General features: G+C 47.2%; 7 protein-coding genes, 1 non-coding gene and 1 pseudogene across 13 annotated transcripts in view; 6 read left to right on the top strand and 3 right to left on the bottom strand.

The window, feature by feature from the left end:
- Positions 1-307: 307 nt before the first annotated feature.
- Positions 308-22,923, top strand: LOC123925635 (intraflagellar transport protein 172 homolog). Its single transcript, XM_045979025.1, is given in 30 exon segments — positions 308-466; positions 3,146-3,289; positions 3,514-3,626; positions 4,064-4,103; positions 4,402-4,467; positions 4,680-4,759; positions 4,970-5,057; positions 6,114-6,328; positions 6,611-6,624; positions 9,850-9,962; positions 10,801-10,968; positions 14,121-14,257; positions 14,426-14,533; positions 15,925-16,009; positions 16,315-16,407; positions 17,153-17,230; positions 17,452-17,700; positions 17,867-17,945; positions 18,138-18,258; positions 18,434-18,578; positions 19,102-19,198; positions 19,786-19,876; positions 20,004-20,139; positions 20,224-20,340; positions 20,659-20,801; positions 21,659-21,720; positions 21,723-21,751; positions 21,864-21,928; positions 22,112-22,292; positions 22,539-22,923. Coding segments are annotated over 30 exon segments (3,432 nt in total). The 5' UTR covers positions 308-427; the 3' UTR covers positions 22,875-22,923.
- Positions 22,924-23,433: 510 nt separating this feature from the next.
- On the bottom strand, positions 23,434-47,508 carry LOC123925460. Its single transcript, XM_045978645.1, has 7 exons — positions 46,788-47,508; positions 42,496-42,574; positions 41,818-41,872; positions 41,510-41,605; positions 39,170-40,984; positions 25,767-38,095; positions 23,434-24,369 (listed from the first exon to the last, which is right to left on the bottom strand). The coding sequence occupies exons 1-7, from the start codon at positions 46,929-46,931 to the stop codon at positions 24,122-24,124; spliced, it is 14,766 nt and encodes a 4,921-aa protein (XP_045834601.1). The 5' UTR covers positions 46,932-47,508; the 3' UTR covers positions 23,434-24,121.
- Positions 47,509-61,898: 14,390 nt separating this feature from the next.
- Positions 61,899-63,227, bottom strand: LOC123926025 (proline-rich protein 30-like). Its single transcript, XM_045979709.1, has one exon. It carries the CDS (start codon positions 63,102-63,104, stop codon positions 61,899-61,901), a length of 1,206 nt encoding a protein of 401 aa, XP_045835665.1. The 5' UTR covers positions 63,105-63,227.
- An 8,693-nt stretch (positions 63,228-71,920) lies between these two features.
- On the top strand, positions 71,921-76,488 carry LOC123925636 (annotated as a pseudogene).
- A 3,162-nt stretch (positions 76,489-79,650) lies between these two features.
- TCF23 (transcription factor 23) lies at positions 79,651-82,998 on the top strand. Its single transcript, XM_045980039.1, has 3 exons — positions 79,651-79,878; positions 80,580-80,822; positions 82,704-82,998. Exons 1-3 carry the CDS (start codon positions 79,651-79,653, stop codon positions 82,881-82,883), a joined length of 651 nt encoding a protein of 216 aa, XP_045835995.1. The 3' UTR covers positions 82,884-82,998.
- Positions 82,999-91,918: 8,920 nt separating this feature from the next.
- LOC123926239 lies at positions 91,919-92,025 on the top strand. Its single transcript, XR_006815174.1, has one exon. It is a non-coding gene; the product is annotated as a U6 spliceosomal RNA (small nuclear RNA).
- A 26,220-nt stretch (positions 92,026-118,245) lies between these two features.
- SLC5A6 (solute carrier family 5 member 6) lies at positions 118,246-130,947 on the bottom strand. Of its 5 annotated transcripts, none has more exons than XM_045978864.1 (17): positions 130,468-130,947; positions 129,359-129,425; positions 125,239-125,782; positions 124,846-124,911; positions 124,476-124,527; positions 124,024-124,091; positions 123,607-123,761; positions 123,060-123,200; positions 122,748-122,877; positions 122,087-122,175; positions 121,552-121,664; positions 121,142-121,209; positions 120,633-120,719; positions 120,303-120,484; positions 120,014-120,117; positions 119,675-119,790; positions 118,246-119,259 (listed from the first exon to the last, which is right to left on the bottom strand). In XM_045978864.1, the coding sequence occupies exons 3-17, from the start codon at positions 125,629-125,631 to the stop codon at positions 119,107-119,109; spliced, it is 1,917 nt and encodes a 638-aa protein (XP_045834820.1). In that variant the 5' UTR covers positions 125,632-125,782; positions 129,359-129,425; positions 130,468-130,947; the 3' UTR covers positions 118,246-119,106. The 5 variants fall into 5 exon arrangements, with proteins under 5 accessions (XP_045834820.1, XP_045834818.1, XP_045834817.1 ...); XM_045978862.1 differs by lacking the exon at positions 130,468-130,947 and adding an exon at positions 129,822-130,195; XM_045978861.1 differs by lacking the exon at positions 130,468-130,947 and adding an exon at positions 129,611-129,813.
- ATRAID (all-trans retinoic acid induced differentiation factor) lies at positions 130,193-135,520 on the top strand. Its single transcript, XM_045978867.1, has 7 exons — positions 130,193-130,300; positions 130,997-131,118; positions 133,522-133,593; positions 133,806-133,877; positions 133,978-134,099; positions 134,837-134,934; positions 135,185-135,520. The coding sequence occupies exons 1-7, from the start codon at positions 130,202-130,204 to the stop codon at positions 135,287-135,289; spliced, it is 690 nt and encodes a 229-aa protein (XP_045834823.1). The 5' UTR covers positions 130,193-130,201; the 3' UTR covers positions 135,290-135,520.
- A 231-nt stretch (positions 135,521-135,751) lies between these two features.
- Positions 135,752-139,775, top strand: part of CAD (carbamoyl-phosphate synthetase 2, aspartate transcarbamylase, and dihydroorotase) — a 24,529-nt gene continuing 20,505 nt past the window's right edge. The window contains exons 1-5 of one of the 2 annotated variants that reach the window (XM_045978859.1): positions 135,752-136,031; positions 136,307-136,446; positions 138,364-138,493; positions 139,386-139,528; positions 139,695-139,775. The exon at positions 139,695-139,775 is cut by the window's right edge and continues 61 nt beyond it. In XM_045978859.1, the coding sequence (XP_045834815.1) occupies positions 135,950-136,031; positions 136,307-136,446; positions 138,364-138,493; positions 139,386-139,528; positions 139,695-139,775 (576 nt within the window). In that variant the 5' untranslated portion in view covers positions 135,752-135,949. The remainder of the gene's footprint in view (positions 136,032-136,306; positions 136,447-138,363; positions 138,494-139,385; positions 139,529-139,694) is intronic. The other variant, XM_045978860.1, reaches the window with a different exon arrangement.

The raw sequence follows: 139,775 nt of genomic DNA on the forward strand, positions 1-139,775 counted from the left end.
TGTGAAAGCAACCGCTCAGCCTTCCTCCAGGGTTGTAAGGATTAAAAGAAGTATTCAGTCGCACTTTACTCAGAATCACCGCGCGAGAAAGAGCGCCATTACCTAGGACGTCGAGTTTGCTGGCGGGGCGGGGGGGGGGGGGGGGGGGGGGGGGGTTGGTTGTGGGCGTGGCTTGAGCTTGAGTTTGCAAGCAAGGACAGGATTGGTTGAAGAGAGGATTCGAGTCCTCTCGGGGTCCCGCCCTAGACCTCACTGCGCCTGCGCACGTTCTGTTTGCTTCACGGCGAAGCTACGTGAGGACCTTGGAAGTGTGTGGCGCTCTCGTCGTCTCTGCGTCAGCGGCCGTCGCTGCGGCTGCTTGGCGGGTTGTCCAGGTAACGACGGGAGTTGTCGCTGACTGGTGGCATCAGAGAGACAGGTGTCCGTCATGCAGTTGAAGCACCTGAGGACCCTGCTGAGCCCTCAGGTGAGGAGTTGCGTGCCTCTTCCCTCCTTCGCCAGCCTTAACGTTCCCAGAGAAGTGGGGGAACTGAAATCTCACCATGTCGAGCGCCTACTGGATGCGGAATCTCTGCTCGGTCGGTAGTGTGCGGTAGTCAAGACGGACCGCTAACCTCGGTAGCTTTCATTCCGTTTCATTTGACCTCAGTTGTGTACGAGGCCCCGTGCTGGGCGCACCTGTAAACAACGAAGCTAAGTCTGCGCCCACATAAACAAGCGCCTTAGGTAAAAGCCCCAAAGACGGAGTGCGGAAGACCTCACGTTCGTTCTGATGATGAAGATCTCAGATTCAGAAAAGGCTGGGCGCCGGGAGAGGAACCATGCTAAAGGAAGGCTGGGTTTTGGAGCTAGGAGACCAGCATTCAAGTCCTAGTGCCAGCTCCACTTTAAGTAAATGGTCCAACCCCGCTGACTGTAAGCCCTCGGCACACAGTCTCTGAGCGCCCACCCAACTACTTCATTCGGAAAATGGGAGTAACTATAATAGCAACCTGAGGGGGTTTGGAGGAAGAGTTAAGGAAAGTCATGTGCGCAAAAGCCTTAGCGAAGTAAAAAGCCTGTAGAAACTGATAGACGAGAGAGAACATTCCAAATTCAAAGGATAGACTCATACAAAGCTAATGATAGTATCTGCCATCAGTGAATGTTTCCTGTGTAGCAAGACAACATAATTTAAGGAATTAGGATTGTGGTTTGTGGCGTCAGACATACGTGGATTTAATTCTCGGTTCCACCCCCTTATAAACTGTGTATGTAAATTTGAGCAAATTACTTAACTTTTCTGAACCTCAGTTTCCCCATCTGTAAAATAAGCGTAATCATATCTGTCTCAGCGTTATGAAGTAAAAGGACAATGCATATTGAGCATTTATCAAAATGCCTAGTCTGTGTAAGATTAGTTTTTATTATCCTACTCCCTGCCCCCATTTAATCCTCACGACAGTGCTGTGAGGAATGAGGAAGGCTTCACAGCGAATGTGGTATTAGGAGAATAGAGAAAAATTAGAGCAAAAGAGAGAAGTGCTCATTGCTCGGGAAACTGCCCCCGAAATTGTAATTTAAAAATCCCTTTACCCTAATGGAATAATTGGAAGTGAAAATCCCCTTCAGTCTTTCAAAATAAGATGTCATGATGCAGGGTAGGGCAAAGGCCCAGGATTGGCAAAATGATGAAGGAAGATGATGAGCAAGGAAAATGAGGAACGCTCAGCCCTTTGAACCTAATTCAATCAAGCGGTGGAGGCGGGTCAAGGTGGTGGTGTGGCTATTTTCTGACTCTGAGGATTTTGATGGGGTGGGGGGAGGGAAAAAAAGGCCTTTTAAACCTGGGACTTTGGAGGTAGGTGGGTTAGGAGTGAAAAGGGAGTGGAGGTAGGTGGGTTAGGAGCTTCAAACCAGAGCTCTGGAGCCCAAGTAATTAATCACAAAATTGGAGCAGAAGCTAAATGTTTTATTTTAAGGAGGGAAGTCCTAGTGCAGAACCATTGAGGACCAGGTGGTGGACAGATGTGGAAGAGAATAATTGACTGGGAGATGATCACTTCAATATTGGACTTCTCAGCAGTGCATAGTTTGGGGTGGGGGGGATTAAAAAAAAACAAACTAAACTGCTGGCATTTTCATCCTAAATCTCAACCCTGATTGGTTGACTCCCCATTCCAGAACTTTAACTGTCTTTTTCCTACCAAATAAGCCCAAACTCTTTGGCCAAATTTCAAAGTTTTTTTGTGCTGGCCTCACTGTTTTTCCTGCCTTCCTTCGTCTGTTCTATTTGCAAGATAGTTTCAGCTAAATTAAATTACTGTCTCTTAAGGAGATTTGCCTTTGCTCCTATCATTCCTTCTACTTCAGATAACTTCCCCCATTTAACTAAATCCAATTCTTCAAACCTTAAAGTTGGTCATTTAAACATAAAACGATTTCAGACTTCTCCAGACTATCATCGTGCTTTGTACATGCCTCTCTAATGGGATTTTTCCTGTTTGGCACCATGTTATTAGTCTGGGGGCAGGGACCGTATTTTGCTCTTTGTCTTCCTCTCAGCCCCTGGCTACATGCCTTTCTCAGTAAGGTATTCAAAAAATATTGAATGAGGAGGGCCTTGGTGGCTAAGTCATTCAGTGTCTTCAGCTAGGTCATGATCCAGGGTCATGGGATTGAGCCCCACAATGGGCTCCCTGCTCACTTGGAAGCCTGCTTCTCCCTCTCCCACTCTCCCTGCTTGTGTTCCCTCTCTCTCTGTCTCTCTGTAAAATAAATAAAACCTTTAAAAAATAATATTGAATGAAAAAAAAAAGTATACATCTAATGAATGGCTGAAGACCTGAACCTATTTAAAAAAAACCTTATCAGACCAATTGAATTTATTTCAGTTGAGCTATGAAGGAGCATGGCCATTGCAGGGGCACATTGGTACAGTTGATTTTGCGTGTCACCTCGAAGTGTATTTGCATTATGGGTTTCTAAAGCACCTTGTTCTCCTGGGCCAGGGTTTTATAGCCTTGGAGACCAGGATGCATCTTTTGTTTTAAGGACTATGATGTGGAGAATTGACCAAAGTCACACTAGAGCTAAAGGAACTAGGAATGCTTTTGTCATTCTAGACGAACACCTGGGCTAATTTTTGTCCCCTCTGCCTCTGCAGGATGGAGCTGCAAAGGTGACCTGCATGGCTTGGTCCCAGAACAATGCCAAGTTTGCCGTCTGCACAGTGGACCGAGTGGTGTTGCTATATGATGACCATCGGGAGCGGAGAGATAAATTCTCCACCAAACCAGCTGACATGAAGGTGAAGAGAGTACTCTGTGTGTCCTTAACCTGTTCATGGGGTCTTATGAATCTGGAAAACTTCCTAACTAACTTCCCCAGCCATCTGCATAGGAAATGGCCTGCCCCATCTTTTCTCAGGATAAATCCCTCACGCTCAATACAGTCACACAAACACATTTTCTTCTCTTTTCTCTACCATGTGTACTCATGACTTTTTTTTTCTTTTCCTTTTTTAACTCTTAGTATGGCAGGAAGAGCTATATGGTGAAGGGCATGGCTTTTTCTCCTGATTCCACTAAAATTGCCATAGGACAGACCGACAACATCGTCTATGTGTACAAGATTGGAGAAGATTGGTGAGGATAGAGACTTGGAGGTGGGGGTGACCTGGAAAAGAAGGGGAGGGCAGGAAGAAATGTCTCATTGGGGAAAGGGGAGTAGAGAAGATGATGGTCCAGGCTGGGACGTGGAGAGCAAAGGCCTTCCCGAGTCTGTTGCTGCTTCTCTATCTTTGCCTGCCTCATGTGTTGTGAGATCCCATCCCTGGTGGAATCAGCCTAAGGTCAACATGAGGACCTGTGATGGGAGCCCTTGGTGATACAGCATCTTTGTTACTGTTCTAAAACTGCTCGGGCTCCATTGTATGCCTCCTTTCAAGGCTCCTATGGAACGGTAGGAAACATTAGGGGGAGCAGGGAGCGTATCTGGTCTTTCCTCCCTTCCCCCAGCATCACGTGTGGCACTTTATTTATGAAAGTGTTTTTAATATGTTTTCCCTCCTTTTATTTGGCAGGGGTGACAAGAAAGTCATCTGTAACAAATTCATCCAGATGGTAAAGTTCAGACCTATCTCTGGGAGATTTGGATGAGCAAACATATATCAATATATCTACTTGTAAATGTAACGAGAAGTTGCATTTTTAACTTGTCAATCTGACCTTTCCAACTGAGAGGATGGGGGGTGGTGCTGCGTGGCTACCCATCCTCCTTGCTTTCCTCCTTGAGCCCAGCTGTGTCCTCTTCTCCGCTGTAGGCGACTGGGGTGGTGGCATGTGGCGGGAGGTTCAGTTTGTTATAAATGCCCTGGGCTATATGGACAGGGTTATCCTTTTCATGATTTCCTCCTTACAGAGTGCTGTCACTTGTCTGCAGTGGCCAGCAGAGCACATCATTGTTTTTGGACTGGCTGAAGGGAAGGTAAAGGACGAAGAGAAACGCAGGAGAGGTTGGGGGTGGGGATAATGGTTCTGGAGAGAGAAATACAGTTAAATGTCTCCCTTAGGGTCAAGTTATATACTGGGGGAGAAAACGGAAGGACCCGTTTTTTTGTTATTTCTTTTTCTTTCCTTAGGATCTGGGTGGGATTGAAAGGAACCTAACCAGACTTGTATCCATTTTCCCATTTTCAGGTTCGTTTAGCAAACAGTAAAACTAATAAATCGTCTGACATCCATGGGAAAGATTCTTACGTGGTATCACTGACAACAAAGTGAGTAAGGAAGAGCAATACCCCAAGCTTGGAGACGTAGGAGGAAGCGATGGGGATGTCGGGACTGGGAGACTATAATATGGAAGATGGGGAGGACTGGTAGCAGGGAGCCCGGGTAGGGTAATCTTTGACACAGAAGTGGGATTTCTTGATGAGACAGAGTAATCTCCTTCTTCCTCTTCCTCTTCCTTTTAATTCACTCACTTTTAGTTCCTCTGGGAAAGGAATTCTCTCTGGTCATGCAGATGGCACCATTGTTAGGTATTTCTTCGATGATGAAGGCTCTGGAGAGTCACAGGTATGACTAAAGGATGCTGTGAGATGGGGGTAAAGAAACCCAAGATCCCTCCTAGGGGAGGTTGAACATTAAGATTGACGTGGTTGGTGGGGGGCACATTTAGATGCAGCCACAGAGAGAATTTTTATTCAGGAGGCCACAGCTTTATATTTGTGAGCAAGGAGGAATCGAGTGGAAAGGATTCTGAGAGTAAGGGAAAGTGAAAATTATTCTTATCTATGTAAAAAGTGTATTTATATGTATAAATTCATAGAGAAAAAAGTCATTCTCAAGAGAGAAAAGGGAAAGGGTGGGGAATAAAAGGAATGTTTATGTTTTACTTTATGTAATTTTCTATTGTTTGAATGACTTACCTTAAGAATTACTTGTAGAGGGGTGCCTGGCTGGCTCAGTTGGTGGATCATGTGACTCTTGAACTCGGGGTTGTGAGTTTGAGCACCACATTAGGTGCAGAGATTACTTAAATAACTAAACCTTAAAAAAAAAAAAAAAAAAAGTAACCCCTTTCTGCCTGGGGACTTTCTCCAAACTAGGAAAAATCTGGCCTTAGCCTAAAGCACTCTCCTGAAACTAGAGAATCTCGTCTTCCCTTTTGACTCCAACCTAAAAATATGACATTAAAGGCAGGAAAGAGAAATCCGTACTTTATTGGAAGCCAAAAGAGATTAAAAAAAAGAATTACTCATGTAATAATTAAATTTATTTCTTCTGTAAGGAAAGAGTTGTATGCTCCGTGTGGACCTACCCAGTGGTAGTTAGTGTGTAGGATATGTCCCTTTGGGGGTCTTATAGGTGTTTACTAAAGAACTCAACATACAAGCCTTTTGAGGTTTCCTCTTGAGGACAATGTCAGATGTGTGTGTGTATGTCATACATATGTGTGTAAGAGTATGAAACAGAAAGACGGTTTGTGAAGTTCTCCAGATTAGGATGTGTTGGCGTGGGAAAGTGTTGGGAGGAAGATTTATATAGGGTATACATTTTTCCTAGAAAGGAAAAATCCCTGGCTGAGGCTGTCAGAGTCAGAGTGATTGGAACCCTTTGCTTCTGTCTTAGGGGAAGTTGGTTAACCACCCATGCCCACCCTATGCCTTGGCTTGGGCAACCAAGAGCATCGTGGCTGCAGGCTGTGATCGGAGAATTGTAGCCTATGGAAAGGAAGGCCACGTGCTACAGACTTTTGATTCCAGCCGTGACCCTCAGGAGCGGGAGTTCACCACCGCTGCTGCAAGCCCTGGGGGCTAGTCTGTTGTGTTAGGAAGTTATGACAGGTGGGTCCCTTTCCATGTGCATCTTCTGCCTACTTTCCCTGTGTACACCTTGCTCTAGCCCAGTTATTTTCAGCCAGAGTGGGAGAATGGTTGGGAATCAAGTGTAGGTTGAAAGAGATCCTCAGGTTTTAATTCACTCACTTCCCTTTTCCTGCTCCCACCATCTGTTGGGACTCTGGCAGTTCCACAGTACACCAGGATTTTGTGTCTCTGTGCTTCTGTCTGGGACTCCTCAGTGGAATTCATCTCCCCTCTCTTTGTATTACCATTGCCTCTTTTCAGACCACTGGCTCAGTGTTTGTCGCATGATATTACACTTTAGTGTTTATAGTTATCTGGCCAAACTGAAACGCCCTTGAGAGGAGTTCCTATTCATTTTTTAAAAAATCTCCAGTGGCTAAATTAGCATCCAGTACATAATGTATGCTTAAATGTTTGGTGAAAGAAGGAAGGAAGGAAGGGATGGATGGATGATGGAAGGGTAAATAAAATAAATAAAAAAAGGGCCCCGGTCCCCTCATATCAGCTTTATTAGTCCTGTCCTTTTATCCCCTTCGATGTCATGTGGGTCTCTTCCTTCCTTTTTCTCTGTTTCTTTTTCCTTATTTCTTCCTTGCTAACAGCTCACAGCTAACAGTCCCAGTGTTCTGCATCCTCTCCAATACTTGAAATTTCCTGACTTCATATTTGGCTCAGTCTGACTTATGTGAAGTAATACTTCATTGTATTCATTTTTGTGGTTGTTCATTTGTTTATTGGTGTTTGGATTTGTTCTTCTGCATTTTGCCAGTACTTATCTCTTGCCTATTTTTAAAATCAGGCTGTCTTTTCCGTATTGACTTGAAGGAGTTCTGTATATGTGCTTATCTAGCCTTCGATGGTCATTTGTGTTGCGGGTGTTTTGTCTCAGCCTCTTTTAGTGTTCAAACATTTCTAATTTTAATGTAGTTCATTTAATCACCTTTTAAGAAATAGTTTGTGATTTTTTTTAAAGATTTTTATTTATATATTTGACAGACAGATCACAAGTAGGCAGAGAGGCAGGCAGAGAGAGAGGAGGAAGCAGGCTCCCCGCTGAGCAGAGAGCCCGATGCGGGGCTCAATCCCAGGACACTGAGACCATAACCTGAGGCGAAGGCATAGGCTTTAACCCACTGAGCCACCCAGGTGCCCCTAGTTTGTGATTTTTGAGGTCTCGTTTAAGAAGTTTCCCTGGGGCACCTGACTGACTGAGCCAGAGGAGCATGTGACTCTTGATCTCAGGATTGTGAGTTTGAGCCCCAAGCTGGGTGTAGAGTTAAATAAATAAATAAATAAATAAAATTTTTTAAAAAGAAAAATTTCCAGGGCGCCTGGGTGGCTCAGTGGGTTAAGCCGCTGCCTTTGGCTCGGGTCATGATCTCAGGGTCCTGGGATCGAGCCCCGCATCGGGCTCTCTGCTCAGCAGAGAGCCTGCTTCTCTCTCTCTCTCTCTCTGCCTGCCTCTCTGCCTACTTGTGATCTCTGTCTGTCAAATAAATAAATAAAATCTTTAAAAAAAAAAAAAGAAAAAGTTTCCTACTCCCTCCTATATTTTAACATTTTTAGATTTTGCTTGTCACCTGGAATTAATTTTTGTGCATAATGTGGGTGTCGCTCATATTTTACTTTTTCCATGTTTAACCATTTATTGGAAATCCGTTCTGTACTCACTGATTCCTAATGTCACCTCTTATAAATCAAGTTTCCAAATACATATGGGTCTGTTCTTAAGATACTTTTACAGTTCATGAGTTTTATGTTTCGCATCAGATTGTTGAGTTGTAATGAAAATGATGTAGTAGGGCGGCCCATGTTCCAGTGGCAGTAATGAGCTGTGAGACTTTGGACAAGCCATCCCAGTACACAGGGCTCGTCTTCAGTAGTATATAAAATGACAGCGTTCTTCTCTTAACCTTTTTTCATTAGTGACCCCTTTGAGTATCTAATGAAAATCATAGATTCTGGGATGCCTGGGTGGCTCAGTTGGTTAGGCGACTGCCTTCAGCTCCAGTTGTGATCCTCGAGTCCTGCTTTGGGCTCCCTGCCTGGCAGGGAGTCTCCTTCTCCATCTGACCCTCCCCTGTCTCATGCTCTGTCTCTCTCTCTCCCTCTCAAATAAATAAATAAAAATCTTTTTCAAAAAATCATAGATCTTGGGGCGCCTGGGTGGCTCAGTGGGTTAAGCCTCTCTGCCTTCAGCTCAGGTCATGATCTCAGGGTCCTGGGATCGAGTCCCACATGGGGCTCTCTGCTCAGCAGGGAGCCTGTTCCTCCCCTCTCTCTCTCTGCCTGCCTGCTTGTGATCTCTCTCTGTCAAATAAATAAATAAAATCTTTTTTAAAAGTCATAGATCTTTTCCCAGAAGAATATACATAAACATATAATTTTGTGTATAATTTCAGGGTGTTCACAGAGATAGGGTCCCACAGGTCTAGTATTCTGTGATTCTACTTATAAATTGAGACATTGAGGGGCGCCTGGGTGGCTCAGTGGATTAAGCCGCTGCCTTCGGCTCAGGTCATGATCTCAGGGTCCTGGGATCGAGCCCCGCATCAGGCTCTCTGCTCCACAGGGAGCCTGCTTCCTCCTCTCTCTCTGCCTGCTTGTGATCTCTCTCTCCGTCAAATAAATAAATAAAATCTTTAAAAAAAAAAAAGAAAAAAGAAAAAAAAATAAATTGAGACATTGAAACATGGCTTTATCAAGTTGGCTTTTAATTCAAGGAAATTTCATTTTTAAGTTGGTCTTCCCAGTTGCAGACATTAGCTGGCATTTGGTCTTGAGCTTCAGCACGGATCAAGGCAGGACATTGCGTATTGGTAACGTATACAAATCAGAGCTGTGAATGCGCCGTGTTCAGGAGACTCCCTGAAAGCATTCTAGCCAGTCCCTAAGTGTGATCATATCTTACATTGTCTGCAAAATTCACACCAAACTAAAATACTTATCCTCAGCACTCTCAGCCTGCCTTTAATCAGAGGTTCCTTCTGTTTTGTCTGTGTGCCTTCTCCACTGTTGCCCCTCGGGGCTCTTACGTCATTGACACTCAAAGTGCAGGGACCTCCTTGCATCAGCTATGTTCATCGAGGTCATTTCATCCATCAGCTTTCTCTTCCTGGTTGTGCTGGAACTGGGGCTCTTCCTTAATGTGCTCAGTGCTGCCTTCCAGAGGATTTCTTGAGTAACGGATGCCCGGTGCTCTGATCTGTTCTGATCTGCCATGAGACAACTCCAAGATCCCAGAGAGGATTCTCATTTCTTGATGGATCTGGACCTTTTGAGTTAGCTACAGAGTTAGACAAAATCTCTACAATTTTAGTAGAAATCTAGTATTGTAGGCATCTTAGCAAAATTATGTCATATTCCTCATACTCTACACTGATGGAACATTCTTAAAGCCCAACATCATAATTAAAGGCAAGACTTTTGCACGCTGCCTTGTGTCCTGTATATGATTGTGTGGAATCTGTCTTCTTAACCCTGTCTCCTTTTCTTTGTAGTGGATCTGACTGGTGGCTACAACATTGGCACCATCAGCCACGAGAGCCGTGTGGATTGGCTGGAACTTAATGAAACAGGGCACAAGCTTCTCTTCAGGGACCGGAAACTTCGCGTAAGAAGGGTTACTAAGGCCTTAGCCATTGAGTAGTCCATAGAGGATGTGGTACTACCTGCTTCCAGGGATTGCAGGGGGCAGGATGGGCATAATTTGGTGCACTATGCCATTAACATAGCAAAAGGCCCAGAAGAATCAACATTGTGTCTGTTATCACAGCCCATCTGTTATCATAGCCCATACCTTGAGAAGATGGTATTGTCATGGCACCTAAGTCAAGAGGGAAATTTGGGAGCTGGTTTCTCTTTTGCTGTTCACAAGTCTGTGCCCTCGTGAGATTGCCTCATCCCTGCATGCCTGGCTGACCTTTACCCACACCTGTTGCAGCATTCCTCAGCTATGCTTACCCCACAGCATTAAGGCTGGCTCGACAGTCTCCCCTGAACTCCTTATTGACTCTGATCTCAATATGGTATCACCAAAGAGCTCAGCCTCGAGGGCAAAGAGACTATCTGGTGATTTTTCATTTCATGTTCATTGTGATGTGAAAGCCACGTCGCCGATTTCCAGACCATTTCTTGTGCGTGGTGGCCTTCCTTTTGTGATCCAGTCTGGTAACTCTGGCCCAGAGTTAAACTCTAAGAACGAAAGTCTGACCTTCAGCTAACTTAAATTTCTGGGTGTAGCTCTGGGCTCCCTTGGTCATCTCTTATGGGCCAGAGTCAGCATGTACCAAGTCAGCATAAACGTCGAGCATTGCAGGCTAGTAAGCTTTGAAATTCAGCATCTGCCTGACTGGTGGGTCAGCTCGCCACATTTCATTAGAGAAATGGTCGATATCAGAAGCCACCCCATAGCCCCTTCTGATCGCGCTGTCCACCTCTTCCTTCCGCAGTTACATCTGTACGATACTGAAAGCTGCTCTAAGACGATGATCCTCAACTTCTGCTCCTACGTGCAGTGGGTCCCAGGAAGTAACGTGCTGGTGGCTCAGAACCGAAACAGCCTCTGTGTGCGGTACAACATTGAGGCACCCGAGAGGGTCACCACACCCTCTATTAGGGTACGTCGGTGCCAGGGGACCTCAGACATAGTGTCCCACTGATCAGTTAGGGCCCTGAGGAAGCTCCAAAAGTTATTTGGTTTTCTCTGGCCCACCACCCATCATCGCTGTGATAGAGTCGGCAAGTAAAGCTTAGATCCTTCCCCACAGTGCGCTCGGCCCCAGAACCGTCCTTGTTCAGATTCCTGACATTGTATCCTGTCCTCTCTATTCCAGTGGCCCTGGGAATTCACCAGGTCATAATGAGTTCTCTTAGGCTGGAAGAGCCCCCTTAGCGGGGGCAGTTCTGTCAGTTCCTGGGTGAGGATTCTCTGTTGTAAGCTGTTCAGAGCTCCTTTTTTTATCAGACTGAAGATCAATCACTCTCCTGTCCCGCCAGCATCACGTACATTCCAGTGACCTTCCAGAATCTGGGAGGGAAAACAAGAGAGGTCCCTGTGCTAGGCGACGATGACTGGTGTGGGTACGGAGAGAGCATGTGATAGTTCTTTTGTCTTTTTTCTATATCTCTTCTTTCCCTCCTTTCTTTCCTCATTTTAGACTAATTAAGTTTTGCACTTGGGGGTTGTTTTGTCCTTTTTTAAACCCATTTTTCACATTTTTGCTTTGAAGGTCATACATTTGACTCCTACAGTGACTATCCTTGGAAGTTTACCATACCCTTAAATTATTCTGAATAGTTTCAACTTATTTAGCATCTGACCCCTGGCAAATGATACAAGGACCTGAACTTTGATTACCTCCCCTTTGCCATTATTGCCCAGTATTTTTTTTTTTTTAAAGATTTTTATTTATTTATTTGACAGAGAGAGATCACAAGTAGGCAGAGAGGCAGGCAGAGAGAGTGAGAGGGAAGCAGGCTCCCTGCCGAGCAGAGAGCCCGATGCGGGACTCGATCCCAGGACCCTGAGATCATGACCTGAGCCGAAGGCAGCGGCTTAAACCACTGAGCCACCCAGGCGCCCCCTACCCAGTATTTTTTGATCCCCAAAGTGAGATGTTATTCTTTTACACAGCCGGAATTTGGTTACATTTACTATCATGGTGCCAGTTTCTCTGCTCACTCTTTTTGCATTGCTGCCCTTTGCTCTGGAGTTACCTCCTTGAGAGAAAGTGTTTCGAAGATGAATCCTCAGTTCCTGAAAATTACCGAAATGGAATTATCTGAAAATGTTTTTATTTGGCATGTTCTTGAAAGAACAGTTTGACAGCTTATTAACAGCTCCTTGTGTTGTCTTGTTGCTTTTTTTAAAAAAGATTTTATGTATTTATTTAAGAGAGCAAGGGGAGGGGCAGAAGGAGAAGCAGACTCCCCACTGAGCAGGGAGGGATGGGGGGTGCTTAATCCCATAACTCCAGGATTGTGACCGGAGCCTAGGCAGAGGCTTACCCGACTGAGCCACCCAGGTGTCCCTGTCTTGTTGGTTTTAAAGTCTTTTTTTTCCCCAGCATTCTGAAGCTTCAGTACATTATGTCTGCATATAAATGTCCTTTTACTTAACTGTGCTTGGTGTGTATGGGCACGTGCATGCATTTGTGTGTGTGTGTGTGTGTGTCCCATCTGTGCGGACACCTTGTTCCTCAGCCATGAGCTCTTTAAATGTTGCTGCTTCTCTCGAACTCTCTTTCTCACCCTCAGAACTCTAATTAGGTATGTGTTCCGTTTCTTGTCCTGTCTTTGTGCCTCTATAACCTCTTACCCTTCCTTCCTCCTCCTCGCTCCATGCTACATTCTGGATAATTCCTTAAGAAACATCTTGCAAGGGGAGCCTGGTTGGCTTGGCCCTTAAGTGTCTGCCTTTGGCTCAGGTCATGATCCCGGGGTCCTGGGATCGAGCCCCCGCATGGGGCTCCCTGCTCAGCAGGAAGCCTGCTTCTCCCTCTCCCACTCTCCCACTCCCCTTGCCTGTTTCCCTCTCTGTCAAATAAATAAATAAATACAATTTTTAAAAAATTATTAAAAAAAAGAAACATCTTGCAAGTCACGGGTTTGCTTTCACCATTGTCTCATCTGCTATTGAAATCACCCACTGGGTTTTCTTACTTCAAATATTGAGTTTTTCATACGGTTTTATTTGGTTCTTTCTCTAGTCTGCCTGGTCATTTTTTCTAGTATATTTGCTGCTGAAGCGAACACAACCTGGCCATTTTTTATAGTCTCTTGCTTAATTTTTCATTCCATCTCTTAGGTCTTTATACATTTTACATTTCTTTCATATTCCATAACTGGTTTCTTCCATAATTGTTATTTTTAATATTGGAAATACTTGGAGGTCCAAAAGTGTTGTAGTTACTGTTATTGTGTACTCCTTTATGGTGGTTAACTTCTATTTTGGTACCTTTTTTTATTGGGGGGCTCACGTTACATTGAATATAATTTTTAGAATCTCAAGGGCCTAACATGGGCATGTTTTCCTCTAGAGATGATCAGTGTTTGCTTTTGCAGGAATCAGGCATACTAATGACTTTTGTTCCCTTTCCTGAAGAGAGGATCCCAGATTTCATGACTACCAGATTCTCAGAATCGCCCCCTCATCCTGCTGGAGGACCCCTGGTTTAATCATCCTCTGCTGTGTTTGCCATCAGGGCAACTGGACCCTTTCCACTTGCTCCCCTGTTTTTTCCTGCTCAGGTTTTAGCTTACCGGCTTTTTCCTTTTTTTTTTTTTTCTTTCCTTTCTTTTTCTCCTTTTCTTTCTCTTCTTCCCTTCCTTCCTTTTCTTCCCTTCCTTCCCTCCCTACTTTTCCTTTCCTTTCCTCCCTCCCTTCCTTCCTCCCCATGGGAGAGTAGGAAGCATGCCCAGTGATCTCTTCAGGTGACCTAAGCAACAAATGTATTCAAAAGTACGGCCCAAGTTAAAGTCGTATTAAACAGGACTCAAGCTGGAAGCAGAAGTGGTTGCACACTTTGTCAGTTTACCTCCAGGCATTAGTGGGGGCACAGCTCTGAGTGTGCAGGAACCTGAGGGCATTCGTGTAGATAAGGGATTCTTACCTGCTTGAAGGAAACTCAGCGCTGGGCTAACAAGGGCCACTGTCATTCCCTCAGTGTGTAAGCGCTAGGGTGGGGTAAGGCTGGGTCTGTTCTGCAGTGGAGTCGGTGGAGACACTAACCTGGAATTCGGGTGGGGTGGGGGGATTGCAATTTTACAGGGTGATGTGGTAGGTCTGGAGCGGGGCGGGGGGAAGACCGAGGTGATGGTGACCGAAGGTGTGACAACTGTTGCCTACACGCTGGATGAGGGCCTGATCGAGTTTGGAACAGCCATCGATGACGGCAACTACACCCGGTGAGGGGCTGGGCTGATATCCCCGTGAGGTGGTGGGAGAGGCTGGTTCTGAGGCTGGAGGACCTGGGATGGGCCAGACAACTGGCCCCGTCACCCCCTGCCCCATCACCAGTGTTCCTCTGCACCCCGCTGCGCCAGGACTGTTGCTTTCCTTCCTTCTCTCTTCAGGGCCACAGCCTTCTTGGAGACTCTGGAAATGACCCCAGAAACAGAGGCAATGTGGAAAACCTTGAGCAAACTGGCACTCGAGGCAAGGCAGCTCCACATCGCTGAGAGGTGAGGCAGACCAGAAGTGAGGTGCGGGCAGCTAGGAAGGATGGCCAGAGGCCATTTTCGGTGGGTGGGTGGGTGGCTGTGTGTGTGTGTGTGTGTGTGTGTGTGACGCTCCTCCCAGTGCTAAGGCACCAGTCCCCTGCCTTTACAACCAGTAACACCTTCCAGGTAGTTATTCCAAACATTCTTCCATCCCAGTTATAAGAGTTTTTTTTTGCTTTTGCTTCCCCTATGTAGGTACCCTTTCAGAGTTTTAACACCCATGCCCTCCAGTCCAGAGGTTGACGTGTATTTCCAAATGCGGCATAGGAGTGTAGTTAGTAGGACAGACTTGGGATTTTAGACTCTTTCGAGTTATCTGGCTCCATTTAAGAGCTTGTATAACCGTGGGTTAAGTGAACCTTTCCAAACCTTGGTTTCTCTATTTCCTCTCTGTAAATGGGAGTACTGATAGCATTTACCTCCTAGGGTGGTAAAGAAGAATCACAGGGGCGGTGAAGAAAGTAGGAGAATTCTCAGTGCTCAGTAAATGTCAACTGCTGCTGTTTTGCCAGGAGTCCTCTTGGATCCTTCCTTTCCCGTGGCCCCACAGCTAGACGACCAGCTCGTCCTAGGGCCCTGACCCAGCGTCTTCAGAACACATGCTGCAGCTCGTACTGTCCAGCCTAGAACAGACCACACCTCGACTGCAGTGTCACAAAAGCCTCTCAGTCTCATGGACACTGTTCTTACACACCTACCATCCGTTCATCCCACAATAGCTGAGATCATTTGTTACACCGTCAGATTGTGTCCTTTTTTTGCTCGGAACCTTCCAGTAGCTTACTGTCCTACTTAGTATGAGATCCATAGCCCTTGGCGTGTCCTAACTCCTTACAATATTTGGCCTCTGCCCCCTTTATCTTCCAGGTACCTACTTACCCGTTAGTCTCCAGCCACACTGGCATCCCTTGGGCCCTTTGAGTATCTCAACCTCATTCCTGCCATGGCACCTCACATGCGCTGTTCCCTCTGCCTGGAATAATTTTTCCCCTTCTTGCGTGACTGACTTTTTCTTGTATTTTTGTCTTGGCACAAACGTCAGCTCCTCAGATAGGCCTTCTCTGAGCACCAGCTGAACCAGCGCCCTCCGTTACCGTTTCTATGTACTGTCACGCTGTTTCATTTTACTCTTCTTTCTCTGGAATATCTTTGTTTGTGTACTAACTACTTGTTTCCCCTAGAAAGTAAGTTCCCTGAGAGCGAGGCCCTCATCCGTCATCTCCCCTTGTGTCTCTAGTGGCAGAAACCGCGCGCGACACTTAACCGAGGCTCAGTGTACGGCTGCTGGGCCGGTGCGTCCGCGTTGATCCTGTAGTAATACTGCTGTTACTATGATTGCTTCCGTCCTGTAGGTGCTTTTCTGCTTTGGGCCATGTAGCAAAAGCTCGATTCCTGCATGAGACCAATGAGATTGCAGACCAAGTGTCTCGGGAATATGCAAGTATTATCCTCCTGAATTATTCAGTCTCTCAAACTGAGATTTCTCTTCATGCACAACCCCACGACCCCTGGCTTTCCAGCCATGGCTCGCGCGCTGTGTTCTGCCCAGCCCACCTCCACCTTCGAGTCACTGCTCTGGAATTGCTTGCCAGACCTCATCCTTTAAGCCCCATGAAGGTTTTCAGCTTTCTGGTCTTTTAGCTTCCTCGTCTCTGTGGCCTTCCTGTCTAACAAGCTCACAATAGTCAGAATGGCTCCTGCAGTGCTGACAGGATAACCAGAGCCTTCTTCCTCCCCCACAGGGTGGAGAAGGAACGGACTTTTACCAGGTCCGAGCACGCCTAGCCATGCTGGAGAAGAACTACAAGCTGGCTGAGATGATCTTCTTGGAACAGGTGATGGGAGCAGAGGGACCAGATTGAAGAGGAGAGCTGGGCGGGAGAGAGAGTGAGGCAGCCTGAGGGGAGGAGAGAGCCCTGGGGGAGAGCTTTTAGAAAGGTTTATGCAGCTAAAATGTCACTGCTTCCTTCTGGCTCTGCTCTGCGTTAGTCCTTACAGTTACGTCTTTATAAGCTGTCTGCTGCCTCCCCATCTGCCGCCTCCCCCTAGCACAGAGCCTGCCCTGGCCGTGCTTGTGCACACAGGCAAATCCAGGGTTTGTGGGGCCTGCAGCTGACACAATTTGAGGAGCCCTCCTTAAGAAATAATGCCTTGGGGGCGCCTGGGTGGCTCAGTGGGTTAAGCTGCTGCCTTCGGCTCAGGTCATGATCTCAGGGTCCTGGGATCGAGTCCCGCATCGGGCTCTCTGCTCAGCAGCGAGCCTGCTTCCCTCTCTCTCTCTCTGCCTGCCTCTCTGTCTACTTGTGATCTCTCTCTGTCAAATAAATAAATTAAATCTTTAAAAAAAAAAAAAAGAAAGAAAGAAATAATGCCTTGGAAGGGGCCTATGCAAATAAGGTGCCCTGGGGCTTAACCTCCTTCTGCTTTCCTGATAAATCCGCCACTGCTTGTGCATAAGTCAAGGGTGAGGCTTTCAGTCCAAGCGGGCTGGCATCATACCCGGGCTGAGGACAGCCTGCTGATCCCTGATGCTCCTCTCACTTCTTGGTGTTCCTCTCTCCTCTGCCCGGGTTCCCCTAGAATGCCGTTGAGGAGGCTATGGACATGTACCAGGAGCTGCACCGTTGGGACGAGTGTATCGCTGTGGCTCAGGCCAAGGTACCACCAGTTCTGTCTTCTCCATGGTGCTCGCAGCTCAGTTCCACCAATATCCGAAGCCTCTTCTTACCGAGGAGGCTATAGGAGCTGGAACAGGGTTGGGCTTGGAGTTGGCACATTGGTGACCGGGAGGCTTTCCGTTGTTACAGTGGGATTGGAGAAGCTTGGGAAGCTGCACTGGAAGGAGGGAGGTGACTTGTCTTGCTCTCTTGCATGTCCAGGGGCACCCAGCCCTGGAGAAGCTGCGCCGGAGTTACTACCAGTGGCTGATGGACACACAGCAAGAGGAGCGAGCCGGTGAACTACAGGAGAGCCAGGGGGATGGACTAGCAGCCATCAGCCTCTACCTCAAAGCCGGGCTCCCTGCCAAAGCTGCCCGACTGGTGCTGGCCCGGGAGGAACTGCTAGTCAACACCGAGCTGGTAGAAAACATCACTGCAGCCCTTATCAAGGGGGAGCTGTATGAAAGGGTATGGCTGGCTTCCCGTTCCTGTCCCTCATCTCCAGGACTCAGCGCTCCCTCCTACCCTGGGGAGTCGTGGAGTGCATAGCCCCCCAGAACTGGTGGCTGAGTCTCCACCTTTGGGGGCTGATACTTGATTCTTAGTGTAGTAGGGCTGTTGTTGTAGTCAACAGGCAGGTGATCTCTTTGAGAAGATTCGAAACCCAGAGCGGGCCCTGGAGTGCTACTGTAAAGGCAGCGCGTTCATGAAAGGTACTGCCCTGGACAGCCCCGCCTTCCCTGTTAGAGTCTTGCCCAATAGTCCCCCTGCACCAGGTTTGCGCATCTGTTCTAGTAGATGGGCTCAGTTCTCCATCCCTCCACTTCTCACCTGTTTTCCACACCCCATTTCCCTGAGTCCCATCCCTGGAAGTCTTAGCTGAGTGCCCTCTCTGTCCCTGGCAGCGGTGGAGCTGGCTCGGTTGGCATTCCCAGTGGAAGTGGTGAGACTGGAAGAGGCCTGGGGGGATCACTTGGTGCAGCAGTAGCAGCTCGATGCAGCCATTAATCACTACATTGAAGCCAGGTAGAGGGGTGCAAAGGCGACTGGGTGTGAGGTCCAAGGTGATGGGGCAAGTAAGGGCACCAAGGCTCCAAGAGAGATGGCACCATGTAGGTTGGAGTAGGCTTGAGGTGTCACCCTGCCTCTCCCTGTCTTCCTCTTGCCTCATACGCACGGATGCCTTTCCCCACTCTGCCAGGTGCTCCATTAAGGCAATTGAAGCTGTGCTGGGTGTCCGCCAGTGGAAGAAGGCCATTTATATATTAGATCTACAGGACCGGAACACTGCGTCCAAATACTATCCCCGCATGGCCCAACACTATGCGTCTCTGCAGGAGTGTGAGGTGAGGAAAGTCCCTTGCTGGAGCTGGAGGCAATGCAGTACAGAATGAGAAGAGAACCCAGAACCCGAGTGAGGCCACCTCACCAAACCCTTCCTTCTGGGTCCCAGCAGCACCAGCCACCCTGAGCGAGAAGAAAGCAGTTTACTTCCCTTATTTCATTCCAACATAACATAGACCCCTCTCCCAGATCTATAAAGCGAGTCTCCAGCTCTCTTCCTATGGAACTCCATGGGAGTTCCAATATGGAATTGGCCTGTGTTGCAGAAATAGGTCCTTTTAGGTCCTTTTAAACTGCCTGTTGTATTGTCCCCATTCTGGTTTTGGCTGGTTTTTTGTTTTTGTTTTTGTTTTCAGAACAGTAGAGGGTGTGAGACAGGATAGCCCTCTTCTGTGTTGTGGACTAAGGGTCCCATCCCCTCCCCGCCATCCCAGCTGAGGTTTGCTCTCCCCCCAGCAAGGGCTCTAAGGCTCTTGCTCTAACGCTTTTGCTCTCGGCCTTTTGTATCTGCTGTCTCCAGAACAGATTGCGGAGGAGCTCTACATTAAGGGAGACTGAACAAAAGATGCAATAAACATGTACACTCCGGCTGGCCGCTGAAAGAAAGCCCACAAGGTAGAGAGCAGGGTGCAGTTCGTCCGAGGGTTCCACCTCTCTGGGGCTGTCCCCACTTTCCTTGGGCTCTGATGTCCCCTCTTCACCAGCCTCCTTGAAAGCTGAGAAAGAGCACCAAAATAGAAAAGTCTGGAGCGCTTGGAAACCTAGCGACAGGGAAAGGCAAGGATGAAGAGGCCCTTGTTCCAATCCTGTAATTCCGAAGCGAGCAGAAGGGTTTGGGAGCTGGGGAGCCCCAAATGCCCCTCCCCGAGCTGTAGTCACAGTGGCAACTTCGTTCCCTGCCTGCGCCCAGAACCCGGTGAGTACGGCGGGAGCACAGGAGTGGGAACACGTGCCCCAGCACAGGGCATCTCTGGCCTTTCTGCCTGAGCAGAATATAGTTCTGACTTGGCCCGTTATGGTCTTGGAATTCCCTGGACTGACCAGGAAAGCATCCGTACACAAAGCCCTGTGGTTGTTGGGAAGGTTCAGAGTTGCTGGGAACACAGGTCACCCCCGAGTCGCGCTTGCCTGGCCACTCCGCAGCCTCCCTGCTTCCCTTGGAAGTGCGCCGGAGGCTACTGGGGCTCTCTGTGTCTACATAACTGGCAGTGAAGTGCATGAGGCCAGAAGACGTGTCGGTGCTGTACATCACCCAGGCTCAGGAGATGGAGAAGCAGGGCAAGTACCGGGAGGCGGAAAGGTGAGCTGCGGCCCCAGAGGAGGCGTGCAGGGAGAGGGGTGCGTCTGAGGATGCACACTGTCTGCCTAGAAGGCAGTGATGCAGGAATCTGGGTCGAGGAGGCCCCGGGTGTCTCTCCCCTCCCCAGGCTCTACGTGACAGTGGAAGAGCCTGGTCTTGCCATCACCATGTTCCAAAAGCACAAGTTGTATGCCGATATGATCTGCCTGGTAGGGAAGCACCGCCCAGATCTCCTCAGTGACACACACCTGCACCTGGGCAAGGTGAGCCCTTCTCCAGTCTCGGCCATCTCTTCCCCGAACAGGCTCCACGTCCCCCTCGCCCCATTCTGACCCTCCTTTCCCCAGGAGCTGGAGGCTGAAGGCCGACTGCAGGAGGCCGAGTATCACTACCTCGAGGCTCAGGAGTGGAAGGCAACAGTGAACGTGTACCGGTCCAATGGGCTTTGGGAGGAGGCCTACCGGGTAAGGAGTCCAGGTCACTCTGGGGATACGCCCGTCCCTCTTCCCCACTCTCAAGTGACACATTCTGAACTGGTCGTGGGTCTCTTTGAAAAACGTCCATACCGACAGGCAAAATTTCACATGCGGTAGGAGGGGTCTGTGGACTACCTGAAGTCCATCCTTGGACCCTGAGCAGGCTAACAGACCCCAAAACTGAGCCCTCTCCCTGTTCTAGTAGAAAGACCTGACCCTCGTCAAAGCTGAAGTCCGGTCAGAGGGGAGAAGGGAGCAGCCATGTGGCCCTGCGTGGGAGGATTGCCAAATGACTTTGCTTCACAGGTGGCCAAGGCTCACGGAGGCGCTAATGCCCACAAACACGTGGCCTCTCTGTGGGCAAAGAGCCTGGGAGGAGAGTCTGCAGTGAGACTGCTTAATAAGCTCGGACTCCTGGAAGCTGCCGTTGACCACGCCGCTGACAACTGGTGAGGCCCTAAGGCTTCTCTCCACTGGCCCCTTTTGAGAGAGAGCCTCTACATAGACAAGGGAAAATGCTGTATAGCTGAGGAGTGTTTCTGAAAATGGAGGCAGGAGTGAAGAAATCCTTGGAAGAAGGTGATGGAGAGACAAGGAATGAATCAAGAGCTCTGCCCCTGTTCCCCGGGGGCTCAGAACAGTGTTTAGCTGTTCTAAGAAGATGGCAAGTGATCAGCTTTTTTTCTTCTTTTTAAGTAATTCCTACACCCAGTGTGGGACTTGACCTCAACCCGAGATCAAGGGTCACTCAGACTGACTGAGCCAGGCGGGTGCCCCAGAGAGAAGAGCTTTTAAAGCTAAGGTGCACTAAGCCAGTAATTGACTTCTGAGAGACGGAAGTGTGCTTCTGTTAAATGCAAAAAGAGCTTTTCTTAAGCAAATGTTACAAAGACCAGTAATAATCGTGCATCGAGTCAGATGGCTGAGGGTAGTCTTAATGTTCTAGAGAGACAGTTTTTCTGCTAGTATAGATGTGGCTCAGGAGGAAGTGGTGGAGAACCCGGAGCCCTTGCTCCCGAGGCAGAGTAGTGCTGTGAGGCTCACTGCGGTCCCCTGCCTTGCGCCTATCCCATTCCTTTATGCCCACTAGTCACAGGAAGCACAGGCTTTTCCAAGTGTCCCCTGACCCACGTCCTCCTTTACGTGTCTGTGTGCTTCTGTGTCACTTCACATGGATTGTCTTCTCAATCTGTCCTTTCCCTCCGCCGGCCCGGTCTCTACCCTTTCTGTTTTCTCTTGCCCTGTTCCCCCTCTTATAAAATCAAAGTACTGAGTAGGCAGACCTTACCTACACCTTCCATTTCAGCTCATTTGAATTTGCTTTTGAACTCTCTCGGCTGGCCCTCAAGCACAAAACCCCTGAGATTCATCCCGATATGCTGTGTACCTGGAGGATGAGGTATGGATGTGCTCCTTCTCCCTTGCTTTTGACCTTGACCTCCTCCTGTCTCAGGGCTGCCATGATGGCAATCTGCTTCTGACCATGTGCGGCTGCCCTTCTGTCCCTGCAGGGTAAATTTGAAGAGGCTGAAGCTGAATTCATCAGGGCTGGTAAGCTCAAGGAAGCAGTCCTCATGTGAGTTACCCATCGATTCCTTACTCCTGTCCTCCCAACCGCAGCCCCAGGACCTGGCATTGCCACCTTCACCTGAACCTAGTAGCAATAAATCTTCTACCCCCTCTGACATGGCTGTTCGTCTCCCGCTATTGAGGCCTCAGTCCTGTACTGAGCTTCCCCTGTGTCCTCTTCTGGGAGCAGGTTCGTCCATAACCAGGATTGGGAGGCAGCTCAGCGTGTGGCCGAGGCTCACGATCCTGACAGTGTCGCTGAGGTGCTTGTGGGGCAGGCCCGGGGCGCCTTGGAGGAGAAGGACTTTCAGAAAGCAGAAGGGCTGCTGCTTCGGGCCCAGAGACCGGGCCTGGCCCTCAATTATTATAAGGTAGGGCACCGGATTCAGGGCCATGAAGGGGAGGGGGAGAGAGTGTAAGAACCCACAGAGCACTTCACTAACCACTACTACTGGGAGAGATCCAGAGAGTTAGCATTGGAGAGGGGGAAGGAGACAAGAAGGAGAAGAGAGGTCCAAGGACCTAGGGATCCGTGGCCCATAGTATAGAGCACCTGTGTGGCAGTGGGAAGGTGTCATGGCGGCCTCTGCCTTCCTGATACCTGGAAATCTGAGCAGGAGGCTGGATTATGGAGCGATGCCCTGCGGATCTGCAAAGACTATGTGCCCAGCCAGCTGGAGGCTCTGCAGGAAGAGAATGAGTGGGAGGCTACCAAGAAAGGGGCCAGGTATGACGCCAGGAGGCGGCAAGTGTGGGCAGGGCTGGAGGGTGGGTCACAAGGTATGCACAGGATAGGCCACGCTGCCCAGCCTGTTCTGGTCACATGTACTCAAGGCTTTTTCCTCCTGGGCCTCTCATTTTCACTCAGGCAGCAGGTATCTACTGAGTGCTTGCTAGATGCTAGAGCCAGAACTATGAAAACTATAAAAGGGGATCTAAGGCAGAACCCCTAACAGCCTGAAATTGAGGGGAGTTGGACCACTGTGGCTCAACTAATTGAGTACCTCGGTGAAAACTAAAGGATGTGATTTGGAGTTCAGAGGAGGGTGAGGTCTCGACTGAGAGGGAGGGAGGCTTTCTGAGGGAGGGGGTAGACCTGGGACCAGAGCTGAAAGGGCAAATCCAGAGCCCAGAGCTGGGGCCAGGTGGGAGCCAGGAAGAAAGCAGAGGCTCCCCTCTACATAGAAGCTCCTAAAAAGAAGAAGCTAGCCGGTTAAGCCAAGTCAGTAGGTTTCATCAATTCCTAAGCATATATATAATCATATTTTATTATCTTAGAAATTGAGTTGCATGTGAAGTTTTGTTTTTTATTAAGATTTTATTTATTTATTTGACACACAGAGAGAGATAACAAGTAGGCAGAGAGGCAGGCAGAGAAATGGGGAAGCAGGCTCCCTGCTGAGCAGAGAGCCCGATGCGGGGCTCGATCCCAGGACCCTGAGATCATGACCCAAGCTGAAGGCAGAGGGTTAACCCAGTGAGCCACCCAGGCGCCCCGGCATGTGAAGTTTTAAATGATGTATCTGGGGTACCTGGGTGACTTGGTGGGTAAAGGATCTGACTCTTAATTTTCGGCTCAGCACATGATCTCAGGGTTGTGAGATCAAGTTCCACATTGGGCTTTGCACTGGGTGCGGAATCTGCCTTAGATTCGCTCTTCTTCTCCCTCTGCCCCTTCCCACTCGTGCTGTCTAAAACAAAAAATAAAAAATAAGTAAATGATGCATCTTTGATTCAGAGAAATATGGTATTAGGAGTTTGAAGGGGATGTGGATTCGGCTCCGCCTATCCCAGGTCTGAACGTCTACTTCTGCCTGGCAGCTTCTGAGGGGGCTGCAGCCGGAGTCAGTCACGTGACACGACTCCCTCCTCTGAGACCCCAGCCCGGGAAGCTGTAGGTGGGGTTCGGAGCCCCAACCTGGCTTCAGGGCCCCTTCCTCGCGTTCTATCCGTGTGTGCGACACCAAATATCCCTTCACCCTCCGTTCCCCCCTCCAGCACGACGAGTGGTCTTTCTAGGTGGAGATCAATTATTGCCCCTTTATTTATCTTAGAGAAACGAGAGACCCATTCCCGCCCTCCCTTCCCCCAGGTAGAAAGGCCTAGAGGCTCTTTGACTGCTGAGGGTACAGGTATCAGAGGCAGTGACTGAGCAGGAAAGAAGCCAGAAAAGGGGCAGGTCGGTGAAGGCTTGAGCCAGTCAACGAATAATGGGGACGAATCTCTTCTCATCTGTTAGCTTCAGGCCTCTAAACTTAGCTTGTTTTGGAATATTTTGTGTGTGGTCCCAAGGAGACGTGTTTGAGTAGCCCTTGCAATCTTTAGACAGACCATGTCTGAGCCTCTCCCTAAGGGAGCTGTGTTTGAGTCTCTCCTTAGTGGGACTGTGATGGGTTCTCGCAGAGGGACTGAGATGGGTTTTGCCACACCAACTGTACTGGCCCCCCCCTTTTTTTTTTAATATCTTATTTATTTTTTTGACAGAGATCACAAGTAGGTGGAGAGGCAGACAGAGAGAGAGGGGGAAGCAGGCTCCCTGCTGAGCATAGAGCCCGATGCAGGGCTTGATCCCAGGACCCTGAGATCATGACCTGAGCCAAAGGCAGAGGATTTAACCCACTGAGCCACCCAGGTGCCCCTGTACTGGCACCTTTCAAAGTGGCTCTGTTGGCTCTGCTCAGAATGACTGTGTCTGTTCCTCTGAGAGGGACTGCATCCACTTCTTTCAGAGGGACTACAGTGAGTACTCTCTAAGGAACTGCGACCGGTTCTCTCAGAGGGCCTGTGTTGTCTTCTCTCAAAAGGTCTGTGTCCTCTCACCTCTAAGGGACTGTGATGAGTTTTCTGAAAGAGACTGTGACTGCTCCTCTCAGGGGGACTGCAACATCTCTCAGAGGGACTGCGACATCTTCTCTCACAGGGACTCCTATGGCTCCTTTCAGAGGGACTGTGAAGCCTCCTCTGAGAAGGACTTTGATGGCTCCTCTCAGAGGGACTGTGATGTCTCTTCCAAGGAAGACTTTGGTGGCTCCTCTCAGAGGGTCTGTGATGGCTCTTCCGAGAAAGGCTTTGGCGCATCCTCTCAGAGGGACCGTGATGACTCTTTAGAGAAGGACTTCGATGGCTCCTCTTAGAGGGACCGTGATGGCTCTTCAGGGAGGGACTTCGATGGCTCCTCTCAGAGGGACTGTGATGGCTCTTCAGGGAAGGACTTTGATGGCTCCTCTCAGAGGGACTGTAATGGCTCTTCTGAAGAAGGCTTCGGTGGATCCTCTCAGAGGGACCGTGATGGCTCTTCAGGGAAGGACTTCGATGGCTTCTCTCAGAGGGACTGTGATGGCTCTTCTGAGAAAGACTTTGGTGGCTCCTCTCAGAGGGTCTGTGATGGCTCTTCCGAGAAAGGCTTTGGTGCATCCTCTCAGAGGGACCGTGATGACTCTTCCGAGAAAGACTTCGGTGGATCCTCTCAGAGGGACCGTGATGACTCTTCAGAGAAGGACTTCGATGGCTCCTTGCAGAGGGACCGTGATGGTTCTTCAGGGAAGGACTTCGATGGCTCCTCTCAGAGGGACTGTGATGGCTCTTCCGAGAAAGACTTCGGTGGCTCCTCTCAGAGGGACCGTGATGGCTCTTCCGAGAAAGACTTCGGTGGATCCTCTCAGAGGGACCCTGATGACTCTTCAGAGAAGGACTTCGATGGCTCCTCTCAGATGGACCGTGATGGCTCTTCAGGGAAGGACTTTGATGGCTCCTCTCAGAGGGACTGTGATGGCTCTTCAGGGAAGGACTTCGATGGCTCCTCTCAGAGGGACTGTGATGGCTCTTCAGGGAAGGACTTTTATGGCTCCTCTCAGAGGGACTGTGATGGCTCTTCTGAGAAAGACTTCGGTGGATCCTCTCAGAGTGACCGTGATGGCTCTTCCGAGAAAGACTTCGGTGGCTCCTCTCAGAGGGACTGTGATGGCTCTTCCAAGAAAGGCTTTGGTGGATCCTCTCAGAGGGACTGTGATGACTCTTTAGAGAAGGACTTCGATGGCTCCTCTCAGAGGGACCCTGATGACTCTTCAGGGAAGGACTTCGATGGCTCCTCTCAGAGGGACTGTGATGGCTCTTCTGAGAAAGACTTCGGTGGCTCCTCTCAGAGGGACTGTGATGGCTCTTCCGAGAAAGGCTTTGATGGATCCTCTCAGAGGGACCGTGATGACTCTTCAGAGAAGGACTTCGATGGCTCCTCTCAGAGGGACCGTGATGGCTCTTCAGGGAAGGACTTCGATGGCTCCTCTCAGAGGGACTGTGATGGCTCTTCAGGGAAGGACTTCGATGGCTCCTCTCAGAGGGACTGTGATGGCTCTTCCGAGAAAGACTTCGGTGGCTCCTCTCAGAGGGACCATGATGGCTCTTCCGAGAAAGACTTCGGTGGATCCTCTCAGAGGGACCCTGATGACTCTTCAGAGAAGGACTTCGATGGCTCCTCTCAGAGGGACCGTGATGGCTCTTCAGGGAAGGACTTCGATGGCTCCTCTCAGAGGAACTGTGATGGCTCTTCAGGGAAGGACTTCGATGGCTCCTCTCAGAGGGACTGTGATGGCTCTTCAGGGAAGGACTTCGATGGCTCCTCTCAGAGGGACTGTGATGGCTCTTCCGAGAAAGACTTCGGTGGCTCCTCTCAGAGGGACCGTGATGGCTCTTCCGAGAAAGACTTCGGTGGATCCTCTCAGAGGGACCCTGATGACTCTTCAGAGAAGGACTTCGATGGCTCCTCTCAGAGGGACCGTGATGGCTCTTCAGGGAAGGACTTCGATGGCTCCTCTCAGAGGAACTGTGATGGCTCTTCAGGGAAGGACTTCGATGGCTCCTCTCAGAGGGACTGTGATGGCTCTTCAGGGAAGGACTTTTATGGCTCCTCTCAGAGGGACTGTGATGGCTCTTCTGAGAAAGACTTCGGTGGGTCCTCTCAGAGTGACCGTGATGGCTCTTCCGAGAAAGACTTCGGTGGCTCCTCTCAGAGGGACTGTGATGGCTCTTCCGAGAAAGGCTTTGGTGGATCCTCTCAGAGGGACTGTGATGACTCTTTAGAGAAGGACTTCGATGGCTCCTCTCAGAGGGACCGTGATGGCTCTTCAGGGAAGGACTTCGATGGCTCCTCTCAGAGGGACTGTGATGGCTCTTCAGGGAAGGACTTTGATGGCTCCTCTCAGAGGGACTGCGATGACTCCTTTCAGAGGAATTACATGGGGTTCTCTCCCTTAAGAAGCTATGGTGGTTTCGCTTCTTGGGTGTGAGTTTTTCTTTAAGGTGACTGTGTGAGGTTCTCTTAAGTGAACCATGTAGATTTCTCCCTCTGGCTTGAACTCTGGTTCCTATTTTGGAGTTCTTGGACTCCTGGCTAGAGATTTCATATCTGTAGGAGTTTTTCTTACCTTTGCTGCTCTTGTCATTTTGAACAATAACCACAGGCTGTCCGACTGAAGTGGTTTTGAAAATAGCACTTCTTTGGGAAACTATGGGCTTGGGTAGTTGGGTATGTCGAATTTGGAAAGAGCTACCTCTTTTTGGTTGTTGAGCTGATCTGAATTGCTGTTTTTCTTCCCATAACATCCCCTGCTTAGTGGTTATGTCTGTTGGCTTTAGCTTAACAACTGACATTCTATCTCTTTTGATATGTCCTGATGAGGAATAATCTCTGGCTTTTTGTTTTGGATGGTGGTTTTTGCTTGAAGGCAAATGGTCTGGCCTTGACCTGTCCTCAGGCTTCCGTCCAGAAAAAGCCATAATTCTGTGTGCTGTCTGGAATGCTTGCTTTAGACCTTGAAAAAGCAGTTGAATGAATTTGGGTTGGGAGGATTTCTTAGATTGTCTTTTTGAAGAGGCAGTAGTTGTCTGAGATGCTCCATTCTTCTTCCTTCTTAACTGGGCTGGTAAATCCCGAGAAGAACTCCGTATTGTGGTTCTACCGTTTGTGTAGAACTTTGGGTTTTGTGTTCTGCCTCCCTTAGTGATTCTTTGCTTTGGGTATTTTGAACTATGGGTCTTTTTAGTTCTCCTTTTAGTCCATTTTTCATCCTGATTGCTTTCAGAGTCACTCTCTGGTGGAGAGTGAACTTGAGTAAACTCATAGGGCCCTGGCCCTCCAATTGTCGTCTTTCTTGCTAGGGCAGGGCTCCTATACTGTCTTTGCCTGATGTGGACTTGTACAGGAGCAGGCACCTGGGAAGACACAGACTGGAAATCTATTGTAGAAGTAGGACTCTTGGAAGCTCGAGTATAGGCTTTAGCTTTCCTTAGTGATGGTGATATAGAACTCCTTGGTGTGATGGATCTCTCTTTTCTGTGATACTTTGGGCCTTGGGATCTTTTCCCAGTTTGCAACCTAAAGCTAGGATGCAACCTAATCTCTCCGTGGCCTTTGGGAGTGCTTACAAGGTGGAGCTGTGGGTAGATAAGAAGGTAAGGCCCCGAAGTGCCCTGTAATTTATGACAGCAATTACATCCTATACATCGGCCACACTGTAGGCAGATAGGGTATTTTAAAACCAGACCTGAAGTTACAGGTGGAGGTACATGGTGGGGTATTTGACTCCTTAACAGTTTTGCTGCTATTTTTAGCTTCAGATCTTGTAGCAACTGGAAGTGTTCTGGCAAGTCAGTCTTGGCCTGGGGAAGACAACTTGGCTCGAGACGGTGTTGGGACTCAAAAATCCTTGTCTGTGAACTCCGTGAGTTCTCACTCTCTTCCATTGGAACAGAATCTTTCCTAGTGAAAACTGTATTGAAGGAAGACTCTAAATTTACTGGGACAGGAGGCTGACCCTCTGTACATGACACAGGCATGTGCTGAATGACTTCCTGGGATATATCACTAAGCTTTGAACTTTTCTTTAGTTTCGCGCTAGCCCCAGAGTATTGCTGTATTATGGAGGACGTGGAGCTATGTGTCCACATCCTTAAGGCTGTTCTTTGTTCATGACCATGATACGAAGTGTGTCTCTGAATGTAGTTTTTGGACACTGAAGTCTGAGAAATAATACTTCGACTCTTCTCTAGCAGACTCTTGGAAAGTTCCATCAGTTCGGCAGGAACCCCAAATAAATTCTGAATATATTGACAGGTATCTGCAGTGGCTCTTTCCGTTAAAGATGTTTGAGAACAAAGGTTCCTTTCCATAGTGGATCCCAAGACATTCCCTAACGCTAACATATTGGAGAGATGTTTTCTGGGTAGTCGCTGTCTCCAGGAGTGATTCTCCCAGACATTCTGATGTCTGCTCAGGACAGACCAGTTAAGGCCTCTTTGAGTTCCCGATCCTGACCGGAAGGTCCTAGATGGTGATCTCCAGCTTTGCAGTGGATGTTGGGATAGGCGCTGGAGTGAATTCTCTAGCTTCTCCACCTGCTTCTTATCAGGCCTCTTAGATATGACACCCACTCCTGGGATCTCAAAATGTGGGATTTCTCCAATGTTAGCTATCTTATCAGAGGGTTGATTGTGAAGGGACAAGGGAAGGGTTGAAGTTCTTATCATAGTAGGGTCTATAAAGTATTCTTCAGACTGCAAAATATCTGTCCCAAAGTTTTTTATATCCAAGGCCCTTGACACTTCTGGCATCTCCAAATCACAAAGGCTTCCTAATTCAGATGCTTCGACAGAGCTTGAGATGAGCGAGCTTGAAGAGTTCTGTAGAAATCTAGAGAAATAATTCCCTATTTGTAACTCCTCTCTTGAAATAAAATCCTCAGATTCCCTATTCTGATATACCTGTACTAGATTCAAATCCTCATGTTGCATGATTTGAGGAGGCCCTATTTTTATCCCCATTCCTTTCACAGCCTGAAGCCCTTGTTCATGAGTGAACACTGTAGATTCCTCCAAAGAAAATGCTGGCTGTGAGAGTGATTCTGAAGATTTCTCTTCGGTATTTGACCTCAGAGTTAGTTCTACAGGTTCTACCATTTCTTGAAGGTGTGGCCTTGGGAAGAAATCCAAACAATCCATTACTTCAGTAGCTGATCCCAAAGAGACTCCTATTGGCTCTAGAATCTGAGGAACTGGTAGTGGTGCTAATTCCTCAGATTTTACAATTTGAAGTGGTAGCCCTGGGATTAACACAGTCTTTACAATTTGAAACCCTGTCGACTTCATTATATCCAAAATTTGGTGTGTTGGCTCTGTGGTTAATTCCTTTGATTTTACACTTTGCAACCATAGCCCTGAGGTAAACTCGGAAGGTCTCACATCTTGTACTTTTGGAGTCAGTTCAACATAGTCTGCCATTTGAGAGGTTCCCCCTGGTGACTTTACAACCTGAAGTGGTGGTCCAGGAGTCACTTTCACATATTCAACAACTTTTGAGGGGCCTACTGAGGTTATTCCTATTGGTTGAGCAGCTTGAAACTGTGTCTTTGTAGATCCTGTGACTTGATCTAGCGGCTTTGGACTAATCTTCATAAACTCTGTCATTTGACCCTGTAGTCCTGGAGCTATCTGTGAATATTTCATACTTTGATTCTGTGACTGTGTCAGCCCCATTGGTCCACCCCCTTGCTGCCATGTCTCAGATGTGAGCTCTACAGATTCTGCATGTCTTGTAACTTGACCTGTTTGCCTTGGGGACAAATCTAAAGATTCCTCCCTTTGAAGCCATTGCTTAGAGGTTGAACCCATAGATTCTTGTGATGTTATACCTTGAAACTTTGTCCCTGGCCTCAATTCATGTTTCACATTTTGTAAATGTTGCACAGGGTCGCACATAAGAGATTTTATACCTAGAACTTCTGACCCCAGATTCAAATCGAAAGATCCCATACCTTGACATTTAATCACTGAAGTCAACTCAAAAGATTGTACACCTTGCAAAGGTGGCCCAAGTTCATACCCCATAGAATTAGCACATTGTAACTTTGGCTCTGGATCCAACTCAAAAGAATGTACACACTTCATCTGTGGCTCAGTGTTGCATTCCATAGGTGCTCCAGCAAGAAACTTTGACCCTGGAATCAATTCAGATTTCAAATCTTGCAAATGTGGATCAAGGTTGAACACCACAGTTGTCTCCCTTGGGATCTCTGAACTCAACTCAGAAGACTTTGTACCTTGAAGTTTTGAAACTGAAGTTAGTTCAGAAGGGTTCATACCTTGCAAGGGTGGCTCAGATTTGCATCCAACAGAATTTACACACTGAAGTTTTGGTTTTGAAATAAAGGCAGAAGAATTCACATCTTGCAAAGGTGGCCCAGGGCAGAACACCTGGGATTTTATACCTCGAGGCTCTGCTCCAGAATTCAACTCAGATTTTACACTGTTCAATTGTGGTCCAGTACTGAATGCCCTAACATTCATGCACTCACGCTGTGGGGCTGGATGAAATTCAGAGGATTTCCCTCCTTGTAATTGAGGCTGATGCTTCGTTTCCAGAAATTGCTCATATGGAAGCTTCTTGTCTGTGCACAACTCAGGTTTTATCTCTTGTAACTGTGGCCCAGGATTGAACTTGAAAGATGACATACCTTGAGGCCTTGATCCCTGGCATAACTCAGAGGATTTAACATCTTGCCACTGTTGCTCAGGATTGGATTCCTTAGATTTCCCATCTTGGAGCTCTGTCTCTTTGCACACTTCTGAAGATTTTATATGTGGCAAATGTGGTCCAGGGTTGTATCCCACAAATTTCACACTTTGAAGCCCTGGCCGTGGTTTCAACTTAAAAGACTTCTCTTCTTGCCGCTGCTTCCCAGCATTGAACTCGGAAGATATCACATTGTGAATCTTTGATTCCAAGGCTAACTCAGAGGGTTTTGCAACCTGGAGTTCTAGGTCATGGTTGACCTCTGTGGTTTTCATTATTTGAAGCTTTACAGACTCGGGAGATTTTGCACCTTGCAACTTTGCCCCAGGGCTAAATTTCAGAGATTTCATGCCTTGAATGTGTGATCCTGGTGTCGACATAGGCAGTTTCCTATTTTGTAACTGTGGGACTGACTCAAACCCCAAAGATTTCACATCTTGGGTCTTTGCACCTAGAGTCAATTCAAGAGGTTTCATGTCTTGCCACGTGGGTCCGGTAAGGAACTCCACAGATTCTCCACTTTGAAGCTTTGTTTTTGGCGTTAACTCAGAAGATGGTCCACCTTGTAACTGCAGAACAGGTTTTAACTCAACAGATTTCAAATCTTGGAGCCTGCACTCTAGCATCAAATCAGATTTCTCACCTTGTCTCTGTGGTCTGGGGTTGAACTCCACAGATTTCACACCTTGAAGCTTCCTCACCTGAACTAAATCAGATTTCCCACCTTGTAGCTTTGGACCGTGGTTGAACTCACAGCGTTTCACTTCTTGAAGTTTTGACCCTAGGATCACTTCAGAAGATCTCATACCTTGCAAGTGTGATCTAGAACCAAACCCTGCCGATTTTTTATCTTGAAGCTTTATACCCATGATCAACTCAGAACATTTCACATCTTGTAACTGTGGGCCTGCTTTCACACCTGAAAATTTCCTCTCCAGGGTCAAATCAGAAGACTTCTCACCTTGTAACTTTGGATGAGCTTTCAATTCTGCAGATTTCACACCTTGAAGCTTTCCCCTTGGGATCACTTGTGAAGATTTCACATCCTTCAAGTGTGGTCCAGACTTGAAATTCATAGATTTTACATCTTGATGCTTTATACCCATGATCAAACTAGAAGATGTCCTATCTTCCAACTGTGGGCCTGACTTGAAATCCACGGACTTCACTTTTTGAAGCTTTGTCCCCTGTATCAATTCAGAAGATTTCACACCTCTCAGCTGTGGCCCAGGTCTGACATTCACAGATTCCACATCTTGAAACTTTATTTCTGAGATTAATTTAGAACATTTCACTCCTTGAAACTGTGGGTCAGGGTTGAACACCAATGGCACATTTTGAAGCTTCAATCCAAGGGTCAGGTCAGAAGATTTCACAACTTGCACCTGGGGACTGGGACAGCTTTCCTTAGGTTTTACATTTTGAAGTTTTGTCTTTGAGGTCCTTTCAGAAGAATTCCCATGTTGTAACAATAGCCCAAGGTTGAAATCTGTACATTTGGTACCTTGAATCTTTGTTCCTGTGATCAGTGTAGAAAATGTTATACCTTTCAACTGTGAACTTGGATTTAACTCAGTAAATGTCTTATCTTGGGACTTTATCTCAGGTGACAACTTAGAAGGTTTTAGATCACGCCACTGTGACCGAGAGTTGAAATTCTCAGATTTCACACCTTGAAGCTTTGTCTGAAGAGTCCATTCAGATGACTTCATGCTTGTCAAGTGTAGTGGGGAGTTCAATTCTATAGTTGTATTGCTTTGTAATTGTGACCCTTGGCTTAATACCCCAGATTTCACACCAGGAAGCTGTGGAACTTCCATAAACACCAGAGACTTCACACCTTGAAGCTGTGCTCCTGGGGTTGACTGTAAGGGTTTCACTTCTGGAAGCGTTAGTTTTGCAGTCAATTTAGATTTCCTATCATGCATGCAAAGCCTAGATTTCAATGGCATAAATTTTATATCACAGAGCTTTGACCCTGAAGTCAGCTCACATGATTTCACACTTCTAGTCTGTAGACAAGGTTTCAAATCACAGTCTTGAAGTTTATGTTCCTGGAGTGATGCCAAAGATTGTGTATCTTGGAGCTTTGGCCTTGGAGTTAATGCAGATGACTTTCTATCTCTTAACTGTATCAAAGGTTTCAACCCTAGAGACTTGACACTTTGAGACTGTAACCCTATAGACTTCACACCTTGGAAACCAGGTCCTGGTATCCACTGGATACACCTCGTTCCTTCCAGCTGTGGCTCTTTTTTGAACTCAGTAGTTTTTACATCTTGAAGCTGTGGCTCTGAGGTTGATGCCAAAACCTTCCCTTTTTGCAGCTGTGTTCCTGGGAGCACCCCAGGGGTTTTCATGTTCTGCAACTGTGGCCCAAGGTTGAACTCTGTATATGTCGCACCTTGAGTTTTTGACCCTAGAGTCAATTCAGATGACTTCACATCTCTTAACCGTGTTGAAGATTTCAACCCTACAGATATAACACCTTGAGACTGTGACCTGAGATTTAACTCTACAGATTTCACAGCTTGGAACTTAGGTCCTGGTATCCACTGAATGCATCTCATACTTTCAAGCAGTGGCTCTTGTTTTAACTCAATGGTTTTTACACAAAGCTGTGGCTCTGAAGCGATCTCTGAGCCTTTAATTTGGTGCAGTGGTGCCCCTGGGGTCAAGTTAGGAGACTTTATGCTTTGCAACTGTGGTTCAAGTGGTTCAGGTTTGAATTCTTTAGGTTTTAAACCTTGAATATTTGATTCTGGAGTCAAGTCTGATTTCATACTTCCAAACTGTAACTCAAAATTGAGGTCTACTAATTTTTTACCTTTAAATTTTAGCTCTGGAATTAACTCCAAAGACAGCCCCTTGTCTGACTTAGCCCCTCTCTTCAACTGCTCTGAATTCACACATTGCTGCTTTGGTGAGATTACGGATATCGTGCCATCCTGTTCTGGCCCAGAAGTTAAATTCATGAGTGCCGTCTCTTGAAACTGTTGCCTTGGGGCTAAATCCACAGTTTTTACTCCTTGAAACTTTAATCTTCTGGTCACTTTCACAGATTTTACTTCCTGCTTGTTTAGCCTTGGGGTCAACTTTACAGATTGTACACATTGCGGCTCTGAATCTGGAGTTTCCTCTACAGATTTTAAACTTTGATGCTTTAAACATGGGGTAGTGTCGACAAATTTACTATCTTGGGTTTGTGGCTCTAAAGTCAGTTCCTTGGGTTTCACGCCTTGCAGTTCAGACCCTTGGGGCAATGGCCCTGGTGCAAAAGGCACAGATTTCTCACTTTCCATCTTGGGCTCAAATTTCAATTCCACAGTTTGCACATCTTGCAGTTGTGTTCTTCGGACCAGCTCCACAGCTGTGGAGTCTTGAATTCTTGCATGCAGAATCAAGTCAGAAGTTGTACCTTGAAGCTTGGTGTCTTTGGTGCTTTTCACAGGTGTGACATATTCTATCCATGGCACTGCAGTTATCTCCATAGATTTCTCACCTTCCAGCTGTGGACTAGGGGTTAGCAAAGTAGATTTCATATCTTTTAGACCCTGTCCTGTAGTTAAGAGCACAGATTTCACATCTTTCAGCTCCGAGGTCAACAACTCAGATTTTACACCTTGAAGTTTGGAGTCTGGGGTCAGCTCCATTGGTTTCATACCCCCCACACGTGGCCCTTGGATCAATTCAGAAGATTTTATACCTTGTAACTGTGTTCTTCTAGCCAACTCCGAATAGTTTCCGCTTGGCAACTGTGACTCAGGAGTCAACCCCATAGATTTTTCATCTGGTTTCTCTGGCTGGGAGACAATTCTATAAGAAATATTACCTTCCAAGTTGGACATTTGGTCCATCCCTAAATTTTTTACACCTTGCAACAGTGTCTCTGGTACTAGCATATCAGGCTTGGCCACTTGCTTTTGAGGTCCTGGGGACAACCCCACAGATCTTACTCCTTGCATCTTTGGGTTTGGGGTTAACTCAGAATATTTCACATATTGTAGTTGTGGCCCTGAGTTTAACTCTGAAGATTTCACACCTTGAGGTTGAGTTCCTGATGTCAGATCACAAAATTTGACATCTTGTAACCATGGCCCTGGGGTAAGCCCCAGCTGTTTTATATCTTGAAGCCCTGGAAACGTCTTTGCTAATTTAGAATCTTGAAATGCTAATTCTGGAGTCCTCTCTGCAGAATTTACACCATTAAACACTGATCCTGGGGTTTGCTCCCCACATTTGACACCTTGAAGATTTGGCCCTGAAGTCAATTCAGAAAATTTGACATCTTGCTGCCTTGGCTCTAGGTTCAGTTCCTGAGACTTCACACCTTGAAACTGTAGTTCTGAGGTGAATTTCGTAGACTGCATGCTGTGAAACTGTGATCCTTCAATAGACAGAAGAGTTTTCATATTTTCACTCAAGAGCCCTTGGCTTAATGGCGAAGGTGATTCTGTTACAAATCCTAAGGGTTGTATATCTTGAACCTGTGTTCCCGGTATACATTGCACATGTTTCAAACCTTGATGCTTTGGTTCTAAGGTCAAATCAGAAAATCTGACATCTTGCAAGTGTGGTCCTGAGTTTTGTTCCACAGATTTCATACCTTGAGTTTCTGGTTCTAGAGACAATTGTACAGACATAACACTTTGATGCTTTGGCCCTGGGGTAAAATCTGACAATTCGATTTCTTGCGCTGGGCAACCTGGTGTCAGTGCATCAGATTTCACACTATGATGTGGGGACCCTGAGATGAAATCTACCGGTTTTTCTCCTTGAAAAGGTGGTCCTGGAGGTAAACTTGAAAATCTGACACTTTGCAAATGTGGCCCTTGGTTCAACTTCACACCCTGAAGCTGTGCCCCCTTAGTCAACCCCTCTGATATTATGTGTTGTAGCATTGGTTCTTGTACCAGCTTCTCAGATTCTACCATTCCAGTAGTAGCTGGCTGTTGGATTAAATTCACATATTCCACATCTTGTGATTGTGGCTCTGGATGCAGCTGCATAGACTTTACTCCCTGGAACTGTGGCTCTGGGGTCAACTGCGGAACATGTCGTTTTGGTCCTGTGATAAATTGCTTAGGTCCCACCACTACTGGGGATGACACAGGGGTTAACTTCCCAGATTTCAAATTTTGCATTAGTGGCTCTGATTTCTCATATTGCATTCGTGGTCCTAAAATCAATTCCAGGGATCCTTTTACTGAATATGGTGGTACTGGCATTGTCTCCTGGATATTTTCAACTTGAGACAATGCCAACCCAAAAGGTTCTGTGTTTTCATATTCTGACCTTAGGGGTATCTCTGAAGGCTCAGTAACTTGAAGGTGTGGCTTTAGAGTCATTCCTGTAGATTCTATAACTTGACCTGTTGGTTTTGGTGTTAATGCCACTTGGAGCAAAGCCCCAGAAAACAGCCGTGCAGTTTCTGTGTCTTGATGGCCTGGCCCCAGAGTCATCTCTGAAAAATTCTGAAAATACGGCCTGGGCATCATCCCAGTAGTTCCTGTGACTTGCTGTGGGATTAGTTTCACAGATTCCTCTTCTTGTGGCCAGGTCTCAGAAGCTAACTTTACAGATGGTGTGTCTTGATGCCTTGGTCTAGAAGTTGGATCCAAAGATGTCGTTGCTTGTAAATGTAGTTCCAAGCTTAGTTTCCTCGATTCAACATGTAAGCGCGTTTCAGGAATCAACCTGTTAGATCCTTCCAGTGGTGCAGTTAAATCCACAACTTTATTGCCATGCATTAATGGACCTAGAGTTAACTCCTCAGGTTTTGTACTTTGGGGCTGCGGTTCTGGGGTCAGTGGCACAGATTTCACACCTTGAAATTGAGGTTCTGGGGTCAACTTCTTATAGTTCATAAATTCTGAATATGGTCCCAGATTCAGATGAACAAACTTCACACTTTGGGACTCTGGGTTCAACACTTCTGGATTCATTCCTTGCATCTCTGATCCTGGTACTAACTCTGGAGGTTCTTGTATTATGTGTTGAGGCATTCGAGTCTCCAAGGCTTTTATGCCTTGGAGCATTGTCTCAAGAGCACCTTGGAATGGCACTGAGTTCGCCTGCATAGATTCTGAAGTCTGGGTCAATGGCCTTGGAGTCCTTTTTAAAGATGATCGTGTCAACTCCGTAGATTCTTTCCTGTGGTGACAAGGGTCGGAAGTCAACTCTACTTCTGCTCCTTGATATCCTGGCTCTGTGATCATTCCTGAAGCTTCCAAAGCTTGATGCCATGGGGTTAATCCTTTAGGTTCTGTGGCTTGATGATTTGGCTTGAGGTTCAGCTCTACAGATTTTACTGCTTGAATGTGTGCCCCTGAGTTTGGCTCCTCGTATTTCATACTTTCCACCTGGGTTTCAGGAATCACATTTCTACATTCTACCATTTGAGGACATTTCGCATCTTTAAGCAATAGGATTGGGGTTGTCTCCTTAGATCTTTCATCTTGTAACCATGGCTTTGGGGCAAACTCCATGGATTTCTTGTCTTCCTGTGGTGGTCTTAGGATCAACTCCACAGCTTTTGTATCTGAAAACTTCGGTGGTAGGGCCAAATGAACATATTCCAGACCTTGCAACTGTGAATTGTGGGTCAAATCTAGCATTTTCCTATTTTGCAACTGTGGTGCCTGGGCTAACTCAGCAGATTTTCTACTTTGTTGTTGCGTTCCTAGGGTAAAATGAATAGATTTCACCCCTTGAAGCTGAGACCCTGGGGCTAACTGCACAGAATTCCCACTTTCCAGCTGTGAAATAGGAGCCAAGTCATTAGATTTTACAGTCTGCAGTTGAAGTTCTGGGGCCAATTCTGTAAGGCTTACAGTTGGGATCGGCTGTCCATATTTTACCATCTGTGGGACCGAACCTGGAGTTATGTCTCTAGATTTTACATTTTGCAATCCTGGGGATAACTTCATAGAATCCACAGTCTTAAGTTGTGGCATTGGCTTCACCCCCAGATATTCTGCACCTGGAAGTAGAGATGTAGTGGTCATTACTGCAGATTCTGTGACTTGATGCAGTGGCTTTGGGCTCATTTCCTTAGATGCTGTTCTTTGACCCAGTGATCTTGGGACTGCCCCTAAATGTTCCATTATTTGACGCTGTGACTGTTTTGACTCAGTCAGATTTCTGATTATGGGGTCAGAAGCCAACCCCATAGTTTTCATCATTTGATGGCTTTGCCTTGGACTCATCTCTGAAGATTCTAAGATTTGATGCCTTGGGGTCAAACTTGGAGATTCCATGACCTGATGAGGTAGCCCTGGGGTTAATGCTGTAGTTTTTGTGTCTTGAACATGTGGTTGTGGAGTCATGTCCACAGAGTCTCGCACTTGAATCCATGACCCAGGAGTCAACTCCAGAGGTTTCCTGACTTGAGATACTGGCCTTGAGGTCAAATCCCGAGTTTCCACAACTTGTGATTGTGGGGTTATGATCATTCCCATGGATGACCCCAGTGCTACTGGAGTTGCCTTTAAAGAGTGTGTGGATTGATGTGATGGCATTGGAATCATCCCTACTGATTCTGTGACTTTAAGTGGTGGCTTTGGAGGTAAACCCACAGATCCTACAACTCCAGGTGGACCAATAGTAGGAGGAGAGCTAGAAGATGTCAAACCAACTGGTTGAGTTGCTCCTGGGGCCAACGTTGCAATTTCAGCCTGTGAATCTCCAGATTCTATAACATGTGGCGGTGCTGGTGGAATTATTCCCATGAAATCCATAGCTTGTAATACCGCCCCTGGAGTAACTTTCGTGTAATCAGTAACTTGATGCAATGGACTGGAGATCATTTCCAATGATCGTGTCTTTTGGCATATTGGCCCTGGAGGAATCTTCAATGGTCCTGTGATTTGACTTTGTGGCTTTGAGGTTATATTTACTGATTCAGTAACTTTAGGATGTGGCCCAAAAGTCATTTCCACAGTTTCCACAACTGTATATTGTGCCTTTGGATGCATCTTTCCTGATGGTATGACTTCATGGTCCAACGAAGTGGTTATTTCCCCTGATTTCATGGCTTGAGATGGTGTTCCCACTGGTTTTATGATATGTGGATGTGATCCATTAATCACCCCCATAGAATCCATGACTTGAAGCAATGCTGCAGGAGTTACCGTCACATTATCTGTGACTTGATTCAGTGATCTGGAGGTCATCTTGGATTCCATAACTTGATGCTGAGCACTTGGTGTTACCTCCACTGGTTCGGTGACTTGATATGATGGTTTAGTGCTTACGCTCACTTTTTTTGTGGTTTCCATTGGTTTCCCAACTTTGTCTCGTGGCTGTAGAAACAAACCCACAGATTCTGTCACTTCTGAATGTGATTCTGGGATCATCCCCATTGAACCCATGACTTGAAGTAATGCTAAAGGAGTTACCTTTATACTATCTGTAACTTGACATGGTAGCCTTGGGGTCAATTCCACATTAGTCATGTGGGACTTATGCTGCTGAATCCTTTTTTCCGGAAGATCTATGACCCTCTGCTCTATATTAAGTTCTAGGACATGTTTTGGCTCCTTCTGCAGTCCAGTGGTTTTCTCTGGAATTAGGTCAGCTCCTGAACTTTTGGGAAGTGGAGTGCCCAATGATGTAACTAAGGGCCTGGATTTAAGGATTTGCGGGCCATCCCCAAGTTGTGACTGCTTCCCTGGGATAAGTGACTGTGAAATTTTTGTTTCTGTTCTATTTAATCCAGATTCCACTCCAATATTCACATGGAGCTGAAATGATGGACAGTTTGGGAATTTATTGTAGAGACTTTGTTCAGTGCTTTGATGAAGGGGCATAGATACCTGGACTTGAGGTTTCTCTGGTTCAGGAACTCCTCCTTGTGCCTCAGTTAAATAATTCAGCATTGCCCGTGACTCCCTCACAGGCAGAGGCACTGTTTGTTCCCTCAAAGTATCAACCTTCCAAGCCATATGTCCCTCTAACTCCCACCTAGCCAAAGGAGAGAGCCGGATTGGAGCCCACCCCGAGAATCGTGGTCTTGCCTTGGTGAAAATAAAATCTGGCCCATGATCCAATGTCAAATGACTCTTGCTCTCTCCCCCATTCTTTGTTTTTTCTTGTTGGCAGAGATCTGGGGATTCAAACACAGAGTCGATAAAAGAGCTTTGGGACCTTAAGGGTGAAAGAGCTGCCAAATTCTGTAAAAGTCTTGATTTCCCAAACTCTGAGAGCTGAAAAGGAGGCAGGGGTGTGCCTTTGCTCCTGAACAGGGAAGACTGGTTTTTGGGGGAAATAGGTAAACCATGGCTCCGGAATTGCCAGGTTGTTCCTTCAGAAAAGACGGGAAGGTGGGACAGGCTGGAGTTGTTGCATAATGATCCAGAGGAGCTGCTGTCCTTAGTAGAATGTTTTGCCTTCTTACAGCCACAACAGGGTAGAACAGGCTCCTGAGCCACAAGCACAGAGGAGGTGGAGGAAGAAATCACATCCTGTGATTCAGGCAAACACATTTCCATAAGACTTGATCTAAGAAATAAAGAAAAGTTTCCATTTGCTTTGAGGCCGGAAAAAGTAGGAAAAGGGAAAGGTAACGGCTATTTCAAATGTGAAATATTTTGGCCTGAGGGAGAACAATAACAACAAAAGAGGTTGTTTTCCCCAATATCAATTACTTATGTAAAGAATTCCTCTACCAGGAGGAGAGGAAGGTATGGGTCTCCATTCCAGTCAGAAATGATCCATGGACAAAACCTTTGGACCTAGAATTTATCCCCACCGCCAAAACTAAGTAAATAAGCAACCAACTAACAATCTCTCTTTTCCCTCTCTTTTTCCCTCCCTCTTTCCCTCTCTACTACCTCCCTTCTTCGGTCTCTTCCTCCCTCCCTCATAAAAGTTCTACCACCTTTGGGGCATCTGGCTAGCTCGGCTGGTAGAGCATGCAATTCTTGATCTCAAGAATTCAACCCCCACATTGTGGGTAGAGTTTACCTAAGACAAAAACAAAAACTCCCACCATCCAACCTCCTCCCAGAAACGACCTTCCCTGACCTTGCACATTCCAGATGTTGGAAGATCTGATGAAGACTTCTGTCCATGGACCAGAGTACATACTCCTGGGCCCATCCCATAGGGAGACCTGAAAAGCTGGACACAAGAGTAGGTCAATGTCACTGAAGTGATATTAAAGTACTAGTAAGGAAACCAATAAGAATAGTGACTCAACTTAGAAAAGGAACAGCTATCACTGTGAGGGAAGTAAAACAGTACTAGGTTCCTTTCTCCTAACTCATACAGAGTTTATCAGTAGAGTAAGCTGAAGAGAGGAGGAATAGACAGTGAAGGTCAGCACTACTCACTGTGTCTGATTAGCTTCAGAGCAGCTCATCCTAAGATTTTCTTCCCACTGGGAAGCTGGGAGCAGAGGTAAAGAAGCTTTTAGCACCCTAATTGTTGATACCACCTCTACCCTGTTCCGCCCCTTGTTTTATAGATAAGACAACAAAAGTGAAATTGTGCCTAGGATCATTAACTTAATTAGTGGTAGAGCTCAGACTTAACCCAGGTCTCAAGTTTTTATTTTTTGAACTCTACTATGCTGCCTTCACCATGTAGTAGATTAAGCTGTTGGAAAGAGCAGGAACAATCATGCGAGTAGGGAGTTGGAGTAGGGGAACCAAAGTTCATAACACATATTTTTTCCCCCAAAGGAGTCTATCCAGTGCCTATGACAAGGGAAAAAGTTATTGGAACTTCCTGCACCAAACATTAATCTCACCAAATTTCTTTTCTGATACTCTGTGTTCTACACAAAAGGAAAATTAGGCAAGAAAGCATGGGGAAAGGAATCATAGGAAGAATTATCAATCTGTTTACATCTCTCTGGAAGTTGCTAAAAAGAATCTAGCATCTTTGGAGATGCTAGAAAGAATAAGCACATTTCTTTCATTTACATAATCTTTATCAAATTCCCTCCCTCAACCTGTTTATTAAAGTCTGGAGTTTTAAAGCAGACCCACAGTTGATTTGTCATTAGCCTTGAGCTGAAGAATAAAGGATAGGATCTTTCTGACCTGTGAGTTTCTGGATCTTTTTCAATTTACGCTGCTTTGAAGTCTAGAGAGGCACAAAGAGAAAAAAATAAAATCAGAAAATGTTCTAGGTTAGAGAATCAAGAGCACATTTCCTCTCACAGACACAAATATTGATACAGTTGGTGTCCATAACCACAGCACAACTGGCACCCCATCATGTATTCATAGATCATTTAATGAGTGCTTACTAAGTTCTAGGCATTAAGTTGGGGGCTAGGACTACAAAGAAAAATATGACCCCTGTATTCTGGGAATTCACATTCATAGGGAAAACAGATGTCTAAACAGCTAAGTTATAATACAGTGTGGTAAATATATAACACATTAATAATATATAAATAAATATATAACAGAAACATGTAAATATATCAATAAATACATTTATTAAAATTTATAGATATATTAATATATATGTAACAGAAATAGAAGTGTTAGAGAATAAAAGGACAGTGGTTAACTGCCTCGCAGAGATGGGAAAAATTACTCAAGAAGTGGCCATTTGTACTGGAGTCTGAAGAATCAGCAGAAAGTTTTGAGGTGAAAAAAGAGCATTCCAGGCAAGTCAAAAGCAACATCATCAAGAAGATTATAAAGTCATGAGTGTCAGGTGCACATTTGCTAAGACAAAAGCTGAAAATAGAAGTGGAAGCCAGATTTTGCCAAATGATGGAATTTTAATTTTATCCTTTAGGCCAGAATTTCCCAATCAGTAACGTGATCTCCTGAGTTTTTTGCAAGCATGCTCCAAGTCACTTTAAAGGCAGAAATTATGTTTGTTACCATTTCAAATAAAACAATTTTTATTTCTCCCTTTTGAATCATGACATCAGTCACAGAGAGTATATTATAAGAGCCTACATAATACTATTCATAATATTGCCAAATGTTTTAGGTAAACAGTGTTGAATAAAAGTGTTAAAAGCAGAAATTCTGGGGCGCCTGGGTGGCTCAGTGGATTAAGCCGCTGCCTTCGGCTCAGGTCATGATCTCGGGGTCCTGGGATCGAGCCCTGCGTCGGGCTCTCTGCTCCGCAGGGAGCCTGCTTCCTCCTCTCTCTCTGCCTGCCTCTCTGCCTACTTGTGATCTCTCTCTCTCTCTGTCAAATAAATGAATAAAATCTTAAAAAAAAAAAAAAAGCAGAAATTCTCCCAAGAATGGTGGTTCAACATAAGAAAGTAAATCAGTGTGATACACCACATTAATAACACAAAGGGGAAAAAAATTATCTCAACTGGTGGAGTAAAAGGATTGCCAAAATCCAACACCTATTCATGATTTAATAAAAAAAAACACACTCCACCAACTAGGGATAGAAGGGAATTTCCTCAATATAGTAAGGGGTATTAATGAAAATCCCACAGCTAATACCATTCTCCATAGCGAAAGCCTGAGAGCTTTTCTTTTAAGGTAGTGAACAGACAAGGATGCTCCATTTCACTACTTTTCTTTAACATTGTGCTAGAAACTCCAACCAGAGCAATTAGGTAAGAAAAATAAAAGCCATCCTTTCCTTTGGAAAGGAAAAGTTAAACAATCTCTATCTCTATTCATAGACAACATAATCTTATTTACAGAAAATCGTAAAGAATACACACACATACACACACACACACAAAACCCAATTAGAACTAATAAATGAATTTAGCAAAGTTACAGAATGCAGTATCAACACACAAAAATCAGTTGTAATTTTTTTAAGTTGGCTCCATACTGGGCCCAATGGAGAGCTTGACCTCATGACCCTAAGATCAAGATAAAGATCAATATCAAGACCTAAGCTGAGATCAGGAGTTGGATGCTTAGGGGTACCTAGGTGGTTCAGTCGTCAAGCATCTGCCTTCTGCTTGGGTCATGATCCCAGGGTCCTGGGATCAAGCCTCACATCTGGCTCCCTGCTCAGCTGGAAGCCTGCTTCTACCTCTCCCACTCCCCTTGCTTGTGTTTACTCTCTCACTGTATCTCTCTCTCTGTCAAATAAATAAATAAAATATTTTTTAAAATAAATAATTTAATTTTTCAAAAAATGATTGAAAATAGAAACCCTGCCTAAGTTTCCAGCCTGCCTCAAGAAGTTGGGATTTATCAGCCTCCACAAATATATTAATATCAGCCAATTTTTCAATATCTCTCTCCCCGCCCCCACTTCCCGCTGTGTGTGTGTGTGTGTGCGTGTGTGTGTGTCTATATGTGTGTGTGTGTGTGGTGTTATAATAAAGAACACATCTGGTGTTTGTCCCAGACTCCTGGCACAGAGCTTCAAAAACACCGGGAATTTCCTGAGTAATAGGAATGCCTTGGTTATGCTAATGAGGTAGAAAAGAAACATTACTTCTCCCTTTACTTTAAGAGGCTGAATTAGCCTTGATTCTAGAATCTGATCAAGACATTATTAGAAAGGAAAACTCACAGATCTATCTCTTTCATGGAAACAGATGCAAAATTCCTAAACTTAATATCGGCAAACTTGATCCAACAATATATAAAAAGGATCATGAACAGTATCACAAACATGTCATATTTGTTTCAGGAATTTACAGTTGGTTTAATATTTTAAAAATTCATTGTAATTCAGCACTTTAATAGAATAAACAGGAAAAATTGTATGAACATCTAAATACAGGCAGAAAAAGTGCTTGATAAAATTCAACACCCATTCATGCTAAAATTCTTAGCAAACCAGAAGTAAAAGGGAGCTTTCTTCATCTGCTAAACGATATTTACAAAAACCACACAGCAAACATTACGCATAAATGGTGAATTAAAGAAAACCTTCCTCTAAAGGTTTAAAGAAAATCTTCCTCTAAAAAAAGAAGATAAAAATCCCCACTATCTACTGAACATAGTACTGGGAATCCTACTCCACGCAATAAAGCAAGGAGAAGAAATAGAAGTGATAGGATTAGAAAGGAAGAAATAAAGTTATCATATGCAGACAATGTGACTGTGTAGGGAATCACAATATGCTTTTCAAAAAGGGTCTACTGATAAATTTTCAGGATTGATAAGCAAATTTAGCAAGATTTTTAGTTAAAAGGTCAATATAGAAAAACCTTTTTTTTTTGAAAAGTCCATTTTATTTTGAGGTATTTATTATTATTTTTTAAAGATTTTATTTATGGGTGCCTGGGTGGCTCAGTGGGTAAAGCCTCTGCCTTTGGCTCAGGTCATGATCTCAGGGTCCTGGGATAGAGCCCCGCATTGGGCTCTCTGCTCAGCAGGGAGCCTCCTTCCCCCTCTCTCTCTGCCTGCCTCTTTGCCTGTTTGTGATCTCTGTCTGTCAAGGAAATAAATAAAATCTTAAAAAAAAAAAAGACCTTTGACATTTTTTTTTTTTAAGATTTACTTATTTATTTGAGAGAGAAAGAGAGCATGGAGTAGGGGGAGGGGAGGGAGAAAGGAGGAAGGGAGAGAGCTAGACTCCCTGCTGAGCACAAGGCATGATGAAGGGCTTGATCTCACAACCCTGAGATCATGACCTGAGCCTAAATCAAGAGTCACAGACCAACTGAGCCACCCAGGCACCCCTTGACATCTTTCTATTGCATATAGAATGAATATATATACATACGAACTCTTCAGCCTGGCATGGAAAGCCCTCTACAATGTCACCTCTGTCAATTTTCCAGATTTTTCTCTCACTGACCTCCCTATACTTCTACATTCCAACTACATAGGTGTCCTCTCTTCAAACATATCCAACACTCTTCAGTTTCCCCTGCTTTTCCCCAATCCATTCCTTCCATCTGGAAAGTCTTCCCTACTTTCTTCCATCCACCCTATGCATCTTCAAAGCCCTTCCCTTCTTCTGAAGCATAATTCAAACCTGAGCTCCCCCAGAGGCATTTTATAGATCCCCGTGCTTCAAAAGACTACCTCCAACCTCTTCAGCAGTATTTATACCTCTATTAACTCTTATCATTTTCTCTTTCATTATGTATATATCCATCTGTCTCCCCAGGTTCTCCTAGAGCTCCTAGAGGGTGCGGTTGGGGTTTTATTTTTCCTCAATGTCTAGTACGCCACCATATATAACAGGAGGTCAAGGTTTGTTGAAAGAAACTGAAAGGAACAGGATTGAGCGTGATTTACACTTATAGGAAGACATCCATAGGCACTATCTCAACTCCCCTCTTCCCCCACCCAGTTCCTCCCCTGGCCCAAGATGTAGGAGTTTCCAAGGCTTCAGAGGCAGGGACAGGGAGCGGTGGATTTCCAGGGCAGGTTGCATCACATACCTCTGAGGCTCTCTTGGCTGCCACCTGCTCCCTGCTCTGTCTCCCAGAGAAGAGCAGCCGAAGCCCCGAAACGAGAAAACCAAATAGTAGTAAAAGGCTGACATAGGATGGAGGCGGCATGGCCAGCCCCCATATCGGTGCCATTTCTCAACCTCATGCCCCTCTCAGCCAAACAATATTACCCCTCAAGGTGTGACTTCATAGGACATCACAATGGTCATTGCAAGGTAAACCTGACAGGGCCCAGCCAATGTGCGAGCTGCTTGGGTCTCTTCTCTGCGATGTGTCCATCAGAGGCCCCTTCCTGCAGCTGCCCATGGGCTCTGCCTTGGCAGCCAATGCTCAGGGAAGACCTCCTTTACCATTCTACTAGGACTGGGTTGGACAAGTTGGCATAGAGAGTATGGAGGCAAGATTTCCAAGGAGCAGCCCCTCCAAAGGGCTTGTCTTGTCCTATAAGCATCTTCTCTGGAACTAGTCACTCCCTAGAGGTCCAGGCATGCTGTCATATGTTCCCAATCACGAATTAGAATACTGAGGGAAGTACATTTAGGAAAGCTAGGCTATCTTAAGTACAGATACTCCCAGGAAATGTGATTATATATGGTTTCCTAACTCCAAGGTTTGACATATTTCTTAGTTGCTATAGCATTGACACAGAGAAGAGATGTCACTTAGGGAAATTAAATGATCTTAGAGGATCACTCAACTCCAAAATCCATAGTCTCATTTTCTAGAAGATTTATTATGTCATTATGTTAGGGTCCGTGATCAAAGGAACGAGACTGACACAAAGCAAAAATCAAGCAAAGCTTTATTTTGCGCCATGCATCAGAAACCAAACTGACCGGTAGGTGCCCAAGCCCCATGCATTAGAAATCAAACTGACCGGGGCGCCTGAGTGGCTCAGTGGGTTAAAGCCTCTGCCTTCGGCTCACGTCATGATCCCAGGGTCCTGGAATCAGGCCCCACATCGGGCTCTCTGCTCCACGGGGAGCCTGCTTCCTCCTCTCTCTCTGCCTGCCTCTCTGCCTAGTTGTGATTTCTCTCTGTCAAATAAAAAAAAAAAAAAAAGAAATCAAACTGACGGGTAGATGCCTGAGCTTTGCTGGGGGCCGCCGCCTCCTTGCCCTGGGGTCCCTCCTGGAGGCTCCCTGCCTCACCCTCACTGTACCACATGCTGCTCCCTGGGATGAGGTCGCTCCTGACGAGGCTGCTCACGACGCCCCTGATGATGAAAAGGGCGCTGTCACTCTCCACAACCCCGACACTACCCCTCCTACCACTACCCTAACGGCTCCCAATGGCCTCTAACTGCTCCTGCTACCGGCTACTCTAACTCCTCCTGTGGTTGAGCCCGGCCCACACACAGGTGGTCAATGGGATTGCAACTCACCTCAGTAAATATATGCATGCCCCAGTGATTGGCCGTCTCCATCTAGCTGGCCTGGCCCGCCCCTACAATTACACCCAGAGTTAACTGGATTCTCTATGGTTAATTCACTGTACACAAAATTTACTTATAAGAATCAACTTATGCTATACTAAAGATGAATAAAACTGGCCAGGGTATTTTTTTTCTCATAGGAACGTTAATTTGGAAGATCAATTCAATTAAACAACTATTGAATAGCAGGCACTGTTTTTGAAAAACACAATTATGGTATCTCACCTCGCAGAATTTTCAATCCACTGGGGCAGCCTAAGTAATATTCTCAGTAAGCCCATCAACAAGCAAGTGGTTAATGTAGGGGCCTGATTAGGCAGAGGAACTGTAAACCCCGGATATAGGGGCGGGCCATGCCAGATAGCCGTATCCAATCAGTGGGGTACGCATATATTAACTGTGGTGAGTTGAAATCTCATTGGCCACCTGTCTGTGGGCCGGGCTCAACCACCTCTATAAAGGTTAGTCTGTGAGGGTGGAGAGAGAAGTAGGAGGTGTTAGAATAGCCGTTGGAGAAGTAGGAGGAGTTAGAATGGCAGTTAGAATAGCAGTTAGAATAGCCTTAGAGTAGCTGTTAAAGTAGCCTTTGGGAGCCATTAGAGTAGCCGTTAGGGTAGCCTTTGGGAGCCATTAGGGTAGTCATAGGAGGGATAGCGTCGGGGTCATCGGGAGCAGCACCGCCCCAAGCCGCAGCCCCGCCACCAGGGGCCTCGCCGCCCTGAGCCGCAGCCCCACCGCGACCAGCCTCGCCGCCTCCAGCAGCCTCACTGCCCCCAGCAGCGGCCCCGCTGCCAGCCGCCTCGCCGCTCCGAGCCGCAACCTCGTGGAGTGGCCTGGTCCGGAGCGGCCTCGCCAGAGCGGCGTCATTCCGGGGAGTAGCCTCGTTGGCATGCGGCCCCGTCCTTGAGCAGCCTCGTCCGGAGCGGCCTCTTCATCGTCGGAAGCGGCCTCGTCCCGTGTGTGGCCTCGTCCGGGGAGTGGCCTTGTCGGAGTGGCCTCATGGGAAGCAGAGTCTGTGTCGTCAGGGTTGTTGTCCTTGTCATCCTCGCCTCTTCATCATCGGGAGCGGCCTCCTCTGGGGAGTGGCCTTGTCGGAGTGGCCTCATGGGAAGCAGAGTCTGTGTCATCAGGGTTGTCATCCTCATCGTCCTCCTCATCCTCGCCTCTTTGTCATCGGGAGTGGCATCCTTGTCGTCGTCGCCTCTGCGTAAGAGATGGCCCCGACCCGTCGGTTTGATTCTCGAGCGGCACCACCCCGTGCACCGCCCAGAGCAGCAGCATCAGCAGCGCCACCGCGAGCGGCAGCACCCTGTGCACCAGAGCAGCAGCGGCAGCGGCGCCACCGCAAGCAGCACCGCCCAGAGCAGCAGCGGCAGCGGCGCTGCCGCGAGCGACGCCACCCTGAGCCAGAGTATCAGCAGCAGCGCCGCCGCAAGCAGCCACACCGCCTCGGGCAGTGCCACCATCAGGAGCAGCCTCTCGGGAGCCAACGGTGCAGCCACGCTTGCTTGATTTTCGCTTTGTGTCAGTCTCGTTCCTTTGATCACGGACCCTAACAGTTAAATAACACATGATATGTCCATATGATGAAAGACTTTGCAGTCACTATGAAGATTATAAAGAATGATACTTGATAGGCTGAGCACACCTTACGTGGCAGGTTACTAGTATATGCCAGCCTGGAGTTCTAAGGTTAGGGGTGGAGGTATACTTTTGGTTCTTAGAACACGTGCGTACAATTCGACAAACAACTTTTTTAAAAGGATTTTATATATTTGTTTGAGAGAGAGTGAGAGAGAGAGGAGTCTCTAAGCAGAGGGAGGGGCAGAGGGAGAGGGGGGAAGTAGGCTTCCCACTGAGCAGAAAGCCAGACACGGGGCTTAATCCCAGGACCCCAGGATGGTGACCTGAGCCAAAGGCAGACGCTTAAGCAACTGAGCCACCCAGGTGCCCCACTTTTTTCTATATGTGTTTAAAAATGTATTCTTTGGGGGGTATCTGGGTGGCTCAGTGGTTAAGCCTCTGCCTTCAGCTCAGGTCATGATCTCAGGGTTCTGGGATCGAGCCCCGCATCGGGCTCCCTGCTCACTGGGGAGCCTGCTTCCCTTCCTCTTTCTCTGCCTCTCTGCCTACTTGTGATCTCTGTCAAATAAAATATTTTTTAAAAATGGATTCTTCGTGTCTTGAATATTCACTCACCATTATGTTCGAGTTATCCATGCTACTCTGTACCTCGGGGATTCATTTTTATTACTTCATTGCATGGTATAACCATTGCATAACTTTTTTCTTTTTCAATTTCAGCTCAATTAACCAACATATAGTACATCATTAGTTTCAGACGTAGTGTTCCGTGATTCATCAGTCATTGCATAACTCATTTATCTATTACGATATTGATGGACATTTGTTTTCCATCTATGGCTGTTAAAAACAATGCTGTTAAAAACATCTATGTCCTTGTATCTTCATGGATATATATTCTTGTTTCTCTATGGCCACAGCTCTTAAGCTTTAACATACATCAGAATCACCTGGACAGTTTGTAAAAACACAGACTGCTGGGCCCTACCCCTGGAGTTGCTGATTGATTGAGTTTGGAGTAAAGCTCAGGAATTTGGCAATTCTAAGACGTTTCCAGCTGTTGCTCGTACTGTTGGACTAAGGACCACACTTTAAGGATCCCTGCTCCACAGTATCAACCAAGGAGTGGAATGGCTGGGTTATAGAGTATGTGTAACTTAAGCTTTAGGAGACACTGCCAAACTGTTTTCTTCTGAGTGGCCGTGTCAATATCTCCACCAGTGGTGAATGGCAGTTCTTCCTGCCCCATTTTCCTGCCAGTGCGGGGTATCGGCAGGCTGTTCCGTTTAGCCAATCTGGTATACGTGGTAACAGTGTTCCATTGCTTCACTTAAATCTCTCCGGTTACTAATAATTACTAACTTGTGAACACATTTTCATGAGTTAATTGGGCATTTTGTTTTTAAACATAATGCTGCATTCCAGCTGCTAATATTTTGTTTGGAATTTTTGTTCCCTACTTTCATGAATGAGGCCATCCTGTGATTTTTCTCTCTTGTTCTTTGTCAGGCTTTTGGTATCAAGGTCAGGCTAGACTCCTGAGTTAGGGAATATTTCCTCTTTTTTTTTTAATGCCTGAAAATGTTTGCATAAGATTGAAACTATTTGAGGGGCGCCTGGGTGGCTCAGTGGGTTAAAGCCTCTGCCTTCGGCTCAGGTCATGATCTCAGGTCCCGGGATGGAGCCCCACATCGGGCTCTCTGCTTGGCAGGGAGCCTCCCTCCCCTTCTCTCTCTGCTTGCCTCTCTTCAACATTGTACCAAATGTTGAAGAATCAATAGTCTCAATCTTTTTTAAAAAAAGGTTTTATTTATTTATTTGACAGAAAGAGATCACAAGTAGGCAGAGAGGCAGGCAGAGGGAGAGGGGGAAGCAGGCTCCCCTCTGAGCAGAGAGCCCGATGTGGGGCTCGATCCCAGAACCCTGGGATCACGACCTGCGCTGAAGGCAGAGGCTTTAACCCACTAAGCCATGCAGGCTCCCTGCCAACCCCATTTTTTAATGCAACTCCTTTAAAATGCAATATACACACTTAACCATCAAATTCTTAAAACCTCTGTCAAGGCTCTGAATATTTAAGTTATATTTACTCCTTTCCACATATAGGTTACTATGGCCAGGAATTTTATTTTCTTAATAAACTCTATTTTGGAATCATTTTAGATTTACAGAAAAGTTGCAAAGGGAGACCAGTGAGTTCCCATACGCCCTTCACCCAGTTTCACGCAATGTTAACATCTTACAGAACTTTGGTACACGTGTCAAATCTACGTGATTAACATGGCACATTTTAATGAGTGCCGGACTTCATTCAGATTTCACCAGGTTTTCCACTAAAGTCCTTTTTCTGTCCAGGATACAACCTTGGACCCACACTGGATTTAGTTGTCATGCTTCTTTAGTCACCTCTGGTCTGTGACAGTTTCTCTGACCTTGACAGTTTGTAGGAGTCCTGGAAGGCAGGTTCTTACATTTGGGTTTCTCTGTTTTCTGGAGGCTTAGACTGAGGTTATGTATTTTGGGAAAAATACCACAGAGGCGACATGACCTTCTCATTACATCATCTCAGGTAGTACATGATAGCAGCTGGTGTTTTGAATCTTCATTACTTGGCCAGGGTAGTGAGTGCCTGCCAGGTTTCTCCACAGTGAAGCTATTATTTTTCTCTTTCCATACTCTGTTCTTTGGAAGCGAGCCCCTATGTATAGCCTACGTTGAAGGAGAAAGGGGTTATTAAGCTCCATTTCTTGGAGTGGGGTATATCTACCTATATTATTTGGAATTCTTGTGTAGGGAAGATTTGTTTCCTCCTCTAATTTATTTATTCAATTATTTTGTTATATCAGTATGAACTTATGCATACTTATTTTGAACTCTGTGTGATAGTCCAGTACATTATTTCTTTTGTTGCTCAAATTGTTCCAACGTTGGCCACTGGGAGCTCTCTCGGGTTGGTTCCTATGTCCCTTTGGTATGACCCGATTCTTCTGTTTTTATGACGCTTCTTTACTTTCTGGCCTTACAAGATGCTCCTGGCTCCCCTTTCTGTCTCTTCCTCCCATGCCAGAGCACACCAGCCTCTAGTTTATAGCTAACCCGAATCCTCTCTCCTCCAGGATGGAAGCATTTCACACCTCCTAGATTCAGTGCCTAGGATTTGGACCCCCGTCCCCGCCCCGTCCAAACCATAGCTGAATTTGGATTGGGTCTTAGACATTTTGCTGGGCTCTAGAGCCCATCCCTGGAGTCATATCGAGGCCCTGTGATGTCCTACCTGGTCCCAATGTCTTCCTTCAGCCTTACGGTGCCATGTGCCTGGCCCTAACCTGTCTAATACTCAAGACCACCTATATTATGAAAAGAATGGCTGATTGGGAGGAGAGATCCTGGGTTCCAGTCTTTAATATATTAAGTTTGAAGTGTATGCAATATCCAAAAATCTCCCACCCTTCACCGCTTACTTTTGATGGAGCAAATGAATAGAGCAGGAAATTGTTTCCTTCATTTTCCACAATCCAACCCAATCTTCTGGGATAGATCGTTTCATCGCTTCAGCAGAATTACTGCCTTGTGTTGATAATAGATTACAGCTTTCTTAACCTCAGAAGTTTGCTTTGCTTTATTCAAAATAATGGTAAATCTTGTCACCCTACCATTTGTCTCTGGATAATTCTAAAATTAGAAATTTTTGAACCTCTTTAGCTCTGCCTAGAGGTCAGGTTCCTTTGACAATGACCTGACTCTCTGAATTGGAACCACACATCAGTACAAGTGTCCACACATTCCCAGGTTTTCTTTGGATGTTCCCTCACCCCACCCCAAACTCCTTGCTTTCTTTTTTTTTTTTTAAGATTTTATTTATTTATTTGAGAGAGAAATTGAGAGAAAGTATGAGAGGGTGTAGAGACAGAGGGAGAAGCAGACTCTCCACTGAGCAAAGAGCCCAGTGTGGGACTCGATCCTGAAACTCAATCCTGGGACTCCAGGATCAAGTCCTGAGCTGAAGGCAGTCGCTTAACCAACTGAGCCACCCAGGCACCTCCCAACCTCCTTTCTTCCAAATTTTTCCTTGAATCTTGGCCTACCCCGTAATCTCCCCAAATAAGCCTGATTTTTAAATCCATTTCAACTCTCTCTGTTTTGTATTGGAATTGTTCTTTTGTGCTTCTGAATTCCTAGGGGGTGGGATCAGACCTTAGCCATCTTTATCTCCTCCAGCTGCTACTCCATCAAGTTCATTATACCTGAACATCACACACAACTGAACAAGACTTGAATTGACTTGATACTACTGCACCATCCAAGTACTTGGCAACAGAACAAAACAAAACACCCTCTGGACTTCTAGAGTCCTCCTGCATCCAGCATTGGGGAAATCGGACCCTGAACCACATCCATCCCACATCTGGGAGCGAGGCTACTGCAGGCCGGCACCATCAACAGCATCAACGGGGTACTCTGCCCTCTCCCGTGCTAGAGAGCTGGGTACCTCTTCTGACGACCCTGCTCACGATGCCAAGAAGAAAGAGGAATCTACCCAATGAAAACAAGCAGGAGATTTCTAGGTAAAGAGAAGCAGAAATCTTTTGCATGACCCTCTCCTCACTTTACCCATCTTGAGCTATGGAGTTAGGAAGATGCATTTGTGGAGGATGAAAACCAAAGGGATGAAACTGAAAAGTCAGGGGAGTGGTGGTTGAAGAACATGGCCCTGGTTAAGGATCTCAGGTCCAACGTAATGCCAATGTATGACAGGGAAAGAGTGCTCCGATAGAGGATGGAGGCCCCCAGACATCTTAGGGGCGCTTACAGCTGCCTTTACAAGGCTGGTGACTCTATCCTCATAAAACCAATATTGGTTTGGCTCCTTAGCGGTCACCCTACAGCCCGAAGGTTCCAGAGAGCTCCAGAGCTTTTACCGGTGTACTTCTCGGGCACAAGGGGGAGCCGGCTCTCTTTTATCAGAGTCCTACGCCCTAGACACTGAAGGGCTGGAATGGGTCTGGGATGGGCAAGGTTTTCCTTCCCCATGTCCAAACAGCCAAAGCTGAGGTCTAAAACGGATGGACCGGGGTTTCCAGTGTTCGTCGCACCCCACCACCAGAGGCTGTTCGACACCCCCAGAGTTCCGTATGTCCCCCTTACAAACTAGGGCAGGGGAAGTAGCTCTCACTTCAGGGTCTACTCTGTGGATAGCTTTCAATTCTAGTGATGAGGAACCTGCTGTCCTGCCTAATTGGGATCCTTCCTCTGGGTATCCTATGTCGGGGATACAACTTTTCCCCTTCCTCTGGAATCACCTAGGTTCCCACTTCTCCCTGCGTGTGTGAGTCCGTGCCGGAGCCAAAGGTATGTGCAGGTGTGCGCACACCCAAATCCACATGCTGGAGATGAGGGATACAGAGATGCTGGGATAAGTGGACAACGGAATGGGTTTGACGAGAAGGGCGGATGTAAGGAAATAAACCAGTTGTTGGGACCAACCCATGCCAACCGTCTTGTCCCGCCTTTAACTTATTGACTCTGATCTACTGATATTGAAAGGTTAACTTTCCAAAACAAGGCATCTCATTTTATTTCTGAAATCAGAATATGCCAGTGGGTCAAGGGCAAGAACCACGCCCCCACCAAAGTACAGAGGCTCTTTCCCCCCACCCTGGGCTGCGGGTGGCCCCGGGAACTGGGCCTCTCCTCCTACTCCCGTGCTGCGAGTCCACCATGTCTCCAAGGGCTTCACGCGCCCAAAATACCAGTTCACAACGGGGTAGGCTCTGGGGTTTCCAGCGGGTCCGCGCTGCGCTTCCGACCTGGCCCAGAGAGGGCGCTCCGGACAGCCTCACAGACTGACGGAGCGGCAGCCAGCAGGGACAACTGAAGCCAGAGAGAGTGAGGCCATCTGCGAAGAGCCCCGGAAGAGCCAGAGCATTCGGTGTGGGAGTCCGAAGCCACTAGGTTGGATGCAAGCACAGAAGGGAGTTATCAACCAGAAATTGTATTGAGGTGGGTTAAGAACAGAAAGATGCCTTCTCCCGGACCCAGAAAACTCCTATTCATCCTTTAAGACCCAGTTCAAAGTCCCTTCCCCCTCTTTCCTGGCTCCCCTCCTAAACAGACCCCTTTTCTGCACCCCTGCAGCAGCCTTTCCGCACCTCTGTGCCTCCTTGTCACGACACAATGCCCGGAGAAACAGGGAGTTCGTTTGCAGAACGTCTCTAACTTTGTAAACCCAGTACCAAGCAAGATTGCTGATACACTGCAAGGACTCAGTAAATGTTTGCTGAATGACTAGCTGCGGTCAGGATACCTGCTCCTTCTCGTGTGCGAGCTGGATGTGGAAGGAGATGGGAGCAGCCCGAATGTCATCCGACAGTGGCTGGGGGAAGTGGATGGCCTGCAGGAGGGTCTCGATGCATCGAGCCTTGGGCTATCCAGAGAACCGCTGTGGAAGAAGCAGTAAGGTCAGTGTCCGGCTAGAAGGCAAAGGGGGGGTGGGGCTGGAGAAAAGAGTGGAGGAGGAGAAAGAAGTGGGAGAGTGGGAGGCAGGTGCCTGGGATCCTGAAGACTGGCCACAGAGGCTGCAGAGAAGTGGTCCCCATAGGCGATCCCAAACTCACAACCCCCAGGTGTAAAGAAAAAAAGGTTAGTGGTGGGCTTTGATTGGCTGGGTTAAACTGGAGGATTAATGGCAAACTGGTCACACTTTCAGCCGTGGGCCTCCAACCCCATAGGCTGGTCATCTTAACTGAACTCACTCCTTCTGGTTTCCTCCTTAACCTTATCCTTCTTTTATACCCTGCCAAGATGGCTCGTTGGCAAAAGCTGTTCCTTTTTGTCACCCTCCCCTCCCCTCCCCTCCACTAGCTCCACACTGCCCAAGAGTAATATAATGTGAGCCACAAATGTAATTTAGGATTTTCTAGTACTGCATTCAAAAAGAAACATGTGGAATGCAAAAGAAACAGAAAATTAATTTTAATCATGTTTTATCTCATCCAATATATGTAAAATATTATTTCAACATGTAAATGATATTAAAATTATTGTAGGATATTCTACAATATTTTTGTATCATGCCTTTGAAATCCAGTATCTAGTTTATAATCCCAGCTCATCTCAGTTCAGGTGCTGAATTTCTATGTAAAAGTAAAATGTAGTTCTACCAAAACAATAAAGTTGCATTTAATGAAGACAATTACCCTGCTTCAGTGTTTAAGCAAAACTTCAAGTTCAGCTCCTCGGACACACTGGCCACATTTCGAGGGCTCAGTAGCCACATATGGGTGGCTATTGCCATTTTGAGTGGCTTGGGTCTAGCTGTATTTGGCAAGCTCGAATTCTGGTCTGGCTTTCAGTCTTCCACGTAATCCTCAGATGGGCCACTCTGCGATGGCCAGGCCTGGATCAGACAGATCTCTGATTCCCCCTACCCACCCCAACCCCAGGGGCTTAAAGAGCATAACACACTTTTCTTTTTCTGGTTGGTTGGTTCTATTGATTGGAGAAGGTTTTAGGGACCCGGTCGGTCCTCACTAAACCTCTTTGATTGATTCCCTTTACACAGGGTTGTCAGATTTAGCAAATAAAAATACAGGATACCCAGGAATAGGAATTTCAAATGAATAATGAAAATACTATAAGTATGCCTCAAATATTGTATGAAATACTTATACCCAAAAAATCCTTTATTTATCTGAAATTCAAATTTGTCCTGTGTTTCTATTTGCTAAACCTAGCAGCACTCCTTTCATGACCAGCTGTTGTGCTATGGGCTCAGCAGCCATTCCTCCTCCTCCTAGTACCAGCGCCTTGACCTTCCTCCAGAAAACCATTGTCCCTCTGTTCTCAGGCCAGGCCATTTGACTGAGACTCACTTCCCACCCTTTCCTCCAGTGCCGTCCCACAGGGAGAGTGCATGAGCCAGGCCTGGGCAGAGGGCTGCTTTCCCCTGGAGAACAGTGACCAGCTCAGGGATGGCATGTGACCCAAGACAAGCCACCAAGAGCCCTTCCTCCCAGACGTGCATGGGAATCACAGGCACAGATAAACTCTCCTTCCATCCGGGTTGCTAAATTGGTAGGAGGCAGGGCCGGTGCTGCTGGGGCCCGGTTTGCCACCTGTTGGAGAAAAGCTGCCTGAGAAGGAGAGCAACATAGAAGCAAGTTCGAGGCTGACATTCTGGAGGACATTGTTTAGAGTACTGGGATGTGATTATCCTGGGACCCCAGTTCCGTGAACCAGTCATGTGCCTTGTTTAGCTTAAACCAGAATGAATTAGGTGTCTGTCCCATACTTGTAACTGAAAGAATTGTCTGATAGTTATAATCTCACAGGCATGCCCCAAGCATGCACATGCGTTCCCTAGAGGAGAAGGATGAGCACGAGAAGACGACGCAGGAGGAAAGTCAGCCCTTAGCCCCACATGCGTCCATAGCTCCGAGGCAGCCCAGGCAGGAGGCCAGGCCCCAGCCAGCCACGTCCCATCACCGCCTACCTGCAGCATGGCCAGCGCCCTCCAGAAGAGCTTGGAGTTGCGAATGCGCAGGTCTAACGTGGTTTTGGAGGATCTTCCCAAGAAGCACGTGGGCTCCTGTACTCACGGTATTCAGCACCCACTTGGTGCTCAGCTCATGCTGGAACTTCTTAACAGGGTACACACACACGGGGCTTTGGGAAATGAGAGGATGGGTGAGCAACAGGGTGCATAGGGCCCTACTGTCAGACGGGAATCCAGGGATCAAAAACCAGGGACCTAAATACAGATGGAATTTGTTTGACCAGCCCCGAGTTTCGATGTTAGGACAGTAGTTGTAAACCAGGACTGTCCCCTGCAAAACTGCTGGTGTCGCACATTTGTGGTTTTGACCCCCCAGGACACACATCTCTTCTCTGAGTTCTTGCACAGAAAGGTTTTGCACTATTCAGAACAGTTCCTTTTGCCCCCCAGGTGCCCGACAGGGAGGAGTGAAGGTCCTGGGATTCATTCCACTAAACCAAAGGCTCCTGGAGCAGAGGTGGGGTCTTATTCTGCTCCAGAGCCCCAATCTTTTTGATAATGGCTGATACATGGTTATTGATCAATACACATTTGTTGAAAATTAGTTCAATTTAACCCTATAACAGCCCAATGAACTAGGCTTTTTTATCCCCATCTCTACATCTGTGGAAACTGGAGGTCAAAAGAAAGTAACTTGAGGGGCACCTGGGTGGCTCAGCCGGGTAAGCCGACTCTTGAGTTTGGCTCAGGTGATGATCTCAGGGTCAAGAGATCGAGCCCTGCGTTGGGAGCCCACAAGCCCTCCCACCGCTTGTACTCTCTCTTTCTCTCTCAAATAAATAAATAAATCTTTTTTTTAAAGATTTTATTTATTTATTTGACAGACAGATATCACAAGTAGGCAGAGAGGCAGGCAGAGAGAGAGGAAGGGAAGCAGGCTCCCTGCTGAGCAGAGAGCCTGATGCAGGGCTTCATCCCAGGACCCTGGGATCATGACCTGAGCCGAAGGCAGAGGCTTTAACCCACTGAGCCACCCAGGCGCCCCAATAAATCTTAAATAAAAAGAAGTAATTTGAGGGGTGCCTGGGTGGCTCATTCGTTAAGCATCTGCCTTCATTTCAGCTCAGGTCATGATCCAGAGTCCTGGGATCAAGCCCTGCGTCGGGCTCCCTGCTCTGTGGGAAGCCTGCTTCTCCCTCTCCCACTCCCCTGCTTGTGTTCCCTCTCTCGCTGTCTCTCTCTGTCAAACAAATAAATAAAATCTTTATTAAAAAAAAAGGAGTCACTTGAATAAGCTTATATGATCGTGACATGTAGAATCAGGACCTAAATCCAGGTCTTCTGATCTGTGATGAAGGCATTTCCTACTTGGCCACAATCATCTCCTTGGGGGAATAAGATAAGGTATACGAACGCACACTGAACCCTAAAACACTGTACAAACACACAGTACTGCGAGTAGAAAGCCCACCTGTCCTTGGCCCTCATCTCTTGCCCTTATATAACCTTCTGTTACTGCACTTTGCATCTATTACTGTAACAGGAGTCCAGAAAACGAATTGAAGGGGTCAATTCCTGGGTCCTCACCAGGCTAGGGAACAAGCTACCACGACTTCTGCCTCCTTATGCTGGCATTCTAGAAGGAGCAGCTCACACACACCCCTTGCAGAGGGTATACTGAAAATATTTAACAGGTGATTGACAAGGACATGAGTACTGTGTAGGAACATTTGCAAGGATGTGGTTGGAGCTAGAGACTATGAGGATAAGTGAAATAAGTCAGTCTGAGAACGATGAACACCATAGGATTTCACTCGTATGTGGAATTTAAGAAACAAAACAAAGGGGGAAATGAGAGAGAGAGAGAGAGCCAAACCAAGAAACAGACTGTTAGCTACAGAGAACAATGGTTACCAGAGTGGACCTCAGAGTGGACAATCCTTCTGAGGGGAAATGTGGCAGTACCTAATGGAATTACATATGCATTTATCCTTTGATGCAGCTCTCGTTCTCTAGGAACTTACCCAAAGATACACTTCTACATTACAGAAACACATGCATATTCATTGCATCATTATTGGTAATAGCAAAACACTGGAAACAACCCAGTGCCCTACGTCAGAGACTGCCCAAACAATTCTTGCACATGCCCAATTTACACACAAATGTAAAAAATAATGAGGAAGGGTTTTATAAACCCAAGTGGAGTTATTTTCAGGATATCTCATTAAAGCACAAAAGAATATACATAGCACGGTGCCTCTTGTAAAAGAAAAAATTGCAAAGTACATACAAATATGCTTTTCTTGCAAAAAGAAACATAGGAAGGCAAGTCAGTAACTAGTGAAATTGTTTACCTGCAGGGATGAGCGGAAACAGGTGGAAGGAAGAGTGAAGGAGATGGGACATCTCCTTATGATACAGTTTGACTTTAAACCACACTTTGTTTTACATATTCAAAAGATAAAGTGATATCAAAAACAAAAACCTCAGGGACACCTGGGTGGCTCAGTTGGTTAAGAGTCTGCCTTTGGCTGAGGTCATGATCCCAAGTTCCCGGGATCCTGTCCTGCAATTGGGCTTCCTGCTCAGTGGGGAGCCTGCTTCATTAGCTTAACATTATGTCAACCTCTAGGATCCTGTAAGTCTCCTTCAACATATAAAAATTCCTTTGGAAACGTCTTTCATCTCTACCCCCAAGATACATGTTAGCAATCACCCCCCAAGCATTTGGCCCACTGATATACATCTGAAGGGTCTCATGACTAACGTTTTATTACACAGTAAGAAACGACCTTTTCCCAACAATAGCTAGCCCCTTCGAGGTCCTGGAAACCTTGCTTCCAAAATTCCTTAGAGACTCACACTTTATCTAACCTCCCAACTTGAAAGTATATATAACCAGCCACTCCTCACAACTCTAGTGCAGCTTTTTCTGTCCTTGGGTCCTGCCCCCCCCTTTTTTAAGATTTTATTTATTTATCTGACAGAATGGGAACACAAGCAGGGGTGTGGGAGAGGGAGAAGCAGGCTTCCCGCCGAGCAGGGAGCCTGATGCAGGCGGGGCTGGATCCCAGGACCCTGGGATAATGACCTGAGCCCAAGGCAGCCGCCTAACTGACTGAGCCACCCAGGCAGCCCTTTGTCCCCATGCTTTAATAAAACCACCTTCTGGGGTGCTCTCTCTGTTAAATAAATAAATAAATATTTTTTAAAAAATCACTTCTTTAAAAAAACAAACACCTTTTTGCACCAAAGACGTCTCAGAAATTCTTTCTTGACTGTTCTCTCCAAACCCCGACATTTCCTCATCAGACACTAACACACGTTTGCAGGGTCAGGCTTTTATTGACACGCTAGAGGCTGAATGGGGTCTAAGATGCCCTTCATCCTCTTCAGCCAGGAGAGAGCAGACTCCATAAAGGGCTCCCAGGATTCAAGGTTGGAGAACACACCTGACCTCCTGCCAGCCAGCCCTTCAGGGTATCTCGGGGACCCCCCAACATCTGGGGCCTGGTGGGGACAGCGGGGTTCAGAGGAGATACTCCAGAGCGCCTCCTCGGCTCTGGAACTAGGCTGGTGACTTTCAGAGAATAGGTTCTGGAGAGACTGGCCTCTTGGGCGCAGAGGAAGGCCTGGGTTTCGGGCAGACGGTGGCCTGTTTGGGTGCCTGACGTAGAGGCCCCGAAAAGCACGTAGAGTTTGGTGACTGAAGGCCTGAAGATCTGAGGCTGGCGGTCTGGGAGGGTGTGCCCCGGGCTGGACCTGCCTGCGCCTGAGCCACCGGTGCTTGAGGGGCCGGAGCCGGGGACGCCTGGGTTTGATGTCCATGGGCCTGAGCAGCCTTGCCCTGAGGTCCTGCTGCCTTTGGCCTTCTTTCGGGCAACAGGTGCAGGGCCCTGGCCTCGCCCTGAGTCAGGCGGAGGGCAAAACCAATGCCTAGGCGGAGTGGTCCGGATTCCTGGCCTTGCGCACAGGGCTGTAGCTGGAGGAAGGCAAGGAGCCGGGGGCCAGTCCTGTACCTGGGGATGGGGCATGAGGGGCTGCGGGGCTTGAGGCACACCAGGCATATGGGATAGTGTACGACAGGGGCCTGGCCACTTCTGCCCAGCCACATACGCTGCAAAAGCAGTATCTCCAGGTCGCGAGCAATGCGGCGGCGCCCCAGACGGGCCACCAGGACCTCGGCCAGGGCTCCTGCATCCCTGAACTCCGCAGGGTCCTTTTCGCTTGGCACACATTCCCCCACCAGCCCAGGGGACCAGGTGTCCCCGTACTGATCACAGGGCCACGTCTGCCTGTTTGAGCGGACCCCGCCAGAAGGTAGGCTGGGGGACGGGGAAGTGACAGGGGAGCCAGGGCTGCCTCCTGGGGGTGAGGGAGACTGACAATGAGTGTGGGGGAGAGAGGCGCTCTGGGGCTGAGAGGGAGAGGAGGAATGGATGTGAGCCTGGGACTGGGATAGCCTCTGGTGGGAGGCAGAAGAAGAGGGTCGGGGGGAGGGAGAGGGGTGACTCTGATGGAAGAAGCTAAGGGAACCTGGGACAGAGGAAGAGCAAGGGTGTAGGATAAAGTCAGAATTTGCGTAAGAAGAGTAGAAACGGAAACCAGGATTGTGGGACTGTGGGGTCCCCTGGGAGCAAGAGGAGGAGGAGAGAGGGGGCCTTAGCTGGGGAGGCAGAGGCTGCGGGTGGCTGGGTGGGGAGTCCACAAGTTGCGAGGGGCCCAGCGGGGGGCGCGCAGGGGCCGCTGAGTTCCCTAGCAGCACCTGGTCCTTATTTTGAGGCACCATTGCCTTGAGTTCAGAAGGGATGGTGGGGGGGTGCCTCAAGACCAGAGAGGAGAGACCTGGCAGAGTCAGGGCCGGTGTCTCTGAGGCCAGAGCTGGCTGAGAAGTCAGGGCCTTCTGTGTGCAAGTGTGGCTCCAGCCCAGTGTTGGTGCAGCTGAGTGTGCGGGCCGGAGCTTGGGTCTGAACTTGGCCTCTCACTTTGCAGTCAGCCATCGGTGAGGGATATGGAGGGATGCAGAGCCAGAGCTGCCTCTTGTTCGCTGAGGATCTGCAGCAGTCATCTGGGTGGGCCAGGGAAGAAGACACAGCCCATCGGACCTGTAGAGAAAGAAACAGAATCGAAGATATTGGGAGAATCGGTCCACTTCTGGCTCTGAAGAAAATGATTTACCAAGACTCTAAATCCGCGTCACCTTTGGGGTCAGAAGAGCTGGCAAAATGCTCCGGGGAAGGTGAGAGATGAGGAGGAAAAGGATGGGGGTGGGGAGGTAGAATGGAGTTGGAGGAGCGGGCTCGAGGATGGCGGCGGAGACAGGACTAGAAATTGGGGTGTTCTGGTGCTACGAGCTCTTACCAGCGAGGGTTCCTCTGAGCTGGGTTTCACAAAGCACTTCAGCAATGAGGAACCTGGGAGAGAAGAAGCGTCACCAAATGGTGGATACACGCCCTCTGTCCACAGCATGTCATCCTAAACTCACTCTGACCCGGGTTTCTGTCTGAACCTTGCCCTCGCTGGTCCTGCAGCCAGGAGCAGGTCTTCCGTCACCGATTTTTGCTCCCCTAACTCTGAGTCAGCGATTCTGCCGGCATCCTCATTTCCTGCCCCTCCGGTTTCCCTGACTCCTTGTCACCCCTGATGCTGATGTCCTCTGGCCCTGCCGGGCCCTCAGCACGCCCAGCAGGAGAAGCAGAAGCAGCAGGAGCAACAGTGCGCCTGGCGGCTGAAAACTTCTGGGAGACTGAACTTTGTCTAAGGGACGGCGTTGCCGCCCCCCTTGGGCGTTATGAGCCCCATTCCCTGGGGGCAGCTCTCCCTGGCACCTAGTGCCGATGTCATAAAGGTCAGGTGCTGACATAATGCGCTCTCCGCCTCAAGGCTCTAGAACCTTCTTTCAGAGATCATCCGAAGGCTGGCCCTTGACAAAACTAAAGCAGACCTAATTCCTTGGGGCACTCAGTCTCCCCGTCAGGGCCTAATCTTCCCCTCCTCCCTGCCCCTATATTTCACAGTTCCCACCGCCTCCTACATCGGGGGTTCCCGCCAACCATACGGCCTCTCTCAGCTGGCCTTTCTCTTCAAGGTCCTCTTTCCTTTCGCTTTCTGAGCAGTGGCTCACGTTCTATACCATTTCCACCCTTGGGCTGCACTTCTAGGTTTTAATAACTATTTTCTCAACAGCTTTAGGGAGTAAAATTCACATACCATACCGTACCATCCACCCATTTAAAGTGTAAATTCACTGCTTTCCAGTTTACTCATAGGTTAAGTGCAACTATTATTTATATCTAAGCATGTTCTTCTTTATGATGGCGTCTATAGACAGATAAATGATATAGCTATATCCTATTGGTGTCTTTCCAAAAACGTGTCCATTTCATTTAAGTTGTCTATTCTTAGTGACATACGGTTGTGTTTATTTATGTATAGTGATCGATAAATAGACAGACAGAGATTGATTACAAGAAATTGGATCCTGGGGCACCTGGGTGGCTCAGTGGGTTAAGCCTCAGCCTTTGCCTCGGGTTATGATCTCAGGGTCCTGGAATTGAGCCCTGCATCAGGCTCTCTGCTCAGCTGGGAGCCTCCTCCCTCCCCCTCTGCCTGCCTCTTTACCTACTTCTGATCTCTCTCTCTGTCAAATAAATAAATAAAATCCTTAAACAAATTTTTAAAAAAATTAAACAAAAAACAAACAAAAAAAGAAATTGGATCCTGTGTGTATGGGGCTGCCAAGTCCGAAGGTCTGCAGTTAGCACGCTAGATACCTGGAGAGCTAAGGGCATCGTTCCGGCCCAAGTCCAAAGGCCCGAGAACCAGGAGAGTCGATGGTGTCAGTTCCAGTGCAAATCTGAGTCCAAAGGCAAGAGAAAACTGGTGCCCCAGCTTGAAGATAATCAGGCAGCGAGAGTGAAGTCTCCCTTACTCTGCCTTTTTGGTTCTATTCAGGCCTTCCATGACTGGATGAGGCTTGCCCACGTTAGGGAGGCAAGTTGCTTCACTCAGTTTACCAATTCAGATATTAATCTCCTCCAGAAACAACCTCACAGACACACCCAAAATAATGTTTAACTAAATATATGACCCCCCATGGCCCAGTCAAGTTAACTTAAAATTAGCCATCACAATATGTGACTGAAAGATGAGATGCCCTTCCAAGGAGCTATGATTCCTATATTAAAGGAGGCGGTGCCCATTATCGACATTTCTGTCGGGGCGCCTGGGTGGCTCAGTCAGTTAAGTGTCTGCCTTCAGCTCAGGTCGCGATCTCAGGGTCCTGGGACTGAGCCCCACATCGGGCTCTCTGCTCAATGGGAGTCTGCTTGTCCCTCTGCCTCTCCTCCCGGTACCCCCTCGTGCTCTCTCTCTCAAATAAATGAATTCTTAAAAATACATATTTCTAATTGTCTTTTGTTTTTCTTCAGGTGCCCTGGAGGTTTTTTCACTCCAGGGCAAGTCGTAATAAACTTAGGAATGAGTAAGAGTCATGGCTTGTATAAAGTGAGAGAAGGGCACTTATGAAAATGTAGGTGGTGGGAAAGGAAAACCAGGCAAAATCTCGGGCACATCAGCTTTAGGGAGGAGGAAATAGGTAAGTTGAGATCCAGCCATAGGGACTGATGGGTTTCCTGGGACATGAGACTTTCAGTACTAAAACCAAGACAGGGAGTGCCTGGGTGGCTCAGTGGGTTAAAACCTCTGCCTTCAGCTCAGGTCATGATCTCAGGGTCCTGGGATTGAGCCTTCAGCTCAGGTCATGATCTCATGGTCCTGGGATCCAACCCTGCATCAGACTCTCTGCTCAGCAGGGAGCCTGCTTCCTCCTCTCTCTCTCTTCCTGCCTCTCTACCTACTTGTGATCTCCATCTGTTAAATAAATAAATAAATAATCTTTAAAAAAAAACAAAAAACCAAGACAGTTCTGGATAAACTGAGACAGTTGGTCACTCTAGAACTTGGGTCCTCTTAGAAAATACTCATGTTCCCCTAGGGGTATGAGAACCCCAATTGGAAGATTGCTGTTCAAACAAAAATTTCTATAATAACTTCAATTTACACTAACCAATCTCTCCCTTAGTTTGTGTTAATTACTCTATGCTTAGTAAAATTTTAGGGACCAGGTGAATAGAGGTTCTCTAGGCCCTTGGCATCCAAGTTGGAAATGTGCGATCCTAATGAACTTGTTTCAGTTGGCCAGTTGTTTCCCGTTACAGATATTATCTACCACACTCTTCCCACGTCCACTTCTCCAATCCGAGGCGAGAGCACTCTGTTTTCTTTCCTTCAAATGTTATACAGCATGCTCTTTCCAGAAATCTGCACGTGTTTCTTAAGAGGGTAGATGAATGAATGGGTAAATTGAAAATTACCCCGGAAAACTTGACCTTGGCACTTTTTTCTTTTCTTTTCTATTTGAGTTGTACCTATGATACAGTCGGAAGAGACTGTTTGCGGAAGTACCTTGAGCATTCATGGAGAAATCATCCTTATAAGAGAGGTGTCAGATACCTGCAGATTGGTAAGTATTTAAAAAGGGGGAAAGAGAGCACCTGGGTGACTCAGTCAATAAGCGTCTGCCTTCAGCTCAGGTCATGGTCCCAGCTCTGCAGGATCCAGCCCTCATTGGTCTCCCTGCTCAGCGGGAAGCCTGCTTCTCCCTCTCCCACTCCCCCTGCTTGTGTTCCCTCTCTCGCTGTCTCTCTCTTTCTCTGTGTCAAATAAGTAAAATCTTTAAAAAAAAAAAAACAAACAAACAAAACAACACAAAAAAAACAAAGGAGGGAAGGGAAAACAAATTCTAGGATCTCCAATCAGTTTCCAGTTGCTTGCTAGGACAATTTTCAACTGGATTATTTAACAGAATGCATGTGAGCTCTTAGAAAGGAAACTGATGATCACAAGGGCCAGAGTTGGTCCAAGGAAAGTAAATTGTAAAGTACTTGGTTCAAGTAAATTAAGGGCCATCTGGAAGGGGCATGTCAGCTATGTCACTGGGGAAAACAATTACATCGGACTTTTACTTTCCAGGGTGACCAATGTACTCCTGACCATGCCAACTAAAACACAACAGCCTAAACTAAGTGTTAGGATGCGAATTTTTAAAAAGTAGCTCACCCAAACAGGAAATAATTCACATATTCTCTCTCTATAGTCTAGGTATTCGGGAAGACAAACATGTGATCAGAATCCCCATCATTGATTTACCTTGAGAAACCAGAGTCGCAGGGACTGGCTTACTGCTTTCAATATCATCAGTATTCCCAAATCATGGAGCTAGACCTGCCGGGGAGTCGGGACGCTGTTTGATGCTTGGTCTCAGAAGAAGGGGAGTTGAGTGAATTAATGAATTAATTGCCTAATGGAACCAAGCTAAGAAAGTTAGCTTTTCTATCTTTTCTATACAGTGCAGGGGTGAGTATGACTGGATTTGCTTCTATGACCCTTCTTTTCTTACTCTTCCAAAATGGACTGACACATTCTTGCAAACCAGCTACTAAGGAGACTTGCTAGATAGGCACTGAAATCTATATGCCTATGCTCAGACTCGCTGTGCGTTGCCTTTGCAGTTCCTCAATGCAGTGTGCCTTATCTCCAAGTGCTTGTAGGGACCTAAATAGAGTCCTTAAGTACTTACTTACCACATGGATTTTCCCACATCACTTTTTTTTTTTTAAGTTGTCCATTTTTTTTAAAGATTTTATTTATTTATTTGACAGAGAGAAATCATAAGAGAGGCAGGCAGAGAGAGAGGAAGGGAAGCAGGCTCCCCGCTGAGCAGAGAGCCTGATGTGGGACTCGATCCCAGGACCCTGAGACCATGACCTGAGCTGAAGGCAGCGGCTTAACCCACTGAGCCACCCAGGCGCCCCTCCCACATCACTTTTATTTCCTACTTTGTAAATGACTTTTATACCTTGGGAATTGTAATAATCCCTATGTATTTTTTTTAAGTTTATTTAATCGGGGCGCCTGGAGGGCTCAGTCGGTTGAGCGTCAGACTCCTAATCTTGGCTCTGGTTCTCATCTCAGGGTCGTGGGATCCAGCTCCACACTGGGCATGGAGTCTGTTGGAGATTATCTCTCTCTCTCTCCCTCTCCTTCTGCCCTTCCTCTGCTCTCTCTTCTTCTCTAATAAATAAATAAAATCTTAAAAAATAAAAAATAAAAATTTATTTATTTAAGTAATCTCTACACCCCACATGGGGCTCGAACTCACATCCCCGAGATTAAGAGCTGCATGCTCTTCTGACTGTGCCAGCCAGGTGCCCCTCCCTGTGGATTTTGATTTCATCAAGTCTTTGACTAAGTATGGTGGTGGAAAAATGTGAGTCAGCCATTCGAACCTCTAGTGTTTTTTGTCTTTTATCTCTTATTGTTCTTTGAAGTATACAAATAATACACAAATAAATTCCACTGTACAAATTCAAACAGAGGCGCTTTGGTGGCTATAGGTTAAGTGTCTGCCTTCAGCTTGGGTCATGATCCCGGGGTCCTGGAATCAAGCTCTGCCTCAGTCTCCCTGCTCAGCTGGGGTCGGGCTTGTCCCTCTCCCTCTGCCCCTGTTCCTCACTCGTGCTCTCTCTTGCTCTCTCGCGTGTGCTCTCTCCGTCTCAAATAAATAAAACCTTTATTTAAAAATCCAAACAAGGGGCGCCTGGGTGGCTCAGTGGGTTGAAGCCTCTGCCTTCGGCTTGGGTCATGATCTCAGGGTTCTGAGATCCTGCATCGGGCTCTCTGCTCTGCAGGGAGCCTGCTTCCCCCTTTCTCTCTGCCTGCCTCTCTGCCTACTTGTGATCTCTGTCTGTCAAATAAATAAATAAATATTTTTTTAAAATAAAAATAAAAATCCAAACAATACAGAAGTATAGAGGTAAAATTTTAAAATTAGCCTTGACAGTCTTCCTATTTTCACTCTTTCCTGTTTGTCCTGTATTTTGCATATATCCAGTATCTTAAGTTTATTGACCATCATTCAGTATTTTGGCTTAGGTATCTCTATGTGATCTATCAGTTACTAAAAGGGGTGTGTAAAGATTGACTCTAATTGGTTCATCTGTTCCTGCATTTCTGTGTGTTGTCACTTGATATATTTTTGAGGCTGTGTTACTAGGTGCAAAAATATGCTTATGATGATTGTCTTCTTGTTCCATTGTTCCTCTTATGTTTAGTAAAACCCAATGAACTGTAAGTTCAACCAATCCAGCCAAGCGCTCTTCTCAAGAAGTTGGAAGAATGAATACTGGGGGAGAAGTGAAGAAATGAGAAGGAAGAATATAAAAATGAGGTTAAAAATAAATGAAATCGACACTTAAAAAAATACTAAAGAGTCACACTCATCCGGATGCAACCACAAAGCAGAGACTAGAAAATAACAAGTGTTGGCAAGGATGTGGAGAAACTGGAACCCCTGTGCACTGCTGGCGGGAACGTACAACGGTAGAGCCACTATGGGAAACAGTGCAGCAGTTCCTCGAAAAATTACAAATAGAATTATCACGAGACGCAGCAATTCCACTTCCGGGTAGGTACCCAAAAGAACCGAAAGCAGGGTTTTGAAGAGATACCTGTATCCCTGTGTTCACAGCAGCATTATTCACAGTAGCTAAAAGGTAGGAACAACCAAAATGTCCATTGACCAATGAAGGGACAAACAAAATGTGTATATATTTACAATGGAGTATTATTCAGCCTTAAAAAGGAGGGAAATTCTGACACAGGCTGCAACATGGATGAACCTTGTGGCTGCACTAAGTGAATAAACTAGTCCCGGGGTACCTGGGTGGACTCAGTGGGTTAAAGCCTCTGCCTTCAGCTCAGGTCATGATCTGGGAGTCCTGGGATCGAGCCCCACATCCGGCTCTCTGCTCAGCGGGGAGCCTGCCTCCCCCTCTCTGTCTGCCTGCCTCTCTGCTTACTTGTGTCCTCTGTCTGTGAAATAAATAAATAAAATGTATTAAAAAAAGAGAAATAAACCAGTCCCAAAGGAAAAATACTGTAAGAGTCTACTCATATGAGGTGCTTAGAAGAGTCAAATTCATAGAGACAGAAAGTTCGACGGTGGTTGCCAGGTGCGGGGGCTGGGTAGGGAGAATCGGAAGTTATTGTTTAATGAGTAAAGATTTTCAATTTGGGGGCACCTTGATGGCTCAGTTAGTTAAGCGTCTGCCTTTTGCTCAGGTCATGATCCCAGGGTCTTGGGATCAAGCCCCACGTCAGGCTCCCTGCTCAGCGGGGAGTCTACTTCTCTCTCTGCCTCTCCCCCGACCCTCACTCATGCTCTCTCTCTCTCTCTCACTTTCTCTCTCTAACATAAATAAATAACTAAATCTAAAAATATTTCAGTTTTGCGGGATGACAAATGTTCTGTGAATGGATGACAGTCATGTATGCACAACAGTGTGAAGGTACTTAATACCACTGAACTTGAAATGGTTAAAATGGTACATATGTCACAATTTCTTTTTCTTTTTTTTTTTTTAAGATTTTTATTCATCTATCTGACAGACCGAGATCACAAGTAGGCAGAGAGGCAGGCAGAGAGAGAGAGAGAGAGAGAGAGAGAGGAAGCAGGCTCCCTGCTGAGCAGACAGCCCGATGCAGGGCTCGATCCAAGGACCCTGGGATCATAACCTGAGCTGAAGGCAGAGGCTTTAACCCACTGAGCCACCCAGGCGCCCCTGTCACAATTTCTTATAAACCATTTTTTTTTAATATAGAGAGTATTAAAAAAAGACAGTCTGGTACTTGAAAGGATAGATAAGCTAAGCATACTTCTGGGAACACTTATTAAGAACAAAAAGAGAGTTGGTTGCAAATAAAATACAGAACAAAAAAAAAAAAGAGAAAGTATCTAGAGACATAATGGAGAATCAAAAATAAGAAAAGAGGGATCCCATAGCAGTAGTGAAACTTCTAGGGCGCTTCTGTACCACTAGAGGGACTAGGAGAGGTATGAGTGAAGAAGGCTGCTCTCGCTCCCTCCCACTGGCCTCACTGCCTGGCAGAAGGAGCTTGAGCTTGCCAAGCACTTCTTTTTCAAAGGGACTCCAATCAGTATCCAAGAGGTCATTGTTCCAAGTGTAAATTATAGCTCCTGGGAGATGGGGCTCAGGTTCTGAGGGGAAGGTGATCCTCCTGTACAGCCACTCCTCTCTATACCTTCCACCAATCCCACCAAACGAGACTGTGCCTGGGCTCCTGCACAGCCTGCAATAGAGGGGGCTGATGGCACTGTGCTGAAACAAGTCCCAGGAAGAGGAGAACCTGTCATCAGCACTAGAGGCCAAGGGAGAACCCATGAGGCCCAGCTTCCATGAGTTAGGCTAGTTCCCGGAACTGTGCCTGTGTTCAACCCGAGAAACAGCAGTCTCAGACCAACTTCAAAACCCAATACATGATAGAGAAGCTGCACCTTCACCCATGTGCTGCCCGCGTGCTCCATGAAGCCCACTCAGACCAGTGTGCCAGGACCCGCCCTGCTGTGTCCATGGCCCGGCCACTGGAGATGAAGCATGCAGCAGCGACAAAGTTCTAAGTCACAGAGCCGCCCACACACCTGCATCTAGGTAGTGCCGTGCCGCAGAGATAGCCCCGCATGGCATGGACCTGAGCCGTGCCCTGGAGACGAGCTTCGCCATGCAGAAACCCATTGCCCTGAAGATCAGCTTGAAGATGACAGAGTGCTAGAAATGGCCTCTGCACCTTCTGGTCTGGGAAGCGTCTGCCCACCTTGTACACCAGTCTCACTCTCTCCTGGTTCACCACTTGGGGCTTTGTGGACACTTTTTCACTGTGTACGTTTTCCTTCATAGAGCACATCCCTGCTGTGGACGCAACACCGATGTGATAGCCTGAGAGTCCCCAGTTCATCTGACCATGACCTTGCGGTCCGTCTGAGGACTGAGCTCCCTGAGTATGTCCTAGTCACCTAACTCTGAAAAGGCTCTTGGTAAAAGAAGATGTCTTTCCACATGGCTGTGAGTGTGGCTTTAATACTTTCTTCCTTCCTACTCTGTGTCCTGCCAAGGCTCAGAAAAGTTGGAGTCAGATCTCCCTCTTTCTCTGATAGGTAAGTGCCTCCGGAAGGAAAGTGATGATGCCCGTTTACCATCTGGCAAGGGTTTCCTTGGATTCCCCTAGAAGTCTGACTTTGGCTCTGACCTGATTGAGTTTCAGATGGAAGCTTCTGGGAGAGGTCTGCCTTAGCAACAACTTAATGAACTCTGAGAAAGAATATTGAACTGAAAGCCTGGGAATACCCACCATTCATTCCATGGGCCACCCTTCATCTCACAGATGGTCAGAATGCAAGAAACTCTGGACTGCCCAATGAGCTCCCTAGAGTTTTCTGTGGGTGACTCTTTGAACTTGGTCTGAGGATCTTGGGATGGGAGTCCCAGCTGACTTTAGCTCATCACTGAAAGGTTGGCATCTAATACCATCAGGGTGTATATATAAATAAATAAATATATAAATATAAATATATATATATATACACAGCTTTTTATATATATATATAAATATATATACAGCTTTATATATATATACAGCTTTTATATATATATATATATATGGGAGGACAAAAGACAGTCCTGTTATGTCTGAAAAACACCTTTTTGCTCTATCCTTCAAAATGCCATTCTTCTGTCCTAAGGTCCTGATGGGCAGTTCTCTCAAGATTAGAATGATGTCGGCCCCCAAACAGGCTGTGTTTCCCATAAACATGTTTGCTCTTCTTCTCCTCCTTCTCCTTCTCCTCCTTCTTCTTCTTTTGAGAGAGAGAGAGAGAGAGAGCACAAGCAGGCAGAGTGGCCCAGAGAGGCAGAGAGAGAAACAGGCTACCCGCTGAGCAAGGAGCCTGATGTGGGACTGATCCTAGGACCCTAGGATCATGTTCTGAGCCGAAGGCAGCGGCTTAACCAAACCACCTAGGCATCCCTGGAAACATATTTCTAAGAGCATTTTGTACACTAAAGTATTGGAATTCCTGAATGAAATTGCTAAATTCATGGAAAATATAAAATTATAAGTATTGATAAGAAGAAACAAGGCATTACAATACATCAATAGGAAGGCAAAGAAACCGAGGGAAAGTTAACATTTCTTCCCCTCTTCACCAAAGGAAAACTAGGCCTGGTGGTTTTATAATTAAGTCTCACCAGACTTCAAAGAAGGGTTGGTTTCTATCTTATGTAAAAGGTTCTTTCAGAAAGTAGAAGAGTGAGAGCTCCCTAGCTCATTTTATGAGGTTAGTGTAACTTTGATCCCAAAACCAAATAATGACAGTTAAAGAGAATAAAATTAGAGGGCACCTGGGTGGCTCAGTGGGTTAAGCCTCTGCCTTTGGCTCAGGTCATGATTTCAGGTCCTCTCTGCTCAGCAGGCAGCCTGCTTCCCCTCTCTCTCTGCCTGCCTCTCTGCCTACTTGTGATCTCTCTCTGTCAAATAAATAAATAAAATTTTTTAAAAAGAGAAGAAAATTAGAATCTCATTTCACTTATGAGATGGTTATAAAATCCTAAACAACATATTAACTATATGAATCAGAGTGTATTTTAAATGTTAATCACAAGCAATGAGATTTATCATCAGAAAATACGACAAAATAATTGAACATATTAATACACTGAGAGAGAAAAATCATGATTGTATTTCAGTTGATGCAGAAAAAGCATTTGATAAAGTTCTACACCCACTTACAATTTGAAAAATCACCAAAAACCTCTTAGCAAACAAGGACTAGACGGATACATCCTTAACTTGGTAAAGATTATATATCAAAAGCCTACAACAAATATTATGCCTAACGGTGAAATTCTAGATATATTCTACATAGGGTTAGGGGGAAAAGGTGCCTGTTATCACTATTTCTGATTAACAGAGTAACAAAAACACAAGTCAACACTCTAAGGAAGGGAAAAGAAACAAATATAAAGATTGAAAAGGGGGCGCCTGGGTGGCTCAGTGGTTTAAGCCGCTGCCTTCGGCTCAGGTCATGATCTCAGGGTCCTGGGATTGAATCCCACGTCAGGCTCTCTGCTCTGAAGGGAGCCTGCTTCCCTCTCACTCTCTCTGCCTGCCTCTCTGCCTACTTGTGATCTCTCTCTGTCAAATAAATAAATAAAATCTTTAAAAAAAATAAATAAAGATTGAAAGAGAAGAAATAAAATTGTGATTTCTTTTATCTACTTAGAAAAATCAATGGAAGCAACAGTTTTAAGACTAATAAGAAAAGTTCAGCAAGGTTGCTGGATTCAAGACAAACTAAGAATTTACTAGCATTTCTGTATAGCAGCCATCATCAACTAGAAAACAGAATGAGTAAGAGTGTTATAAAAACTATGAACTATTTAGTTCAACAAAACTGTGAACCAGGGGCGCCTGGGTGGCTTAGTGGGTTAAGCTGCTGCCTTCGGCTCAGGTCATGATCTCGGGGTCCTGGGATCGAGTCCCGAATCGGGGTCTCTGCTCAGCAGGGAGCCTGCTTCCCTCTCTCTCTCTCTACCTGCCTCTCTATTTGCTTGTGATCTCTTTCTATCAAATAAATAAATAAAATCTTAAAAAAAAAACTGTGAACCATTTCACAGGTGCAAGAATACACAGACATTCGTGGGATAAACTATACAATTAATAAAGGATATAAAAGATGTTTAAAATAAAATGAGAGACATTTCATGTTCCTGAAATGTTTGACTCAAAACTATAAAGATGAAAACTCTCCCCAAATCAATCCATCCATTCAATAAAATCCCAATCAAAATTCCAGTTGAATTTTTTAGGAACCTAGTGAATGTTCTCTAAAATCTAAATGGAAAAGTAAGTATACAGAAATAACTAAGTCAACCTTGAAAAATAAGAGTAAAGAGGGGGAGTTTTATCTTACCAAATAATAAGACATGCTACAAAGTCATAGCCATAAAAGCAGTGTGCTACTCACTCAAACACAGACAAAGAGTTCATGGACTGCCTGGGTGGCTCAGTCGTTAAGCGTCTGCATTTGGCTCAGATCCTCATCCCAGGGTCCTGGGATCAAGCCCTGCATTGGGCTCCCTGCTCAGTGGGAAGCCGGCTTCTTCCTCTCCCACTCCCCCGGCTTGTGTTCCCTTTTTCGCAGTCTCTCTCTCTCTGTCAAATAAAACCTAAAAAAAAAAAAAAGAAAAGATCAGCAGGACAGAATAGAGAACTCAGACATTGATCCATGTGTAAAGAAGGGAACTTATTATATGATAACGTGGGAGCTGCAACTGAGCAGGGAGAATGGACTGTTCAGCAGATGAAGATGGGGAAACAGTCTCCCTATATGGAGAAAAACGAAACACATTCTCCCACCAAGCACCACACACTAAGGATGCCTGAGCTTGTCAGTTATCAGATAAAGGCAAATTCAAACAGCTCTTTATAGCTATCCCACCATAAAACTGTAAAACTGGGAATCTGGTTAATACTCGGTGATGTCGGGCATGTGGGGCTTCAGCACCCCACGCAGGGCTCTTGGATGTGCAGACCCTGCTGCCGTTCCGGATGGCACTCTGGCAATACTCAGTCGATTAACTCAGGGGGCATCCTGGTCCCAAGGAGAGTACAGGGACCTCCTCCCAAAGATACCGACTGGCAGCGTCTGAGTGCCACTTGCGGAACTGCGGGGGGCCCAGGGATCGGCAGAGCTGCGGGCACAGGAGTCCCTGCTGGGCTTCCAGTGGCCCCAGGATCCTTCAGGACTTGCTGGCCCAGGTCAAGAGGGTAGAGGGTGGGCCATCCCAACAGGTGATGACCCCACAAGGAAGAGGCATTGTTGCAGCCTCTGCAGCTGCTGCCACAGCCAAGACTGCAGGGGGGCCCAACCCAGTATCCCCCTGGCCACGGGAGTCCTCCCCCACCTATGGGCCAAGGGACAACCCCTCCAGGCATGGTGGGCTCGCCACCTGTCCCAAGGCCTCCCGTGGGTCTCCCATTGAGGATCCCCTTAGAGGAGCAACTCCAATAGAATTGCCCCCTCCAGAGATGCAGGCACCCCTCCTCATCCCCAAAATGAAGTCCCCCACCACCACCAAGGAATGTGCCCACCAAGGCCCGAGACCCATGTGGGCCCTTATCAGCTCCCTGCCTGTTTCCGGAAAGGATGTACAGAGTCCTTCTACTTTCTGGTGGCCTGTGAAACTAGTTTATAATAAACTCTTCAGAATATTACGAAGCAAACAAACAAAAATCCCCACAGGATCGAACAAAAGCAGTAACAGTGAAGCTTATCCCGTCATACCTACCACGTCGCTGGCACTGTACTACGTGCGGATAATGTAAAACGCGTTATCCTTTTAATGAATTTAACATGTATTCACGCAGTGATGCACAGGGTTGAATAACACATGTTGCAGGAGTTCTCTACTGCTGTTCACCCAACTACCCCGAAACTTAAACAACAGTAAACATTCATCACCTCCCATGGCTTCTGTGGCTCTGAAAGTCTGTGGGTAAAAGCAGCTTAGCTGGGTGACTCTGGCTCAAGGACACTCATGGGTCGCACTCAAAGTGTTGACCCGGGTGGCACTCATCTGAAGGCTGAACGGGGCGGGGCAGGGAGTGGGGTCCATTCGGCAGGTTCCCCTCCTCACCACCTGGGCCTCTCCTCAGGGTGACAAGAGTACCTTCACCGCACAGCAGCTGGCTTCCCCTAGAGCCGGGGGACCAAGTGATCCCAAGAGGAAGCTACGGTGTCTTTAAAACCTAGTTCCAGAAGCTTCACGCTAACACTGCTGCCACATTTTATTTGTTTTGAATTTTCGAAGATTTTATTTATTTAAGAGGGAGAGAGCCGGAGAGCATGAGTGGCAGGAGGGGCAGAGGGAGAAGAAGCAGGCTCCACGCTGATCGCAGAGCCCAACTAGAGACCCCTGGATAAGGACCTGAGCGAAAGGCAGACATTTAACTGACTGAGCTACTCAGGCGCCCCGGCCATGTTTTGTCTGTGAGGAGCAAGTTGCTAAGAGTGGCCCACAGTCATGGGGAGAGGCGATTAGGCTCCACCTTTTGAAGAGAGAAGTGTCAAAGAATTGGTGTACATATTTTAAAACCACCACACAGGGGCGGCCGGGGGGCTCAGTGGGTTAAAGCCTCTGCCTTCTGCTCAGGTCATGATCCCAGTGTCCTGAGATCAAGCCCCAAATGAGGCTCCCTGCTGGAAAAAAACTAAGTCTCTGTATTTATAAGAAGCATGTATATAGGGGCACCTGGGTGGCTCAGTGGGTTAAGCCTCTGCATTCAGCTCAGGTCATGATCTCAGGGTCCTGGGGAGAGCCTGCTCCCTTCCTCTCTCTCTGCCTGCCTCTCTGCCTACTTGTGATCTCTCTCTAATAAATAAATAAAATCTTAAAAAAAAATAAAACCACCACACAGACTAGCAAAAGAGTATACATTAAATACTTTGAAACGGTGACAGGGAAGAAGGATGGGAACGGGATGAAAGGGGATAGACGGAAGGGAGGAAGGCCAACAGGAGGCCCTGGGGTGCGGAAGGCCATGGTGTGCCACAGATCCAGAGTATGTTTAACCCTCTGCATCTAGAGCAAAACCAAACCAAACAAGCGAACAAAAATGTGGTGTGCATCTTTTCGGCCTAGTTTCCATACGTTCATGTAAACACATAACCCTTCATGCTTGCAGCTTCTGGTTTTTGGTATTTTTGATCCCTGCTGGGAGTTTTTCATGCAACTGATTTACAGCTAGGTTTTTCGCCCTTAACCATGATTTCTTGGAGAGTTATGTTCATGTCACTCTACAGAGGTCTGTCTTGTTTTTATTACTGCGCATCGTTCCATAGTGGTTCCATGGTTCCATGGAAACACCAAAATGTACATGATCACTTCGTCACTGACAAATATTCAGGGGGATTTTCCTTGTCTTCCTGTTTCCTTTCCCTCTGGTTGGCTGTGGTTCTCTCTCTATGTGCATCTGCCTTTACTCCTCTGTTCTTTCTCTCCTTTTTCTCTACGTATTTTGTCTCTCCTGGAGTTCAAGATGGGCGGACAAGGGACATCTCAGATGGACTGTGCTGCAAACCGAGATTGGGACTCGGGAACAGGCAGGGACTACTGTGGCAGATTTCCTGTCCCATCAGCCTGACTCCTCCCAACGGGCTATATAGGGTAGATGGTGTGACCGGTCCTTACCTTCGAAGACTTCGCATCTAGCTTAGGGACAGACATGTGAGTGGACCCACCCAAGGCAGAACAGTGTAGGCTGAGGGCCAACCTTCCGAGTCTAACTGACCGCCTGGGCTCTCATCCACCCCCATCCCTTACCAGCTGCGTCACCTCCCGATCCCTGTTTTCCCATCTGAAACACGAAGATACAAGAGTTTCTTTTCTTATAAGGTTGTTCTGAGAAGGGGGAGGGAGAAGGTGGCTGGGTTATGGACTTTGGGGAGGGTATGGGCTATGATGAGTGTTGTGAAGTGTGTAAACCTGGTGATTCACAGACCTGTACCTCTGGGGCTAATAATACATTATATGTTAATTTAAAAATTAAAAAAAAATTTTTAAAAAGGTTGTTCGGAGAAATAAGCAAGAGAATACGTACAAGCGCTTCTTGCCGTGCCTGGCACATAGTGATGTAGGAGCACTGGACTGTGAGGGAACTCGCCAGGGTGTGGCCGTGCATAAATTAGGGTGCCCGTCAAACAGGGCGACAGGGGCTCTGGGCTCTGTGAGGAGGAAGTCCTCACAAACGAAGGGCATAACCCAACGGATGAAGGCAGCCTTTCCACCCAGAGGAAGATATTCCGGGGGATGGCGAAGCCCTAGGCTGGAGATAGGAGGCCCGCTGGGGGGAATGGGGAATAGTGCCCTGTGGCTGGGAGGTCGAGTTCATTGGCAAGGGGAGGAAAGTTCCTTTCAGGGATGTGCGCAGGTGGGCTTCTGGCAGGGGAGGGGGCTCAGGGCCCTTCTGGGGGACTTGAGCCTCAAAGCTAGAGTGGCATGAGCATCCCAAGACTGCTGTCAGAGGCAGGCAAGTGTCTGGGAGGGGAGCTCCCTTCCCACTGCCCTCATGCCTGCTCAAATAGGGGCCTCCCCCACACTCCCCCCCGCCCCGCCCCCGGGCTCGGCCACTCCCCCCATCAGTATCCCCACCCCTGAGCCGGCTGGGCGGCGGGCAGGAGGCTGCTTGCGGGGGCTGTGCTGGGTGGGCGGTTTTCCCAGAACAGTGAGCCAAGCAGGCCTGACTGGGCGCCAGCTCCCTCAGACAGAGACACTCCAGGCCGGGCGACCAGCATGCCCGGGGAGCCTGGCGCCGTGTTCCCGTCTAGGGGCCGCAACTGTCCCCACCAGGCGTGTGGCATGTCCCAGAGGGAGGTCAGAAGGGCACCCGCCATGCCGGGAGTGGGGCAGAAGCCCGCTAAAGCCAGGTTGTCGCTGGCAGCAGGCTTGGGCAGAAAGAGGAGCCACCTGAGCAGAACGAGGCAGGACCCGTGGGACGGGCCGGGCCGGAGCGACCAAAGGTGGAGCAGAGCTGCCCCCAGCCCACGCCCACGAGGGGTCAGGGCCCGGAGCCTGGCTCATGGCCGGGTAAGGAAATGCTGAACCTGTGGGGGGCACCGGGGGGAGGCTGGAGTGGAGGGGCTGAGGTGTCACCTCTGGCCACAAAGCCTCACTGGGCGTCACGGCCCCTGCTCAAGAGGGGGACACCAGCGCCTTCGACTCCAAGGCTCCACGTTGGTCTCAACCAGAGCGGGGCTCAGAGAGTTGGCCCCACTCACGGCTCTGGGGGAAACTGAGGCCTGGAGGAGTGGGGTGAATTCCCCACAGCTCCAGAAAAGCAGCGAGTGGTGGGACCAGGATGGCAGCTGTGGGTCGCTGTGGCCCCTGGCTGGGGGTCCTTTCTTCATCACTGCAGCTGCGTCTTCATCTCAGGACCTGGCTGGGCAAGGGTCAGCCCTACAGGGCAGGGGTGGCTCTGCCCTTCCTGCAGGGCATGAGCAGGATTCCCACGAGGGTGTGGATGGAACAGGGATAGAGCAGTATCAGAAAGAGGAAAGGACGCTCGGCTTCTGAGCCTCGCCTTGCCACCCTGCTGCCCTCTGACCTGAGGTGACACCTTCTTTCCATTTCCTCAGCTGTAAGGTGGGGGAAGACCGAGAGCAGACAAAGAGAGCATGAGGCCCTCAGCTCTGCTGCTCTGGAGGGAGACCTCACACTAGAATGCTCTTAGAAACAGGGGCAGATGGGGGAGTCTAGTCAGACCCATTCATCTGGGGTCCTCTGTGCAGAGTGAGGCCAGTCCCAAGAATGCTGCACGGGAGCGGAGCCGGGTGAGGACACTGCGCCAGGCCTTCCTGGCCCTGCAGGCTGCTCTGCCCGCTGTGCCACCCGACACCAAGCTCTCCAAGCTGGATGTGCTGGTGCTGGCCACCAGCTACATAGCCCACCTCACCCGCACGCTGGGCCACCAGTTGCCTGGCCCTGCCTGGCCACCCTTCCTGCGTGGACTCCGCTATCTACACCCTCTCAAGGTAGGCCACGAGCCCCGGGCCTTGAGGATTGGGGTTTGGGATGGACAGGACTTAGGCCCCCTGCCCCAAGCAGAGCTGACATGGGGGCTGGGGACCAGCTACTTCCTGCTCTCTCAGAGGGAAAGGAGCCAAAGCTGGCTCTTGGGAATTGCCTGACCCTGGGTGCAGTGGGGGTGGTGATTGGAAATGACTTCATGAAAATGCAGTTCCTCCAAGAGGAGGGAACTTCACAGAGGCCCCAAGACTCTGGGGTGCCTCATGGCAGAGGAGAAAGAGGAGCAGTTTCCACGGCTGGGGCGTGGGAAAGGAAACCGCCCAGGGAGAGTCCCAGATTCCAGGGTACATCACCCCATTATCATATAATGCCTCGGTGTCCTCTGGACTTCTGCCACAGGAGAGATGTCCCTCTGGGAGAACAAGGTCTTAGCCTCACTGGAGAAGCCATCAAGCTGGGGTGGGGGAGGGGCCGGCAGTGGGGGGGTGGGGGGTTGAGTGTGTGTTTGGCCTTGCTTCCTGCATGTGGCACCCCCTGGACCAGCACCTACTTTTCCTGAACCTCAGCTTTGTCATATGTGAAGGGGAAGATAACACGAGCCTTACTTGCCCTCCAGGGTATGAACCGGGATCAGGAATGAAAAGTGTAATTAACAATATTCACCATTGCAGTGACAGCGATAATATGTGGGTGCTAAAGTTGTGCCGGGAGCTGGGCTTAGCACTCCAGTCCTTTCCATCTTCTCGTCCACACGGGAACCCAATGAGGATTACTTTACAGATGAGGAAATCGAATCTCGGGGAAATTAAGTGGCTGGGTGCAGTTTGAACCCGAGGGTGTCTGACCTCAGAGCCCAGGCTCGAGGCCATGAAGCAGGCTTTCCTCACACAGCTGCTGGTTGCAGAGCGCACCTGTTATAAAGGACAGGTCCTCTCTGCCCTCTGAGGCTAGACAGCACTGGAATGGGGTCAGGCTTGTTTCTACGGAGGAGCCCTTCGCCATCTCTCTCCCCTACGCATCACAGTTCTGAAATGTCTTGAAACTTGGCAACTTGAAACTTGGAAACTTGAAACTTTGTCTTCTCTTCTTTTATGCAAATATAGCTAAACTGCAAGAATGTGAGACTAAATGGGGGCGACTCTGAAATGCTGACAGTGTCAGAGTCGTTTCCTTAGCAGTGAAGCGACGACCCAAGTCAGGCCCTTGCATGTAGGCGGTGATGGGCAAATACGCGGACGAGTAAAGAGATGAGAGCCGGCTCTGTCTAGAACTCGGACAGCGTGGTGGGACGGGACAGTCAGTGGGGAGCAGTGTCCCTTAGGCGTCCCCCACCCCACAAAGGGGCTGCCAAGAGGAAGGCAGCCCTCAGAGCAGAGTCAACTGGTGTTTCTGGGGCTGTCCACGCTCCTGCTGGAAGGATGCACAAGGAGTTCCCCTGCTTAGACAGACAGGGCAGCGCTGAGACGTGGCGTGGCGGGGGTGGGGGGTATTGGGGTTGGGGGCTGGGCGAGAGAAGAGGTCAGGACTGCTCAGTATCAAGAGGGGCCCCTCCTTGCCCCGGCCCTGCTGCCCTCCCTGCTGTCCAGCCCCTGGCCACCGCCAAGCGCTGCCATCCATCTCCCTCTCCACTGCTGGGGATGGGAGGGGGCTCCTTTCAGGGTCCTTGCTCTCCTCACACAGCTTCTCATGAGCCTCTGGGCCAGGCTCAGGAGGTCGGGAGAAGGCACGGGGCCGTAAGTGGTGGTGAGCCCGAGACCACCGTCATCAGAGCAGTCATGGTGGGGGAGGGCCTCAGCAAGGGGGTGCTAGGGAAGGCCAAGTCTGGGGTGCCAAGGACGACAGGGGCCGCAATATTATTACTCAGTTCCCATCCCCGTGTCTTACAGAAGTGGCCCATGCGATCTCGTCTCTACGCTGGAGGCCTGGGGAGCTCTGGCCTTGACTCCGCCACAGCCACCACCCGAAGCCCAAGAACAAAGGAAGCAGAGGCCAGGCCCCAAGTTTCGGAAGAGGCGGACGCTCTCTTTCCCACAAGGCCATGCTCACCAGCTCTCGGTGACAAATGAGCATCACACTTGCCTTTTTCTGCCAGGCTACCACTCAAGCTTAGGGACCTGGATTCTCTACCGGCCCTGCCAGTCTTCCCTCTGATTCTCAGCCCTCGGACTGGACGGACTCAGGTTCGGCTCCCAGGTTCCAGCACACAGACCAGGCGAAGCAATGAGCCCTTCAGCAAATGGAAGGGTACGCGGGAGCCACAGGGGAGGTGGGTGCTGTGACAGCTGCAGGAAGTGGGAGAGGAAGGGGTTTGGCTGGGGTGGAAGCTGAGTTAGGGCACCGCCCTCTGCTTTCTCCCCTAAGCTTCCCACAAACCCTCCGGATGTGCAGGTGCAAAGGAAGAGGCCTAGGACAACAACAGCTACAGGTGCTGATGGGAAAGCCGAGGGCCAGGTAGGCTCTGGGCAGCTGCAAGCGGGAACAGCAATGGGCCAGGGTCGCATAGCCAGATGGAAATTGAAGTTTGTTACGGCTTCATAAGACCTTACCCGGTGTCCAAGAGGCAGGGGAGGATTCAGGAGCCTTGTCTGCCTTGTGGTCTCTCCAGCCGCTACTCATCACTACACGTCTTCCCTCTCCGGGCCCTACACCCATCCACCCTTTTCTCGATCTGACTTATATTTACGGGTTAAGCCAGAAAGCTTGCATTGCTTGCATTCCAGTTTCCAGAGAAACTTTTTGATGATCCCAGCTGCCTAGTTTGACATGTCTTATCCCAGAGGCAGGCCCACCGGAACTGAAATAGACAGCACCTGAAGGCCTCGCATTAGAAGGGCTGATGGGCCTGATGACATCCGTGAAGGACCTTAGAAGGAGAACCCTTATCTTTTCCAGGGGACGATAGTTAGTCTTCTCTTTCCATTCTGTTAGAAACCGAACCTTCAGGAAAAACAAGATAGGTCTGCGCTCACTGGGTTCTTTGTATGATTTTGGCCTAAGGCTTCACTGGCTCTGGAGTTATTTCTACAATCCGTCTACAGATGATCTCCCCAGGGGCAGCTCCTGCCCACAGGCACGCCCGCCCAGCCACTCCTTAAGGCTTGCCATGGGGTACCAGAGACTCGGAGCACTTAGTGGCATTTCTGGCTCTGAAGAAATCGTTTGAGGACTAATTATAGAGTCTATACATGCTAAAAGTAACTTTCCAGATCAGGTCTAGCGTGAACACCCCCCCCCCCCCCCGAAGTCCAGACTGAGAAGGAACCAGCGTTTTGTTAAACTTCTGTGACTCAGCATGAGGGAATGGACCAGGCTGACTCGAGTCCCAACACGGACAGTCCTGGAGCCACCATCGCCACTGTGAGACCAAAGAAGGCTCTGGCATGAGCAGTCACTGCTTCTGCACAGGGCTGGGCAAGGGCTGACTCAGCACGCCCGGCGGGGGGGGGGGGGGGGTGGGGGGTGGGGGCAGAAAAAGACACAGAACGTCCCAGCCTCGGGCTGCATGGGATGTGGGAGAGCAGCTGAACGGTGTGGCTGGGAGCCATGGGAAGAAGGTCTCGGCCAAGGCTGCCGTCGTAAATCTACCAAGTCTCCACTGAGGGGCCCACTGGGGACGGCTCCTGAGCAGCTGGACGAGGCCAGGCAGGGGCAGAGACCAGGTGTGGGTGGGCACGAGCGCAGTGTTCTTCCCAAGACCATAAAAGTCCAGCTTGAATGTTCTATTTTTAAAGCCAAAGAGCAGGAAGTTCCTGGTTGAGTTTGAGAGTGGGGGGCAGAGGAAGAGATGACTGTCCTCTCAGGCTGGCGGTGTACCGCCTTTCTCTGGGGAATGAAAGTGGGCACGCTGGTTTGGGGCATCCAGTGGGGGTCCCCTTCTGGTAGCTAAGGAGACTAGTTTGGAGCCGGCCCCACACTACCCTGCGCAGACTCCTGCCTTTGCCCAGCGGTATTGGACCCCCCTGGGGGGACAGCATTACCCTGGTAGAGAAGACAAGGACACCAGGGGAAGATGAAGCTGGTGGAAGGCTGGGGAAGGGCAAGTGCATTCAATACAAGTTGCTTAGGCTGTCCCAGGCTCTGTCCAGGCAAAGCTGTTTTCCTGCAGGCTCAGGCCAGTCTGGGGTCCAGAGGCCGTGTCCTCCAGCCAGAGAGCACCCAGCACAGGCCAGGCTGCCAAAGGGCTGCGAGAGGCAGGTGGAGTCAAAGGAAGGACTGGGGGACAGATGGGAATAACCAGAGGAAAGTCAGGTCAGAGACCTGCATCCACCAAGAAATGGGAACCAGGAGTTCTTTGCCTCTGCAGCAGAGGAAGAAAAACACCTGCTCGCTGAAGGCTTTTTATTCCCACCGGGTCTAGAGGCATGGGGCAGGCAAGAGTGGTCAGAGGCAGGTTAAGACTCAAGTCCAAAGACAGCTTTGGTCCCCTTGGGAACAGGGGACTGTGGGCAAGAAGCTCCAAAAGGAAACAGAAGCCCAGCTGACAAATGTCACCAAGGTGGCCTAGCTCAAGAGTCAGGGGGATGGCTGGCCCAGTTGGCCAGCTTGCACTGCCTGCCCAGGTGCCCGTGACCCGAGGTGGCGGGAGCGGCAGTGATGGCCAGCACAGCTTCCCCAGAGAGTGGGATGTGTGTCTGCTTCTCGATGAGCAGCAGAGCTGCAGGGCGGAGGCCTGGGCCATGGGAGAAGCAGAGCTGGCCGAGGGATGCCTAAGTAGAAGGTGGAGACTGTGGGTTTTACCAACGGGGAAGGGTAATTAAAATACAAGATCTAGTCTTCTCTGAGAAATTCCTTTTCTCTTCCTCTGGAAGGGGCCTGACTAGAATGAATCCTATGGCACTGTCCCTCTTTTGTGGCACGAGCTCTAAACTCAGGGCCCCTGCAGGCGCCGGCTCATTGGCCACAGTGGACCAAATCCAGCCCACCTGCTCCCACCCCTGCGGGTTTTGATAAGTAAGTTTTTGTGGGGGAGGGGTGGAGGGGGGGCGGTATGGCCACACCCATTTGTTTACAATGTTACCTAAAGCTGCTTTCCTGATACCATAGCAGAGCTGAATAGCTGCAACAGATTAAACCTAAAATATTTACAATATGGCCTTTAAGAAAATGTATCCTGACCCTCACTCTAGATCACCGGCATTCAGAATGTGGTCTGGGGACTCTGTTGGGTGCGGGGTGTCCCTGAGGCCCTTTCTAAGTGGCCCAAACCATTTTCATAATACAAGATGCTATTTGCCTTTTCTTAACACGTCTCTCACGCATCGTGGAATTTTCCAGAAGCCATACAACATGTGATATCGCAACAGATGGGAGGCAGCAGCAGACAGGAGAATCCAGCTGTCCACTGCAACAGACATTAAAGATATCCGCAAAAAATATAAAGCAAGGCCATTCTTCTCACTAAACATTTTCCAATATGAAAAATAATTATTTTTCATGAAAATGTTATATATATTCACATACAGTGGGCTAACTAATGTAATTTTTAAAATATTTTATTTATGTATTTGACAGAGAAAGAGACAGCGAGAGCAGGAACACAAGTCGGGGTTCGAGGGGGAGTGGGAGAGAGAGAAGCAGACTTTCCGCCAAGCAGGGAGCCAGATGCGGGGCTCGATCCTAAGACCCTGAGATCACAACCTGAGCCAAAGACAGACGCCTAACGTCTGAACCACCCAGGCACCCCACCTAATGTAATTTTTTTTTAAGATTTTCTCTTCATTTATTTGAGAAAGAGGGAGCACGCATATACATGGAGGGGGAGGACAGAGGAAGAGGGAAGAGGGAGAGAAGCAAACTCCTTCCCACCACAAAGTCCAGAAGACTGAGTACCCAGGTGCCCCTATTTATGTAATTTTTAAGATCTTATTTTTATTTTTATTTATTTGACAGAGAGAAAGATCACAAGTAGGCAGAGAGGCAGGCAGAGAGAGGAGGGAAGCAGGCCCCCTGCCGAGCAGAGAGCCCGATGTGGGGCTCCATTCCAGGACCCTGAGATCATGACCTGAGCTGAAGGCAGAGACTTAACCCACTGAGTCACCCAGGCGCCCCTGTTTATGTAACTTTTAAATAACAGCAAGATGTCAGCTGTTGAAGAGCAACACAAAGGACAAGGGACCATCTCAGCTGGCTAGGGAGGGAGCTGCCTCCTGTGTGTCACCTACAGAAGGTAGCAGAAGCAGCGGATCGGACCCTGAATAAACCAAGAAGTAATGACCAGGTAAAGAGGGTTTTTTTTTTTTAACCTGAAAAAACTTACAAAAAATTATGATCCAGAGATCGGAATAAGAACAGCCCTCCATAATAAGGGTGCTGGAAGGAGAAAACCACGCTCAGTAAATCAGGCCAAAATCCCATCAGTTACCTCCTTCTCCAGTAGGCTGGAACCGCTGGACGGGGCCAAGTTGGATGAAAGCAGATTCCATGTCCCACATCCCAGAAACCCCAGCTAACCGCACGCCAGGCGGCAGAGCCCTTGGATCTCCTGGTGCAAACACAGGTACACTCTCCATAAAGATGCAAAAAAAAATTTTTTTAAGATTTTATTTATTTGACAGAGAGAGAGAATGAGAGGGGGAATACAAGCAGGGCAGAGGGAGAGGGAGGAGGAGGCTTCCCATTGAGCAGGAAGCCGGATTCGGGGCTTGATCCCAGGACCCTGAGATCATGACCTGAGCCAAAGCAGACGCTTAATGACTGAGCCACGCAGGTTTCCCCCAAGGTGCAAATTTTAAATAGGGCCTGGGGAGGAAGCCAGCCATCACTGTCTGGTGAACAGAAAACTTTCAAGGTCTGATATGCTCTGAGAAGTGCAGTAGCATAAGCTGAAAGTTGAAGCAGAGCTCAGCTATAACCACGGAAGTGGGGGCCCGGTGCCAAGCCTGCTGGGCGGGGCTCCACCGCATGGTTGCAAGAAGCCACGGGGCCTGGTCCCAGGAGGATGGCCAGATGTGGGATGTGCCCATCAGCAAAACTCCTCCTTCACAGGCCAGGCTGGTTGAATGCGCCTGGCTAACACAGTTAGACTACTCCACCAACTGGCCAAGGACACAAGAGTCCTTTCCACACCAGTCTCAACAACCTTAGCAGCAAACTCGCCACCACCATTATTCCCCTGGACATGAAGGCAGACCAGACCAGGACAGGCATTTTTTTTTTTTTTCCTTTTGGAAGCTTTGTAATAAACATATGCCACTGAGGGCGCCTGGGTGGCTCAGCTAGTTAACTGTCTGCCTCCAGCTTAGGTCATGATCCTGGAGCCCCTGAATTGAGCCCACGCATCTGCGTTGGCTTCCTGCTCAGTGGGGAGTCTGCTTCTCCCTCTGCCCCTCACCCCTGCTCATGCTTGTGCTTTCTTCTTTCTCTCTCTCACTGTCTCTTTCTGAAATAAATACATACAAACATACATAAATAAATAAAATCTTTTAGAAATGAAAGGTGGAACTCTACAGGAGGAAGAAAGGTGTTACTAAAAAAATTATGAGGGGCGCCTGAGTGGCTCAGTGGGTTAAAGCCTCTGCCTTTGGCTCAGGTCATGATCCCAGGGTCCTGGGATCAAGCTCCAAATCGGGCTCTCTGCTCAGCAGGGAGCCTGCTTCCCTTCCTCTCTCTCTGCCTACCTGTGATCTCTGTCAAATAAATAAATTAAAAATCTTTAAAAAAAAGAAAATATGACCATTTAAAAATTAATTAATTAATTAAAATAAATAAATTATGAAATCCTAGGCTGTTTTTGAAATCCCAGGCTGAGCACAGCGTGCAGGGTTAATAGATTTTCCTGGGGTTCTTGTTCTGTGCGAGCTGTGGAGGCAGTGGAGGGAGAAGAACTGGATAGCCCTTCTTGAAAGGCAATGTCACTTTGTGGAAGAGATCGTGATGTTGTAAATTGCTCCAAGAAACCAGCTGTTAGAAATGTCAGTGAACTGGTGGGTGTGTTATTAATGCCGGGCTTATTTAAGACCTAGAACGGGAAGGGGCTGGTCTCATGCGTATTAAAAGAAGCCAGAGCCTTCTGCAGCCTCCCCGAAACGTACAAATCCTAAGCCAATTGTTCCATGTCCATCCTCCTAAAGCCTTTTTAAGAAGAAAAGTGTTCTTCCGGCTCAAGATGATGCAGAGGTTGGTGGGACTTTCTGCCTCACTCCCTATACCGGAGGGGTTTTTTTTGTTTTTGTTTTTTTTTTTTTAAAGATTTTATTTATTTATTTGATAGACAGAGATCACAAGTAGTCAGAGAGGCAGGCAGAGAGACAGAGGAGGAAGCAGGCTCCCCGCTGAGCAGAGAGCCCGATGCGGGGCTCGATCTCAGGACCCTGAGACCATGACCCGAGCCGAAGGCAGAGGCCTTAACCCACTGAGCCACCCAGGCGCCCCGGGTTTTTTTGTTTTTTTTTTCATTACCATATTACAAGGATGACTTTGTACAAGGTCAGAAGACGTCTGTCAAGTTGCCTCCCACAAAACCCTAAAGTGACAAAGCATCTAGGTTGAAATTATGTCCTCTGGCTTTGCCAGAACCTTCTCTTAAATTTACATCCCAAGGCAGGGACAATCAGTTATTTTGAAATACCTCCTCCTGAATTGCAAAATTGTGGAGGAAAGTGACTCTGATCTTGACAGCAGGGTATCTGAAGAAACTGATCAGTTCTCCCATAGTCTTTATTTTGCCCCAACTCGACGTGATCCTGCATGATCATCTCATTAGCTAGTACAATAATAGCTGCTCTCACGGCGCTTTCATTCAATTTGTGCTCGGTTATGGCAACGGTGCAACTGTTTCTCCAGACGCACTCTAAACAAACATGAAACAGCAGGAAAGAGAAATCTTGGATTTGTAAGACATACTTGTCTCTGAAGTAGAAATTACCTGCTTGTAGGACTCCTGCGTGAGTGGCATGTTTTCTAAGAAAAATCACTGGATTTCTAATTCCGACAATATGGTGGACTAGATGTGCAGGGAAATCCTCTTGGTACAAAACACTCAAAATGATGGATAAAATGTTAAAAACATATTTTTAGGGATAGCTGGGTGGCTGCATAGGTTAAGCATCTGACTCTTGGTTTTGGCTCAGGTTGTGATCTTGGGGTTGTGGGATTAAGCTCCATGCTCGGCAGGAGTCTCCTTGAGATTTTTTTTTCCCTTCCCCTCTGCTCCTGTCCCCCTAAATAAATAAATAAATAAAATATTTAAAAATCTTTAAACATTTTTAAATTTTTTTAGATTTTATTTATTTATTTGTCAGAGAGAGAGAGAGTACAAGTAGTGAGAGCAGCAGTCAGAGGGAGAAGCAGGCTCCCTGCCGAGCAAGGAGCCCCATGTGAGACTGGATCCCAGGACGCTGGGATCATGAACTGAACTGAAGCCAGACGCTTAACTGACTGAGCCACCCAGGTGTCCCTAAACACATTTTTAAAAAAGATTTTATTTATTTATTTGACAGAGAGAGCACAAGCAGGAGGAGTAGCAGGCAGAGGAAGAGGGAGAAGGAGGCTCCCTGCTGAGCAGGGAGCCCGATGCGGGCTCGATCCCAGGACCCCAGGATCATGACCTGAGCCACAGGCAGACACTTAGCCAACTGAGCCACCCAGGCGCCCCCCGAAAAACATATTTTTAAATGCATTGTTGGGCCAGTAGAAAAGTAGGGGAAAGGAATAAGAGAAGAGATAAGAAACCATAAAACCAAAATGGTAAGCCAGCTGAGGCCAGTACTACCTTGGCAATATCTGTGGATTGCTGGTGCCCCAGGCCAGGGTTTTAACAGGCCAAATTTGGGTACAAGAGACAAAGCCTGGGACCCATCCAAAAAAGGGAAATTGAGTCAGCGACCGTATCCTAAAGCTGGGGTCACCAAAAAGCGATACCCTCAGTGTATGAAAGAGAGTTGGCAACCCTTGCCCAAACAGACCTTGGCTAGGAGGATGTGGGGGGAGTTTCCCAGAGATTTCTAAATCCTCAAACCTTTGGAGGCCAAAAAAGCTAAAAAATTTTGACCGGTCTCAATTTAGTAGTGTTTCTAAGCTCAAGCAAGTACAATTCCTCTCTGGACAATATACTTTAAACCTAAGCTTTGAAAGATAAAATTTTAACAAACTTGAGCTCAGAGCAAACTGATAAAAATCTCAAGGAAATGTAAGCCATCATAAGCAAACGATAGCAGAACTGTAGAATCCCGCTGGCACTGACCGCAGATACAGTAATGTTTACGTACATGATATGCATTAAACATGTTTCATATGTTTAAGGAAATTACGAGGATTTTGAAAAGATAATGCAGGACCAAGAGGCTAAAAATGAGCAGGCAAAATTGAGGGAATAAACAATAACTTATAGAAATTGAAAATATAATATTTTGGGGCACTTTGGTGGCTCAGTGGGTTAAGCATCTGCCTTCGGCTCAGGTCATGATCCCAGGGCCCTGGATAGGGCCTCACATTGGGCTCTCTGTTCAGCAGGGAGCCTGCTTCCAGCTCTCAATCTCTTTCTCTGCCTGCCTCTCTGCCTGCTTGTGATCTCTGTCTGCCAAATAAATAAATAAAATCTTTAAATATATATATATGTAATATTTTAATTAGGAACACAGAGGAGGATTAGAAACTACTAAAAACAGAACGAGTAAATTGGAAAACAGATCTGAAGAAATGACTCAGAATTCAGTACCTGTGGACAAGGAAAAGAGAGGGAAAAATAGGAAAAGAAGAATACAGGAGAATATGTTCATGAATCCAGAATACAGAAATACTGCCTAAGGAAAATACAGCATGGGGTGTCTGTGTGCCTCAGTTGGTTAAGCCACTGCCTTTGGCTCAGGTCATGATCTCAGGGTCCTGGAATGGGGAGCCCTGCATGGGGCTCTCTGCTCAGCAGGGATCCTGCCCCCCACCCCACCCCTGCCTTTGCCTACTTGTGATCTCTCTCTCTCTGTCAAATAAATAAATAAATCCTTTTAAAAAAAAATCCCTACAGAGCAATAAGAAAAAGGCTGACCATTCAACTGTAAATGGGCTAGAGACTTAAGGAGGCACCTTTTTTTTTTTTTTTAAAGTAATCTCTACACACAATGTGGGGCCTGAACTCACAACCCCAAGATCAAGAGTTCCATGTTCCGTGCTCGCTTCGGCAGCACATATACTAAAATTGGAACGATACAGAGAAGATTAGCATGGCCCCTGCGCAAGGATGACACGCAAATTCGTGAAGCGTTCCATATTAAAAAAAAAAAAAAAAAAAGAGTTCCATGTTCCACCACCTGAGCCAGCCAGGCGTCCGAATGAGGAACCTTTTTTAAGGAGGACATCCCAGTGGTCAAGATGGCCAACTTCCAGTGATGAGAAATATGCATATTAAAATCACAATTCACATTCACCAGAACGGTTATTGTCTGCATCTATTAAATCTAGCAAGTACACTCCTAGGTGTATACGCCCAAAATATGAGTGCACAAGTGATGGCAAGATGTGTACAAGAATGCTCATAATAGCGTTCTCTGTAACAGCCCGAAACCTTATATTCATTGGGCGGCTGAGGCTGGGCTTCTTGAAACTACCATTCTCTTTGCCTGCTGGCCCCTTGCTAAGCTCCGCCAATAGGGGGTGCTAGAGGAAGCCTGCAGAGTGGGAGGAGAGGGAGGGAACTCGCTTCCCGCAACTGAGAGCCGCGGTGGCAAGAGCTCCTCGCAGCCAACCTCCACCCTCACCCCTAACGACCAGCCCGGCCCCTCCCGCTGCCTCAGGGGTTGCACTACGTTCAAGTTTCCACCTTTTCCTCTTCTTGGAACCCGCCTTAATTGTCCCCTTTAAAGGTACCAGCACCAACTCTAAGCTTCTGGGTTCCAGTAAACTTGTACCTTTTCCCTTTGTTAACGGCTACCTCTCCAGGGGCTTCCTTCTGTTGCCACCTCTGTGTTTCCTTGGCATTTCCCTTTGGCTTTTGCTGTCTTTATAATAAATTTCCTCTGTTAAATTAACTGGTCTGTACCGGACTGGTCCCTGCATGATAGGACAGGCAAGGTCTGAGTCTTTTGGCATCTGACCCGCCTCCCGACCAGGAATGCACAGACCACCACACACTCCCCTTTTGAATAGGGAACCTGAGGGCTGTGACAAGTTTCACAGTTCCTCTCAGTTCATTCACAGTTGATTGTGAATGATGGAGTCTAGACCTGGTTACAGAAACCAACCAGAGCCCAAGAGAGCAGAGCATCCTGGGTGTCTACTGCGGTGACTGCCCGCCAGGAGGACACTCGGGCTCACACCTATCCTTATGAACACTCCCTGGCTGGAGTGTTCATGAATGCGAACACTTTTCCTTCTCTGAATGTGCATGAAAAAATGGCATCTTTCCCAAAGCCTGTGTGTCCCTCCTCAACAGGTTGTTGAGGAAACTGAATTTGAAAACGTCTAACGTCTAATTCTGCTGTTGCTATGACAACCATTGTGTACGTATGTGTTTAATGACGTCATTGTAAGGGCTGATTCTTTAACCAGATTGTAAACATGTGTGCAGAGGTTGCCCAGCAAAAGAACAAGAAGGTTATGCAATTTGCAAGCAAAACAACATGAGCTAAGACCTTGATGGGCCACGATTTTTCAGTGGTCTTCCCTCAGGAGGCTGTACCGACCATTAGGAATCATTATAAACCCAGACCACCCTCCTTTCCCACCAAAATCCCTCATGGTATATAATTTTCCTAACTCAGGTACATCCCTCTATAGTTCCCACCCTTTAAATGTGTCTAAATAAGGCAGAATACAAGCCATTATTAAAAAAATATATTTATTGACATGTTAAGCCAGAATATTCTCATAAGATTTTCCTAAGGTGGGGCACCTGGGTGGCTCAGTGGGTTAAAGCCTCTGCCTTCAGCTCAGGTCATGATCTCAGGGTCCTGGGATCGAGCCCCGCATCGGGCTCCCTGCTCAGCAGGAAGCCTGCTTCCTCCTCTCTCTCTGCCTGCCTCTCTACCTACTTGTGATCTCTATCAAATAAATAAAATCTTTTTTAAAAATCATTTTTTAAAAAAAAGATTTTCCTAAGGTATAAATTCTAGATTGTGCAATGTTTTGGTTCTGTCCGGAGGCATAACCCTTAGAATCTCAGCTCCTCACATCCTCAAATGGAATTTCCTATTGCTTCATTTCAGCGACCCACTCCTACGGTCATGACCTTTACCTAATTATCACCAATAACTGCACTGTCTCCAAAATCTCTATTTCAAGAAGTCCGACTTGTTCCATATCATCTGTCCTCCATCTCCCGTAGGCTATGCACGCCTTCCAGAATTTCTTCACTCGGACTGAAACCTGTGACTCACACTCACCATCTTGCCTCATGTCCTCATTTCCTCTTCATTCATGTCAGATTCCACATTCATTATTATAATTGCTGCCTTGCAAATACCCCATCCCTTCCCTCCTCACCACTGTTTCTACTTGGCAACATCCCGACCCTGTAGTATTTTCCACTCCAGGCCTTGCCTGAACACGGCTGGAGATGAACACACGACTTGCTCAGTGACTCACCATGAATCTCAAATGGGCACTCAGAGCTCTGGCAACTTTCCCTAGTGTGTTTCCCTACTACATTCTAACACATTTATTTCCCATTCCTTTTCTCCACTCAGACCTCCCAGCTTGCTGCATCACATGCTTCGTGGAGAAAGCAAGAGCCATCAGGCAGGAACTCCTCCGTCGTCATACCAACAGCCACACCTACCAGTTTCCCAGCTGTGTGCCCACGCTCAAAATGGACAAAGTCTGCCTTCTGTGTGAAGCAAGATCCCCCCTCCTCTTGCCCTTTAGAAGGGCCTCCCTTCTAGAAATATGCCCTCTGCCTCCTTCTGTATCCTTAGCTTTTTCCACCCTGGGGTCATTTATATCAGCATATAGACACTCCCTAGTACAATATCTCCCATTTTAAAAACTTCCTTGAGGGGCGCCTATGTGGCTCAGTAGGTTAAGCCTCTGCCTTTGGCTTAGATCATGGTCTCAGGGTCCTGGGATGGAGACCTGCTTTGGGCTCTCTGCTTAACAGGGAGCCTGCTTCCTGCCCCCTCCCCACCCTGCTTCTCTGCCTACTTGTGATCTCTCTCTCTGCTGAATAAATAAATAAAATCTTTAAAAAATAAATAAATAAAAACTTCCTTGATCCCATAGTCCCATCTCACTAACACCACACTTCTTTCTTTTAATAGAACTCTGTTCTATTTGTTCTATTTTATTTCTATTTGTTCTATTGTTTTTTGTTTTTTTAAGATTTTTATTTATTTATTTGATGGACAGAGATCACAAGTAGGCAGAGAGGCAGGCAGAGAGAGAGAGGAGGAAGCAGGCTGTCCTCAGAGTAGAGAGCCCGATGCGGGGCTCGATCTCAGAACCCTGGGATCATGACCTGAGCCGAAGGTAGAGGCTTTAGCCCACTGAGCCACCCAGGTGCCCCTGTACTATTGTTTCTATTTTTTCTACTTGTTCTGTATTTTTATTTGTTCTACTGTTCTATCTGTTCTTTTTTTTAATATTTTATTTATTTGATGGAAAGAGACATAGCATAGAGAGGGAGCACAAGCAAGGGGAGTGGCAGAGGGAGAAGCAGGCTTCCCACAGAGCAGGGAACCCAGTGCAAGGCTTGATCCCAGGATCTTGGGATCATGACCTGAGCTGAAAGCAGACGCTTAACAACTGAGCCACCCAGGTGCCCCTCACCACACTTCTCTGTCCCACTGCATAGCAAAACTTTTTTTAAAGAGTCATTTATTTATTTAAGAGAGAGAAAGAGAGGACGGGGGAGGAGCGGACGAGGAGGGAGAAAGAAACCCAGGCAGACTCCATGCTCAGCGCAGAGCCCAATACAAGGCTTGATCCCTCAACCTTGAGATCATGACTTGAGACAAAATCAAGAGTCAGTTGCTTAACTGACTGGGCTACCCAGGCACCCCTGCATAGCAAAACTTAAAAAAGGGGCCGCCTGGGTGGCTCAGTGGGTGGCTGGGTGGGTGGCTCCTCCTCCTCCCCCTCCCCCTCCCCCTCCCCTCCCCCTCCCCCTCCCCCTCCCCCTCCTCCTCCTCCGCCTCTGCCTTCGACTCAGTCATGGTTCTCTACTTGGCAGGGAGCCTGCTTCCTCCTCTCTCTCTCTCTGCCTGCCTCTCTGCCTACTTGTGATCTCTCTCTGTGTCAAATAATTAATTTTTTTTAAAGACTGATTTATTTATTAGAAAGCAAAAGAGTACATATGCACAAGCTGGGAGAGTAGCAGAGGGAGAGGAAGAGGAATCCTGAAGCAGACTCCCCACTGAGCACAGAGCCTAACATGGGGCTGGATCCCAGGACCCTGAGATCATGCCCTGAGCCAAAATCAAGAGCAGGACCCTTAAGCCACTGAGCCACTCAGGAGCCCCCAACTCTGTCCCTTCTTGAAACACTTTTTTTCTTTAGGTTCCCGAACCCACTCCTTCTTCCCGGCCCCTCCTTCTCTGTTCTATTTCTAAGTGTCAAAATACCATGGAGAAAATTAGCAAGATAAAAATCACTATAAACAAAGTCAAAAGGCGGATGACAAAATGTACAACTGTAATGGAAAAAACCTAGTTTTCCCCGCTAGCTTCCCCCACCTCTGCCTACTTGTGATCTCTCTCTCTGTGTCAAATAAATAAATAAAATCTTTAAAAGAAAAAAAGAAACTTATGAGGGTTTTAAGAGCCCTGTGTCAGAGATGCTCCTGGTGCTCTTACCATTTAGAAAATTGCAAGCGTTTTAGGAGCTCTGTGCCAGGAACTGGGGGCAGAGGCCAACATATGTATTTTTTCTATTATCTCATAACAGTATTTATAGTTCAGGTCATGGACATAGGGGTAATATCCTTAATATATCAATAGAATTCTCTTTATCCTAGAAATCAATAGAAAAGAGACAAATCACCCAACAGAAAAATGGAGAGAGTATAGATCTCAGATAGATCTCAGGAAAGGGATACAAATCCCCTTTAAAATACAAAGATATAGGGGTGCCTGGGTGGCTTAGTGGGTTAAAGCCTCTACCTTTGGCTCAGGTCATGATCCCAGGGTCCTGGGGGCTTGGATAGAGCCCTACGTCCGGATCTCTGCTCAGCAGGGAAGCCTGCTTCCCCTTCCCCTTCTGCCTGCCTTACTGCCTACTTGTGGTCTCTCTCCCTCTGTCAAATAAATGAAAAAAATCTTAAAAAAAAGTAAAAATACAAAGATATAGACAAACTCATTATTAATAAAGAGAAATAAGGATGAAAGTCATATCAAAATATCATTTTCAATTATCATACTGACAAAAATCCAAAAGTTTGACAGCGTGCCCTATGGGAAAACAGGTCTCATATATTGCTGTGAAATTAAAATGAAAAGATCTCTGAGACAGATGTTTAAATGGATAAAAGGAAAAGGACAAACAAGCCTGTACATTATGCTCCCAGAATGGAAAATGGAAATAAATGATTTCCAGTTTTAGTTGCATAAGGACACACACATACACACAACAGTGAAAAGCGGTTAATTGTAGTGGGAACGGCAGTGGATGGAGGAAAATGTGAAACTGAGTCTTTTAAGTGTACACCCTTTTTTTTTTTAAGATTTTATTTATTTATTTGACAGAGAGACAGCAAGAGCGGGACCACAAGCAGGGGGAGTGGGAGAGAGAGAAGCAGGCGTCCAGCTGAGCAGGGAGTCCAATGCAGGGCTTGATCCCAGGACTCTGGGATCATGACCTGAGCTGAAGGCAGATGCCTAACTACTGAGTCATCCAGGCACCCCTTAAGTGTATACCTTTTAACAAAAGAAACAAAGAACTATGGTCCAAAGAATTTCCTAAAAGGCAAATCATTATATGTGATAAAAAAAAACAGAATACTGTTTTTAAAAAGAAGTATCAAAAAAAAAAATAAGTTTTGAAATGTACCCTTATGGCTATGACTCCTATATGTACAATTGCAAAAATATTTTCTGTGTGTGTCTGGATCATGGCATGACCCCTTATTTCAGAGAAAACTAATTGACAGAGAACTCTTTTAATTTTTTTTACATCAAAAGGGTGATTAAAGGGTATCTAAAATGCCAGAAAAAATAATGTGGTGCAATGGCTTCTTGGCAGCCCTGGAACAGGATGTTACAACACATTTCCCAAACATTCTGTTAATAGGAATCCTCCTGGCAACACAAAATGACAATGAGCTTATTTCATATGAAATGTGTCAATATGGGAGTTATGAATAATGTGAGAGGCAGAGCAGGAAATGGGCAAGTGAAATACTATCACTGAAGATTTATAGCATCAGAATCTGGCATCATTCCATCTTTCAAAATATGTTCTGATTGGGTGAGAGAAGCCACACAATCAGCAGATTTAAAAAGACCAATACCGGGGCGCCTGGGTGGCCCAGTGGGTCAAAGCTCTGCCTTCGGCTCAGGTCATGATCTCAGGGTCCTGGGATCGAGTCCCACATTCAGCTCTCTGCTCAGCAGAGAGCCTGCTTCCCCCGGAATCTCTGCCTGCCTCTCTGCCTATTTGTGATCTCTCTCTCTGTGTGTCAAATATATAAATAAAATCTTAAAAATAAAATTAAATTAAAAAGACCAAGACCATATGATTTCCCTTATATGTGGAGTCTAAACAAACAAAAAACCAAACTCATAGATACAGAGAACAGATTGGTGATTGCAAGGGGCAGGGAGTAGGGTGGGAGCAACAGGTAAATTTATTTTTATTTTTTAGTTTAAAGACATTGAATTAAAAAATTTTATAAAGATAAAGCATGGAAGCAACCTGAATGTCCATTCACAAATGAATTGATAAGCAAAATATGGCATATATACATATAACAGAATATTATTCAGCCTTTTAAAGAGGGAAATTCTGCAACATGGATGAAACTTGAAGATGTTAAGCTTAGTGAAATGAGGGCCTCCTGCATGGCTCAGTCAGTTAAGCGTCTGCCTTCTGTTCAGTCATGATCCCAGGGTCCTGGGATCCAACCCCACATCTGGCTCCCTGCTCAGCAGGGTACCTTCTTCTCCCTCTGCCTGCCATTCCCCCTGCTTGTATGTGCTCTCTCTCTATCAAATAAATAAATAAAATCCTTTTAAAAAAAAAAAAGGCTTAGTGAAATAAGCTAGACACAAAAAGACAAATACTGGGGCACCTGGGTGGCTCAGTGGGTTAAAACCTCTGCCTTCGGCTCAGGTCATGGTCCCAGGGTCCTGGGATCGAGCCCCACATTAGGCTCTCTGCTCAGCAGGGAGCCTACTTCTTTTCCTCTCTCCCTCTCTCTGCCTGCCTCTTTGGCTACTTGTGATCTCTGTCTGTCAAATAAATAAACAAAATCTTAAAAAAAGGAAGACAAATACTGTATGATTCCACTTACATGAGATAATTAGAGCAGTCAAAACCATAGAGACAGAAAATAGAATGGTGGTTTCCAGGGGCTAGATGGAGGAGGGCTGGGGAGATATTGACTAAGGGTATAGAGTTTCAGTTTTACAAGATGAATAGCATTCTGGAGATGAATGGTGGTGACGGTTGTATAATCATATGAAGGTATTTAATACTACTAAACCATACACTGAAAAATGGTTAAGATGGGGGTGCCTGAAAAAAAAAAAAAAGATGGGGGTGCCTGGGTGGCTCAGTTGGTTAAGCATCTGCCTTCAGCTCGGGTTGTGATCCCGGGGTCCTGGGATCAAGCCCCACTTCGAGTTCCACATCAGGCTCTCTGCTCGGCGGGGCGCCTGCTTCCCCCCACCACCCCGCTTCCCTCTCTGCCTACTTGTGATCTCTGTCTGTCAAATAAATAAATCATATCTTTTTAAAAAAATGGTTAAGATGGTAAATTTTAAGTTACATGCATTTTACCACAATAAAAAAAATTAGAAACAAAGAATGCTAGTGTGGTTTTATTAATATCAGACAAAGTAGACTTCACAACCATACAACTACTGGAGATAAAGAGGAACATTTTATAATGATAAAAGGGGCAACTGACAAGAAAGAAAGAATAATCTTAAATGTGTATTCACCTAATAAGAAGTTTTAAAACACATGATTTAAAAACTGATAGAAGCAAAAGGAGAAACTGACAAATCCACAATTCCAGCTGGAGATTTCCACACTTCTCTCTGTGCAGCTGATAGAACAAGGAGACAGAAAATCAGCACAAAGAAGCTCTGTACAACACCATCAACCGATTTGATGGAACTAACATTTACAGGACAGTAACAGCAGAAAGTCTTTCTTTTCAAGTGCACATGAAACATTCACATCCAGTAAGGTGGGCCATATTCTGGGCCATAAAATAAATCTTAACAATTTATTAAGAATTAAAACCACATTGAGGTGGGGTGCCTGGGTGGCTCACTCAGTTAAGTGCCTGCCTTCAGCTCAGGTCATAATCCCAGGGTCCTGGGATTGAGGCCCGTATCAGGCTCCCGGCTCAGCCAGAGGCCCGCTTCTCCCTCTGCCTCCTGCTCTGCCCGCTGCTCTGCCTGCTTGGGCTCGTTCTCTCTCTCTCTCTCTGCCAAATAAATAAATAAAATGTTTTTTAAAAAATGTTTAATTAAAAAATAAGAACACATTCAACTGAAAGCATGCAAAAGAAAATAAAGTAACAGCAGAAAATAATACAATTGAAAACAAGAAAACAACAGAGAAAAATCAATAAAACTAAAAGCTAATTCTTTGGGAAGAATAATAAAACTGATAAACCTCGGGGCACTTGGGTAGCTCAGTGGGTTAAAGCGTCTGCTTTCAGCTCAGGTCATGATCTCAGGGTCCTGGGATCAAGCCCGGCATCAGGCTCACTGCTCAGCCGGGAGCCTGCTTCCCCCTCTCTCTGCCTCCTTCTCTGCCTACTTGTGATCTCTGTCTGTCAAATAAATAAGATCTTCAAAAAAAAAAAAAAAGAATTAAAAAAATTATTAAAAATGCCTGATAAACCTCTAGCCAGACTGAAAAAAGAAGACACAAATTTTCTATATAGGAATAAAAAGGAAATATCACTATGGACCCTACAGATCCTACGGCATTAAGTGAGTCAGGAAAAAAAAAACAACCCACAACCAAAAAACCAAAACCAACCAAATAAACAAAATCCTCTATGCCCATAAATGTGACAACTTAGATGAAATGAACTGATTTGTTGTTAAAAGATACAAATTACCAAAACCCAAGGGTGCGTGTGTGGCTCAGTGGGTTAAAGCTGCTGCCTTCCGCTCAGGTCATGACCCCAGGTTCCTGGGATCGAGCCCCGCATCGGGCTCTCTGCTAGGTGGGGAGCCTGCTTCTCTTCCTCTCTCTCTCTGCCTGCCTCTGCCTACTTGTGATCTCTGTCTGTCAAATAAATAAATAAAAATCTTAAAAAAAAAAAGCAAAAACAAATTACCAAAACCCATTCAAGAAGAAATAGATAAGCTGAATAGTTCCATATCTATCAAAGAAATTGAATTCATTGTGAAAAGCCTTTCAACAAAGGAAACTCCAGGCTCAGATGGTTTAAACAGCACATTCTACTAAATAGTGAAGTAAGAAATAATACTAATTTGACATAATCTCTTCCAGAAAATAAAAGAGAAGGAAACACATCCCAAGTCATTTATGAGACCAACATTTCTGTCTTAGGTCAGGCCGCTATCATGATGCAGCCTAAACTGTGTGGCTTCTAAACAAGAGAAATTTATTTCTCACAGTGACTAAGGTTGGAAGTCCAAGATTAGGGTACCAGCATGGTTAGAATTTGATGAAAGCCCTCTTCTGGGTTACACGCTGCTGTCTTCTCATTGTATCCTCATATGGTAGAGGCAGTGCGAGAGAGCTCTTTGGGATTCCTTTCATAAGGGCCCTAATATCAATCACCTTCATGATTACTTACCTCCCAAAGACCCTACCTCCTAATGCCACCACACTGGAGGGTAATATTTCAACATGTGAATTTGGAGGGAAACAAACTTTCAGGCCAAGTGCAATTATCTTAATATCGAAACCAGAACCAGTGTGACATTAGGTTAAAAGATAGGCACAGATGGAACAGAACACAGAGTCCAAAAATAGACCCACACAATTGATTTTTGTTTTGTTTTTTTTTAAGTAGGCTTCATGCCCAGTGTGGAGCTTAACAAGGGGCCTGAACTCAACAACCCTGAGATCAAGACCTGAGCTGACATCAAGAGGCAGATGCTTAATGGACCAAGCCACCCAGGCACCCCTACACAATTAATTTTTCACAAAAGTGCAATGGCAATTCAATGGAAAAGTGATTGTCTTTTGAACAAATGGTGGGGGAGTAACTCAAAATCCCTCTGCAAAGCAAAATGAGCCACAACCCATACTTCACATTGTATACAAATTTAACTTAAAATGGATCCTGAATTTAAATATAAAGTCTAAAAGTATAAAAACTTTAAGAAGAAAGCACAGGACGAAATCTTTGTAACTTGGAGTTAGGCAAAGATTCTAAGAAATGACACCAAAAGTACAACCTATAAAAGAAAAACTTGGGGTTCCTGGGTGGCTCAGTTGTTAAGTGTCTTCCTTCAGCTCAGATCATGATCCCAGGGTCCTGGGATCGAGTCCCGAACTGGGTTCTCCCTCTCCTACTCCCTCTGCTTCTGCTCCTTCTCTTGCTGTCTCTCTGTCAAATAAATAAATAAATAAATCTTAAAAAAAGAAATGAAAACTTGACAAATGGGATTTCATCAAGACTCAAAACTGACTCTGAAGAATACTTTTTCTTTTTTTAAAGATTTTTTTTTAAAAGATTTATTTATTTATTTATTTGACAGAGAGAAATCACAAGAGAGGACAGGCGGAGAGAGAGGAAGGGAAGCAGGCTCTCCGCTGAGCAGAGAGCCTGACGTGGGACTTGATCCCAGGACCCTGAGATCATGACCCGAGCTGAAGGCAGCAGTTAACCCACTGAGTAGGCAGAGAGGCAGGCAGAGAGGCAAGGCAAGGCGGGGGGGGGGGGGGGGGGGGGGGGGGGGGGGGGGGGAGCAGGCTCCCTGCTGAGCAGAGAGCCCGATGCGGGACTTGATCCCAGGACCCTGGGATCATGACCTGAGCCAGAGGCAGAGGCTTAACCCACTAAGCCACCCAGGCGCCCCTGAAGAATACTCTTAAGAGAATCAAAAGACATTCATAGATGGGAAGAAAATATTTACAAATCATGTATCAGACAAAGGACTTGTGTTCAAGATACATGAAGAACTCTTAGAATGAAATGAAAGGAAACCAATTTTTTTTAACGTGCAAAGATTTGAACCTCTAAAAATGCTAGAAGAGAGCACGGTCAGTAAATTCTCTGACATTGGCTGTAACCACATTTTTCTAGGATCTGTCTCCCGAGACAAGGGAAACAAAAGCAAAAATAAACTACTGGGACTTCATCAAGATAAAAAGCTTCTGCAGAGCAAAGGAAACCATCAACAAAACTAAAAGACAACCTACTGAATAGGAAAATACATTTGCAAATGACATATCCAATAAAGAGTTAGTATCCAAAATACAGAAAGAACTTACACAACTCAACAATGGAAAAAAAAAAAAAAAAAACCAACAAATAATCCAATTAAAAATGGGCAGAACCTGGGTGACTCAGCAGTCAGTTAAACATCTGACTCTTGATCTCAGCTCAGGACTGTGATCTCAGGGTTGTGAGTTTCAAGCCCTGCATTGGACTCCACACTGAGTCTGGAGCCTACTTTAAAAAAAAAAAAAAAAAAAAAGGCAGAAGTCATAGATAGATATTCTCCAAAGAAGACATACTAGTGGGGGTGCTGGGTGGCTCAGTTGTTAAGCATCCGCCTTCAGCTCAGGTCATGATCCCAGGGTCCTGGGATCGAGTTGTGCATCGGGCTCCCTGCTCTGCTGGGAAGCCTGCTTTTCCCTCTCCCACTCTCTCTCCTTATGCTCCCTCTCTCGCTGTCTCTCTCCCTCTAGCAAATAAATAAAATAAAATCTCAAAAAAAAAAAAAAAAAGACATACAGATAGCCAACAGACATATGAAAAGATACTCAACATCACTTATCATCAGGAAAATGCAAAATCACAACCACAATGATATCGCCTCACGCTGATCAGAAGGACTAACGTAAAAACCACAGGAAACAAGCGTTGGTGAGGATGTGGAGAAAAAGGAACACTTGTGCACTGTTGGTGGGAATGAGAACTGGTGCAGCCACTGTCGAAAACAGCATGGAAGTTCCTCAAAAAATTAAAAACAGAATTATATATGATCCAGTAATTCTACTACTGAGTATTTACCTGAAGAATACAAAAACATTAATTTGAAAGAATACATGCACCCCTATGTTTACTGCATTATTTATAACAGCCATATTACGGAAGGAGCCCAAGTGTCCCTCCATAGATGAATGGATTAAGAAGATGTGGTACAGGGCCCCCCGCGTGGCTCAGTTGGTTAAGCATCTGCCTTCAGCTCAGGTCAGGATCCCGGGGTCCTGGGACTGGGTCCCTTGTCGGGCTCCCTATTCAGCAGGGAGCCTGCTTCTCCCTCTGCCTGTCCTTCCTCCTGCTTATGATCTCTCTTGCTGACAAATAAATCAATAAAATCCTTAAAAAATAAAATAAACAAGAGAAATTTATTTTTCACACTTCTGGAGGCTGAGGAATCTGAGGTCAAGGAGCTGGCAGAGTAGGTTTTATTTTGAGGCTTTTCTCTTGGCATGTGCTCACATGACCTTTTCTTGGTGTGTGTGCGCGCGTGTGCGTGCAGAGAGAGAAAGCTCTCCTCCTCTTCTTTTTTTTTTTTTTAAGATTTTATTTATTTATTTGACAGAGGGAGAGAGATCACAAGTAGGCAGAGAGAGGAGGGAAAGCAGGTTCCCCACTGAGCAGAGAGCTCGATGCAGGGCTGGATCCCAGGACCCTGAGACCATGACCTGAGCTGAAGGCAGAGACTTAACCCACTGAGCCACCCAGGCACCCCTTGTCCTTTTCTAATAGGTGCAGTAAACCCATCGCTAATCCCCCACTCTCATCACGTCATCTATCTCGAATTACTACCCAAAGACCCCATCTCCAAATACCTTCAAATTGGGGGGTAGGACTTCAACATGAATTGGGGGGGGCGGCGATTCAGTGCAAGTGGAGACTGACGGAAATGTTCTGGAATGAGGTAGTGGTCGTGCTTGTACAACTTTGTGAATATACAGAAAACCACTGAATTGGAGGCACCTGGGTGGCTTAGTCAGTTAAGCATCTACCTTCAGCTCAGGTCATGATCCCGGGGTCCTGGGATCGAGGCCCAAGATGGGCTCCCAGCTCGGCAGGGAGCCTGCTTCTCCCTCTCCTTCTGCCTGCCTCTCTGCCTACTTGTGGTCTCTCTTTCTCTCCGTCAAATAAACAATATTAAAAAACAAAACAAAACACTGAATTGTATACCTAAAACACACACACACACACATACACACACAGCAAGACACCACCACACACATTTGTTAGAATGGCTAAAAAAAAAAAAAAATACACACGCAAATGCCGTATGAAGTTCTGCCAAGAATGTGGAGTAAGCAGAAGTCTCGTGTGTCGCAGTTGAGGCTGCAAAACGGAGAAGCCACTCTGGAAAACAGTTTGGACAAACTTAAACATACACATACCGCACCAGCAAGGAATCTCACCCCATGTCATTTGCCCAAGTGCAGCAAAAACCCGTGTTTACAGAATAACCGAGACACCACTACACAAATGTTCACATTAGCTTTGTTTGTAATCACCAAAACCTGGAAACAATCCAAAAAACTGTGGCACACCTATAAAACCGATGGCTAGTTGGACATTTAAAGGGGGGAGAAAAAATTATTACTACTACAAAGGCACGGACGACTCAAACGCATGACGCCAAATGAAAGAAGCCTGAATGTAAAGACTTACAGACCCGTGATTGCATTTATGTAATATCCCGGAAAGACAAAAGTGCGGGGACAAAGAACCAATCAGTGGTTGCCAGAGCTACACCACGCCTTCTGCTCCTGACCCTTGGCTGTGATCTGCCGGGCGGATCAACTTTCTCTTTACTGGCATGCCCTCCACTCCCTACCTCTACCTGCTGCAGCCCTACCACAAGCGCCCTTAGGCTTAAGCTTCTCCGTTCTGCTGATTCAGTTCTATTACTCCTCCCACTGCTGTCATTTTCCAGAATTGTGTTGACCTTTTTTTTTTTTTAAGATTTTGTTTATTTATTTGACAGAGGGAGAGAGAGAGAGATCACAAGCAGGAGGAGTGGCAGCCAGAGACAGAGGGAGAAGCTGACTCAACCCCGGGATCATGACCTGAGCAGAAGCAGACACTTAACCAACTGAGCCACCCAGGCGCCCCGTGTTGACATTTCTTAACTCCTGTCATCTTCTCTCTTCTCTTTAACCCTATGGGTTTATCGTCTTTTTATTTATTTATTTATTTTTTACTGTTATTACAGCGGGGATTTGGAAGGGAAGAGATAAATATCTATTCAATCTTTCACATAAACTGACACAGCTCTTCTTTAATTAAGTCTACAACATTAATATAGATACTATTTTCTCATGAATATATAGAAAGTTTGTCGCTGGCCAGCCTTGGAAAATATAGGTGTTTGTCGGCATGATCCCAGTAAGTATATCCCCACAAGCCGTCTGATTTTTGTCTCCCAGAGGGGACACTCTTAAAAGAGCTGCCTAGTCTGAGAGCGAGAATTTCCAGCAGCTGCCTAGGCTATGGGCCAGAGTTCATGAGAGTCTGACAAACCAACGGTTTTCCCTGGGGCTGGGAACTGGGGTGGCCCCCTAACAGTGGTAAGCGGGTGACTCAGCAAAGGATTGGTAGGTCCGTGTATGTCTATGAGTAACACCCCAGCCGTCCCACTTATAATCAGGACCCAGAAATGCCTCCTCATCACTTACGTCATAATTATCTCCTTACATAAATGCATAAAAATAGTGTTGAAATAACACTGACTCCCATAGGAAATATTCCTGTTCTCGCTCATCATTTCTATGGCACTGTGATCTTCAATCCCAAGTGATCTTTGAACAGGCAGGATTACTCAAAATCTTCCACATCAGGAAAAATCCGAGGTCTCAGGAAGCAGCTGGGCGGTTGTTTCCCTCTTGTTCAGAGGCCACACAGCAAAGCTAAAGAACACGAGATAGTGGCTTTAAAAACGTTGGCTCACACAAATATAAATTGCAGGTTGTAACATGCTCTATACACAACTTACTTTTTTTTTTTTTTAAAGATTTTATTTATTTATTTGACAGAGAGACAGCGAAAAGGAGAACACAAGCAGGGGGAGTGGGAGAGGGAGAAGCAGGCTCCCCACTGAGCAGAGAGGCTGATGCGGGGCTCGATCCCAGGACCCTGGGATCATGACCTATGAGGAAGGCAGATACTTAACAACTGAACCACCCAGGCACCCCTGACAAATTTATTTTCATCACAGGAAACGAGCTTGACAAAGTGGTCATGGAAGCCAGAGTCAGCCCTAGCATCAAAGGTGGGAGAATATGTGTCTCTGTTAAAGCTTCAGGAGACAACCTGGTCCCCAGCATAGCCCAGGATGCCCCTGAGGGGGCCCTGTGATGCCCACTTCACCACCTTCTTGATGTTGTCCTTTTTGGCAGCTTTCTCTAAATGGCAGGTCAAGTCCATGACCAACACATTGTGGGTGAGGACATGGAAGGCCATGCCAGTGAGCTTCCCATTTGAGCTCAGGGATGACTTGCCCACGAACTTGACCATACTGGTAGAAGCAGGGACAATGTTCTGGACAGATCCTCAGCCATCACCACTTACCTTCTCAGAAGGGCCTTCTACAGTTCTCTGGGAGGCAGTGAATGTGGAATGGGTACTGTGGTCATGAGTCCCTCTATGATGCCAAAATTGTTATGGACAACCTTGGCCAGGGGGCCAAGCAGTTGGTGGTCCAAAAGGCATTGCTGACAATCTTGAGAAAGTTGTCATACTTCTTTTTCATGGTTCATGCCCATCACAAGCAGAAGAGGCAAAGACGATGACTCTAGCCCTACCCTTCAAAGCAAGCACCAACCTTCTTCAGGATAGTGAGGATACCAGTGGATTTCACAATAAATTCAGCACCAACCTCGCTCCAGTTGATGTTAGTGAGATCTCCCTCCAGGAAGCTGGAGATGGGCTTTCCATTAAAGACAAACTTCCCGTTCTCTACCTGGACCGTGCCCTTGAACTTGTCATGGGTGGAATCATACTGGGCCACGTAGACCGTATATTGAGGTCAGTGAAGGTACTATTGATGGAGACAGAATTCACTTTGCCAGAGTTAAAAGTAGCCTTGGTGACCAGGCAGGCACCCAACGTAGCCAAAGCCATTTCACTGGGCCTTCACCATCATGTCTCAGGAATACAGCTGTTGTCAAATAGGGAGGGGGCAGAGAGCCAAAGGGAGCCAGGATTTTCTTTTTTTTTTTTTAAAGATTTTATTTATTTATTTGACAGAGAGAGATCACAAGTAAGCAGAGAGGCAGGCAGAGAGAGTGAGAGGGAAGCAGGCTCCCTGCCGAGCAGAGAGCCCGATGCGGGACTCGATCCCAGGACCCTGAGATCATGACCTGAGCTGAAGGCAGCGGCTTAAACCACTGAGCCACCCAGGCGCCCCGAGCCAGGATTTTCTTGAACAGAAGTTGAAGGAAATCTTCTAAAGCAAAGAGGCAGATGGTTGATTGCTACTTTTAGGCACTACTGTCTTATTCTTGCCAATGCAACTCTGATTTTGTTAAGTACCGCCTGGCAGCAGACTCAGGAAAGACAAGGGTGTCACCCAGCAACTTTGCCACAGTCTCAAATAACAATGTAGGACATCCAGTGAAAACTGAATTTCAGACAAACAAGTTCCTCCCTATCCCCACCCCGACCCTCCTCCAGGGATGAACTGTGATTGCTCAAGCCAAACGTGGCCATCTCATTACCCCTTGCTAAAGACTGGTTCGAAGGTGGGCCTATCACATACTTCCGACCAACTGGGAGGGGTGGAGAAATCTTCTAGAGACTTCTGGGAAAGATTTTCCTCTCTGATTAAAAGTGGAAGAGCCAGCACGCGAGCAAGTGAAAGAAAGCATAAGAGCAAGCCGTGTGGAAGTCCTTATCTCTCCCGAAGATGTGTCGTGGGAACAGCAACAGTCATTTTGCCACGATGAAGGAAAAGTCATAAGGAAGTCAAGAGAGACTGAGCCAGAACCCTGACAGTGTTGAACTTCTGAATGAGGCAGCTCTGGAATTCTCTTCACCAGACTTCTTGTTATGTGAAATCATGAATATCCTCACTGTTGGAGCCTTTAGTTGGGTTCTCTGTTTTTGCTGCTGGAAGCACCTTCAGTGATTCAGCTGAAAGTATTTTGAGTCTCAGTCAGTGGGTGTGAAAGTCGCTGTGGTTCATAGACCCAACCTCCTACCCACATAAACAAAACTATTTTGTTAGAACATCTCTTGGCCTCGTAATGTCGCATGGATCTTTCTCAGCTTCTCACAAAAGAATCACAGAAACCCTCCCACAGACTTTGGAGTGGGCGGGAGACCATTTCTTGCTTCTTAGGGTGGAATAATTATTAACAGTTCTCTGTGTCCTCCATGTCACCGACAGTTTCACAGTTTCAGACATCTGAACTGGGTGCTTGGGGAGTGCTAGCCAGGCAGGGCAATTTCGTGGGACAGGTGGATGCTGTTGCACAATTCTGGGTTTGAGATGGGCAACCTTTAGCTCAGAGGTAGTTGAGGTTGTTGATCTGAGATACTATTAGCATCAGCGGCATATCCGTGCTGTCACTATTTTTTTTTAAAGATTTTATTTATTTGACAGACAGAGATCACAAGTAGGCAGAGAGGCAGGCAGAGAGAGAGGGGAAGCAGGCTCCCCGCTGAGCAGAGAGCTCGATGTGGGGCTCGATCCCAGGACCCTGAGATCGTGACCCGAGCCGAAGGCAGAGGCTTTAACCCACTGTGTGCTGTCACTTTTAATCCCAGCATAGATAATACCCAATACCCATTGGTTTTATTTCCAAGCATTCTGAAATGAATTAAATTTATCCGATGTTTCCTGGCTACAATTTGTATATGTGGCAAACATTTTTACTTCTTACGATTTTAACAGATTATGCATGCATATGACATATACAGAATTCAGACCAGTGGGTCCCCCAAACTTTTTCCATTCTCTAGAAGGAGCCATTGTTATCAGTGTCTTGTGTATCCTTCCAGACTTTTGTATACATGGACAAATATATAAATATGTAGCTCTTTTTAAGATACAAATGATAGAATATGATACACATTAATTATATCTTGGAGAGTCTCCCACATCCTTATTTTTTAAATAAGAGCTATATTGTAGGGGCGCCTGGGTAGCTCAGTGGGTTAAGCCTCTGCCTTCGGCTCAGGTCGTGGTTTCGGGGTCCTGGAATCGAGCCCCCGCATCGGGCTCTCTGCTCGGCAGGGAGCCTGCTTCCCCCCTCTCTCTCTGCCTGCCTCTCTGCCTCCTTGTGATCTCTGTCAAATAAATAAGTAAAATTTTTTTTTAAAAAGCCGTATTGTATTCTAATGCATGGTCGTGCCATAATGTATTAGCTATCTCCAATTAATAGACCTTTCAATGGACATTTGTCATGTCTCTGGCTGGCCAACTCCTTTGGAACATTTTTCATGTTCGTGGAAATATTTGCTCCCCGGTCTCCTTTGAGACTCCACCAACCAGCTGCATCCGTGCCAATCTCCAAATCAGAGGTGGACCCCAGGAGGAAATGGGCTTTGAGTAGGACACTGATCATATCCTGGCAAGAGTGCCCCACAGCCTTATGGCCTTGGGGGCAGCATGGATTGCAAAGCAAGTTCCTGATGCAGAAGAGATATTCGCGGCGCTGGTGTGAGTGACAGTGGCAATTGCCATCAGGTTCTTGGTGGCGGTACAAATTTAACGTCTGGTTTTTGGTGACAGAATTCTTCTGGATGTTTTACACATCAGGCTATTTATGTATGTAGTTTGTGGCTTTAATTCTTGGGGATTATCATCAAGCCCATTCTGTAGTCGTCCCAACATTGTTCTTTATAACAAATGACTTTCTGCTCATCAGCCAGTCACTTCCCCTGCCTGCAACCAAGAGCCCAGTCTGAGACAAATGTTTTGCTTCCCTCTAATTTGTAGTTTTATCACCTAATTTGTTATTTATATTATCCTTGCATATACCTCTTTGTACCTGTGTACAAGTGAATCTGTGGCATAAAGTCCTAAAAATGGAAATGCTCCGAAAGGACATTTGCAAGACACATGTGATAAAGAGTAGCATCCGAAATATACAAAGCACTCTTAAAACTCAACAGCAAGGGGCGCCTGGGTGGCTCAGTGGGTTAGGCCTCTGCCTTCAGCTCGGGTCATGGTCTCAGGGTCCTGGGATCAAGCCCCGCATCGGGCTCTCTGCTCAGCAGGGAGCCTGCTTCCCCCTCTCTCTCTGCCTGCCTCTCTGCCTCCTTGTGATCTCTCTCTGTGTCAAATAAATAAATAAAATCTTAAAAAAAAATCTCAACAGCAAGACAGCAATCCAGTTAAAAAATGGTCAAAAGATCTTACTAGACATCTCACCAAAGAAGATACATAGACGGTAAACAAGCATATGGAAAGATGTCCTACGATGTCTGTAGTCAAGGAAATGCAAATTAAAACAGCAAGGAGAAAAAACATTTTTTTAAATAAAATTGTGATTCTTTTCTGAAAGTGAAAATGTTCAATAATAGCCCCCCAAACCTGAAAAAGAATATTGAAGTGGGAATTTACCCTACAGCATACATGAAAATATAAAAATATATAAAGGTATGTAAACATAACAGATTTAGCACCCTACAATAAAGGGATAAAAATAGATCAGTGGGATAGAGTAAAGTGCAAAACATCCATGTATCTGTGCAAATGTTTCCTCTTAGAAGCAATGCTTATTTATTTAGTTAGTTAATTTCATTAGCAGCAACATTTAAAATCTATGAAGGAAGGGTGGCTTTTTCAATAGATCATGTGAGATAACTGGCTATCTACTGAAGGAAAAAAAACATCAGCGACGTAGGGAAGAGTATGTTACGGTTTGAAGCTGACAGCCAAGAAAGGATTCTTGAGATGTCTTTGGTGCAAAAAGTGATTTTATTAAAGAACAAGGACAGGACCCATGGGCAGAAAGAGCTACAGTGAGATCAAGAGGAGTGGCCATCACATACTTTCAAGTTGGGAGGGTGTTAAGGACAGTGTTAAGGCTCTAAGGACTTTTGGAAGCAAGGTTTCCAGGACCTTGAGGGGGCTAGCTATTGTTGGGAAAATGTCATTTATTATCGTCTAATAAACCCTTAGTTATAAGACCCTTCTGGTGTAAATCGGTAGGCCATATGGGTAGGGGGTTTAGAGACAAAGAAGTTTCCAAAGGGATTTTTATACATTAAAATAGACGTAGGGATTCTGGGGGAGGGGAGGCTCAGGCTAGGATTGCCATTTGCCCGAAGCAAAGTATTAACATTGAGGCGGTTGAGTCCCTAGAGGAATGTCGCCCTGCCCGTCTCAAGGACTTGTCAACAGGCTGTAGGTAGTAAGGAAATTTAGTAATTTTTCTTCTGCCTTTGTTTCCCAAATCAATTAGATGGGACCTCCTGTCCCATCATATCAAACACAGCTGGTACAAATAAACATTTAGAGAGGAAAAAGTTAAAATATTTTAAGGTTTTTATTATATATATATATATCTGTGTGTATGTGTGTGTGTGTGTGTGTGTGTATTTTTTTTTTTTTTTTTTTTGGTGCAAAATGATGGTTTCTTAAAGCTCAGAGACAGAACCCATGGCCAGAAAGAACCCCAGCACCAGGGTCTCAAGGAGTGGTGAGTATATAATTGGGAGTTGGGGAAAGTAAGAAAAAGGGAGGTTTCAAAAGAACTTTCATATGCTAAAGAGGACCAACCTAGAGATACCTACAAGATACCCAAGGTCTTGCCATTGTCAAGTTAAGGATGATTCCCCCTCTAGCAAGATGTTAACATTTAGTTGGGCAGTCTCTGGAAAAAGTCACACATGTCCCACCCGGAGGGAGCGTGGGGGAAGATGGGAGAGGTTGTAGGGTGTCAGTTTATGCTTTGTCCCAAACTTGCTTTCTCTTCCCTCATCATTTCCCCCCCTGAAAAATTTTGACCCTTAAACCTTATGCAACAGTTAAAAAAAAGATAAGATGCCATTCTGTTTTATAAAGCTGCTTTACACATCTATATTATTTTATTTATTATTATTATTTTTTAGATTTTATTTATTTATTTGACAGAGAGAGAGATCACAAGTAGGCAGAGAGGCAGGCAGGGAGAGAGGGGAAAGCAGGCTCCCTGCTGAGCAGAGAGCCTGATGTGGGGCTTGATCCCAGGACCCTGGGATCATGGCCTGAGCCTAAGGCAGAGGCTTAACCCACTGAGCCACCCAGGTGCCCCATTGTTCCTGATTTTTAAGAGAAAACTCTCAACACCTCACCAATAATCCCCTCTCAATGACCGTTTCCCTTTTAAGAACAACTTTGATTAGAATTAAAAGAATTAAATTTTTTTACCTTTAATTTTGGCTATAGTTTTAAAAGCTATGTTGTAGATTGCTTTCACAGATACCCTTAATCAGGTTAGGGAAGTCCTTCTAGTGGTAGCTTTTCTCCTAAATGAATGTTGAACTTCATGAAACTCTGTTTCTGCATCTTATTGAGATGATGGTGAGATTTTTGCTCTAATCTGTTAATGTTAAGAATCATATTATTTGAGTTTCTATTGTTAAAACAACTTCTCGTTTCTGAAATAAACTCAATGACGATATCTTTTTTATATATATTGCTGAATCCAGTTCACTAATATTTTGTGATTTTGCAGCTATGTTCATAATGTTGACCTGTATTTTTCCTTTTTTCTAATGCTGTCTCTGTCCGGTTTTGGTACTGGATTGATGCTATGATAAGACATTTAGGGACACCTGGGTGGCTCAGTGGGGTAAGCCTCTGCCTTCAGCTCGGGTCATGGTCTCAGAGTTCTGGGATCTATCCCCATATTGGGTTCTTTCTGCTCAGCAGGGAGCCTGCTTTCCCCTCTCTCTGCCTGCCTCTCTGCCTACTTGTGATCTCTCTCTCTTTATTATCAAATAAATACAATCTTTTTAAAAAAGACATCAAAAATTTCATGCTTTAAGTGTTGCTGGAAAATAGAAAAAACATTCAGGAAGTTTCCCTCTTGGGGTGCCTGCGTGGCTCAGTTGGGTAAGCATCTGCCTTTGGTTTGGGTCCTCAAGCTCCACATTGGGTTGCCTGCTTGGCAGGGAATCTGCTTCTCTCTCTCTCCTTTCGCCCCTCCCCTACTTGTTCTCTCTCTCTCTCTCTCAAATAAATAAATCTTTTCTTTTTTTAAAGGAAGTTTCCCTCTTCACTTATACTCTAGAATCATTTACGTAAATTTAGAATTATTTATTCCTTCAAAGATTAGAACTCAACTGTGAAGCCATGTGGGCCTGGGGTTTTCTTCATGATTAGATGGTTTTATTTAATACTGTTTCTACATCTTTAATGGGAATAGGACTATTCAGATATCCTGTTGTTTCTGGAGTCTGTTTTAGTGATATTTTTCTAGTAATTTGTCCAGTTTTATCTCATGTTTCAAATTTTTTGGCCTAAAGTAGTTCATAATCTGATTATCTGTTAATATCTAGATATCTGTAATTAGATACCCTTGTTATTTCTGGAATTATTTGTGTCTTCTCTTTTCTCTTGATAATTTTTGCCAGTTGGTTTTATTATTCTTGCAAAGTCCCCAATTGTGACTTGTTGAGCAATGTGAAATTGGACTGCAAATCCACAGGGGAGCTGATTTGTGATTTTCCAGAGATTTATTCACTGCTCTGCTTGGCTCTAATCCAACTCTCCTTGCACTGGGCTGGCCCCTATGCGGGTGTCCATCACCCTGCTTAGGCTGACACCATACCCCAGACTGCCTCACCCTACATGGGCTCTCATCTGATCACAGGTCTTTCTTCCATACAGGTGCCCTCAGGTTCCAACAGCCCAGGCTGGGCTGCTCCCATGTGCGACTGCCCTGTTCATTGTTTGAGTTCTGATCCTCCAGGTGGGACATGTACAGACACACACACATACACACTGCCTCTGACAAACCCCATTGGGCCACCTTCCATGTGGTTGCCCCCCTCCCTGTGCTCAGGCTATAACATCCGAGCTGGGCTACTCCCATGTATGGTCTCCCTCATTTCATCTGAGCTCTGATATGTGCCCCAGACAGCCCCCAGTACCAATGCTACCTTGCACTGCTCTGACTAGTGGCTTTAGAACTGAATTATGCAGGAAGAGAAGGGAAGAGAAGAGCTCGGAAAATATTAACTATCCCAGAGGTATTTTTTCATGAAATGTTTTAGTAACATGATGCAATATATGAGTGTACTGGATCATAACATGAACATATTCTTTTTATTTTTTTAAAATTTCTTTTCAGAGTACCAGAATTCCTTGTTTATGTACGACACCCAGTGTTCCGTGTAACATGTGCCCCCCATAAATACCCACCACCAGGCTCTCCCAACCTCCTACCCTCTTTTTTTTTTTTTTTAAAGGTTTTATTTATTCATTTGAGACAGAGAGAGAGAGCATGAGCGGGGGAGAGGCTGAGGGAGAGGGAGAAGCAGGCTCCCTGCTGAGCTGGGAGCCCTACAGAGGGCCCGATCCCAGGACCTGGAGATCATGACCTGAGCAGAAGGCAGACGGCCAACCATCTGAGCCACCCAGGTGCCCCAACATGATCATTTTTTAAAAAAAGATTTTATTTATTTATTTGACAGAGAGAGATCACAAGTAGGCAGAAAGGCAGGCAGAGAGAGAGGGGGGGAAGCAGGCCCCCCACCGAGTAGAGATTCCCGATGCCAGGCTCAGTGCTGGATTCAATCCCAGGACCCCAGGACCATGACCCGAGCCGAAGGCAGAGGCGTTAACCCACTGAGCCACCCAGGTGCCCCACAAGATCATATTCTTTTTTTTTTTTTTTTTTTTTTTAAGATTTTTATTTATTTATTTGATAGAGAGAGACCACAAGCAGGCAGAGAGGCAGGCAGAGAAAGAGAGAGGAGGAAGCAGGCTCCCCGCCAAGCAGAGAGCCCGATGCGGGACTCGATCCCAGGACCCTGAGATCATGACCCGAGCCGAAGGCAGAGGCTTAACCCACTGAGCCACCCAGGCGCCCCACAAGATCATATTCTTAACTGTGGGTCTGCCAGAGGTTTGAAAGCCACTGACCTAGAAAGGTTTTGGAGTGATGGTATAGTAGTACCCCATTTGGTGCGTTCTAGTTTTCTGGACTACTGTCTCAAGATTCCCTGCCACCGGTGTGACACCCCATCCAAACTGACTCTCTCCCCTGGCAAGAGATACAACTTTGGTAGGCTACTGGAAGTCACAGCCCTGGGCTCTAGTTCTGCCCCTCGGACTTCTCGCTAGCCAAGCAACCTAGTTATCTTATACATTAAAAATGCAGATATGTGACATGCCTCCCTCCCAAGGCATAAAATCAGGTGGTATGTGAAAAGTGCTTTGAAAACTATGTAAACATGATCACAATAACTGACATTTAATGAATGTTTAAGTCCCTTACATGCAATGTAACTGAATCTTTGAAGAACTCTGTGAACTTCACATTTAACAGATGAGGAAACTAAAGCTTAAGGAGATAGAATGGATGAAACAGTATTTGAATCCGGGTCTGTGCATTCAGCTTCACCGTCCTAATCACTGGTTTTTTGTTTTTGTTTTTGTTTTGAGAGAGAGAGAAAGAGAGAGAGCATGAGTGAGCACACAAGCCGCGGGGGCGGGGGGGGGGGGGGGGGGAGCAGCAAGCAAAAGCAGCAGGATCCGCACTATGTGGGGCTTGATCCCAGGTGACCTGAGCCAGAGTGATTAAGTGGTACTTTTAAAGATGTTATTTTTAAGTAATCTCTACACCCAACGTGGGCTCAAACTCACAACCCCAAGATCAAGTCGCCTGCTCTTCTGACTGAGCCAGCCAGGTGCCCATTAAGTGGTTCTTTCATCATACTTAAGTTAACCAGAGAGTCTTTGTTCTGTTTAGTTTTTATACAGAAATGGAAACCCGAATATATTTACCATTTTCCCTTAAACACCAGAATTCTTGAAAGCTTTGAATCCTGTGGACTTTCACCTTTTCTAAGATTTTATTTGACAGAGAGATCACAAGTAGGCAGAGAGAGAGGGGGAAGCAGGTTCCCTGCTGAGCAGAGAGCCCGATGTGGGGCTCCATCTCAGGACCCTCAGATCATGACCTGAGCGGGAGGCAGAGGCTTTAACCCACTGAGCCACCCAGGTGCCCCACTTTCACCTTTTCTATGCAAATATAGGTAACAGGCAGGGATGTGAGACTAAATGAGGCCATTCTGGAATAATGGTAGTATTTGTACAGGGTCCTGGGGAGGCAGTCATTTCCTTAGATGCAAAATGGTGGCCAAGTTTAAGGCCCTTACATGTAGGTGGATAAATGTCGGAGAATCAGCAAATGGGAGCCTGGTTAGGTCTGAAACACTGGCAGCATGGTAGGGTGGGATAGTTAGCCAAGAGCAATCAATGCCCCTCAGCCCCCAGGCTGAAGGGCTGTCAAGAGGGCAGACCTCAAGGCAGAGTCCATTTGGCATTTTCTGAAACTCCACAGATCAGACTGGGATCAGGCCTCCGCTGAAGGGCCCAGAGAGCCTGCATAGAGCTCCTTCTGAGCGCCTGGAGGGGGCCAGGGCAGGGCGGAGCCCAGGGCTGGGTGGGTTTGAGCACAGGGCTCTTCACCATCATGAGTCCCGCTCAAATGTTGTTTTTAAAGCCAAGTAACAGTATTCTTCCTCCAGCCCCCAAAGTGAAAATTGGAGCAGCAATGATTGCTCTGGTTAAGGACAAGGTAGAGGTGGGACAGGAGACAGAATGAGCCACTGGGGATGAAAAGCAGCAGAGGGGGGTGCCTGGGTGGCTCAGTGGGTTAAAGCCTCTGCCTTCGGCCCAGGTCATGATCTCAGGGTCCCGGGATCGAGCCCCACAGCAGGCTCTCTGCTCAGCGGGGAGCCTGCTTCCTCCTCTCTCTCTGCCTGCCTCTCTGCCTAGTTGTGATTTCTGTCAAATAAATAAAATATTTAAAAAGAAAAGAAAAGCAGCAGAGGGAGATGAGCACAGTGCTGCCCCCTGAAGACATGCCAGCCAGTCCCCAAACCTCCACCAGCCAGTGCTGGTTCCCTTCCCGGTCTCCTCAGCAGAGAAAGACCTGTGCAGGGGAGGAGGGAGCGCTTTACTCCTGCCTCGGACGGGACGGGGGTGGGTGGGTGGGGGTGGGGTGGACCAGACAGTTGTGAACAGTACAGGAGCCCAGATGCTAGGTCCAATAACAGTTTTTATTCCCTTGGAACAAAGATCTGTGGGAAAGAAACTGAGAAACTCCAAAACGGAAACATGAACATGAACAACAAAATGACACTAGGGTGCCGTGCCAGGTGGATGGCACACTCCACAGTGGACCTGGTCTTGCCCTGGTTTCTCGGATCAACATGTGCCCTGTCCCCAAGAGCCCCTGACATAGGTGGAGGGTGGGGGCAGTGAGGAGGAAAGCTTTGCTACTCGATGCAAGGGAGACGAATATACCGGTCTCTTCTGAGGTCTTCCAGGGACACCGAACCTTCCCCCTCAAGAACGGAGGTAGACAGGTAAGAATGAGAGGGGCCTGGGCATCACAGATAATTAGAAAGTAGTCACGGACCCTTTGTGGCTGACAGGAATCTATGTTTAAAATAGTACCCCAAGAGAAGCAACAGCTAAGACAGCTTTGTGTTTCACGGTAAACATGGCCAACCTTGTCCAGTCAGGCCTCAGAGCAGTGATAACTAGCACTACTGTTTCTGTTCACTTCAAAGGAGCTTGACGGTGGTTAATCAGGAGCCCTGGTTAATCAGGAGCCATTTTCCGTTTCCCAGAGGATTTGCTTTGATCCCCTTTTCTAGCAAAATCCTTTTCCCTACAAGCCTGGTCCTCTAGAGAACAGACTGTCAAGGGACAGGTTAAAAACCCTGTCCTACCCTCACACTTCTCATGACACAACAGCTTCTACTGCAGCCCAAACACCTAAAAACAAGGTCCTTTGGTGGGCTAGATAATCCAGTCCTCGATTGTCCCTGGTGGGTATCACCTAACTGACTGCTATACTAGAAGATGGCCTCTGGCACTGGGACCTAAGCCCGGATCACAGTGAGGTCTCCTGGAGGATGAAGGTGGGGCTGTTCCCTTGGTGGGCTGAGCCTTCCTCAGGCACTGCCATGGCCTCCTTGTCTCTGCCGTTCTTCAACATCCCATTACTCATCTTTTCTGGAAATGTAGCAGTGTCCACGGAGAGGTCCTGGAGAACACAGAGCAAAGAGAGTAGACAGGATGAGACAAAGGAGTGAAGGAACTCAGGCAGAAAAGCTGGAAGACACTGCTTTGATCCCTGCTGGAAGGGAGATCAAAGGGGGCAGTCAGGAAGAAAAGGAGGAGCAAAGAACAAGGTTAAGATCAAGGTTAAGCACAAGGTGGTAGGCAGGGGGCACGGGAGGGAGAGGAAAGGCCAGCACACCGGGCACCTCTCTGGGCTGAGATACCAAGCCAGCACTCCTCTGAGGGTAGAAGCTGGGGCAGTTACTGCAGGATGGTCCAGGTTTAGACAAATAATCTGAGTTGCTGGGGAGAAGAAAGGAAAGGGGCAGAAGGGAATTTGGAAGGTCTGGTACTAAGAGAGGGAAGGGAGGGTATGATCTTAACAACACAGCTGCTACCTGGCTGTAGCTGGTGCAGTGGAATCGCTTCTGACAGGACAGGGGCAGGAGGGCAAGGAGCTTTGGCAACACTGGGTAAATGGTCCGAGGATTCAGGGTCCGGCCCCGCATTCCCCCTGAAGACAAAGGCACTTCTGAGTCTCCTACTGTGTAACCGGTGCACACCCAGCAAGCCATCTGTTCTCAGGGCTCGGAGTCCCCAGTGCCTGCCCACCTCCCAGAGCTCAGCCAAGAAGCCCAAGGACCCCGGAGGGCAGGGTCAGTTTTCCCAGAGTCCAGATTCCCTGAGTGGCCTCCCTCAGTCTCGCTTCTCTGGGACCCCATTCCGCACGCCCTCACCAGTGAGCAGACTGACAATCAGGCCCACCACAATGACTGTGGTTGAGTTGTGAGCGCTGTACCATAAATATGACAAGGAGTAGAAATGCCGCAGCCCTGTAGGCCTGGGGAGAACCGGAATAATGACAGTTAGCAATTCACTGACAGGGCATTCCTCAGGGACACAGTCCTAGGATCTTGGGACCCAGTATCTCCCAGGAATCTAGTGGCTCATCCCTTACCAAGACCCCTGGGAAACCCCTAAAAAAATGAGTTATTTTCCCCAAGGAGAGAGTGAGCCCCAACTCACTTGGAGAGGGTGGTTGAGGGCATCAGTGTGGTCATGGTGACAGTGGTCAGGTTACTAGGCAGGGAAAAGCTGGATATATTAGGGGGAGAAGGTGCCATGCCAGAGGCCATGTTGGTCACTATGCTTCCGATGCCGATCCAGAAGGCCATGATGAGTCCAGCCAACAGGCCCACAATGGCACCCTGCCCAGAGATACAACACATTCTCCTGTCATGATGCCAGCCCCAATAAATCTTCACACCAGCTCCCAGAACTCATGGGGAGAGATCTGCCAAGCCATTTCTTGGGTCCACCCCTGTACATGACTGTGCAACCAGATGGATCACTCACAGGAGGGTTGGCACAAGGAAAGAACATCCCAAGACAGAAGAGTCCGAGCAGCGGTCCCCCAACCATGCCAAAGATGCTGAGTGCTGCCTGTGGAGGACAGGGGTGGGGGTGGGGGAGGAGAACATTCAGGCTCAGAGACCCCCAGCCTCACCAGTGCAGAGCAGAGCAAAGCCACCTGCCAATGCCTCAGCACCCCACTTGTCAGATCTGCCGGTACCTTCTACCTGGAAATATCATAATGCAGAATTCCAGGGAGCGAATCCTGGAAATGTTACAGGAATGTACTTTGGGTTGTCCTCTGAGGCTGTTCCCTAGATGGCTCTGGGCCGACAATATCCTAGGAATGACTCTAGGGAAGGCTACTCACAGCTAAAGGTGGTCCATCAAAGGCGAAGTTTTGATACCCATCCCTATACCATTCCCTTCACATCAGCTGTCTCCCTCAATTTCCTATTTCGATCAGCTCCTTTCTCCCCTTAAAACTGCTTGCTTCTCTGCATAATCCTTACCTGTAGCACAGGTCCCATCTGGGAAGAAACATACGCCATTCCCAGACAAAGTAGCCCATAGCCAAAGGCTGGGGAAAAAAGAAGGGAGGAAACAGGCCAAGGTAAGTTAACACATTTAAAAGGGGGAAATGTAGAGCAAAGCTCCTTCCTCAGCCAAACCATTACCTCTGTGTCCCTGGAAATGGCATATTCCCTCCTGCCCCAGTTCCAGGTCCCTCCCACCTGGTCTTCCCACCTATGTGACTCAGAGGCCTTCCCAGGAAATGCCCTGAGATGTCAACAAGGTCGTGTGCTTCGTTTGGCAAGCGCTGAGCCCAGGCTAAAGCTGGTGCTGTGAAGCAGACTGATACAGTGCTTAGGGTGTGTCTTAGAAAGAATGCAACTGAAAAGATGACGAAGCGTAATCGCACCAAGGATTCTGGAAAGCATGATGGCCTGGACTTCGGAGAACGGAGGGAACCAGGGTCGGATCAGATCTTCCATCGTAACAGTTGCCAAGGAATTAAAAGCAGAAGATATGGTGCTGAAAGGAGGAAGACAAAGATGAGTCAGGCTGAGTCTGGGGGCTGAAAGGCAAAACCAACAGGGGGCCTGCTGACGGGAGAGCGCCCTAAAGGCAGGAGAGGACATGTGCAGCCAGAAGCCATCTTCATGGCTGGCAGCCGAGAAAGAGGCCCAGAAGGTAAGGACACTTGCCCTTTGCTGAATGGGATACAGGTTTTGATCAAGTAGAATCAATTCTTGGTGTTGTAGAAGATGCCGTCCCCAGCAAGGGGGCATCTCCTGGGAGAGGATATGCTCCCTCCTACACAGATGAGCTGTCCCTCGCCATCCACGGATGGATGTGTGCATTGAGAAACTCTGAGAGACCCTTCCTCCAGCTGTCACCTGGGGCCATGTGGGGATCAGCTGCACAAGCCCGAGGGAAACGGTCAAGGAGGGTACCTGAGGGAGCCACTGAAGAGGCAGGCGACAAAGAGGCCAGGCAGGCCCGGCAGGTCTTTCAGGAGATCCATCACAAAGTAGAGAACGAACTGCAGGCAGAGCAGAAGCGCAGTCCCGCTGAGAGAGACGCCCTGCCCCAGGATGCGGCGTGCGAGAAGCCCCCTGCACGCGCCCCTAACCAGTCTGTGGTGAGTGATTGCGAAGGGGGCTCAGCACTGAGGGTGACCCAGTTAATAGACAGAAAACGGGCTCCAGAGAGTAACGCAGTTCACGCCCCAACCCTGCCCGACTAGCAGTGTGGCGAGGATTCTGACCACCTCCATGAGGCTTTTTTCTTTTCTGTCCACTGAGTCTGTTGTAACGAACGGAAGGCACCAGGTAGGGGACAGCTCCCAGCAGAGCGCATGGCACGGTGCACAGTGGTGAGCCGATAATAAAGGCAGGTCCCTTCCCCCCACCAGCAGGGTGAGCACCAGGATGCGGTGATGCCGGCCAGGGGCTGGGCCCCTCCTGTGCTAGCCTGTGGACTCCCACAGTGGAAAATGACTTACATCCATTTCCTACCCAAGGTGGGAGTCCTTTCTGCAGCCAACCAGACACTCCTGTTGGGGGGCCAGGCTGGCTTCATGGGCAGAGAAGGGTGCCAGGGACGACTTCTCACCTGGTCAGGGGCTGCCTGAGCCTGCTGGGCGCTCATAGCATACTCCTGGTAGTAGACAAACATGACCAGGCCAATGAGGCAGCTCATGCAGAGGACCAGCTGCTGGCAAGGGAAGACGGCATAGCAGGAGCTGCAGAGAGACCAGCGCCAAGGCTGTTACTGCACACCCTCAGGCACGTCCCCGAACTCCGGAAAGCAGACCCATATCCTGGCCCCGATGGGTGTGCGTGTGTGCTCTGGCATCCTGCCCCAGCCCCAAAATGGGGCCCACTCTCCTCTGCTCCTCCCTAGTCTCCCTGTCCCTGTACTCACAGCACAGCAGCCTTCTCCGTGCGGGAACTGAGGTAGCGCTGCACCTGAGCCTGGTTCACCCCATACAAGGACAGCATCATGAAGACACCCCCAAAAGCCAATGTCCAGAAAGTGTGCCGTACAAAAGGATCTGGATCCAGCCTACAACAGACACCAACTGGTCACTGCGGCATAGCCCCAGACGGATGCAGCCTTCCTCGCACTCCTACAACGGGGGGGCTGAGCAAAGATGCTGCTGCAGGGCGAAGGAGCTACTGAAGGCAAGAACCGGGGGGACTCAAGAAGCAGTGTGGCACGACGGAGGAAGGGTTCCACCCCTTCAACCCACAGCCGCATGCCAGGTACTAAAACTATCTTGACCCTCCTTACCCACCAGATCCCCGTGATCACCCTCCATCTCTCCAGGGCCAGCTTCCCACCCGTCTCAGTGCTGCCCCTAAGGCTTCCACAGCTTGCCCTCTGTTCACTGCAGCCCTGAGTTCAGGCTCTAGGATGGGCTCAGCCCCCAGGCCCTACAGACCCCACCCAGGGGAAGGGGTGTACTTACACGATCCCAGAGATGAGGCCATGCTGGGAAGCCACTTTCCACACATGCCCCATGCCGCCCACCTTGGCAGACCCCACAATGATAACCACCAGCTGCCCTATGAACATGACCAGCGTCTGGAACACGTCTGTCCAGATGACTGCCTTCAGCCCACCCTGCAAGGCAAAGAAAGCATGCCTGCCACAGATGTCTTTAAAACTACCCACAAGTGAAGACACCATGCCTCCCAGCAGCAAAGGACTATACTGCCCCCAGGGGCATAACTGTGGAGACTCTGTTGACATTCTTCCCATCCCATCTCCTACATCCTGTCTCACCCCACTCCAGAAGTCCATCCCACTTCACCTACATTTTTACCTCATCCCTTTCTTTTTTCCTCCCATCTCCCCTCCCTCTCCTAAGACTTACTACACTTACCAGAGCAGTATAGACAGTACAAACAATGCCTAGGGTCAGCACCGACAGCCACAGATCAAAGCCAGTCACTGCAAACAGATAAAAACCACATTCCTGTCTCTGGAAGAGAGTTTCCCAACAGAGAAACCAGAAAAACCCCAGTAAGACATGAAGTATTTGGCCATCAAGGATGAAATAAATCATTCACCACAATGGGGAAAAAAAAAATGTATGAATCCCACCAAAAGGTGTTAATTAACCAGCTGAGACGAGACAGAGTAATGTGTGATTAGCTTCGGGTGAGTTGAACCAAGGGACTTCCACCTCCAGCAGAGACCAGCCAAGGGCCCAGGCAGTGAAGTAACTCCTTCGCCAAGGTCAGATTCTCTTCTGCACAATCTCCTTTCCCCACCCCTCCCAGAGGTATTTTCCCAGTCTGCTGTGGCTGAGAGCCAAGGGCTGTGACTTCTCACCTGCATTGAGGGCCAGTGATGGTGCATAGAGCACAACTCCCATGTAGATCACCTGTTGGATGTGGAAAAGAGAATGTGAACGGGAGGGGAAATGAGGGTGGGCAGAGAGAAAAGACGGACCTCAGCTCCAATATCCTAAGGGCCTCCCTTCATCTAGGCTCTCTTCCCTTTCCCTTCCTCCAAATCTTGGCTTGCTGCCACCATAATGACGGTGCTGCACCCCAAGGAATAGGAAGCAGGATGCCTCTGGTGGCTTCACCTTCAATCTTGCCAGTTTGAAAGCAGGAGAAGCTCACAATGCTTCAGTATAACGGAGTTTGGGTCCCTCTATCACATCTCAGACTCAAATTCTACCCTCATTTCTACTTACCATCTGAAAGATGAAGGTCACGGTCCCACAAACCCGCACAGCTTTATTGAATCGGAGCTCCAGATACTAGATAGGAATATACATATACACACATATAAAGAAAGAAAGAAAAAGGTATTTCTCCCCACTCTAACCCCACAATTCAACCTCCCTCAAGAAACCCAGGAACATGAAGGAATGTTCAACTCCTATCTGCTCTGGGCCTCTCGGCACAGCACCTTCCTTCTCTTCCCACTTGACCTCACCCAGAAAGAACCTGGAAATACACAATGTGTCCCACCACTCTCATTAGGCAGAGGAGGTCCAGGGACCCAGATCCTTCATACATGCTCTCTTCCTTCTCTCTATCCCCGACCCTGATGGTCCTGTGTGTTCTTCTTCCTCCCTGCTCACCTCATAGGCACTGGTGAGATGTAGACGGTAGAAGACAGGGATGAAGACGTGTGCTGGGATCAGCAGGCCCAGAAAATAGCAGCAGCCCAGGAACCAATACTGGGTCCCAAATCGGTAGATCTCGGACGGAACACCCAAGATGGCCACAGCTGATTGGAAGGTGGCCAGCAGAGACAGAGCCACAGGAAGACAGCTCATTTCTCGGTCTGCCATGAGCAGCTGGCCAACAGTATGCCGGCCCCAGCCACGAAAGGCATGGTAGAGCCCGATAGCAAGGGAGAGAACCAGCAGCAGCACAAACACTACATAGTCCGTGAGGGAGAAAGTAGATGTGACCGTGTCTGTGTCTGAGGTTGGGAGCAGGGGAGCCGAGGTGCTCACCCCCACACTCATATCTTGATTGTGTCTGTGGCCTACAGCCACTTGCTGCTCCGGGCTCTCTGGGCTGCCACTCAGCTGGGCAGCGGCACGCAGGTGGCTATAGTCTGGCTTCCAGCCACGATCTCACAGTCCTTCTCCACCAAGTGACATTGTCCGAGGTGAGCTGCAAAGGAAATCAGCTCCTCATCAGGCTCACCCTGCCTTCACCGGCACCCATCCTGAGACCTGTGTATTCCACACCCATCAAACCTGGACCAGCCAGCTTTGCACAGCCCTGTAGGGTCTGGAGGTCCTTGTATGGATTTGATAGGGAAGAAAGGAAGCAGCAGAGTAAGACAGGCAGGAGACAACTGCTTGTCCAAGGTCATTTTGGGCATACACAGCAGTAAAATATAAGAACCTTCTTGGGGCGCCTGGCGGGGGGCGGTGCAATCAGATCATGAGATCGAACCCTGTGTCAGGGTCTGCACTCAGTGTGCACTCAAGGACACCCCTACACCACTGGGTGAGGAGTCTGCTTGAGATACTCTCTTCCTCTGCCCCTCACCCTCCTCACTAAAATAAATTAAATCTTAAAAAACAAAACAAAACAAAACAAAAACAAACCTTCTTAGGTCTCCACCCCAACCACAAAAGAAGAATCAACTCTGGCCCACATTTCTTTTCAAAGACTTCCCTGGCCCCACCCGTAGGCACAGACCCAGTCACTACAGTGCACTAAGCCAGCAGACCCCAGCCTGGCGCCACAGCCTTGCAGGGGAGAAGAAAGCGAGACTAAACCTTGGCTTCCTCTCTTTCCCCTAGCCTCAGCCCCCCCCCCCTTACTCCCAGCGTCACCTTCTTAACAGGACCCCTTCTCAACACTGATCCCCAGTGAGACGACCCACATGGCAGCCCCAAACTCCATTCCACATATTCCCAGGCCAACCATGTCATTCTCCCCAACACTACTAGAGAAGCCCTGCCACCCACTTCTCAGGTCCTCTGCCTGTAACGTTACAGTCAACAACAGACCTGGGAACAGTACCGGGATTCGAAAGTGAGAGGGCAACGTGCTGGAGCCGGGAGTTCCGAGTTGCGATTACAGAGAAGCAAACCAGCCAGGGAGCTGGGGCAAAGGAACAGCCAGGGAAAGTGCTCCTCTCCTCCTGCAGCAGGAACCTACCTAAAGAAGTAATCTCTGTTGGGAGGCAGCGCTGCCTGGAGAAGCGGTGTCTGGAGCAGGGCAGAAGCTGAGGGTCTGGCTCTATAAGTAGCTGAGGTGAAATGGGCAATTAGGGGCGGAGTGAAGCTGAGCAGCTATTTGCTCTGGCCCCTTCAGGGAACCAATCAATGTGATCCAAATGGCCCTATCACCCTATGGCCCCCAAACTCCAGCTCAGTCCTAGAGGCTCCAGAGTGGGGAACAGGGAGCTCACATTCAACAGCATTCCTAGCTGGATTAGGCTTTTCACTCTAAATCACACTTGGCACTGTGTGCTAGAGGGAATTAGAAAGTAGGAGCCCCGGGAAATGGGAAAGTTGCTTTTCTGACTCCTGCACCAAAAATACTAATCCTCAAAGAATACAGCATTATCCTGAGAACAAGGACAGGATTATACTACTTGAAAACTTCAGGGAACATTAAGAAATCACCATCATACCCCCTAAGTTACCAACAAAGATACTGAGGTCCAGATAACTCAAGTGATCTTTCCAGAACCACAGAGCCGATTATTGTCAGTCTAGATTAGAGCTCAGGTCTCCTGATTCCCCATCCATCCACAATTCATTTATACCACGATGTCTTTAGAGGATATCCACGATATACTCATTGACATGGTGGAAAAAACACCAAGGCATGTCAGGTTTTCAGACAGCCTAAATGATCAGTTAACACTTTCTGAATATCCCCACTTTCTTTTTTTTTTTACTGAAGCAACTCAGCTCTTAACTTCTTGTAACCCAGAAGTGTGCCATAAACTTTACAAACTTTAATAATGATAATGAAAAAGCGCCCTCTGCTATCACTTTTAAAATACCACCTCTCTGGTTTATGAACTTTTTTTTTAAAAGATTTTATTTATCTATTTGACAGACAGAGATCACAAGTAGGCAGAGAGGCAGGCAGGGGTGGGGGGGGGTGGGGGTGGGGGTGGGGGAAGCAGGCTCCCTGCGGAGCAAAGAGCCCCGGGGCTTGATCCCAGAACCCTGGATCATGACCTGAGCCGGAGGCAGAGGCTTTAACCCGCTGAGCCACCCAGGCACCCCTCTGGTTTATGAACTTTAAATGAACGAACACTCTCTAGTTCTCAAGGAAATAGAGTCAGAAAAGTTAAAGAACTTCCTTAAGGTTACAGGGCATGATACAAAACGAGGGAGAAAGAAAGAATGTTATCTGCAGGTAGGACAGGTGATTTACCAAGGGGCCCATTCTTACTATTCCTAGAACCAGGGCGGAAGCAGAATGTTAACTGTAATCAGTCATTCACCGAACAAAGTTTAGATTCCAACTAGTCTAGACACACATTAATATAACCTGTGTCTTCTGTTCTTGCCCACTAGGAGAAAGATCAGCCTGGCTGTCTTCTGGTTCACTAACACTGTGTTCTCGGGCAGATGTTACCTGGCTGTCAAGATAGGGTCTTACGCAGACCAAACCTGAACTCTGAACCTCGTGGGGCCAACAAAGAGAGGAAATCAGAGGCGGCAATTCTTGGATCACATACTCAATGAGTCACAAAATGTTAGTACCTAGAATAGTATTCCCAACAGACCACTCTGGTTTAACCTAAAGATGCCCTGGGCTTTAGTGCATTGCAACATCTTTAGTTCTCACTCCTCTTTGGCAAACTGTACTGTGACAGAGGTGATGGAAAATACTGGAGAATATGCGAAGGTGTCTGCTGTGTGCCCGTAAGAATGTGCAGCTGTAAAGAGTCAGCGGTAACGCTATGGTGGTTAGAAAGCAAAAATGGTCTCAATGTAGACTAGAACACAGGCATACAGAACTGGAGACTCTCCTGCTGGGGTAAATTGGTGGAGCTTCTAGATAGAATCCTATTTGCATGAGGTGCAGAGAACCTTCCTGGATGGCTGAACAGAGAGCCAGGCAAGACAGGAAAAACCTGAGCCAGTAACAAAGTGTTCCTCAGACAAGATTCTGATTCTAAGAACAGGGTAGTTACTGGCTTTCTAGAAACTGGGCGGCTCTAAACGCCATGGACTTGCATCTCTCTGAGGGGGAGCCAAAAGAGCAGAGCGGTTTCACTGAAACTGTAACGCTCAGGGCACAAGTAGTGAGCTGTGAGACCCCTTTCTAAAAGTACAACACACACAGAAACCGAAGAGGATCTTCTACATCACCATATCCCCCCGCTTTGCCCGCCTGCTCTGAATTACCTTGACTCCTACAAAAGGCAAAGGGGACCACTGCAGGACCCACTGTCCCGAGAAAGAGTCCTTCAAAATCCGCCCTTGTGCCTAGAATTCCTCGAGATCTGAAAGCTCAGGTACCCTCATTCAAATGCTAAGAACTACACCTATGCCCCGGAGGCCGCGCCAGCCAGCGGAAGGTAAATCCTTTCAAGGAGAGTACATAACCTGCGGGTATGGGGAAGAGAAGCCGGGCCGGCCACTCACTCAAGATGAGTCAGCTCTGATGAGCTTTTGCCTGGTCCTAATCAAAGGCAACACGCAGTCCCCTGCGCGCGCGGGGCTCCCCAGAGCCAGCCGGGAGCAGCGCTCGCCTTTCCCTTACCTCCGCGGCTCAGCCAGGGCTAAGAAGGTCCAGTCGTTTTCCCTGAGATCAGCATCGCTCGGTTTCTCTGGGAAGGAAAAGGAGATAAGGCGGCCGGCAGGCGCCTATCCCGCCCCTCCCTCCTCACCAAGGATCCGGTCGCCACGCGGTCTCCGGACTGAGATGAAGGTGCCAGGGTGCCCGGAGCCTGCCCAGGCTCGTCTCCTCCCGCCGGGCTTTGCCCTTCACTCTTCGCTCTTCTATCACCCTTACCCTCTTTATTTGCTGGCTTCCCGCCTTCCCTCCACACGTGAGGTAGCTTAACCACTACACCACGCGGTCTCAACTCAGGTCTTCCCGCGCCTCCACGCAGGGAACCAGCTCGCCCCGCCCCTCCCCGCCACCGCACCACTCTCGGGAGCCTCCCGGCACCGGTCCCCATACGCTGGCCCGCCCGGGTGCGGCCCATTTGCCGGGTCTCCACCTTTGGGTGCAGCGCGGCTGCCGAGCCGGGCCTGCCACATGCCTGGTGAGTGACAGCGGGGGCCCGCCCCCTGGCCGCTTCACGTGGTGCCGCCATGTTTACTGAGGGCGAACGGAGAAGGCCCCGGGCCACGGCGGTGACGCAACCTCGGCGTCCGGAAGCGAGGAGTGCGCAGCTGAAAGAGCGGCGCCGGGGTGGCCTTCTCTAGCGGGGAAAACGAGAGGAAGTTGGGCAGTCGGCTTAGACCACAGAGAAGAGCTCTGACCTCTTCAAGCAGCCGCAAGCCCCAACCTGTGCGGGGCGACTAGGCCACGCCCGGGGAGGGCGGAGCCACACGCGCAAGTCTCGCGAGGCGCTGAAAAGGACGGAGGGAGCGAAAAATGGCTCCTCGCGGGCAGGGTTGTCCTTCATTCCTGGTCCCTTGGGCAGCGACCCTGCTCCTCGCTCTGGGCGCGGAAAGGGCTCTGGCGCTACCCGAGGTACAGAAGCAAGTTAGAGGTCGGACTGAAGCAGAGCTGCTGGGCAACCTTGTTTCGCGTTCTCCCGCGCTCGGATCTCCCCTCTCCCCAGCCCGCCCGTGGCTCGGATTTGGTCCCCGAGGCTTCCCTAGCTGTAGCCCAGTCGGCCCCGGCTCCCAAGTACTCACGCTGCTCAGGTCTCCCGGGTCCCTCACCCGGCTGACGTAGACCTTTAAAATTTGATCTCCTTGTTCCTTAATCTGAGTAACTTTAAAATTTTCGGCTACGGTCGAGTTCTCTGGCTCTTGAAGCTCATCACGCGCAAATGCCGTATATTGTGCTCGGGCAGTGCTGTACCTTGTGTAAAGCTTGATGAGTTCTTTGTGTACCTGCAGTGCTTTTATACCTGGCCAAACCGGGTCTCTTAGATTGAGAAGTCACAGGAGAGAGCGTAATGAATATGTTCGAACAGTGATCTTCGAAGATGTCCTTTCCTGGACAAGGTCTGGTGCAGAAAGTCTCTAGTGTGCTGATTTGGCTTCTGACTGTAGGGGAAGAAAGGAGTCCTCGAGTCAAACTTGATACAAAGATAGGACACTTTACCAGCCCAGTATTAGAGGAATTCTGAAGAGTGTACTGGCAGTTAACTTTTGCTACCTATTTGTTCTTTTCTTGGCTTTTCTTCCTGGAATCCTAATACCTTTCTCTTTTCTGCAGATATGCATGCTGTGTCCAGGGAGTGTGCAAGATTTGTCGGAAGTGGCTCTTTATTGTAAGCAGACACCAGAGCTAACGCTGCACTCCCGCTGCTGCCTGAATCAGGAGGGCGCCATCGTGGGGTGAGGGAGGAAAAGGCAACTGTGGATACTGGAAGAGTTCCCAAGCTGGATTGCTTTTTTTTTTTTTTTTAAAGTAGGCTTTGTGCCCAATGTGGGGCTTGAACTTAAGACCCTGAGTTCAAGACTTGGGCTGAAATCAAGAGTCCAACACTTAACCCACTGAGCCACCCAGGCACCCACATGCCCCTGCCCCAGATTCTTGAAGGCTTGCTTGATTGGCTTTTGGGAATAAATACTGGTGCCTGTTTTGGGGGCATCTAAATCATGATTCTCTTACATTTAAATGTGTACAGCATTTTTAGCTAGGTAAACAACCCTGTGATCTTACTGGCTGGAACTACCTAGAAGTCATAATTTTTGCCCATTAAAAAAAAAGCCCCTATGGCTTCCTCTTATATTTTAAAACATTTATTTATTTGAGATGCAGAGTGAGCAAGAGAGTACGGGAGCAGGGGCAGAGGGAGGGGGAGATGCAGACTCCCCCACTGAGCAGGGACCGGATGCTGGGCTCTGTTTCAGGATGCCAGGGTCATGACCTGAGCCTAAGGCAAATGCTTAACCACTGAGCCACCCAGGTGCTCCTGTACGGCTTCCTCTTAAAAGACGTTTTGTTCTTTTGTTTATTTTCAACGCTGGTTAGTGTGTGTTTCCGGAAACGGCTCCCTTAGCCTCCAAAGCGCTTTGTTTATAGGGTATTCTTCCCTTCCTATGAATTCATGGTTGTCTCGAGGCAAATTCCTCTTCTGTAAATTCTGTCCCCTTAATGAAGGTTAGTCCCTGCATTTCCTCCCTTTACACTCTGAGGATTCACTCTTATGGCTTCAGCTATAACCACCATGCAGGTGTTCCCCAAACTAGATCTCTTTTAGTATCCTCGACCCCCTCCAACCTGCAGGTACACGTGAGTACTTTTTGCTTCCTATTAAACATTTCCTCTTGAGTGCACACGCACTTCAGAATCCTAAATGTCATCTGTCTTGCTCCCATTCTCCTCTCTCCCTGATTACCTCAATACTTCTCTGTATGAAATTATCCAAAAACCAAATTTTTTTTCCCCATCATCTGGTTTTAAAATTAGAATGGTCTGTTGCCTTCAGGATAAAGTTCAAACCATAAACCACGACAAATTGGTCTCAATCCACTTTCAATAATTTTTTTCCAATTATTTGTCCACTAAAAGCTTTCATGAGGGTCTGGCTTGAGCCAAACTGGCCTACTTCCAAAAGCATTCCGCTTTGGTTTCTTTGTTCATTCGGGCTTTTCTCCTTACCTGAAATTTCCTTCCTCCACCAAATTAAAATATAGCCATCCTTTAATTCCAGCATCTTCTGTGAATGCTCTACTCAATGCTAGAATAATGTCTCTCTCTTTTTTTTTTTTTTACTTCTTCTAATCCTTAGTGTCTATACGATTCAAAATTGTTCATATACTGTCCTGTGATTTCTTTTAGATTATAATTTAACGGTTACATTGTTTTTATACTTGGCGATGGTCTTCCTCTACTACATTGTAAGGCACTTGAACGCTAAGATACTGAGGGTTTTCTTTTTCTTCCAATTTTTGCAGTTAGTAGGCATTCAGTAGGGGTGCCTAGGCAGCTCAGTCCGTTAAACGGCTGCCTTTGGCTCAGGTCATGATCTTAGGGTTGTGGGATCAAGCCCTGCATTGGGTTCCCTGCTCAGTGGAGAGTCTGCTTCTCCCTCTCCCTCTGCCACTCCCCCTGCTTGTGCTCTCTTACTCTGTCAAATAAATAAATAAAATCTTAAAAAAAAAAAAAGTAGACAGTAAATATTTGAAGAATAAAGAAGCAGACAGCAATATATAGTGAAGAAAAAAAATAATGTGGCATGGTCCTTAATATCCAGTAATTTGTCTCCAGTCTGTGACAGAAAATGCACTTGGAAAAAAATTTCATTTATGTGACTTGAATTTTTTTCCCACTTGAAGGCCTTTTGTGGATCTGAGCGTCCTAACAATACAATGTGAGATTCACTAACCCAGACAAGGAACAAAGTCCTTCCAATAGATGCGCAGATGCATAGATCCTACTGAGTAGAACAGGACTATCTGATAGCACTTCCTGCTATGACAGAAATGTTCCATATCTGTACTCTCCAAGTAGTAGCTACTAACCACATGGTGCGTGATTACTGAATACTTGAAATGTGGCTAGTGCAAATGAAAAACTGAATTTGGTTTTTTTTTTATTTTCTTACTTAATTAGCGACATGTAACTAGTGGTGACTGAACTGGACAGTGCAGAATTGAAACACCCACCACAGCATCTAGGGTGTGGCCCTGAACACAGCTGTGTTTAATTCATATTAGCTGAAAAGAGGGTTGCATTAGCTTACCATAGGTGGAGAGAGACATATAATTATAGCGATTATTGTGTTTCCTCAGGCTGGATCTCCAGAACTGTTCTCTGAAGGACCCTGGTCCAAACTTTCCTCGGGCACATACTGCTGTCATCATGTAAGTGGTTAGTTATCCTCCCTCCCCGACGGCAACTATGGTGAATGGTTGATGGGAAAGTCTTTGAGGATGGACTCCTAAAAAGATGTTTAAATATGAATGTCCAAACTTGGACAACTCAGAATGAAAACTGGATTATCAGCCCAGGAAGATGTGGGAATGGAAGTACAGTGTTTTCCTAGAGCACAGCACTAACCGTGTGTGTTTTGCAGAGACCTGCAAGCAAATCCCCTCAAAGATGACTTGGCCAACACCTTCCGTGGCTTTACCCAGCTCCAGACTCTGTGAGTAAGGGTAGAGGGTTGGGAAGAGAACCAAAGAGGGTCAGTGCTGTGAGCTCAGCAACTCTGGGCTGTGCATTATGACTGCCTGTGTTGTTTTCAGGATACTGCCCCAAGATGTCAGCTGTCCTGGAGGTATTAATGCCTGGAACACTGTCACCTTTTACACAAAAAACCGAACCTGCCAAGGGCAAAGGAACCTTTGCAACAGCACAGGGGACCAAGGTATGCTGTCTCATCTCCACCCTTTCAGGAACTGCCTTTCCTCCCTTGTATTCTCCATTTTAGATCTGACAGTAAAGTTGGTTAAGTCCCTCTTGTTCAAGTTTCTGAACTTCTAATCCCTTGAGAGAAAAGGTCGTAAGATGTATTGTTGTGGTTATGTTCTTTTTTAAAAATTTTAAAAATTCAGTTAGACAACATACAGTAGTACATCATCAGTTTCAGATGTAGTGTTCAATAATTTATCAGTTGTATACAACACCCAGTGCTTATCACATCAATGTGCCTTACTTAATGCCCTCACCCAGTTACCCCACCCCTCACCCACCTCCCCTCCAGCAATCATCAGTTTGTTTCCTATAGTTAAGAATCTTTCTACACAATTAATGAATCATTGAATACTACATCAGAAACTAGTGATGTACTATATGTTGGCCAATATAAAAATTGAATATAATAAAATTCTTTCATGGTTTTTTTTTTTCCCTCTGATGACTTCCCATTCGGTTTTCCCTCCCTTCCCCCATGATCCTCTGCACTGTTTCTTATATTCCACATATGAGTGAAACCATAGGATCATTGTCTTTCTTACTTTGACTTTGTTGTGTTCTGATTGTCTGAAATCTTCTTTCTTCTGCTTTTGACCTAGAAATAATTGAGATAATCTAAGTTGAAGCAGATATTTGAGAAACCTACATAATGAGATTCAGTGATGTCTCCTGTTTTTCTCTGGTTCACAGAAATGTGTCCTGAGAATGGGTCCTGTGTACCTGATGGTCCAGGTCTCTTGGAATGTGTCTGTGCTGATGGCTTCCATGGCTACAAGTGTATGCGCCAGGTGAGGAATTAGGCCTTCTAATTAGGGATAAGAGAAATGCATAAGGAAGAACCTCTCTGAAAGAAGAGCCCTAAGACTGGGGATGATGCAAATTATCTAGAGAAGGAAACTATAAGAGAATTGCCCTGGGTAAGGGGATAGGTATACTAGGAAAGAATTAGGTGTTAGGATGTAGTTCTTGGTGTCATCATATATGAGGAGTTTTTTTTTTGTTTGTTTTTTTGTTTGTTTTTTTTTTGGTCATTCACAGGGTTCCTTCTCACTGCTTATGTTCTTCGGTATTCTGGGATCTACCACATTATCCATCTCCATTCTGCTTTGGGGGACCCAACGCCGGAAAGCTAAGACTTCATGAACCACATAGGTCTTCCTACTGACCTAAAAATCTTCTTGATCTAGCTGAGCCCAGCCAGGGAGATTTTCTTCCTAGACAGGATGATTGGCTAGCAGATCCTCCTCAAGACTGAAGCCATCTTTGGCAGGAAGATGGAAAGTTGGCAGAGCCTTGGGGTGTTGTGGGCACTGCAGTCCAGGAATGGACGGGGACCGGTGCCCCATTTGTGCTTGACTATAATAAACACCTTTTCTTGTCGTTCTTTATTTTTTATTTTTCTAGAGAGGCGATCTGGCTTTGTGTATTCTTTGGTTAAAGTGGGAGAGAGCGCTTTTGGGTAGCCGGTTTTTTTTTCTAGTTTTCCCAGGACTTTGCAGTGGGGCGGAGTTGGTGGAGAGGGAGGGTAGAGGAGACGCCCGACACGCTGTTGCTAGCTTGGCTCCGCCCCTTGCGTGCTGGTCCCCGCCCCTCACGCTGCCGGCGGCTCGCGCCGCCGCAGTCCGCCTCCGCCCAGCGCGCCTGGAGCTCCTGCGCCTTTCGCGGCCCGCGCTCCAGCCACCGGCGCGGTTAGCCACGTGGACCGACTCCTGGCGCGCCGACCTCACGTGGTTCCAGCACCGGCTGGGGCTTGCTGCGCTTGCCGCTTCTCTGTGCTCGCCCCCGCCTCTGAGCTCCGTTCCCATGGCGGCCCTGATGTTGGAGGATGGGTCGGTCCTGCGGGGCCAGCCCTTTGGGGCCACTGTGTCGACTGCCGGGGAAGTGGGTAAGCAAGCTCGAGCCGGTTGCCGACCTCATCCCACTCTCTGCTGCCCCTCTCTGCCCAGCTTTCCCTGCCCAAACCCGCCATTTTCCCGCCTGCATACCCTCTTCCCACCCCTATTTGGTGCCCCTGTCCCCATCCCAGCCCCTTTCATCCCTCAAGGTCAAGGCAGCCACCGCTGGAGCATTGTCATAGCGCAGGGCAGTGTTGTGAAGGATGTCCTGCCCGAGCCCCAGCCCCAGCCCTGCCTGAGCCCCAGCCCTGCCTTTTTCTTGCAGTGTTTCAAACCGGCATGGTCGGCTACCCCGAGGCCCTCACTGACCCTTCCTACAAAGCACAGATCTTAGTGCTGACATATCCTCTGATGGGCAACTATGGCATCCCCGCGGATGAAGTGGATGAGCTCGGTCTCAGTAAGGTAGCCACACCCAAATGCTTTCTCCACTTTCCTTTTCAAACCAATGATCGTTAACTGTTAGTCAAGTGAAGACATTGACATTAAGTTAGGCATCCTGGAGAGAACAAAGATACACACACGCACTTGAAGTGATAAGACAAATCCTACCCAGGGCTTGAAGTATCTCGAGAGACACAGAACGCTCGCTGGATGCCAAGCCAAAGAGTCTGGGCTTTGGTAAGGAACCAGTGAAGATTTTTTAGCAGCAGAGTGATGTGATGGGGGCAGTGCTTTAAGATTACATAGTGGGAAAGAGGGGCACCTGGGTGGCCAGGCATTAAGCAGCTGCCTTCAGCTTAGGTCATGATCCGGGGTCCTGGAATCTAGCCCTACATTGGGCTCCCGGCTCAGCAGGAGGCCTGCTTCTCCCTCTCCCACTCCCCCTGCTTGTGTTCCTCCTCCACTGTCTTTCTCTTTAAAATAAATAAATAAAATCTTTAAAAAAAAAAAAAAGATTACATAGTGGGAAAGGGACTGGAAACTAGGGTCACACCCTTCCCAGTGAGGGTGGGTCCCAGTTCATTCTACCACACAGTCAGGCTGATACTTTTCTTTTTTTTTTTCTTTTTTTTAAGATTTTATTTATTTGACAGTTGCACCGAGAGTTCAACTAATGAAAAAAATTGACAAATTATTAGTGGAAACCACCCCAGCCTAGGTGCAGTATTCCTTGAAGTGCATTTTGTCCTGGTTTTCCAGGCTTAGTGAGCCTTTAATTCTTTAATTCACCCTAACTCTTAGGAAAGGAGCACTAGGTCCTGGAAGGGGCCACTCCTCATCACCAATCTGTAAATAAGACTACATTCTTGTTTATAATGCAGTGTGGTGGTTAACATATGGCCCGTCTTCAGCTTTGTCAGCTGTAGACACACTGACAAAAATAAGCATTTACAAACCTGCAAAACCGAGACAGTTAACAGGACCAGGGTGCAAGTCCCCCGTGGATGCTTCTGTGGCACAAGTGCTCTGAAGGCACCCGTCCGTATACAGATGAGTCCACCTGGCGGTGGAGGGTTCTGCCGCACTATCCTGCAGATGCCTGAGGAACACTCAACAGCCATCGTCTTTTAAACCTTCTGCCACTAAACATATGTGACTTCAGTATGCCATCCCCTCCCACATAGTTGACCCAGTTCTCTATTTAGTTATTAAATACTTATATATTGGGTAGCGAATTTGCATTAACTTTTTTTTTATGATAATCCCTTACTAAGGGGGGAGGGGCATAATCATGCTTACTGTCCTACCTTGAACTTTAATAAAGCATTTGCATCTATCTTACATTCTGCTTTTCTCGTACTCTGTGATTATAATCTTATTTATTTGCTTGTTGCTTTGTTAATTTTCAGGCTCCTTAAGTAGCAAATTAACATGGTGAAGACAGGGACCTTGTCTTTTTGCACACTCACTGCTCCTCCCCCAACGTCTATTACAATGCCTGGCACTAAGTGGGCACTCAGTAAATGTTTGTTGACTGCTACTATGTGTCAGGCTTCTAGTTCCTGAGGCCTTCATAGTTCCTGTGGTAGGGAGATCCAGAATATATTGTTTATATACAATGTAAATAGCAAGAAGTAAAGTGAGTCTAGGTTAACCCTAAGGAGGCACAGACTGCCCTGGGTATCTGCACAGAAGTGGGATTTGTAATCTCCGTTTTGGATAAAAGAAAAGGAAGGAAAGGAAGAGCTCATTCTGAGTTATTAATGGGGGCCTGGTGTTCAGTGTTTCATACGGGGAAAGACAAAAGCATGAGTTGCTTGGTGTGTGAAAGGGACTGGCCAGGTGGCTGAAGTGTAGGGCCCCTGTTGTACGATGGGAGAAGAAGTTAGGAAGACATGTGGCCCTGGGCTCCTCACAGTCTCTCACTTCGGCCGACAGTGGTTTGAATCCTCGGGGATCCACGTGGCCGGACTGGTGGTGGGAGAGTGCTGCCCCACGCCCAGCCACTGGAGCGCCACCCGCACCCTACACCAGTGGCTGCAGCAGCACGGGATACCCGGCCTGCAAGGTATGGCGCGAGTGTGATCGTTTCTGGGCAGAGCCCCGGTGCCTGCATGGAAAGAGGACATGTCTTGTGCACTTTTGGGCCTTGAGTCCAAGGTTGTGATAGAATGTATCAGATTGGGAAGGTTTACATTGGGGTTTGGGGGTTGGAGAAGGAACTGAGCTCTTGCTCCAATGGAAAATTTCAAACATACAAAAGGAGGAAATAATATAATGAACCCCCAGCTTCTGTAATCACTAACTCAGGACTAAATTTATTTCACCACTACGACTAGACCCCCTCATTTTTTTGAAGCGGATCTCAAACATTGTATCATCTCATCCACAGATAGTTCAGTGTCTGTGAAAAAAGCAATCGAGAATCCTTTTTAAAACAAAATCACAATAACATTATTGTATCTTTAAAAAAAAGTAACAGTAATTGCTTACTATCAAAAATCCAGGCAACGTTTATTATTTTCCCTGTTATCGAAATGATTTTTACCGCTTATTTGAATCTAGGTCTCAGTAAGATCTGTGTATTACGTTCGGTTGATATGCCCCTTTGATCAACGAACCTTATAACCCATTTGACAAAAATAAGTGCGTTTTCCTTTAGAGCATCCCACAATCTGCATTTTGTTGATTACGCTCACATAGTGTTGTTTAGCCTATTCTTTGTCTCCCGGTATTATTTTCTGTAAACAAATCTAGAAGTCGTGGTTCAGTTCAGATGTGATATTTTTAGCAAGAACATTTCATGGTAGTGTACTTCCATCAGGATGGCCCAGGATCTTGATGCCCCTAGAACAGCTGTGTGTGACTCAGGGTTCTGGAATGCAGTGCTTCCGAAAGTCCAGCCGCTCGCATGACTGAGTTGGGGGAGTGTGATCTCTGAGAGTGCGCTATTTTGACAGGAGTGGATACTCGGGAGCTGACTAAGAAGTTGCGAGAGCAAGGGTCTCTGCTGGGGAAGCTGGTCCAGGATGGGACAGAGCCTTCAGCGCTGCCATTCTTGGACCCGAATGCTCGCCCCCTGGTGCCAGAGGTCTCAATTAAGGTACCGAGGTAGAGTGGGAGAGTGGTGCAAGCTCGGGTAGTTTTCTTATCACCATAACTGGGGTGATCATTTGAGGGCAGATTAGCTGAGGCCTCAGGCAGGGGTTCGTGTGTGTTTGTCTGTCCTTACTGATCACAGCTGTCAACTGTTGCCCTTTATTCCTCAGGCTCCACGGGTGTTCAATGCAGGGGGCAACCCTCGGATCCTTGCTTTGGATTGTGGCCTCAAGTATAATCAGATCCGATGT

The sequence above is a fragment of the Meles meles genome, chromosome 15 (genome assembly GCF_922984935.1).
Source record: "Meles meles chromosome 15, mMelMel3.1 paternal haplotype, whole genome shotgun sequence".
Lineage (NCBI taxonomy): Eukaryota > Metazoa > Chordata > Mammalia > Carnivora > Mustelidae > Meles > Meles meles.

Coding starts and splice junctions, on each gene's coding strand:
- LOC123925460 (XM_045978645.1), bottom strand. CDS start 46,931: ATGGCACCGATATGGGGGCTGGCCATGCCGCCTCCATCCTATGTCAGC. Junction 41,873..42,495: donor CCTTTATTCTTCAGCTCAAG/GCTAATGACAAA, acceptor CTCTGCTCCCAG/CTTCCCAGTGGGAAGAAAAT. Junction 24,370..25,766: donor TCACAGTCCCTCTGAGAGGA/GCCATAAAAGTC, acceptor TAAAAAAAAAAG/GGGGGGGCCAGTACAGTTGG.
- LOC123926025 (XM_045979709.1), bottom strand. CDS start 63,104: ATGGTGCCTCAAAATAAGGACCAGGTGCTGCTAGGGAACTCAGCGGCC.
- TCF23 (XM_045980039.1), top strand. CDS start 79,651: ATGTCCCAGAGGGAGGTCAGAAGGGCACCCGCCATGCCGGGAGTGGGG. Junction 79,879..80,579: donor GGAGCCTGGCTCATGGCCGG/GTAAGGAAATGC, acceptor TCCTCTGTGCAG/AGTGAGGCCAGTCCCAAGAA. Junction 80,823..82,703: donor GCTATCTACACCCTCTCAAG/GTAGGCCACGAG, acceptor CGTGTCTTACAG/AAGTGGCCCATGCGATCTCG.
- SLC5A6 (XM_045978864.1), bottom strand. CDS start 125,631: ATGAGTGTGGGGGTGAGCACCTCGGCTCCCCTGCTCCCAACCTCAGAC. Junction 124,912..125,238: donor ATCTCACCAGTGCCTATGAG/GTGAGCAGGGAG, acceptor ATTCCTATCTAG/TATCTGGAGCTCCGATTCAA. Junction 123,201..123,606: donor GGCCTCATCTCTGGGATCGT/GTAAGTACACCC, acceptor TGTCTGTTGTAG/GCTGGATCCAGATCCTTTTG.
- ATRAID (XM_045978867.1), top strand. CDS start 130,202: ATGGCTCCTCGCGGGCAGGGTTGTCCTTCATTCCTGGTCCCTTGGGCA. Junction 131,119..133,521: donor CAGGAGGGCGCCATCGTGGG/GTGAGGGAGGAA, acceptor GTGTTTCCTCAG/GCTGGATCTCCAGAACTGTT. Junction 134,935..135,184: donor GCTACAAGTGTATGCGCCAG/GTGAGGAATTAG, acceptor GGTCATTCACAG/GGTTCCTTCTCACTGCTTAT.